This window comes from Falco biarmicus, chromosome 5, assembly GCF_023638135.1.
Source record: "Falco biarmicus isolate bFalBia1 chromosome 5, bFalBia1.pri, whole genome shotgun sequence".
NCBI lineage: Eukaryota > Metazoa > Chordata > Aves > Falconiformes > Falconidae > Falco > Falco biarmicus.
The window spans coordinates 48592803-48736981 of NC_079292.1; the positions used below are offsets into that span (position 1 = coordinate 48592803).

Consider the following 144179-nt stretch of genomic DNA (forward strand, 5'->3'; position numbering starts at 1 on the left):
TTGTTTTCTCCCACTAGACTTGTTTAACATTGCAGAAAGGAAAGGTGGTTTTTGTCGGGGGGAATTGTAGTCTTCAGTTGTTGACTTCTATGAATGGCACTGAAGAGGATTTAGCAATCTAGAGTGGTGGTGGTGGGGAGGGGTGTGTGTGTAGAAAAAAAATTCTGCAAGGGTTTACTAGTAAATTTCCAAAAGATGCCTTAAGTTAGGGACTTGCAGACAGATATAAGCCATGTAACTGCCCTCAGTAATCTTCTGCAACTGGTGCTGAAACCTATGGCTGTCCAACTTGGAACAGCATTTTACTGAGAATTAGCTCAGTTGTAGAGTCCTAAGTAAATGTCAGGTTCTCCTTTTCTGTCTTGTCAGGGATTTCCCTTCCAGTTTCAAGTCTGAACTTAGTCTTCTTTTTTTAATATGTCCAAGAGAAATTTTAAGTTATGAAGATTTTCAAAGCTGGGATTTTCCTTTTCCTACCCTCAACAAAATCAGAGCATTTCCAGTCTTAACTGATATACGAGATACATCCCATTCAGAGAACTAATACATCCCAACACTACCAAAACCCAAGGTACCTGCCTCTAAAATTAAGACTAGTGTCTTCTCTCAGAGGCAACCACTCATCTTCACTAAAGGATCTCTTCAGGGGACTCTCCTGCCAGGGTAATTCCAGTGATAACGTGAAGGGCTTCACTGAATTAAGTCATATGTCATTGCTTTAATTAGATTCATTGGAAGAAAGAATCTGAAACTTGTGTTCTTTCCCTGATTTTCTTTGACCTTATTAATCTGCAAGATAAAAAAGTGGAACACTGTGTTGCAGCAGGACCAAAGTTTGTCATTGCATGCCCATTCTGAAGAATGAACTTTCAAAAAGATGTCTTAAAAATCCATCACAAAGCTCAAAGCAAATTAGAACACTTACGACATAGGATGGTCTAATCCAGAGCAGGAATGCTTACATGGACAAACTATACATCCCAAAGGAGTTACGGAGAAAGTGGGATCATAGCTGTATTCATTCCTCTAACAGGGTTTTGAAAAAGGCACAAAGTACCAGACTGAAGAATGTCTCACTAGAGAGATAGTCATCACTAGGGAAGTGGAGCAGGTTACCACCCTTCCCCATCTCTGTGTTTGGAGAGGGACATCTCTATTATATATAGTCATGTGAGGCTAGGGCATAGTGGATGGGGCGCCAGATACTTGACAGCATAGATATTGCTCACTGTGTCTAATTGCTAGTGCCCAGTAGGCTCCTACTGGGAAAGTGCCTACAGGAGAAAGATGGACACAATGTCATCATCCCCTTACATGCAGTGGGACAGACCTTGTCTGGGTTTGGAGTCTTTTGTACCCCAGATGCCCTCCTGACATGTCTTCACACAACTTACCTTCACCCACACATTATGAAAAGCTACCTCTAGTAGAATGCAAAACAAGCTTGGTGGTGCCCTGTGCTGTCCCAAATATCTTAACAGAAGAGGAAAGGGCAAAGAGGGAAAGCCAGAACTGGTGGTCTCCATCAGCCCCGCTTGTGAGAGAGCACTGCAGGCTGTGCTCCTGACACACAGCGATTTGCATGGTGTTCCTGCTGTCTCTGCAGAAGCAGCTTTGGGGAGGGTAGCATGTTGACCAGAAGCACCTGCTCCCACAGGATCCTTGTGTTAGGTGAAAACACAGGGAAAGACATTTGTTTCTGTAACTGTGGCTGTAACTGAGACAGGATGTAGAACTTTTATCCACATCAGTGGTATATAACTAAAGCAGCAAATTAATCATAAAGTAGGCATGTGGTTGAGAAAACTAACCTAAATATCAACATCTAATACAGGGTATTTTATTATTTCTGTGTGTACTGTTTATGGAGATTCTTGTACTGCCTACTGTGGTAAAAGCTGCAGATCTACATATCCATGGAACAGGCCAATGCATCTTTGTATCACAGTCTCCTTTCCAGGGCCCACCATGGTTATTGGTGAGTTTCATTGCCTGAGGGGGTGCTACATTCATGAATAAAATACATGGGCTCAAGCTTGGGTGCTTCTTCTAACTAACCTGCAGAGACAGCTTGGCTTGTATCTCACCAGACACCCAGTACAATGGCTGAATAGAAAGAGTGGAGAGGTGAAAGGTACTGAGTCAGGCCTTATAGAAAAAGTAGTGGCTAGATTTTACCAATGACCTTGGAAGAATCCCCCATCTAACCTGAACTGAAAGTGATACTGTATTTGTAACCATCACAAGCTTTTCTGTGATGGTGATGATCAAAGGCTCTCAACGTTGCCATTATCAACCGACTGAAAGAAGCTATGTTTGCAGCAGCACTGGTACACACTCCTTCTATCTTAACTAAGATCGACTTTAAATTACTCAGGAAACAGAAGGTACAAACAGGCACGACTTTACAGAGTGATTTCACAGAGCTTGCTAAGGGTTTCTCACTGCTTTTTAACAGAGGGTTGTAACAGGACGCAGGATGTGGCCTTTTTCTTTGACAAGCATCTAGAAGTGCTTGTATCCAGAGAAAAATAACCTTTCATTACCCATAGCCTGTGCACATGTGCATATTTATACACAAACAAGCACCAGTGGAGGAAACCGCACTGTGTTCTCAGTTTTGCAGATCAGCTGTTTGACTTCATTGTGCGCCTATCTGCCCAGTAATCTGAGAGCACATAGCAACATAAGTGTTGCTGGGCCAAAAATAGTCCTGCCTTCAGCAAACTTTTCTCATACTAACCCTGAGCAAAAGCATGTGTAGGAAATGGCATCTGCCAGATAACAGCTGCTAATTATCAGAAAATGGGTGAATGCCTGATTGGCTTTCATTAGTGTTCTATGCAGTTAAGAAGTCAATTGCTTATATGCATATAGTCTTTTTAAGTGTATGGTGTTCATTATAGGTTATTTAAAATTTTCAGTAGAGTTTAAGGTGGTTATCAAAGGTATTTATGATAGGAGCTATCTTACAGTGAAAACCAATCTAACTTTCATTTTCCATTATCACATTCTTTGCTGGGGTTTCTGCCAATAGAATTCAAGAAAACTGAACAGCAAGAAGAATTCTGCTTCTGAGATTATGTCGAGAGTAGCATACTTCTGGCCTGTAATCCGTATGAAGCTGTTTTGAATAAAATGCACGATTCAATATACCATGTTTCTATGTGTACATATAATACGTATATACACGTTTGCCACTTTGGGGAAGGTAATGAGACAAACTGCAAAACTTCCACAGAATTCAATGGAGTACCAAGTCCTGACTACCAGGAGTACTACAGCTTCACTTGATACTATATCCAAGTTTAAAGTGTACAGCAAGTATCTACTGTGTATGTATAATAGGGTGATTTTTAAATTTGTCTTAAACATAATGCAAATTAGCATACACAAGAAGATGAATCACTTACAGACTTACACGGTTCAGTATAAGTGATCCTCAAGACGTCAAGCTGAAACACTCTCCACTTAGTTCCCTGAAATTTATTTACCCTTAAGAAATACCCAGAGATATTTTTTACAGGACTTCAGTGAAATTCACCGTGCAAACAGGGAAATCCCCTAGCAGAAGAAAGCTTTTGAAAGTGATAGCACAAGATTACAGAGTCCTTCAAAATGTGGAAATGAGAATGGAAATAGCGGAGAAAGGCTTGAGAGCTCAGTATAGATGTCATTTAAAATCCTACCAGCAGCACTCTCTAGGACTACTGGAAACAACGCAGAAGCAGCTTTATTTACACTTCTTAAAGTTTCTTCTCATTCTACCTGTAATACATAGGAATAAATCTACACATATGTATGCAAGTGAGCAATTTGAATTTCAGCTCAAGCAAATTTTCCTGTCTTAAGTGGTTGACACAACTGGGACATAGCCTGGGATAAGAGAACAGATGTGGAACAGCATGCAGATTCACAGTTACACACTTCTTAGGAAAAAAATGTATTTACAGAAACCTGAAAGGAGAGGTTTTTTAACTTTTTTTATCTGCTTTTCTTAGTTTGAATACAGACTTTAAAACAACAACAAAAAAGGCATTATATTTGGATATATTTACAATGGCTTTGAGATCTCATTGGGAAGGTTTCATTTTGCAGCACACCATTTTGGTGGATATTTCAAAATAGGAAGGGTGGAAGCACCTTGGTGGAGGAAGGAATAGGTTATTGAAGTAAACAGAGCCTTTCAAGGGAACACCTATATGATGCCAGAGATGGGGAGCTCATGCAGAACGTAGTCAGACTGAAAAAGACGTTCAGAAAGCAAATAAAGAGGTATCTTCCAAGAAATAAAATGCTGTATGATTTTGAAACGGTGGGAGTCAATAATAGAGCGAATGCTACAATAATAGATAGCAATGGGAAGCTATTGCATGCGACAGCAAAAAAATGATATGTTTTTAAGAGTGCTGCATGTTCCCAGCTGCTATAGTTCTACTTGATTTCAAAGATGCTCTGGTATGTATCTTACTAATTATTTCAGTTATTTCAGTAAAGATACATCCTAGCAGCCTCAGTATCTGGGAACATCAGAATAAACTTGTGGTTTACAGTATTCTGCAGGAAGGTAGCACAATGTGTTTCATCTGCCTGGTGCCTCAGTTCTGTCTTTTCTACAAGTCTGTCTGTACATCAGCCATCAGTAAACACCTAAAGGGTTTTCAAATTTAGCACTATTATTTATGTATCATCTACCAGTCCCTATTTTATTCCTTCTGTAGACCTACCTACAAGCAGGGTTTCTTTTTTTTTTCCCCAAGTCCAGTGATCTTTAGCAGTTAGGGAGAAAACTATTGGTCTCAGATTACCCAAATTGTTTCTCATACATGGGTTAGCACACCGGTTGTTATTTTTTTGTGCATTCTACAACAATAATTTGAGAATTAAAAATTCAAATTCTAGCTCTATGCTGTGTTTATTAAACATAGACATTCCACTTTCAATTTATTGCCCTTCCAAAGACATATTTAACTAATTGGTGTATTTAGTGGACAGGTTTCCATCCTGACATTCCCTGACTCCTCATTTTCTATTGTATAACAGCTACATGCTTTGAATTGCACTTTAACTGGTATTCCAGGTTATAGTTCTGTTTTGCATTGGTATTGCAACTTCTTAAAATGCCCTTTGTTTCACAGAACATTAAATGAGCACATCTGTCATAATCATATATTAACAATTATTTTAAAGCAAAATGACATTTTTAATACTAATCTAGTTAGCCCATGAGACTTGTTACAGCTGGCAGTTCTCAAAAATGAGAGATTACAAGTTATTTTACTCTTCATTGTTAATCCTGTAGAAAAATGGTGGGTTTGGTCTGTTTTGAAGGTGTACATTCTACTTACATTTTTTTTTAATTCCTGGTATGGTAGGCTAAAACTTCAGAAAAGAACATCTGATAAGTCAGCAGGAAGAGATTCTGGCTGACCAACTAAAGCCACTACTGAAGAGGGAGTCTGAATAGGCTTGTGGAGGACCTGTGATGCTGGGGGACGGACTGATTCAGAGAACTGGAAAAGGGGTATGAAAATATTAATTTGTAGATCGTGAGGAGTACAACAGCTGAAAATCTGTGTCAGGTGAAGTATGTCTGCAATAATATATGGCTGCATAGCATTTTGGTATGCTTTTGGTTAACCTTATAGAAAACATTGCACACAAAAAAACCCCCATGTATCACTGATAAGATTTCTTTTTACCTGGAGATGTTTTAAATCTATTTCAGATCCAAGATCATCACTACACTCCAGCAAGTTCTCTGCACAGAGCTGGTGATATGAAGACAATCTTGAGGTATGTAAGTGTAATGTCATGGAGCAAATCCTAGGAATGTTAAGTACTTCTACCATGGGTTATTTGTTGGAAACAGGAGGGAAGGAGGCCATAAAGTCACAGAGAAAGAGGGTGGGTGAGTTGCTTATTTAAGAAGAGAAAATGGAATTTAAAATACTGAAGAACTGACAGATCTATTCCTCTGATTCTGTAAACAAGGAGAAGGAGAAGCCAACAGGTTAAAAATCTGACATCTACAATAATTTAATCAAATATGTGGCACTTTTGACGTAGAACTTGGCAAAAAATATCTCAAGTGTCTTGAATAAGCTTGCTCTTTCACACTCTTCTTAAAATGCTTTCTTGTTGATTTTCATTGTGGAATTTGAAATGCAGTGATTTTCTCAGGCATGTTCCCAAATGTGGGTCAGCCATTTAGTGAACAGAAATCGTACCATGTGGCTAAGGAACAATCACATGACTGCATTTAGCAGTAAGTGGTGACTCTTTTTGGACAAAGAATTTGATTTGCTATTACAAATAGGGAACATCGTGATGAGTCCAGTGAGATAGCTATGTGTGTGGTCATTCATCCAGCATTAGTATTCAAAGCTGTATGTGCTTACATGATGGATTCCTCTTTACACATAATGCTGGTCTTTTGACACTCAGAATCATATTTTTTTTTTGGAAAAAAATGCTTTCCAACAGAACACAAACTTGAAAAGTTCTTTTTTATTCCAAAACTATTCTTAGCTATACAAGCCTAACCTTCTTCATGTTTGCTTTATATTCAGTAGCACTGTTCATACTTTGGCATCCTACCAGATCCATTTTGGAATTACTATAATGGCATGAGAACATTTCCAAAATACATTCCAAAATACAAAATTTCCAGTTTCCAAAAAAGTATGTATTTCTCTCTTATTCTATTTGAATTTATTCCTTAAAACTCACCCAATAAAACCAAATATTTAACATAAACATCTAGGACTTAACGTTTGACTGCAATACTGAGAACATTAATACAGTTTTTAATTGTTCATGTACCAGAAGTCATGGACACTGATGCTGAAGAGACATTTACCCGTTTTTAGATTTATGAATGTAGCTAGTTCCACAGAAGGAAGGAAACTACTCATAAACATATGCACACATCTTGCAAGAAGAGGTCTTTTTCTTTAACAGAATAAAATGGAAATTATTGCATTTACAGGCTGAGCCAGAGGGAAAGTCCTTTTGTTAAACAATTGTCTCCCTTTAGACTTTCAGAAACCTAGAAAGGTGTTTGTAATGCCCTATGCTGATAAATCTAAAGGAATTACCCATACCAATTACTTTTGGTCCTAGAGTGCCTGAAGGCTCCTCTGTGCTAGATACTGTACAGAGCAGACAGTCCATGCCCTGAAGATCTTAAATGCTCCGAGGTCGTTGAAAAACTGGTGAAATTCCCAGCACAGCTACAGTAGGTTGATTGTGCTGCTGAAGTTTTAGTGGCTTAATCAGGCACATGACAACCCTCTCCCAGAGGAATGTTCCTCTGCAGCTGTGCCCCTCATGTACACAGAGTTGGCAGATGGAGCAAGAAGGGGTATAACACCAGAATGGCCATGAATGGAGGATGGGATCCCTGTGCTGCAATGGGATTGGAGAGACTTTTTAGGTTTGGTTTTGTTCTGTCAGAGAGGCTGAGGTTTGTTTAGGGAGGGAGATAAACTAGTGAGAAGGAAACCCTGAGAGCACTGAGGACAGGAGGCAGCACTGAGTGGGGAGAATGTAGTGAGAACGGAAGGGAAAGATGGAGTTGAGGTGAAGAGACTGCAGCCATGAGTGAAATGTGTTTAGAGCAAACAGGTAACCGGTAAACACCAGACTGTTGCAGTTTCAAGGTGGTAGGAGCTCTGTCATCAGCTTTGGAAATGAGAGGAATGAGTCTATTTTCCAAAGTATTGTAATGGGTTGTCTAAACAAGAAACTTCTTTATCCAACTATCTTGTCCCAGATAGGCTTTGACCTGGCAGAGCAAGCTGAGACACACATCCTCACTCTTGGTAGGTCAAGGTGGGGGAAAAATTCTCTGAAAAAACACTGATCCAAGAGGTGTCAGGACACTCTTGGGAAGCTCTGACTGCATTGCACAGCAGGGAGAAAGGGAAGGCTGAATGGAGGAGAAACTAGAAAAGGATCTTTGCAAAGCTCAGAAGGGTCAAGAGCATACCTGTGGGCTGGGCAGGTAGAAGCAGGACTTTGCAGAACTTCACAGAACTTTCAGAGGAATGGCAGAATAAGTAGAAAATTAGTACCAATGTTCCAGTTAGTGATCATGTCTGGGTAGACTCACAAATAGGAGCCAGTACTGCTTTAATTGAGTTGCAGTTGCTTTGGCCACTAGGTTATTTGGCAGCTATGGGAAGACACTTCTTTGTTTGGCTGCATTCCTCGTCTGCTGGGGTACATGTTCTTGAGCATCTACAGGGCTAGTCATCAGGAGCACCTTCATATTATAGTAGTCAGTCTAATCTATTAGAAATAGGGAACAAGTAAAAGTAGACCCCATTATCCTAAAAGTGATCATTAGCTTTGTCTCTAGAGGATATACAGAAAGATGAAAAAAGGGAGTAGCTGGCTACTTGGTTAGGAATCTTCTTCAGCCAGTCTCAGGACATCAATTCTTTTGCCTTGGACTGGAGATGACAGCAGGTCATATAGCTGTAAGGGTAAGCAAAAAAAGGTGGTTTGTAATTGGAGGCAATAGATGCCAGATCCCACCTCCATTTTGTAAAAATTGCTAGGTTAGAAGTACAAGAGACTACCAAGAGAGAGAACATGAGATACGACTGAATTTTAGCCAGCCAATAGAACCCCACCCATTACTTCAGGAGCTTCTCATTCTTTGAGACTAAATGAGTAGGTAAGGAGGGTATATTTTAGCTTAGAGGTGCATGGTACTTTATCAAACATCATACACCAAGACAGACAGTGCTATATTCCACACTTACTTATAACTCCTCTTGCTTGTTTGGGTGCAGAAAGCAAAACTGGCCCTCATACCAAAAATTGTCATCTCATGTTTTCAAATACATCCAGTATGTTTCCTTATAAACAATAGCAATGTAAATACAGGATCAAATAGTCTGCACTTGGCTGCCTGTGTAGAATTGCAGCGTTAGTAAGTGTGCTATGCTATCTGGCATAGGGTAAGGCAAAAGCGTCTATATATGCATTGGTTTCCACAGCCTTATCTTCAAACACCTTGTGTTCAACATATGTGAAATGATTCAGAAGTATTCTGCAGTGCCCTTCTGTCTGCCACATTTTGTCACACTCAGATGGAGATAAAACAAAACAAAACAAAACAACAAAACAGAAAACCTCAGGGCATTTTAAAACAGCTACATGAGTGATATCCTGGACCTTTTATCCATTTCATGAAATACATTAGTGACAGATAATGATAGCCTGTCAGATAATACTGGAGCCAAAAATTAGTCTCCTCTTGTTAGTTATAAGCCATTTTCTGCAAGGATTTCTAAAGTCTGAATGCTTGAAAAAATTCAACAGAGAAAAGGACATTATTCTGTCACCTTGTTAAAATACAACTATGGTGGTGTGGTTCAAAAGTGTTTACAACATCACAATGGAAACACAGGCAGTGCAAAGTCACAGTACTGCAGGGAACTAGATCAGTTTTAGTAACACCTATTGGGAATAGTTTTGTAAGAGTTGTACTCTTTCAAATTAGTTTTCAATGTATTCAACAAAGAAAATAAATGGAGTGTAAGATACAGGGCTATTTTAATGCTGAGATATGATTCTGTGTTAAAATCCGTGGTAACTTTGTTAGAGACGCCTCATTGTTGGATTGGTTTAGATTATTTCCATAGGTAATAGAAAGTGGAGAATTTGAAAAATGGAAAAAAACCCTGATGCCATCACGTTATTAATCTAGTATTGCCTTCTGCTGCCTACTATCTTCCTGAGTTTTGTTCTGTATTTGCCTTCTCATCTGCTTCTATTGGCCTTTTCTTCAGCCCTCAAGCCATCATGCAGTGAAGTGTGAATCATTTCCCTCACACCTTTAATCACACTCCCCACACAACCTACTATTGAAAAAAAAAGACTTTTCAGCTTGGGGGAGATAAATGCCAGCAAGGAGAAGGCACATAAAAGCCCTTGTTTCTTCAACCCTTCCATATGAGTTATAACTGGTGGGGAGGTTCTCGTTTTGGCTATGTTGCCAGTATATTTACCTCCAGAAACCCACTACTGTGGCAGACAATCTGAGCAGGAACAGTAGTGGTTTCCACATTACACGTAATCAAAGAAAGAGGATGGGAAAGCTCCTGAAGTTGTAACACAAAGGGGACAATGGATGCAGTTTAATTTAAACATGGTTTATTTAAGATTTAAGCAGATTTTTTTTCTCTTGGGGAATTATGATGCCATTTTAATGTCTATTTCCAGATATTTTACACATTGTTGCAATCACTTTCAGATGACTTAAACATATGCACAGTTATTATTGTTTATTCCTTCTGTTATCTCATACATTTTCATTCAGCTGCTCTTTATTTTGAACCCTCTTTGATGTATCTTGATTTAGGTCTTGCCAAACTCTTAATCAAGAGAACAGATACTTCAAAAAGACTTTCTGGCATCAAGTCTTACTCCCTCCCTTGTTCTCCCCCCCCCCCCCTTTTTTTTTTTTTTTTCCTTTTAACAGGAGAGTGGAAGGAGGGAGGAAAGGATTAAAACATGGACCTTGTTTGTCACAATACATGATCATACAGAATAGTGTACTGCTTCCCAACATCTTTTGAAGCATGCCTCTAAACTTTTTTTGCTCCTGATGAAGTTCATCACACAATCCATGGCATTTGGGTTAGAAATTGTCTTGTGAGGTACCACCACCTTCTGCAGGGCTCTGAAACTTCCATTATGATGTACCATTGTACCAAAATACAATATACCATTTGTTAGACACCCAGACTACTAGTTTTATTAATTTTGGCAAATACAGTAGTAGCTGCAGCAGCAGTAACTGGAGGAGCTCTCTGATAGTTACTCTAGTTTGGACAGGGTCAGGTTCAGTCTTGCAAAGCTCCTAGTCTGACCTGTGTGACTGGCAAGTGGAGGGAAGGCATTCAGGGCAGTGAAATAACTTCTTCAGGATGACACACAGGTCAACGCAAACTCAAAATTGCATTGGAAATATTACAATACTCAGGATGAAGCCTGGGTAGATTTTGGCTAAGGGAGGTCCCTTATCACTCACCTAGCTTGGGCCGCATACCCTCACATGTCAGTGGTGCACTGTTTGGGCCAGGATTTCTGTCCTAGCAGTTTTACATCCTTTTTTCAATTAAAATAATTTCTGATCCCTGTTTCTTTGTGAAAAACAGTGATCTGAAGAATGAAATTTCATTTCTTGATATTAATTTGATAAGCAACCTTTAACACACAGATTTACAAACAGCATTTGCAGCTCTCAGTTAGTCAATAATTCAGTTAAATTGAGCTCCCCTTCAAACTGTTCAGTACTTGGGATGAAACCTGATTGCCCCCAAGGTTACTTGCAGGCAATTCACATTTAATTTTCTTGTAAAGGAGTCGTGTTTGTTAGAAAATTCACTGAAATCACATAGTGCTGGCACTGCTCTAAGATCTAAACTACTTCCATTCCAAAGTGAAAAACACCTGTGGCACAGCGAGCTCCACCTGAAGCAGTCACCTACAGCCCTGTTTGTAGTTAATGGAGCATCACTGAGACATATGGACTATGTTTTGTCTCTTCTAGAGATGTCTGATGTAGATTAAATACATGGTTCTTTAGAATTGCTTATTTCTGTCCCTGGTCAAAAAGGAGTCTATGTTACCAGCTAGAGACAGGCATGTGTATTTTAGGCAAGTCTATGTTACCAGCTAGAGACAGGCATCTGTATTTTAGGCATCCAATACAGATAGATGAACTTCATCCTATGAAATCACACATCCAAAATTCACACTGTAGTAAAATTGTAATAAACAAGATTTCGCCTACTCATGATGGGATCACAGAATGAATAATGAACTGTTTAAATTTAACATAGTACACCCAACTGAGAGGTCCTCTGGTGCAGCCACCAGTTCTGATACTATTCTGGACATCCACATAGCGAAGGAAAGACTAAAACTGGAACACTCTTGTCTTTTTCTGGAGACAGAGCTACAAAGAAATTTAGCGTGAAAGACAGACTTCTGCTCTGGGATGAAGTTTTCCTCAGCTTTTTGAGGTGTATGTCAGCAATCCTCCCTGACTCTGTGTCATATACCTAGAGAGGACTTGGACTCAGGACAGTGCGGTAGAGCCTCGGTGGTTTTGGGATAACATGTGACTTCTTTGGGTTTTCTATTATTTTCCTTCTGTGGGTTTTCTATTATTTTCCTCCTCTCAGGTCATCTTTGTAGCATGTCACCTTTTCCTACCCTGAAGTGTTCCTTCTTCCACATTTCTCTGTGAGACTTCTGATCTCTCTTATTGGTTTCTTAGATGTGTTGACAGTTTCCTTTTCAAGCCGATGATACATTTCGTCTCCCATGAATTTTCCAAATTTCTGTCTGGCTTGTTCAATTAATACCTGGCTCAACATTTTCTCCAGTACTCACAGTTTACCATTTCCAACACATGCTGGAAAAAAGGTCACACATACACAATTTAATTATTTCCTCTGATCTTCTTGCTCGTGGTTTTAGTTTTCTCTGGATTTCACTGTATCTTCCCTGTTTTTTTCTTACATTAAAGTTACTGATTTGTGCTTTCCACACTATTTGTAAATTTAATCTCTCTCTCTTTTCACTGTCATCATTGGCTGTAAACATCCTGACATCTATTTGATATTGCAGTGCCATACCAGGTGGATGCTCAGTGTCACCATGGACCATACTCTCACATTTTAGTTTCATGAGATAGCAGGACATCCAAACCCCCAAGATCTTCACTTAAAAGTCATTAGTGTATCTCAGGGATATGTGCTACTTACATAACATGAAAGCTGCCTGTTTTGCAGTAGTACTAGTAACAATCAGTCATGAAGGGACTAGTTGATCCTTCCTTCTTTAAGGTTTGAATTAGAGGGAATCAGGTGTTTGGAATTAAACATACGCGAGTGTTCTGCTGCATCAGAGACAAGAATTTGCCCTCCATTTCCATTCACATTAATCTAGTCCAGCTGAAAGTTTACAAAGCGTGTGCTACCCAGACAAAGAGATCTAGGAAAGGATTCATTGTGTCTTTGAGTAAAAGTGCTAAGGTATTTTGAAACTAGTTTATTTTTACAGTGTAGTTTTCCAGAATCATTTACTACTTGATATCCTTTTACTGTTTTACAGTTTCATCTTAAAAATCTGCCCTTAGGAAAATCCAGGAAACGCAGTATTCCTGGTGCAACTTTTCTTGTAATCATACTATTTCAAATGAAAGCTTTTAGGATGAGGTAATTCAAAAGGTGATTGTAACCCAGCAGTGGAAGCCCCAACCTACCTATGTAAGGATCTCTTTGAAGGACTCTAGTCAGGCTTGTACTCTGCATGCAGTGCTGGGGAAGGCCCTCTGTATAAATGCAGTGATAAAAGTCAGACTGAAATGATTTTTTCCCATGACTGGTAGTATTTAATGTTAAGATAGTATCACATCATTCTGACAATCACTTCCTTTTTTCTTTTTTTTTTTTTTCAGCTTTAATGGTTCCACTTCAAAATTTGCAGTCTCTGCCACTCCGTCTAGATGCAGATTAAAGTAGTTACTCTTTTGATGTAATTCCACAGCCCTCTTTCAAAACACCATATACATCTGAAACACCATATACAGCTTAGCCAAGCCAGATTGAACATCTCCATACATAGCAACTGGCCACTACCTTTCTGTGGTTAGTTTCTGGATTCTGTCGCACACTATTTAGAGTTGCTATGCTCTGAACAACTATCAACAGCAGATAAAGAAACACCTTTAAATGTTTTGCTTAAGAGTTATTGGCTAAATTCTGAATCACATCACATGGTACAGACTTTTAAGATCAAATTACACAACAGAGAATGTGGTCAAAACAAGCTACCTGAAGAATATTACTCAAGCATTCATGATTTTTCATCCCATATATTTGAGAAGAATGCACAGTACACACCCATCAGGATTGGATGACTCCAGCACGTAGGGACTGAATGGATTTCTTTAATAGTTCACACCCAAGTTATTGGCAAACTATTCAAATTATGCAAAAAAATCACCTGGGTTATTTGTAGTTCTAGGCACTGAATCACACACTTGAGCAATGGACAACTTAAGCAAAATTTCTACTTCAGGAAAACAAACATGCTCTGTTTCTGTTAATCTTGAAATGTTAAGTTTATAAAGGAGAATGGCTTATGCATTAAAAAGAACTAGCTGAAACTTTTCCAACAGGGTATGCTCAGGTAGGGAAATGCTATTATACTGAAAATGAAATATTGGATTGAGGTATGTCCATACTTAAATAAAATAGATTTAAAAAATGGAGTAATTTCCTTTTTTTGTTTTGTTTTGAAATTAAAATAAAACTTTAAAATCTCCTCACAGAATTATAAATCACAACATTTCAGCATGAAAATAAAAACGACACTAACTCAGAACCAAAGTTTTTGGCTTTAGCAAACAAGAATGTTCCAATTCAATTTGATGAGTTTTCCATAACATTTGTTTTAAGGAAAATTTAGGATTTTCATATTTTAAAATTCAGAGCTGAAACTTGTTGCTAAGATAATAGAAATCCCGGTGGAACTATATTGCTCAGTTTTGACCATTTGCAATATCTTGCCTTTCATGACTGATACCGTATTCACCAAAGTTCAGCTGCAACTGTCAGCCTTACCACTCACAGCTATGTTGTGGCTTGGTAAACTCCGATTTTCTTAGTTGGGTTTCCACACTTTACATAAAGTGCTAGACTCACCAGATTGCCCAAGGACTAGTCAGATGGGGAAGCTGGTCTTCATTCCTGACCCAGAAAGTGAAACCTCCGTTATAGGCTGAAGAAAAAGTACCAGGACTTCATAAGGGGGAATAAATTAACTCTGAATGCTTTTGCCTTGCAGATAAACAGAGCATACCCAGGAAAGCTCACTCCAACAGCTTTCTGAAATATCGAAGCCTAAATCCACCAGTGGCTTAAAACCAAAAGATACACTACTTCTGCATTTCAAAATACAGACGTTGGCTGCGTCTATGTGTCACTGAAAAACAGAGGAAAAGTTTCATGTGAAATGAATTCTTATGAGATGCCAAAATGTTAATTTGCTTGTGAAAGAAATGCTTGGAGTTCTACTGCTTTGGAGCAGGAACCTTTGTTATATAGCACCGGCTACACAGGGCTGTCCCACAGCTGCTGGAATAGTATAAGAATAGTAACAACAATATTCATTGATGCTCTTGCTAAAAGTAGTAGATGAAGATACTGCTAGCACAACTGGAAAAAATTAGTACAGGAAATATGCAAGCTGGTGTGAGAAAATTTCCTGACAAGTGAGAAATTGCAAGTTATGGAATATTTCTCTAAGGGAAGTGGTAGCAACTGTATTGCTTAAGATGTGTGCAATGAAACAAGACAAGTTACTAAATAATAAACTATAGGAAAAAAATTAGACAAAGGAACAGAATAACCTTTAAAACCTTTCTATCGCTAACATTTTCATAAAAATAATTTAGAAAAAGGATTGAACTGGCTTGGAAATTTCATGACCCCATACCATTATTTTCAATGCATTCTTTCAAGTAAATCACACCTCCCTCCATGTCTGGCTGAAGTCACCTGCCCTGGCCCGCACATCTCATAATGATTATGGTCATAACCCACTAACTGCTTTTTCATTGCTGCCATCACTCACAATGTGGCAACTTGGGAAATATATGTCGAGGCAGCTCTGTAATTAATAGCATGATAATTAAACAGATTCAGTTAAAAAAAAAAAAAAAAAAGAAAGAGGTTTAAGTTTGAATAGTCACTTTCAGAAGTATCTGTGCATTCTTTTCCACAGAATTCATGTGATGGTTGGGGTAGAAAATGGCAAGATTGCATTTACAGACCATATCGCCTGGGGTCAGTCTAGTCAAGGCTATCTTAAATCTCAGCATTTTAGAATGAATTTTGCTCTCCTTGTTATATCTGGGGTGACCAGCTCAGGCTTAGAGGGAAGTCAGTGGAGCAAGGGTTGGGAAAATCAGCAGTGGTCAAGGGAGGGGGTCTAGGGGAGTGAGCAAGTAGCAAAGAAAGAGATGTGAAAATGGAAAGAAAGGGTCTACGAGTTTTCTGGGAGTCTGGGTTTGGGATGTGTGAAGGGAGGAAAAGGAAACCAGTGGTTTAGTGTAAATGGTGACTGCTTCTGCCTGTCCCTCAAGAGCAGCAGGTTGGAGGTTGCAGGTGAGAGTCAGAAACTGGCTGTTAGAGCTTGTGGTTCCAGGCAGTCACTCTTCTGGCTTGAAAAGCAAAAGTAGGAAGATTGCTACACTTTGGCCTAAAGCTATTCTCACCTTTTGCTGCTGTGGTCTATTCTGGCAAAGCAAAACTATAAACCTAACATAGCCTGAAACCTAGCATAGTCAGCTAACCTAGTGGCGAGCTATCATCTCATGTGTAGTTTTAGAAGTAACAAAAAACTGGTAGCATATCCTAGAGTTTCAGTACTGAACACGATATAAGCATGGCAGAAGAGCAGACTACTAAGATCCATAGTGAATACCGAGAAGTAGAATTTTGTCATTAGAATTAAATTACCCTACATAATGCAGTTATAATGCAAATATTTACCTCTTAGGAAAGGATCTGAGAAGGCTACGCATTTGAATTTTATTATGTTCTAATAGCTTTCTCAGTTGATTTTCAGAAAATAGTTGTACTCCACCCTGCAGTACCATATACAAGGAAATAGTAGCTTTAAGAACAATGAGGAACATCCTTTGTGACCTTGTTTTGTAGAGTCTTGTTTAAAAATATAAAAGGTTGTTGAATTATAACAGATTAAACTCCGCAGACCTCTCAACATCTCAGCGCAAAGTGCAGTCTTGATTTCAGTTTATTCATGCAAGAACGCCATCAGCTAGGATACTGCTATAGCAATTCAGTATTTATTATCAGTCTTTTATTGCATTTGACCTCAGTCAAACACAGCTGGGTGAGGTTTATCCCTGAGTTATTAGACAGAACATAAGAATGAATAAGTAAGGTCCACTGTTCTCCCTTTTTCAGGGTAACCATTTTCGTAACTTAATGCCTTTAAGGACTGAACTTCAAAGGCCATTGCTACTGTACATATTCAGCTTCTAAGTAATTTTCATATAAAGATGGGCAGTAAAGCAAAATGAATCAAAAAACCACTTTCTGCCTGGCGCTCAGGCTCCAAAGGTTAATTAGTCTCAAAATTTTTTTTAAATGAAGGTTTGGTGTGCAAGCTAAAGGAATATAGTTACTTGAATTGTTTGTTTGCTACTGCATAGGACCATCACCTAAAGGAAAAAGAGATCTGGAAGCGAAATCAGTTCGCTTGCTCTACTAGAAAATTGCCCTGGTCAAAAAAGCCAGTCTTCAGGAGCTAGCCATTGAGCCTCTCTTTCCTGCCTGATCATTTCACCAAGCCAAGGTAGCAGATCCAAACCAGTGGCAATCCACTGTTTCTTATATCCTTGGCAGGTTTATTGATCTTTCATCATCTGCCTGTTTGTCAGTCTAGTGTTTACTTCAATTTCTGAAAGTATTGGACAGAATATATGACTGGAGAATTAGAAGGCTTGCAAATGTCTTTGAAAGTCAGGAATATCTGTGTTCTCACATATCTCTTTTAGCCTTATACATTGTTTTTCTATTAAATGCTTTTATGGAGGCATTGCCCCTTCTCATGTACTGTCATCTGCCTCTGACCTATTTGACACACTTCACTAAAGGATTTGATCTCAGTAAAGTACTGAGATATTGCTGCTGGAGGCGACGGATATTCTATGAGTTCTAAATTCAGGAATATTATCACTAGGCATTGTACTAAACCAGAAAGCAGCTATTAAGCTTTCTATCTCTTAATGCAGTGTTTGAAGTCATATGCTGATATCCCTGGAATGGTGTCAGATTGAATCTCCTGGACCGTGAGCCACTGCTGTATTTTATCGGACAGCTTCTCTGCAGCTATTAGTGTGTTTCATGTACAGTGGTTGGTGTTCTGCATCCCCCTGCCTACCTCAGGCTACTGATTCTCAGCAGTTTTGTGTTTGTGACCCAGCAGTTTATTTTTAGTTCTGCTTGCACTACTATAGTGATCTCTGGCTTTTCTTGGAGTCTATTTACTCTTAAAAGGTAACTGATAGCTAATAACTCACTGCTTTCCTGCTAAAGTTTTGTCAAGTTCACTTGATAAAGTTAAGACATCTGAAGCTTTACAGGGGATACTGATATGTGTGTATGTAGTAGTAGTATATATACATGTATTGCCCTATACTCTCAATTACAAAGCATTCACTCATCTTTTCATTAAAAAAGTCTTAAAGCTTTTACTGTTTATGACAGGCTTTGAAGTTCAGAAGGGAGAGAGCCTTGGGCTAGAGATGTGTCTTTTCTTGCTCCCATGCAATTCCAGAGAAGTTTAGTAGAAATATAAACTGCTAGAAATCACCAATTCTTGCCTCATACTTGTGTTATTCAGAGGAATGTTAAGAGCATGCACAAAATAAATGCACATAAACATTTTAAATAGCTGGGTTAAAAAAACCACCAAAGGAAAAGCAGCAGCAGCTGCTGCCTTGAAACCATAGGTTGGCAGCCTCAGGAAGATAACTAGGAACAGGTCAGCTTATGAAAATCATTTTGCTGCCCCTCAGGAACCCAGCTGAAAATATTCAGTGTTGGTTATAGCAGTCCATTCCCATACTTTGAGACAATAACTGTCCTTTGTTGCCAAATGCATAGGACAAAGAAGGTATCTGCAATATTTTATTAATTACATAGGTGTGGTTCTCTTTGCCTGAATCTTGTATTCATGGTGACCTGAAGCTCAGCCAAAGTCTAGACAGTGATCCAGCCTGCCTGCTTCAATGGATTGCTCACACCTGTAGGCACCTAAATTCTCCAGGTGCCTGCCTTTTTCCCTCAGCACTTCATTGTGCCTGTCCCTATGAGCTGTGCAGTGCACATTCACAGAAGCATAGAATCATTGAATCATTTAGGTTGGAAAAGACCTTTAAGATCATCATCTCCAACCATTAACCTACCACTGCAACTAGTCCACCATTAAACTATATCCCTAAGCACCATGTCTATGCATTTTTAAAACACTTTCAGGGATGGTGATTCCACCACCTCCAAGGGCAGCCTGTTCCAATGGTTGACCGCCCTTTCTGTGAAGAAATTTTTCCCCATCTCCATTCTAAACCTCCCCTGGCACAACTTGAAGCCATTTCCTTTTGTTCTATCCCTTGTTATCTGGGAGAAGAGGCCAGCCCCCATTTGGCTACAACCTCCTTCCAGGTAGCTGTCAAAAGCAATAAGGTCCCCCCTGAGCCTTCTTTTCTCCAGACTAAACAACCCCAGTTCCCTCAGCTGCTCCTCATCAGACTTGTGCTCTAGACCCTTCACCAGCTTCATTGCCCATCCCTTGGACACACTCCAGTACCTCAGTGTCTTTCTTGTGGTGAGGGACCCAAAACTGAACACAGTATTCTAGATGCAGCCTCACTGGTGGCTGTGTATGCCCTGCTCTTATCCAGGTGTAAGTATAGATGGGCACACAAAGTCTTTGTAAGATCCCAGAGGAAGCCTGAAGGACACAAGGTGTAGTCAGCAGTATAGCAAACCCCACTGTAGGAAGCAGTGACAGTCCATTTTTTTGTGTAACACTTAGTTACAGTTTTAACATTTAGAAAGGCAATCTGAGGTTAAAGGATTTAGTTGCTTTTCTGTCAAGGTGCAATGTTACCCGTATCAGCCCAAAGAGTGTCCCACTAGCATAAAACTAAGATCACTTTTGCATGTTTTCCAGCTGGATGCAGGACTCCTATGTGCCCGGCTTCATAGTGGCTCAACTTGTTAGGAAGAGATGAAAATCTCTTTAGGCAGGACCATAAAAAAATTGCCTTTAAATGGTGTCCATGCAACAGCCTATCAGTAAAGTTAAAAAAAAAAAACCCAAAAAACTGCCATCAGGCACAGGAGATGATGTGCAAGCAAAGCAGAAGCTAGGGCAGAAGCCTCCTGCTTCCTAAGTGACTGCCCTTACGTTGCCCTGTCTTGCAAGCGGTAAGTAGCACCTCCTTCTCTGTACCTCTCAGTGTCCCACTTCAGAAGCGGACTAGGCAGCTAGCTAAGAGGCACTTGCCACTTTCCTACCAGTCTGTGTATGATTTGGTGAACTATACTGCCCTTTAGATGTGCCTGAATAAGGTGGACTGGCTACCCTTCGGCAGGACTCCGAAGGCATCTGGCTCTCTTTGAATACAAAACTTAAACAGTTTGGTTAGGTGAGCTGGATTGCATGCCTCATTTCACTTTTGGGATGTAATTCTGCCTGCCAAAATGGACTTGAATCAAAAGGAACTGTGAGTACTGTCAAGGAGGAAGTGAAACAATGGCAAAAGAGATAAGGCATCTTTGGGTATAAAGTCAAAAAGTTAAACAATGGTCAAGCAATTGACTGGGGAAATGCTAATTCTAGGTGCCAAGTAGAATTGCATAGGTTACTTGCTAAGGCGAAGGTTCAAAACCAAATATTTACCAGTTAAAACTTTCACTTTAGAACATCTGCAGAAAAGTGAGGGAGAGGGAGAGCTTGGAAGGCAGCAGCTGCATGTAGTAGAGGTGATCAAAACATGGGTCTTGCACAGTGCATCAGTGGCTAGGCTGCTCTGAGGAGTTCAAGGAATAGTAAACTGAACAAAAGTACTAAACTTGCATGGCCTTTTTTGTTCCTGCTCTCCATGTGCCTGCAGCAGAATTACTAATGAGTTTCTCTGTAAGAAGCTGAGTTGTTTAAATCAGCAGCTTGTGGCCATACCTATAGGCAGGGTTTTCTGAAACAAGCAAGGTGTCTGTGGTGTGAGGAGACACAATAAATTCCCAGATCACTGGTGGAAGGGGAGTTTGTTTAGTTGGTGGGAATCTCAGTTCACTTCTGGAGAGAGAGTGCAATCCAAACCGGCTTCTGAGCAGGGTGAGGGGCTGTGTAGGTCTCAGCAGGTCACTGGTACATGTGGAGACCTGGGAGCAGCACTTGAGAGTCTGGTGAGCTTTTGGTGCAGCAAAGGAGTGGCTCTAATTCCCTGATTTTCTCCATATGGTAGGCTGCTGCTGGTCTGGGATGGCAAAAGGAAAATTTCTTCTGTGTGGCAAACACAGCTGGCCCTGCCATGTTAGTCAGCTGGAAAAAAAGGAAGGTTTCATCAGAGATTGTAATATGCATCCAGAGATCCAGTCTAAAGTGCTTATTGGCACAGTTCAAGATGTAACAGAAACTCAGCCTGTCGTCTCTCAAGGATGTGCACAAAAGGAAGGGAAGGGCACAGTTCACCCTGAGGCCAGGATACCCAGTGATATACTTAGTCCTATAGATCGAGTGACAGAGGTCTCTTATTGCAGGGCTGAAAAATGGGGTTGCATCTCTGATGGCAATATACATTGGGAAGAACAAATCACTGCATTCAGTGCTGTTTGTCCTACCTTCTAATTGAACAGAAAAGGCAAATTTAGGAAATTATATTAAAAAACCCTCTGTTAACAGAGATGTTATTCAAGATTCAAGATGTAATCAAGCCCTTGTATATATGTGTTTTACACATAACAGTTTTTTAGGTATGTAGCTGTGTGGTCATTGTCTGTAGGATTCAGTGCACAGGATAATCACTACAATGCATAAACAGCTGTTAACAAACAAACAAACAAAAAACTTCTATAAAAAGATATGTTTAAAAATGCATTCCAGCAGAGCTAGCTTGTCGTTACCCAAAAAATCGGTATTAGCTTCCAAATAAAAAATCTTCATCCATCAAGAAACCCTCAGGATTAAATAAACCCACCTAGTTAATCAGAAAAATAAAATGTAAATGTGTCCACATGGACTTGTTGCTGAAATATGTATTGCTTTGCTAAATAAAGTTGACAGTCTGTGATATTGCAGAAGTGATTAAGGGCCAGCAGTGTATTCTTCCAGTGGAAAAAGCTATATATAAAGGAAAAGGAAAACAGAATGACTTTTAGTTCGTTTGGCCCTATTCATAGTTTATGTGATAAATGACTACAGGCCCAGATGTTCCAGAAAACTGTGTGCTATTTAAGTCACCTTTAATGTTTTTCCTATTAGATAAGGTTGCTTCCAAAATGCCATAAACCAGAGATTTTTAACAGTTGTCCAAGGGAATATTAATTATGGAGTTATTGGTCACATGTTGTGGCCCCTTATTGCCAGCTGCTGAGATACTCTACAAGAAGTATATAAATACTCTCTAAATATCATTGCTGCTTGTAAACAACTTCAAATGAGAGGGGCCAAGGCTGTCATCATCAGGTGATGAGAGCTGCGGAGAGAGGCAGAGTGCAGTTTAGGAGGCAGCCAGTCTGTTAACGTGGGACCCTCACTATCACAGTTGTTAATACTTTTTGTCTAGGTCTGTATTGCTGGATCCAAGAACAGTTTCTAGCCCCGTGGTAGCAACTTTGTACCAGGTTAAAACTTAGGCAGGCTTAGTTATTCCTCCTTCTCCTTATCCCCCTCTTCTCACATTTTTCCCCTATATAATCTGTTCCCTGTAGCAAGGAATCCTGGGCTGAGCCGGGGGTGCAGAACAGCAGTGTCATGGCCAGAGACAGTACGGGCAGCCCCCTCTAAGGGCAGAGACACATGGCCCCTCACAGCAGTGGTCCTTCAGCAGAAACTGTCCTTTGTGCAATGGTGAAAGTGGGAGTTTTTCCAAGGGAAAAGCAAACCCTATTTTCCTCCTGAAAAATGTAGATGACAGACAGATAGATCCCTCTAGCTGGTCTGAAAAGATGCTGCCAAGAAGGGGAAAGCAAACACACAAATACCCTTCTCAGCAAGGTGAAGGTCTTCCCCAAATAGATATTTTTTTTCCAAATTCTTTCCCCATGACATAATTTCGGTTTTGTCTTGCAGGCCTTGCTGAGATGATCCTTCTTCTTTGAACATGACATTTTCAGGAGATAGAATCATATTTTCCAGTTTTCTTTCCAGTCCCAGCTATAACTGCTTCTGGATGAGGCTCTGGGGTTTCATATCAGGTGGAGGCTTACGAAGTCACTGTGCAGCCCAAGCTCTGCTAGAGGACTCCAAAATGACCCAGCAGTTAGCAACCTCTCCAGATGACAGGTTGAGAAGTGAGAGGGAAATGGTGTGAGTAGCTTGCAGACTTCTGTGGGAGTCCCTGGGTCAGGATCTCTGGGCTCACGTAGCACCGCGCTGAACTGACTGAAAACAGCCAGCGTCCTTCATCCTGGGTCTTGCTGTGCTGCCCTCTTCCATGGGACACACTGGTTTTACTCCGGCCTTGCGCTGCAATGTCTCACTCTCTAACCTGTAGAAAACTCTCTCGTTTCTTGGGTTAGGAGGCTGCAATGGCCAGAAGTGATGGAAGCATGGGAAAGGGGCATCCAAAGCTAGGAGAAGAGCAGGGCTGTTTTTGGACTGGCACAGGCCATCCCTAACGTGTAGTTGGATGAGGAGGCTGAAATTGTTTGCTGTATCCTAAAGTGAGGGTTCCACTCCTCCATGATGCCCTTGCCTCTGTGCTTCTCTTTCTTCCCTCCCTGTTGTCATGGCTGCAACACCAAACCTCCCTTCTGCTCCTCAGCTTCATCTCTTGTTTCACCCTATGTGAGCCAGTTCAAGTCACTAATCCAGCAGAAAGTTCTACACTTTTTTTGCTGAGCTGAATTTCGGCTAGGTCTTTGAGTTGCTCCAACTCAGGGAGGACTGGAAAGGCAGCAGCAGGAGTACTGGAGAGTGATAGATAGGTGGGTGCTGCCAGCAGATATGGAGAGTGAAGGGCTGGGGCCACCTTCACTCAGTGGCAGCAAACTCTATTGAGCACTGAGGTCTGTTTCATCTGGTAGCATCCGGAGTGTAAAAATGCTGACTTTTAACCCCTGTGGTTTAAAATTGTTTGAGGCTGAAGTTTTCCGTAAGTTAATTTCCTCAGTGACAGCTGCCTATAACAGAGGGCCTCAAACAAACCCTTGCAAGAATGGTCCTTATCCTTCCTAAGTCAGTGAAACTACCTTGAAGTGCACTACCAGCGCTAGCTATAATATGGGTATCTTGGAAGTAACATTTTGTTTACAACTACAAGAAAGTTACTACAAGGTTTATATTTCTCTTGAAGTCGGTAGTTAATTTGATGTGTTTGTGTTAAGTCTTTATGTCACTTTGTAATCTTTCTTTTTAATCTTCACACTTTTAAACATATAATATAAAAACTAAACCTTGCCATTGGTTGAGATTTAGCACAAGACCCCAGGCAATGGCCCTGGTGGAAAAAGCTCTCGGGGAGAAGTTTTCATGTTGCTCAGCTCTCCTCTTGGCAACCTCTTTGTGACCCAATGACAACAGAACCTGAGTCATTGTCATTTCTCCTAACTGTAACCTTAACCCTAACTATAGCCAGGGGCTGAGCTTTACATAAGGACCTCCAGCCTTGGCCTTTTCGTTGCCCAAACCTTCTGTAGGCAGCCCCTTTGCAGCCCCCTGCTCCAACTGGACCCTTAAGCTTTGTCTCACACCTTGCGTTAGCTGTAACCTTTAAAGTAACTGAAGCCTCTACCCCAGACAACCCTTCCTACTGACAAAACAAAAAGGGGAAAATTCTTTTTGTTGCTAAAACTTTCCCCTGGCAGCCTCTTTGCAACCTCATCCCAACTGTATCACAGGGGTTTGTGTCTTCCCTAATTCTTTTCCCTAGAAACAGCCACAGAGCTAACCCCAGACAAACCTAGCTGTGGCCAAAACAAACAAATAAACAAAATAATGAAAGAATTCTTTTGTTACCCAAATTTCCCCTAGGCAGCCACTTTGCAGCCATACTCCAACTGGACCCCTAGGCTTTGTCCCTCTTCTTACCCTAACCCTTAACATGGGATGAGCATTAGTCTGAGACTTCAGCCCAGACAGAAAATTTCTCAGAAGAGACTTATTTTTGTTGTCCAAATCTTTCCTTGGTAGCGTCTCTGCAGTGCCAACACAGCTGAAGCCCTGGGCTTTACCTTTCTTTTAATCTCAAGCCTATGATAGGTGTGTTCTGTGTATTAGGAAATAAACCCACCAGGTAGCCCAGGTGAAGACCTGTTGCAGCACTCTCCAAACTATCAAGCTGCAACAAGGTCTTTTACCATCTCATACCAGCATACTCTTCATACAGTGCCTCTGCTGCCTTCTCCTGGTCTCTCCTCACTCCAGGCACTCATTCTCTCTTCCCTCTGCTTCTTCCTCAACCACTCTCTCCTCATTGGCTCTCAACCCCTTCACAGAACCAGCCACAGCTGCACCTTATCCACATCAGCCAAGCCGACACCCCTGAAGCCAGCCCACAGCTGTATATTATCAATGATAATTAACCAGCTTCATTCCTCTACACTTCCCCTTTTTTTTTTTCTTTTTTTTTTCTTTTTTTAACATTTCATACCTTACGTTTTTAACAATTAAAGACCATTTGAATTTGCAGTTTAGCCTTTGCGTGGGTTATGGTTACGGTTGGGGCTGAAGTTACGAGAGAGAAAATACCTAGATCTGCCACTGAAGGACAGTAGCAATTAGGCTCCAAACCAATTAATGGGTTTTGTGGCTTGGGATCTTAGTCTAAGGCTTAGCAAAAGTCTAGGTTTAGGGTTGGGTTATGATGATTAGGAGGAAGACAGACCCTATGGATCTGGTTGGAGATGGGCTGCCAAAGGGCTACCCACAGAAGGTTTGAGCAACAGAAATTCATGTCCCCTAAGAATTTTTCATTTTGTCCTAGGCAAGGGCTGTCTGGGCTTAAAGCTTTGGCCACTTTTAGGGTCAGGAGAATGACAAAGCCTATGAATCCAGTTCAGAAGTGCTGCAAAGGGACTGCCAAGAGAAAGTGTAGGCAACCAAAGGTATTGTCCCCTGATAAGTCTGATTGCTCTTTGGGATATGTTTACCGTTAGAGTTACTAGAAATGTAAAGCCAAGGGGTCCGGTTGTGGTGGAGTTGTAAAGGGCCTGTAGAAGGAAGGTTTGGGCAATGAAAAAAATTTTCCAAGACAAACTCACATCTAGGCTTAGAGCTGAGGCATTAGAGAGACAAAGCCTAGGGGTCCCGTTGAATGGAATTGCCCAAAGACTGTTAAGGGAGACAGAAGGCTGCAGAAAGACTTCCCTCACAAGAAGTTTTTCATCCAGGACACATCTGTCCTTTGTTGTCTCATTTCCCTAGGACTTTCACTTGTAGGATATTATGTTTATTTCCATTAAAACACTTGCTGAGAAGTCTGAAGTACGTATGTGTCATGTCTTGATATGTGTAAACCAAAAACAAAATTACAAACAATCCTATTGAAAATGCTCTTCAGCTGGAAAACAAAAGTTGAAAAGAAATGTCCTGTCATGTTATGGAATACAAAAGGTCCCTGTAGAATTTGAAATAAAGTATGTAAGTGGCAAGGAAACATAAGACTCATAACAGAAGCTAATGTATGGGGCTGAGTGAAAGACCTTCCTAATGACCTGTAAGGCAGGAATGTCAGGAGGATGAGGCTCAGATTACAATCTTGAATACAGTATGTAGTTTAAAAGTAAGCAATGACTTTATGGGAGTCATCTATGAATAAACATAACGTACTGGTGGTAATTCAGGAAAATCCCTCAGTTTTAATATGAAACTGATGGATGCAAGCTCAGTCCAAAAGCATACAACCTAGCTTGGAGGGAACTGTACACATAAATAATGGGACTGGTAATTTCTTGCCACTGCTGTGAAATCCCCATGTCTAAGAACTGAAAAGGGACTTGCCCAGAATTCAGAATTTCCTGAGGGTTTAGAATTTCAAGTTTCAAATTCCCTGAAATCCATATTCTGTGTTCTGGCCCGAGTTAGGCAGGTTGGTTTTGTCTTTGGGTTTGTTGTGTCTGATGCATAAGCTGAAAAATAACCTGCCTCCTCTAATACATTTTTGTGGCGAGGATAACCCTGGCAAATACCTCTGGAGATCAGTTGGTTCTTCCTTTGCACTGTGAAAATCAGCTAATGCCTCAGAGGGGCTTCACAAGCGTGACAATATTTTCATAACGTAGCTGAGGCAGGAACCATGCATGTGTATCACTGCTTTAACAGTGTTATTCACATTCTGTCAGTGTATGCTAAACTGAACCACTCCCTGTTGTACTGTAGCACTGATGATATGATAGTTATTTCTATGATTTCTATTTGCTATTAGGATCTCATTGTGTGCAGCTGCTGCAAGTTGCAGCCTCCTTTTCAGCTCTCAGTATCATGCACCTTCTCTGCCTTTCACATTAAGAGGGGACAGAAATTCAAAGTGGGGGATGATCATCCAACTCATGCGGCAGCCCATGTGTACAAAGAGATGGCAACCTGGATGACAAACCAGCACCCAAACCAGCATCCCCAGCAACAATTGGCTGGGGACAAAAGACTTTGATCATGTGACGATGCTGCTTAGAGTGTCCCACAGAAAAAAGATGGGAAGTTTTGAGGAGGGGGGGGAAGGTATTTAGTAGTCTATTAGGGTGACAAGAAAGAAATAAATTTAATTGAATAGTATTTGGAAAAGGAACATGTCTGTGTATGTGTATTCATTCACCTGTGTGTTCTGGAGCAGAAATCAGGAGCAGAGGGGCAAGGGCAGAGAAAGACTCCAGGACTCCTTCGAGAAATGGTGAAGTTGGAGCAGGGACACTGGTGCAGAAGTATTCAAGGGTTGATTAAAAATGAGTGGTTTTGCTAAACAGCAGTCCTGATCTTCAAATGTTGAATTTATTTAGCTTTATACCTCTCAAATTGTCTTGTGTCTTACCAAAGTTACCGATAAATTTTGTACCCATCCAATTTTGTGACTGGACTACAACAGATAGACAAAGACCATAAAAATGTTTTTTTTCCTTGCTTAGTTCTTAAGTGATACAGTAATGTGTTTCCTTCAGAGAAGCAGAAGCATCTGACCATCACTCTCATCCATTGCGGCTGCTGTGTTACATTTGGGTCTCCAGCCTTGGGTTGTGGCAAACCAGAGACTGCAGCTTTTTCATTTCAGCCTGCCTGCAGATCTGGTTTGTTGTCCTTATACAGCTGACAGCAAGCACAAAGTGCTGCTTTCCAGTTGTGGTCTCTACCTAGAAGAAAGGAGGTCTGTCTCTTCACTACTTACTTAGCACTTCACTTTCAGTAACCCCAAATAAACCTCTAATGTAATAAATAATTTCAAAATCTCTTTGTCTGCCTCAGAGGAAAAATCACAAACAATACTCAGCTATGCTCTTTATGCTGCTCAATAATTTTCCTGTCCAATGAACAACTGATCAGGGCCAAATTAATTAAATACTCTTTGGCCTTTTTCTCCTGTGGGTCTGACTGACATAGTTTCTTCCTTTACATATAGCAACTGATTGACGTATATCTGGGTTTAACAGGAACAGGTTAGCTTTAATTCCAAAAATAAACAATCGAAACAATAAACTTGTTTATCAGCACTAAAGACTGAAAGCCATTCACTGTTCTTTGTGGCATTTGCCTTTGCCATGTCAAGCACTACCGATTTTGAATAGGGCAAACAATTTTCACTTGCACAGTAGGCACTCTGAGCTCCTCTATCTGGTCTTCACTGCAATTAACATTGAAATAATGATGTGTAGCACGTTTGTCACAGAGGGAAGACATGCAGTAGATTTTCAGAAAGACATCTAGTGTGAAGATGAATTGTGTACATAGCTTAACTGTACATCTGGGTAATAATTCTGTCATCAAATGCTATCTCACCCACTTCTTCTGTCCTCTACCAAAATGATAAAACCCCTGAAATTAAATTACTATTTTTAAATTCTAGAAAATTATTTTATTTGTACCTACACATGCCTTTTAATATCGTGAATTAAAAACCATGGATTTGTCTGCACAATTTGATCTCATCATGTATTTAGCACACAATGGCTAATGGCAGGTACTGAGCTTTAACGTTAAGAGGTATACATGAATTCTACCCACAAAAATTCCTCAGTGATGCATCTTCAAACTTCTAGTCTACATGCTTATCTTTAATACTTTGTTAATAAATCATAGCCTCTGCCCTTTGTGCTCCTATGGCATTCTTCCAATATGTTTGGATGCTGAGTAGCCAGGAAGATGGGCTCACAAGCAGTAAGTAGGAACAAACTAAGAAAATTCAACTAATTTTTAATATGGTGATTATTCTTCCATCAGTTCTAATGTTCTAGCTATCTGGGGCTATAAAATTGTCACAAGTAATCACAATTAGGTATTCCCATTTTCTAAACTGAAATTCCAATTCTTAAATTCCTTAAAAACCTATGCAAAGCACAACTTTTCTAACCATAACTTGTCAATCAATATCCATACCTGATGGTTCTGGTTACGCCTCTTATACCAATGGCAGTGCATTATTCTTCACCTTACTAGCATACAACAGCAACATTTTACTTAGAAATCTTGTTTAATGTTTTGTTTAATCTTCACAATCATATGCTTGTTCTATATCTGGCACACACAGCTGTTCATGTATGTGCTTTCATTATTTTGACCTATTTAATGTGTGGTGAGGGGAAAGCGAGCAGAATGCTTTTAAATGTGGATTGGAATTTCATGACTCTGTGTGTGCGTATGTGTGCATGTAAGTGTATGCACACCTGTGTATGATGGATGGCGACAGCTTGCATGTGCTGTATGCAGAGCCCATGCATATAAGCATGCAGTTTAACATTGCAAATATGTACTTTCAGCTTTATTGTTTTTCAGACAAGGTGTTTGAGCATGTTGTGTTTAGAACAGGCTTGCCTGGCATTAATTTTCTGCAGCTAATTCCCTTTATTGTCTTATTTGAATTCATGCCAATTGCTGTGCATTTGAAGCTGAAGGCCTCTCTTACATAATAATGTATAGCACAGCCCCACAACGTGCTGGCTGTCCCTAGGTGCAGCTAAAATACACAGGGTGCAATGACTGCCCAGAGCCAGCTTTCCACAGACCTGCAGGGAGCAGCAGGCTACACCTGTTCTTTACATTCTCACTTGCTTTTATGTGCTGAGAGTAGGAGGTCGTGGGGGCAAGGGAGGTGCTAATGATAAAATTAAGACATGTGGCACTGGACACAGAGAACTTAAGGCAGCTCTGAGCACCTCTGCTTTGCACATCTCCTGGTTGGGTTCCCCATGCACAGGACCTCTCTCTTCCCATGCTAGGGCAGCTGACAAGTCTGCAGCACTCCAGGCCTGGTTTTTAATAAAGGCTTAAATTCTGTTTGATCCTGTTTCAGTGCAAGTCATGTTCATGGTAAATGAAACTAAACTCAAGAGTCAAGACCAATGGATACAATCATATTCATATTTATATCTTTAAACTGTCCTTCTGATGGTTAAACCAGTATTTAAACAGTTTTCCTGTTGGTTTCCAAACTTGATCTCAAAGCATCTTTTTTCCACAGCACACCAAGAAAGGCTAAGTGCATTTTTTTATTTTACTTTCAAATCTATTCTGCTGTGAGAGAAAAGCATTTCTATTTTCGAAGTGGTGGATTTAACAAAATGGGTGGGTTTTCTGCCAGTATTATTTGAACTTTACACAATTACCTGTCTCAAATTTTAGCAGCTGTTTCCCTGCCTGAAATGTATTTAATGATACGTTCCTTGTACATTGCTTGTTTCATAGTAACTGGGGATGTGTTCAATAGTACAGTTTTAAATGTAATCTGCCAGACAGTAGTTGTTTTCTATTAATCATCTTAGCTGACATAATAGAAATACTTTCAATTGTGAATGCTAACTGTTCTTTTAAAAGCCAAAAGTTAAGTATCTTCTGTGACTGTCTCTTCATTTCAGTGAAATAAAATGAAAGTATTATAATGATTAGATACTTTGGGGCACCTTACAGAAATACTACTGTATTGCAGAACAAAATGAGGCATTTTATTTTCAAGGAGCTGCACAAATTAAAAGGAAACGTAAGTCACCCAGGTGTGCTACATGACTCTGGCAATGAAAGGTAATGCTTGATGGGAGCTGAGGCAGAACTGCTTATTTACAGAAAAACTGTTTTTATTCCTTTTATTTTTAGCAGTGCTTCTATTTATTTAAGAAAGGGGAAAAATGTGGAATTTCAGTTTTCCAAAATTTTAGTTCCTTATTATGACTCATCATGTTAATGACAACTGCAGGATTATATGCACTTCAGGGTGAAGCCACTTGAATTTAAAATATTTAATCTGTGGATGGCAGTACTGTCCTGGGAACCTTCAGAAAGATGAGATTAAGAGTGAGATCTTACCGATTCAAAGAATAGAGATCTTGTTGCCTTGGATTTGGAAATGAGAAGATACTAACTCTGAGGAAAATAATTAAAATTAATTTCATATTAATATTTTGTCCAGGATAAGTCTTTTTGTAGCAAAAACATCCAGAGCCTTTTGGAGTCTCTGAATTTCTGATGGTAGTTCTTCACGTGCCCCAGCAGCTAGTCGCATTTTTTAGAGATGTCATGGATGCTAGAGATTTGGCTTAATCCCAGTTTGAAGTTTTCTACCTAATCAAAGGTTGAATAGGTATTGTGCTTCCTACCTTGCTAAATGCTTGCTGAGATTATCCCCTGTCATTCGCTATACTTATTATCACTGTATCCCCAAAGAGCCATTCTCTCTGATGTGGTGCTTTCAGAAGTGTTATTTCATCATTGAAAAGATGGATTCCAAATGAAAAGGCACTTGTTACAGAAATGACATTTCATCTCAGGAAGATAAAAGGAGCTGCCTGTGGCTAGGTCTGGATTGTGCTACTTTTCTTGCACTTCCCTATTGATTTTTGAGCTTCAGGCCTTCCCCTAGCCTAAAATGGGGGATAATGTGAATTCAGACAGATCGCAACCATGGAAGGAAAAGAGAAAGTGTGACATGGAGATAAAGTTCCATTCTTGGGGTAGAAGAGGATATTTAGAGAGAATCAGGGGCCAGGGAGAAAGGAGAAAGCAGGATGAAGGCTCAAATAAAAAGAAGGAATGTGAGGTCAAACCTTTAAGGAATTGCTCATGTTGTGGTCACACATGAGAAATCTGCCCTATCCCACTGAAACAACGCCACGAGTAATCTGTCTTCTTGGCAATTTAGGATAACAGCAAAGTTTGGGCTCAGTTTTCTGAGCTTTTCTGCTCAGAATTCCAGAAAAACTGGTTTAGCCTCTTTGGGTTGAGAAAAAAATCCTCCTGCAGTCTGTCTTATCAGGCACTGTCTGTCCATGGGCCTAAAGGGTGCTGTGACCCTGTAACAGCTCCAAGCCAACACGTAAAGCAAGGGAACTTGTGTTACAGAAAGAATGACATTGAAACTCACAAGCTAGGCACCAGGATGTAATCTGAATAAAGTTACAATTACTCAGCTGTTCTGCATCAGCTTGTTTGGTTCTGCCCTAAGTTGTGAAAGCCCTAAACTTCTGCACTGAGGCTGCCTCACAGATCAGTGCAGCAGGATCAGCTAAGTGCCTTTGACCTAGCAGGAGGTGCTGGCTTCACCCCTGCTGGAGGGGACCATGCTGGCCTGGGCTGCCAGACAGAAAAGGGTAGGTCATCCCTTATTCTACTGTGGTCCTTCTAGTCCCTGTGAAAATATCATCTGCTACTGAGAAGTGATTTCTCTGCTATAGTATAAGTAGCAAAGGTCATTTAGACCTAGAGGCAGCACCTTGCTTTCTTAGAGACATGGGACCTCCCCCAGCCTTCTGCCCCCCGCTTCCTTTGTGAAGCTGAACACCATCCTCCGACTGATGTTTGCATACAGCAGGGATAGGGTGGCTTAGCAGTGTCACTGTTGGCATTTCTGAGAGTTAGATCCTGTTGAAAATATGCTGAAAAGGTATTTTCTGCTAAAAAAGAATGTTGATGATAAAGAAGCCAATGCTTTCTGCCAGCTAGGCCTGCTGAGTTGCCTGGCTTCTCCTGCTCGAGGGCTCCCTGGTATTGCCCGGCTTCTGAACGTGACACATTCCTGATGCCTCTGAATTGATGTCTCCCCAGCTACTTGGCTTACAATGCCTTTGGCTCCGCAGCAGCTGGCAGCCTGGATGATTAAGAATTTTTAAATATTTACTTCCCCTTTCCTAAAAACATTTTTTAAAAATTCTTTTCAGCAAAACGTTTGCATTTTTTCATGACAAAAGGATTTTACATTATGCCGTCCGCATGCAAGATTCTTCTTTCAGAATGGGGCATTTCTGACCGAGTGAAGAATGCACTTCCATTGTGGTGTACCAGGCGCTGAGGAACTGTGTGCTTGGTCTCCCGGGTCTCCTAGTTGGTATGTGAAATTGTGGGGCAGGAGCGAGGATGCTCAATGTCCAAGTTTTAACAGGTCTACAGTTACAGTGTAAACATGGCTTTTGCAGAGAAATGACACTCCTTTATTCAACATATGTTTGACCTATCAGCTTACTCATTGCAGGTTAGCACAAAGGCGATGTAACGCAGCCATAAAGTAATCCATTGCACCAGAGCCTGTGCCAGCTGCAAGAATATGTTCTGGAAAAAACTGGAGGCAGTGTAAAGACTTAAGGTCTGTTAGCCTGATACTCAGAAGCTAGTGTTTCTGGACCTCTTCTTTTGCCTCAAGGAATTATTTCTAAAATGCTACAAGTTAGACACATCTTAGAGATACCTCAATCACTACTCACACCTACATCCCCTGAACTGCAAGATTTCTTCCTATTTGATGATCTAAATCAGCATTAAAAATCTTTAAGTCAGACTTCCTGAACTGAGAGACAAAGCCAAGTGCAAATTAAAGAACTGAATAATTTAAAGCAACACACCTGTCTTAAAAACACACACAGTTGTTCAAAAACATTGTTATCATTTCTGACAATCTATTATTTGTTACAAAGCAGTTCTAGCCTGGGCTGTGTCCTGACTGGATTTTGTACTATAAAACATGAGATTAAGTGAGCCTTTACACAAAGGGTTTGGAATAGAAGTTTAAAATGCAGCAACAGATAAAAAAAGACAGGCAGGAGGATTGATGGGGGATCTTACTGATTTTGATCAGTAGCACACTGAGATCTTATCTCACATACCTACTAAACAGCTCAGAAAAGAAAGGAAAGAGGGATAATTTGAAGGGCTAATTTGGACGGGTAGCACAGGAAAACTATGTTTACTAAATGAGGAGGACAGCATTTGCGTCACAACCATTTATTCAATATCTTACTTTTTCTCATTGTTCCACATGTAGCCGTAACCTTTACGCTCTGGTGATCACTCAAACCCTCTTCCAAATTGTTAGAACAGTTCTTGACGTGGTTTTGGCTCATGAAAATTCCTCCTTGACAATTCCTGAGCACAGGAGTTGCGCCAAGCCAGGAACCAATCCCAGTAGACACTATGGAGAAGTCCATGCTGTTCTGGAAGCTGAGCTGAACAATATGGATGGGGCACTCCATATAGTTGATCTTGGGAGCAGTGAGTGGTCCTAGGAACATTAAATAGCTGTACCCTGTATATTCACAACACAGCTCACACTGGCTCCAGTTACACTTAGAAGTGGACCAGTTCTCTCTGCATTAGAACTTGGGGTTTAAAGCAAAGGAATCCTGTTACGGCTCAGTGCCTGTGAAATGTTGGTTTGAGGGACAGTTTTGTATCACGTAGACAGTACATGGCTAAAAAAGGGACAGAATTCAATTCTCCAGTCTCTTCAATGTAAATTCTCACTTTCCTCCTCTTAACATTTCTTTCCCTTATTATTCCTTTGCCTTATTATTAATTGGGGAGCAGATACAAAAATTATCTTAACTAGAAGGGAAGACCTAGGTGTTTTGCTGTTCTCCTTGGATAACGTGGTTGATAATTCTCACATGAAAAATGTGAATATGCTGAGGACCAGAGACCTTCTGATCTTCCCCTCTTCTAATTGTCACCAGTTCTTTCTCACTTATTTCAATGCCTTAATCAATTGACTATAGAGTCAGTCTCTGCTTGCTTTTCTCTTGGCCACACGATCCTTATTTTTTTTCCTGTATGTTGGCTTGTTCCAACAAAGGCTTCAGAAAATGAATTGCAGATAAACTCTCTTTTGAACTGAGGTGAGTTGCTCAGGGGTTAGACTATTTCCTACAAGATAAAATTTGTGAATTCAAAGTGCCTTTGAAGTGCTGCAACCACTTCATAGGTGTTGCTTTTTTGAAAAGCATGGACATTCCCATGATCACTGGATACTAGCTGTGGGCAGAGTTTATCTACTGAGTCTTACACCAATCAGGGCAAAGAAGCTGAGTTCATGTATGATATGGGCTTTAGGCTCTTTAGGCACATGGTATTTCGAGCCATAAAACTGTAGAAAAAATTAGGGAGGAAGGGAATCACCTACTCCATCTCCCCACCCAGCGCAGGGCCAACTTCCCAAGCTAGGTCAGGTTACTCAGGGCCTTGTACGGGTGGGTTCTTTGGATCTCAAAGTAAGGAGATCCCACTGTTTCTCAGGGCCTCTCTTCCAGTGTGTCACTCCCCTTATTGAAGTGTCCCTTTCTAAAGTGTGTGATCACTCACTGCATTTTGTCCTTTTACAGCATACCTCTGTGATCCTCTTTAGGCAGTGGAGGATGCTCCCCTTTATGCCTCTTTTCTCCAGCTAAATAAATCCAGCTCCTTTAGCCTCTCCTTTTCTATGCTTTAGAACTGTTATCCTTTCACCCTCCTGCAGAGGACCCTCTCTAGTTTGCCTTGTATGGAAGGATCCCAAACCATACAGAATATTCTAGATAAGAGCTCATGAATGATAAGTACAGAGAAATAAACACTGTCTTTGGTTTGCTGGTTATCTTCTTGCTATGTACGACTAACCTTAATTGCTGCAATAATAATCTGCTCATTCATGTTCAGCTTGTCCACCATGACCAGCATTTTTTGTGCAGAGCTGCTGTTTAACCAGACAGTTCCCAACCTCTGCTGTTGCATGAGGTTATTCCATGCCAGGGGCAGGTTGTATTTGACTTTATTCAGCTTCATGATTTTCCGTCTGTCTCATTTCTCCAGAGTCTGGGTCCCTCTGAATGACAGGACTGCCCTCCAGTGTGTCAGCTGCTTCCTCCATTCTGTTGCTATCCACGAAGTTGCTAAGGGGGCCTTTCCTCACATTGCTTGGGTTGCTGGTAAAGATGTTGGACATATTACCCCCAGTACTGACCCAAAGAACACACTCATAACTGGCCACCAGCAACACCTCAGACCATTGAGCACAACCCTTCAAGCCCAACAGTCCAGCAGTTTTTCCCACCAATCTTGTGTCCATCCATCTAGTTCACATCTCCTCAGCTAAGAGGGCACTGTGGAAGAGCATGTCAAAAGCCTTACTGAAATCAAATCAAACGATCTTTACTGCTCCTTCTTTATCCACAGTCTTTCATCACAGGCAGTAACCAGGTTGGACAAACACAATTTTCCTTTGGTAATTCTGTGCAGATTTTTTCCATTAATTTATTACCCTTCATGGACCAGGGAATGGCTTCTACAAGTTGTTACTTACCATGTCTTACATTGCATCCACCTTCTGCGAAAAATGAAGCCTTGGAAACAAGAGTAGCTTCCTTCCAGCTTCTGAGGCAGTGATTTTAATGTGAAAAAATGTTATCATTTTAATATGTTTAATATTTAATTGTATATCCACACGTGCAGTGAGGAGAATAACAGTGCTGGGTGCTTCTTTGCAACCCTAATGATATTCTGGCAATGTGTGTGTAATATACAGTATAAAAGGGTTAACAAGCAGGCCTTGTGCTGTTTCTCTTTAGTGTGAGTTCAACTTTTGGCTTTCAAGCTTAAAGGATATCTCGTATCATGTGTATACTGCCACATATGTAATTTTTTGTGTAGGACTGGTTACATTGTGGAGATGGCATAGTAATTCCTAACAATCTTTCCTGCCCATAGTAGTTTTCCAGAAGACAGAACATACTTCTGCCCATGCACGTTAAAATCTTTGGATGAGCTAATACGAAATACTTCTGCTGTTCTAATTTCCTCGTGTGTATTTTTTCCTGGCTCAGAGTCAGTGACCTAATTCTTTTCTTCATTCCGTCCAAGGTTTTTGCTTTTTTCCAAGCTATTCATGTTGGACTCTTCCCCATTGTGGAAATTGTGCCTTTTATTTCCGCTCTGTATTAGGACTCTGGGGTAGTTGCATTTACTGCCCTGTTGCTCCTCTGTCCCCAAGCCTGAGGGTAGGTAGTGACAATGCAGAAAGGATAACGTATAGAAGATTACTTCCATAGCATGGCATCTCCCATGAAAGGTGACCAAGACCTTCTGCTAGACCCACCTAAGGGAGTTCCTGCAAGCCTAAATGAAGATCTTCTTGTAGAGTTTATGCTGGAAAGAACCCAATTAAAAAGTAGTACCTAGAAGAAAGTAAGTTTGCTTTCCTAGTGTGTTGGTTGGAGAGATAAACCAGTCAGTGTCTCTCTGTTTACTTGGCTTTTAAAAGTACATAAAGACTTGTTCAAACCCCTTTTTGACAAGATGTGTATGGTGCTACATTTAACTAAACAAAATATACAAACAAAAAGCTCTTTAGTTTTCATAATTGTGAAATCCTCAAACTAGTGCATGCACGTTTCCCAGCCTAGACTGAGGCATGCTTAGACCAGTTCAAAGGCATGTAGAGAGCAGACCCAGCAGTTTCTCTGTCTTTGATTTTGATTCAAATTCACTTTTTTCATTCCAGCACATATAAGAGGTTGACAAAAGGCTACCCTTGCTTTTTTGTTTCGTTCAGTTGCACTTCTAGACCTCTGTTTCTTTTTTGTTCTGTGTTTCCCAGCAGTTACTAGATTGTGGTTCCTTGGGGCTACCTTAATAAATACCTGCTTTCAGACTCAGATTTTTTGTTGTAAGGAGATTTTGTGCATTTGCAAAATAGTCTCCATGGCACCACTCATGGGCTTAGTGTATTAACCATCACATAGGCTGTTTTAAACAATCTTCCTGTCTTGACAAGAATTGGTATGAGCAGTGTAATCACTTTTTATCAGGGGGAGAGAGGGGATCATTCTATTCAAGAGATAAAACCACACAAAACTATGATTATGCATTTTGAGCTTTAACCTAGCAATAAATTGCATCTTTTCCATAGCATAGGCAAAGACCTAAAACTAAGTAATACAGAAATTGAGTTCTGTAGCTTCAGTTTCAAGTTACACATATGGAAAAGTGTTTGGTTGATCTGTGGCTGGTCTCTGTGTAATTTCTTGAGCTGCAGAAGGCTGTATCCTTGCACTCTGTGACAGGCTGACTTCTCCAGTAAAAGGCCAGCTTTTCCACATTCCTACAGACATATAATAGCAAATAAGCTGCCTGCCACAAGTGCTTTACCACCTTTAATTTTCAAGCCTTCCTGTCAGTCTAACTGATACTGCAAGGCTCTGCATCTTCGGTCAGTCTTCTTCATGTTCCTTGTCGCTAAGATCCCTAGGCTTAGAGTTTCCTTATGTGTTGGTGCGCATTTGCACACATTTTAAGGTAAAATGAGCAGGGACACTCTGGCTTGTCACCAAGACAGCTCTGAGGAACTCCTACATCACTTATACTTTGGGAACTTTTAAAGACAAGAGTGGCAGGGAAGTTCCTGTCTCCTATTTTCTTCAGAACACTGTACCATTCCTTTTACTGCCGGCATTACAAAAAGCTGGAGAAAAGGTATTTTTCATTCAAGATAAAATCCAGGAACACATGCAACTTTCTGGTTTTGCTTTGCTCCTGAATGATGAAACGACTCAGAGTATGTATAAAAAAGCATCTCACATTACTTACAGAATAAAAAGCAACTAAGTTGCTGGCTTGTAAAAAAGAAAAAGTAAGTCTTAAGACAAAAGAGAGTTATATTTTACCTCACTCATAAAAACCTGTTTATTTTTTTTGCTGGGTGGTGGTGGGTTTTTTCCTTTCAATTGAACTCCTGAAAAAGTGCAATTTTACTTCAAGACATTTTGGTTCATATCACAATGTTAATTTTATTAAGCAATAAGACCAGACAGGGCTTGAATTATTGTGCAATAATTTATGCTTAGGTGCATTCTCAGGCATAAGCCTGAAGGCTAAGTGTTATCAAGTCCCAGAGTGTTTCACATAAATTATACTGTCGTTTAAAATGAAAAAGAAAAAAACAAAACCCTAACTAGGGGAAAGAAATATAATTATATAGGCTACAAGGGTCTGTGCTCTACAGAGGCCATCACCTGAAAGTTCAGGCAGCCTCCTCTTTGGGACATGTTGGGTTAGTAGTGGCTCTTGGAGTCCTCAGGGGACCTTCAGCATCTCTGTGTGGTGCTTTGGGGAAGGCTCCCCCCATCCCTGCCCCGGGGGTGGGTAGGCATGCTGCCGGCCCCACATGCCAAGCCTTTCCCTTGCCCAGGACACTTCTCCATGAGCTGTGGTACCCAAGATGCAGGGAGCGTAAGGCCTAAAAAGGCTGAATCATGGACTTGACCTCAGCTGCGTGGTGAATGCTGGGATATCTGAGCTCGCTATAGCTGTGGTTCAAAAAGCACAGAGCAAAATAGATGAGAGCTGGTAACAAACACACCTGGCTGAGGGGATCCACTTGCTAAATAAATTCCCATACAGATTACCTGAATTTCTAACCATAATTTGTGACTAACTTGCATCTCACTGTGAGACTACGTCCCATCTCTAGTGAAGGCCACATAAACCTTCCCCTGAGAAAAAAACTTTTCATGATAAAAATGTCACTCACAACACTGATTACTTTGTTTTCCCACTCTGAAAAAAACTCTCTGAAAACCATCTACAGCAAACAACTCAACCAAACAGAGAAGCACAGAAAATATAAAAGCAGCAATGAACAAATATTCCTCAGAAAGCAAAGTTAAAGCATCACTTGGGCACAATTTTAATTGAAAAAGGCAGAACAGTTCTATAGGTCAAGAGTTTTAATATCTTTTCTGATTTTACATGGAAGGGACTAAGGTATTATTACCCTGGGGAACAGTAAGAAATTTAATAATAAAAAGATAACCCTTGGAGGTAAAGCAGCAGAAGAGAGAGAGAAGACAGAAAGGGTTGGGAACCACAGGCTGTGATGTTTTTTGAAACTTCAGAAGATGCTTGCCCTCACCTTGAGGAGTGAGTAAGCAACAAGAACATTTGTTCTCTGCACAGAATAATGCACAAAAAGGTTCCCTCAGTGGGCATGAAAATCAGAGAGGAACAGTGGCCACATGGTAGCACTGAAACAAATGGAGAATAAGGTGCCATTCAGCTGCACTGTATGTATCAGAATCTTACCTTAATCAAATGGCCTTTGCAAACAACATTTAAAATTCTTGTCAAATGCAGATTAAGTGGGGTTTTTTTCTTTCTAATGCTGAGGCAAAAGAATCTAGAAACAAAGCAAGCACTCTCCAAACTGGCCACATTTGCCAATATATATAGCTCAAACAAAGTTAATGTGAATAGCCTACAGCTTTTAACAAAGCCTAGAACCTACAGAGGTTTTCCTGACACCACCAACTTAAGAGAAAGCTAGTCCATAAGATGAGCCTTTCAGGCACATTTTCCTATCTAATTACCAATACCTCTTAAAGCTTCAAAATTTAGTCCAGATCAGAGGAAGAGTGTTGCTCAATGAATACACTTTTTGAAATGTCTCAGTTCTTCCTGATTCAGATGAATTTCAAAGGGGTGCCTTTTGGTCAGAACAAGTTCCCTTCAGGTGTAAGCCACTAGTACCACATGTTCAAGCTGGAAGGGGAGGGAAAACACAGATGCCAAAGAGGGAGAAAGAAGGTGGGACTCACAGAGCCAGAGAAAATCAACATAAATCTGACATGAAGATTGGAGACTGCTAGCTCCAATTACAAACTGAAGACATGAGCAAGAGCCAGTACTAGCATATGAGCAGTTCTCCAGTTAGATGGCAAGCCAAATTTCCAGGAATATGTGTTTCTGGAATAATGAAATGCAAAGCAATTGATTAAAAAAAGTCCTGTGAAATGTCAGAACAGCAGCAGAAAGCACTGTGGGAAGGGACTCCATCAGCCTACACAAACCTCACCAGTGGGGCCCATCCAGAGCATGTGTTGAGGTCCTGTCACATCCCGGCCAGAGTGCCACTCCATTTGTTCCTGACAACATGCACAGCTTCAAGATGGTACACCAGTACTGTGCCTGCTCCCTGTCCTCATCGCTCAGAGCTGTGAGTCCAGTCTGACATCCCATTCCCAAAGGGACTCCCACCACAGGCAGAGAGGTCAGAGGGAGCCTAGGGGAAATGGGAGGTTTATCTGTATAAATGTTCTGTGAGGAAAGCTGTGGTGCAAACCCTGGGCTGACTGACAGTAAATACATTCTCCAGAAAAACGAGCCCTGTGCTGTATTAGTAAAACCTCCTAGTTTTTTAACCCTCCATCTGTCAGGAGTTTGCACTGCAGCTCTGGGAAAGCTGCTTTTCTCACCTGCTTCAATTTCCTCCTTGACAAAATGGGGCTGGGAATTCTCATCCCATAACATTTTTTGCACATTTGTTTTTTCTTCCATTCCTCACAGGGATGAAATCAGGTATTTTGTACAATTATTTGGGGGTTTGATTTCTTGGGGCTTGGTTGTTTATCTTTTTGGCAGAGAAGCATAAAGGGAGGAAAACACATCACCAAGGATTAGCCTGTACTCCATAATTTAAGTTAAAGACTATTTTTGGAGCAGGGCTAGCACCCTTGACCAAAATCTTCATTGAGTGCCCTACGCAGAATATTGTGGTGATTGAACTCTTGAAACTCCTGAAATCTCAAAAACTTGACCCCTACATTTTTTTTCTGTCAAAAATTTCATCCAAATCAGTAAGTTTCCGTAAACATGAGTTTTGAAGCACTAGATTTCTAATAATAATCAAGTTTTGAAAAGAATTCTTTATGAACCTTCACCCTAGCTCAAAAGGAAAATGGATACAATAAGCAATATTGGCATTTTCTGGAAGAGCTTATTATTATTGTGTTACCAGACTAGCAATGACTTACTGACATGGGGAGTGCTGAGGAGAAATGACTCCACTTGCTTGGTCCTCCCCTCATCATAGCTGCATCCAGTTTTCATGCAATGTTGCAGTCTGCTCATACAATTTACTCTGCTTCCTTAAACCTCACAAGTTGCCTGAGTCTAATAGATGATTACACTTAAAAGCAATTAAAGCCTTTGCTGCAAAACTGTATCCATGACATATATATACTACTGACTGCATTAGCAACAATGAAAAGCAGGGGGCTTCTTTTATTTATTGCTTTTCAGAATGAAGTTTTTCGATCAGGCTCTCTTTATAGGTGCCTGTGCATTTTTGAAAATACCTTCCCCAAAGTTCTTATTTGTCCGTTTTATATCTTCTTTACTCTGCACCTTTGTGTGAATGTAATCCATTTGGTTTGCTCAGCTTCTTGGACAGCGCAGTCTGTTGTTGTATTAACTATATGGCAACTTCAGTGGTATTTCAGTATATATTCAGTAATGTGGCTAAGAGTCTGGTCACTGCAGGACATAATTCAGAGCTGATGTCAGTCACTAGTGGCCATAAACTCCTTGATCTATTTGTCATTGCCATGAATCGCAGTATACAAATCACTGTTTCTTTTGGGAGAAAATACAGCAACAGCGAATAAAGGAGATGCAGATGGTGCTCTATAGTGTTCCCCATATTTTGCTGTTACCTTCCTACAAGCTCAAAAGTGTGTCTTTACCTGTGCGTCTTCAGTAATAATTTTGGTTCCTAGGGAGCACTCAGCATGGGGAATGGGGAACACTGGATTCCACTCCTGGTTCCATAGTGGCCTCTGGATCAAACACAAGGCATTCCCCAAAATACTCCTTCCCACTTCTGGGATGTGCTTTGAGATCTGCAGTTGAAAAGCGTCACTGAAGAACTAGGTGTTACTGATTAATGTTTTTTGCAGGTGGACTTTTCTGAAGTCTTATTTAAATGTCACCTGCCCTCTCCCAAAATACACGCAGAGGGGACAGAAAGAGAGTGAGAACAAGAGAGAGAAACAAAGCTGCTGTAGCACAAGGATTGATCTGGAAATGAGCAAAAACCTCTGCCTCTCAATGATCATCCTTGGTCAGTCATGTCAAATCCATTCTTCATGTAAAATGGTTGCCTAGAGATGTTGTTAGGTGCTGTGGCCACAGTATCTTTGCCAATGCTGAAGACTTTATTGTTTTCTTAATTTGTTGCAAGAGGCTGGAGAAGACTAAAAAAAGGGAAATATTTTCTAGTGATCCATTTGTAACAATCCTAAGCTTCAGAAGATGTGGGGCCTAAAAACCTTTGTGGTGCCTCCTTTAAATGTGTATGGTTTCACAGTGGACTGTAATCTCTATTTCCTTGATTGATAGGGCTATAATGCCTAGGAAAGAGTGGAATGGATGGGCCAATCAGAAATAAAGACCCAAGAAAAGGTCAAAATGGTGGAGCACTTCACTATATTTCTTGAAAGATGTTGGGTATTAAATGTCAGATGCAATCTTTGTCATGAAAATGAAGTAACAAGCCACTAGTGTGACCCTCTCCTTTGAATGATAGTCTTGTCACTTTTTCTAATGCTCTTTCACCAAGGTTTAAATTGAGGGAGAACACTGACTATCTTGTAAAATATTTGAATAATGGAATGCATTGAGGAAACAGAAAGAAAACGAGAAAAGGAGGGAAACAAAAAATCCTTTCTTAGATACTTGCCTTACAGGCTGGGCCACCTAAAATGTATTTTGTGATACAACAAACCAGATACTAAGAGTTCAATAAATACTGGTTGCATCATTATTTTATTAAGATGCTTTCTACTTTGGGTTTTGACTAGTCCGTCCACCTAGTAGTAGCAACAGGCTTGATGGTGCTTGTCCTAGGATGGGCAGACATTTCTGTTTAGTAAGTCAGACAAAAGAAATGCCTGCTGAATGGAAAGAAATTTAACAGCCGTTACTAGAAAGATTACTTCCCAGCTGAGATATGTAGCCTTTTACAATGCTCAACATTACCTTTTAATACGTATTTCTGTATCATCATAGTACTGTCTCAGAGTTTTTAAATCAATAAGTCTTGAAATTTCTGTAGAAGAATCAGCTTGGTCATCAGTTCAATGTCCCGTACTTTTCTGCTCTGGCAGTCCTTTACACTGCCACATCCTCTCTGATCTTTGTCAGCCACATCCTCTTCTTTTAACATTTCCCAGCATAAAAAGTTTTCTGGTCATTCATTGATGGGCATGTTTGAAGAAGTATTTTAAGAGGCTGCTACTGCGCTGTCACCCCCTCCCTAATAAACATTCCATTACCTTCTCAGTGGGTGCCCTTACTGGCGGGGGGTACCAGGGAAAATGATATGTAACGCCTGGGAAAGCCAGGCTTGCCAAAGCTCCAATGAAACTTGCTTTGCCTAGGCACATAGGTAAACCAGGAAGCACAGGTTGGATGCAGGTGGAGGGATATGCCCTGTATAAATAACCTAACTTGAGTTATATATTGAAGCATCATGTTTCTGCCTCATCCTTCACACAAACAATTCACTTCTATTTGGGAGGGAATCAGTAAACAAATTAAATAGCTTTGCAAGTTTGCCCCATGATATTGCTAGTTCTGCATTCTTACAGTGTGGTTAGTATTGAGTATGGTTCAACACATAAAAATGGAAAAAACTCTTTCAGACAAGGCAGAATCACAGAAAACTGCCATCAGGACAAAAGCAATTTGTCTCTCACTGTACTGGCAGATAACCCACAGCAGCGCTGGCTTGGTGCTGTCAGAGAGACAAGGTCACAGTGACTATGTCCATCCAGCCTGTGGAGCAGGTGCACACAAGGACACTCCCTGCAGTCCTATTGCTGATGGTTTAGACTGGGAATCGGTTGTATCCCTTGCAGCTCCCCTTCTTGCCTCACTCTTCACTTTTCTTCCCCTGAAAGTGCAAGGCATGGAAGGATGGGATTTCACATCTTGGCGCTCATCTCAGTATGGAGTGAGAGTTGTCACCTGGGAAGTTCTCCTAGCTCGCCCTATAAGGATTATAGGCATACCTCAACTGAGAATGATGTGGCAAATACTCTGTGTTGAGATTTCCCATTCCCTTCTTCTCTCTGTCCTCAGTTTCTCCTGTGCTTGGCAAAATAGCAGAGGTCTAACTCTGCTTCTTATATGTGAAGTATAAAAATCAGACACAGACAAGAGCAGAAAGACAAGGTCAGTGCTATAGATGTTATCATTAGGAAGGAGAATGAGAAATTAAAGGCCTAAATTACGAATAATGAAAAGGTAACTTGTTCTACATACTGAATTTTTATAGATTTTCAGCAGAAGTCTGGAAGTGACTGAATGGAAAAGAGTAATCTTCTTGTAATGGATTTCACCTCCTACCCACTTCCCCCCCATTGAGCTTTCCTTTTTTGACCCCTTTGTGAGAGAACAACTCATGAGTCACTACCTCCTTTCCTGGCTTTCCTGGAGTTCTTAAATAATACATGACCTTACCATTACCACCTGTGAGACTGCCCGGTAGCTCCCTGCACTACATCTCACTTTCCTCCTTTCTTTCTCATTGTCTCATGTTTAACGGGAAGATTGATTAGTGGTCTGGGAGCATATCTTTTGCCAGTTGCTGCGTAGATAAAAGCATTATCTCAAATAGCTCAGCACTGGTACAAGTTTTCTGGATGTGCAGATGTCAGGCAAGACAATGTGCTGGGCTTATGTTTCCACAGCAATGAGCTTGGAGCTACAACTCAAAAGGATAGAAATAAATCACATTTTCTCCCTTTACCAGTCTTTTTTCACCTTTGCTGTTTACTTTATGCATATTTTAAAGAGTTGCAGCAACAACACCTCAGTTGATTCTTCCCCTCCAAAAAGGAAAACCAATAACATCTTCCATATATTCTGAAAGATTGCCAGAGTTTTTCACATACAGAAATTCCCTGCAAGTAATGGGAAAGGTAATAAAGGATGTTATCAAAATGAAATACACTACATTTGAAATGCTTTCATTGTGTTTTTTTTTTCCCTGTGTTTTTACTTTAAAGGAAATTATTTCTCCCAGTGACTGTTGCTGTGCAGCTGATCAGGCTGAGATCTCTGTTCACATATTGAGAGCTTATGTAACAGTTTGGTCTTGCAGAAGACTGTGTCAACTTCTTTGGCCAACTGAGCTCGTTTATCATCTTTATTCTTTCAAACTCATGTTGCCAGAATAGGCTTGAAAAAAGCCTCGTTGGACAGGATTTTCTTCCCTTTGTACAGGCCAGGTGAAAGCAACTCTGCTTTCTGCACACTTTCTCCATTCCTTCATCTCCACCAGCAGTCATTGAAACCTGCCAGCTGTGGACTGAAAGGGGACCTTTTCCCCATTCAGTCATCCAGTGGTTCATCAGAGAAGACCACAACCATCAGCCAGTTGACCAGTCTTACATGGAATATTGCAGAACGCTTGCCAGAGCCTCAGTTTTCAGGATGTAAGGAAGCAAAGAAAGGACCTTCCCAGAAGGCTCTGGACTCAGCTCAGATCAATGCCATCCATTTACTTCCCCCTCGGGCTACTGCAGAGGGAGGGCGCTGAACTGTGAGTGGCAGTCATTTCACTGGAGTGCAGCAGTCTCAAATTCCATCCATGACTTTCTTATTGCTAAGCATTCTTTACCACAGCAAAAGTATTTGTTTAATGGGAAACAGATTTGGGTCATAAACCTTAAGCCTATCAAGCTTTATGTTAGCTAATGTTTACCTTCTTGTATATATATATATATAACTGTTGTTTTTTTCTTTTACTCTATCTCTCTCTCTGGTAAAAAAAAGCTATTGCTGTAAAGGGAATGCAGGGAAGCAAATAAAGCAAAGGAAATCAGGAAATACTATGAACTGCATGTGACTTACAGCTGCAGAGTTCCTCACAATAAAGAACCCTGCCTCAACAAAGTGGCTTATGTGCTTTAACAAATATCAGCTGTTTGTTTGGGGTGTAATGAACAAACCAGAGCCAGAGTGACAACTGCTTCAAGTAATTATGAAGACAGCTTGCAAACTATGGCCCCACTTGTTTCAGATTCTAAATGACGACAGTTGGGCTGCTGTTGCTGCCAGCTTTATTTCTGAGCACTTTTATTTCCATATTTCAAAGGTCAGTGTGTGGTGGCAATAGCAGCCAAAGAAAGCCTGTGTGAACAGTGTGTGTGTGCCTGTGTCTTTGTGAGAGAGAGAGGAAAAAAAAAGAAAAGAAAAGCATTTTTCAGCATTACCAGTAACTGCTATATTAATACTAAACTCTTAATGAAGTGTTTATAATATGTTAAATCCTTGGACCCCAGATGAGTTCAGGGTTTCTTTGCTGCAGGCATCATTTATATGTGTACCGAGGGGGACTCTGCCCTGAGGAGTTTATAATGCTAACGGTAGAGATGGCAGAACTGTGGTCCCAGGGAAACTATGTTATTCTACAGAGAGCCATGGACACATGAAATAACTTATCCAGGCACATAGAGGGATTTACATCCAGGTAAAACCTGAACTGATTTGAAACCCCCTGAATCTCAGACCATTACTTAGGCTGCATCTTTTCCTTCCTCTAATACCTATAATTTATGGTTTTAAATGCCGTTGATTTATATGTAGAAAGAGGCTGAGGATTTTGTGGTATGTAATAATAATGTAAAAGAACCAACCCTTGTGCTGAAGATGTTATCACACTTGTGGAACTTCTACAGGATTTTTGGATGAATTCTACCAAAGAACTATTTGCATGCTTTCTTTTCTTTAATGAATTTACCTACTAAATATCTCATGAGGTAAATATGAAATAGCACAGGAATGGAGGTGAAGGAATAAGGAGAGAGTTTAAAGGAATGTGTACCTTGGTGACACATGGACAGGGAAGCTGCCATGGTCGCAGAACTGGGGTCTTATTTCAAGCACACCTTGGTCCCACCAGGATTTGTGGAAGAAAGGTCTGAAGGGCATATGAAAGGAATGAGCAAGTTAAGGGTCTCAACACAGGAATGGCAGGAGGTAATATAAATTCTGTGGAGATTTAAAAGAAAGAGATTTGCGTGTGATGCAATAGGAGTGATTCCATTATGCTGATTTCCAAGGAAAAGATTGTGGATCTATGTGAGCCACATGGGTAGATTGGAAAAAGAAGCCAAGCAGGGTCAAGGCAACATGTTGGCTACACTGACAAGGAAGGCAGGTCAGGAGGTATGAAATTGCTAATGAAATAGGAGGAATGTTACGAAAGCATGGAGAATAGTGTGACAAAAGTAGAGACGTTTGTGAGATGATATGGATGTAAAAGTGACAGCAGTTACCCTGGCTGTTGGGAGACAGTGCGGCCAACAGCCCAGTGGTTGGAAGGCTTGGATACAGGGAAGTCTGTATCCAAGCCAATTATCCTCTTAGACACTTAAGTATGTGACCTGAGATCACAGTGAGAGGGAGGAAGAAAGAAAATAAAGAATGCATCCTGTCCTTCCCATCAAGCTTATGATCCTTTGCAAGATGTGCTTTTTCCCAGATTACAGGAAATTAGAAATTTCTTCAACCAAATCCAAAAATAAATGTAAAACAATTGATGAAGGACAATAGACTGCAGCCAAAGGTAGACAAATGCTCCTTAGTGAACTATGAAGTGTTTATTAATCAGATGTAAATAGCCTTGCCTCCAATAAAGTCTGGATTTGGCAGCTGTTCATCTTGTTTTTTTCCCTGGTTTAGAAAAGACAGAGTAATTTCACTTACTCTTGAGCCCACTCCCAGGCACCTCTTTCATTCAGACACTCTCTTCAGCATATGTCTCATTGTAAACATCTAAGTTTCTTCAATATCCACTATCAGTGAGGCTCTGTCTCTATTTTTTTACCCATTTAAATTCTGGATCATAATCCATTTAAATTATGCTTTCCTGTGTTCAGGGGAAGAGATTGATAAATTTTGAGAGGTTTGTGGAGAATTGTCTCTTCCATAACAGATTTGACCAGTTCACATGGGATGCATCCTCGCAGGAAAAGCCCACATTAGGCTACATGTGCTTGAGGAACAAAGCATCAAGAGAAAAATAGCTGATGAAAGAAATAAAAGCACTGATTTATCTGACATTATGCTTTCCTAATGTATAAAACTTTCAGTTTGAAAAGCTGAGAAAAAAATCCTACTGACTTTGATTATTCCCTCTGTAGGATAATTTGCAATTATCTTCTTGCAACATGCGAGTTGTAAACTAACTATAAGTAAAATTTGGATCCCTTTATAATTGTCCTTTTCTTAGTTTCTTTCATAATAGTAGTTTAGTCTTCTTTAAACCTCACTTGGCAGATTTCCCAGCCTGCCTTTTTGTATGGCGGCTCCATTAAATTCAGCAGAGACCAGCACGCGCCACTCTGAAGTAGCCATTTCACAAGTGGTCTCTGAATTTCTTTTAGTGCTGAGTGCATTCAGTTTCTGCTTTTCTCCTGATAATCTTAGTTTTACAGCACATGCTCACACAGGTTTCTCCAAGGGCAGTTCAATCTCGGCTGCACCAGTGCTGCTGAAATGAAGGAGGCAGGGATCTATTGCTCTAGCTGTCTTTCATGGCTGTCATTTATAGCTCTTTTCCCAATTGAAGTCCTTGGAAATTTTTGCTTCTTAGCAAACAAGCTGATGCAGTGTCCTAGCTTCCCTCTTCTACTGCACAGTGGTTTGTATGTAGAAATTGGAGTGTTAAACTTAGATGAAGACATGCATTTAAGACTCAGTAAATGCCAAAATAGCATAAATAAAACCTCAAAAATTAAATTGCCTTTTTCTGTTACTATTAATAAGTGATTAAGTTTGTTCTCAGTAACATCTCTACAGGTTATGGTCATAAATGGTAACAAAGATGCAGTATCACTAAGCAAGTACATGGTAGATAGTGAAGGTAAGTATTGCTTAGCATGTATCACAACAGATTGAGAAGGAGGTTTAGCAACACTGCAGTAGAGCATGGTAGCATTTAATACTTGGCTTATTTTTTTTCTTGTTTTACAGAGCTGAACAGTTTACTTTGAAGTTTGGCTGTTTGTTATTTCCTTCAAGGCTGGACACCATAAGAAAAGGAGTTAATCAGTTGCCAAGGCCACTCAGTGGGTAAATAATTGAGATGAGACTAAACTATGGGGTTTGACTTCCACGGTTACTGAGGTGAGCAGTATTAAGCTGGGCTCTTAAACTGTATCTATGACTGACACTTTCAGAAAGACATTACCATTTGAAACTGGAGTTGATCAGCCATGTTGATAAATGTGTTTGATTCAGTGGCAAATAACCACAAAAAGGTTTATATACAGATAACTGATGTGGCTCTGGTCCAAGTAAACAAATGAATGTGAGAGAGCATGGATTTCAGGGATGCCTTATAAAGTAGGGTAGTGATAACAATGTTACTGGGGCTTTTTTCTCTGAAAAGTGGAGAAAAACGTCCTTTGCCATGGATTAACCTCATCTGGGATTCAGTGAGCCAGGACAAGGCGAGCTGTATGCTTCACCTCCACCATGTTAGAATTCTGCATAATTGATGTCTCCCAGGCCATTTGTGAGCAAAGTGATGTGCCAATGCAGAGTGGCTTGTAGGGAGGGTCTTATTTTAGAAGTATTGAGTATGCTGGGAGATTACCATTTTTCTCCTTAGGTAGTCTTTATCTTTATTCTTCTTTGACAAGAAACTTAAGCTTTGATGCCAAGAAGCACAATGAAAAAGAATGCTTTCCCCTTTCCCATTATCTTCCTCTTTGTTGAACCTGAGAATACACCTATTTATTTCTTTGAGAGGTTAACTCAAGAGTGGCAAGCTACTTTTTCATTTTCACTTACTTTCTCATATCCAATTTCTGCTTTATGATGAAATGGATGGAATTTTTTAGTACTTTTTAAGATCAGGTTTAAAAAAAGGTGAATAGGCAATTATAGCATGGCAATTACATTAAAAAAATCCTTGCTATAGCTGCCATTCTTGCAGCATTTCTAGTTTTGTCTTTATTACAGTACCAGCATCCATTCTCATTATTATCAGCTATATTTCTCTTCATTATTACCAACAGTTAAAGGGGGGCGGGGGATGGGGGGTAGGGGAAGTGCAAAGAACTGCAGATCAAACAGAAAATACTGCCGTACTAAGTTAAGGGATTCCCCCAAAGGTTGTTTTCTGCGATCCCAGTCTTAAGGTCCTTAGGACCTTTACTTTACCTTTCTGCAGTTTAAGGTCCTTAATATGTTCTGTAGCCCAGAGGCCTTACATTTGCAAAAAGAGGAGGGAAAGGAATCTTCACTAAGCAAAATCTTTCTCATTTTCACATCTGCTCTACCAGGTTATGCCACTGTGCAAATAGACTTTTCAAAATCTAGATTTTTCTGGGAAGACATATGCTTTTCTCCTACAAATTAAACCTACTGTACTGGTGGAACAGTACAGTGTCAAGTTTTTCTATGTCAGATGGTCTGTGAAGAACTGGAGATGCTAGGAGATCCTACCTTAGAAAGTGATTTGAAATTCCTGACAACTGGTGCAATCTGGCTTCTAAAAGCAAAATATTTACCCAGTAACACTTTCAAATATTTGTATTAAATTTCATGTCACTTATTTGCTTACTAACACTGTACCTTAAGGTGCTCCAAGAACAAATAATTCTTTTCCACTGCAGGTACAGTAGCAGTATTCAGAGGGGAGCAATACCATGAAAAGGAAAGTCACACCCTTCATTGTGGTGTTTTACAGTTTAGTAATATTGTTCAAAGTATGAACCAAATGTTCAGATCAAAATGAGAAGGTCATAGGATATGAGTATGTCATAGGATCAAAGAGGTGGTCACAGGATAAAATATGGTCTTTATTTATGATCCAGGAGTAAATGATGTCATGTTGTAGACTTAGCTGCCAAGAATATGGGGAAGGTATTTTGCTAAAACCTATGTCTCCACATTGGGAAAATGGCAGGACAAACATGTTACTGCAGGTTTTGGATGAAAAATAGCTGGGCAGAACCGAAATGATGCTAGTCAGTGAACTGAAATAAAAGGTTGGTTGAATATCATCTCAGCCTCCCCACTGAAGGTATATACCTATTTGCCAACATGTGACAAAGTCTTGGGAAGGTGAGGAAGTTGTGTTTATCTGCTGATGACATTGGGATGAACAGCATAGCAAGGTAAGAGTGAACAGAAGTCCAGGAAACATCCATTTAAGGCATTGTTGTATCCATTCATTAATATGACCTTCTCCAAAGGAATCACCAAAGCTGAGTAAAAATGTTTGGCAGAAGGCTGACACCATGCATCTGATGGCTCGGCCCAGTGTGAGCATAACAGATCTTTAGAAGAGTCTTCCAGCTTCTCAGGTCGGCTCTGATGCCACTGTACAGCTCTTGTCCTAGCTTACAAAGCAATTAATGGATCGAGTCTCACCTACATAAAAAAACCAGATTTCTGTGACAGCTGAGGAGATTACAAATCCCAAATATAAAGACTTTGGGAAAGGAAGGGAGCAGAGAAAAATGGTTTGCTATGGAATGGCCTGGCCTTGGAGATCATGCAAATCCAAATGCTGACCACATTTTAGCCTGCGTTGTAAATCATTTACAGCCTATGCGGCGGTCACAATCTCAGATTTAGTCCTAAATTTATATTTTCCAAAATCTCTAGTCCAAGGAAATTTTTAGCCTCAAAGGTGACAAAATGGCATTGACCCTGAAATTCCCTAGGGATATTAATGTTGCTTTTGATTTGTACGTGGAAAATTCTCATATCTTAACACTGACGCTTATTGTTGTGCTATGAAAAGTAAGACATAATAAGATGGAATTCCACCTGAAAGCAGAGGTAAATCTGTGGGCAGAATGGAGAAATGTAGGTAGAAGAATGATCTTTGTGCCAGGATACATGCATTGATTTCACATGCCAGTTCACAGTCATCTAAACTGTGGGTAAAGGGCTGTTAATGGATTTTATCTCATGCGGAGATGACCACACAGTGATTTAATTTATATCTTGGTTGATTATAAAGGCAATGTGGTTCAACCCTAGCATCCACCTTAGAGAAAATATCCCTATATAGCAGACCAGCTGCTCTAGGTAAAACAAGCATGGCACATGGGATCCCGGCTACATACCAACTGTGGGAATTTTGAGGACTGAAATGCATTCGGTTCTAAAACATATCTAAAATTAAGTTTAATTTAATAGGTGGGACAGAAGAAGTCCTACCTTATCTAGGCAAATACAAATGCTAAGAAAGGATGGTCTTGGTGCAAAAGTCTGCGAAGCCCATGGATATTTATAACTTGGGTTTAGCAAACTTCCCCACACTGTGTGTTAATGTATTAATTTTATTTATTTATTTATGAAAAATAATGCTGTTTATTTTATCTGTTCTCCAAGAAAGACTGCTTCTTAATGCTTGGCCCCATTTTTCAGGTAAATTTAATTGCTCTTCCTTCCCGCCCTCTGTCCTACTTGTCCTTGCAGCTTTTGAAGAAGCCATGCCACAGAGGCAGAGGCTGGAGAGACCCCTGCAACTGAGGCAGTGCTGCATCAGTTTGAGGCTTGTAGCCTGTAGGAAGAATGATAACTTTGAATATCAGTGGCCATTGTGCATGAGCCTAGGGGCTCAGGTCAGTGTTGGCTTGGAGGTCTCTGTTTTCCCTGGTCTTGATAGCCATGGTTGTTCAGTCCTTGTCTTCCCTGACCAGTAATTGTAAAAAGGACATTTATGAGCTGTACATCTGTCAAATCCTTTTGAGCTACTGAGGTCAGAAAAATCTAGCAGTGTCAGTTCACTCATCCTCTGCATTTGCCAATAATGTTACTTATATTAATGTGTTTTTTCAAATGGTGTATTGTTGAATGAAATAATTGGTGGAGGTGAAGTTGGAGATATCACAAAAATTTAGTTAGTTTCATGTGGATTGAAGGCAAATTTGGAGGCTGGTGCTCTACAGACATGCAATGAAGTTAATTATCTCTTTAATCTCGTATATTTAAACCTAGCAATAAACTAAGGAAAGATGATATTGATCTGCAGGAACTTGATGGAGACAAAGCAAGGATTGCAAAAAACCAGAAATATTATGCATAATTAAGAAAATTGCTAATGATAACTTTAATCAATGAAATTAGAGATGGAAAGGCTGCTAGGTCAAGTATTCCATCCAAGGCCTCTGACAGCTTATTTCCTTATCACTGAGAGAACAGTTTTCAATTTCATGCCTGATTTTGGCTCATCCTTCACTTCTAGTTAACCAACAAAATCTGTCTGAATTTCACAGATATTATCCTATTTTTTCCAGAAAGATTAACGCAAAATGAAGAAGGCATTTTCAAAAATGAGGGTTAAAAATATGAAGGATTGCCATTACAAAACACTCTTCCATAGCTCACTCTAATCTGTTGTGGCTTTGCCTGGAATAGCTTTTGTTCTCTGCCCCTGTCCTTAGCAGCAGCCTGTATGTTTGTCAGGCCACAATAATTTGAGTGGTAGGACTGTGGGCAACTAAGGTTCTCATTGAAATAGGGTTGTGCTGTGTCGTGTGGTACTTTCTGCCAGGTAGCTACAAGCTCCCCAAAACATCCCTATGAGCCTTCAGAACGATGAATAGCATCACTGGTTTGGGCACAGGCTGCAGAAAGCCTGAACTGGAGCAGCTGCCCTGTATGACATTTGCAGGGCACTGAAACATCCAGCTAACCCATGTTTCCAGAGTCAGTAACAAGCCAGAAGATGCAGAGGAAGTGCTTGGTTGGTTCTACCTCTGCTGATAAAGGACCTTGGCAGTGATGAGTTTTGGGTGGCACTTAGGGCTAGCACTCCAGTGTATGTTTCTGCATCCGGGTAAACTGAGGTTCATCACATCTAAGTAGGTCCACTGCCTTATTAAAGCAACATTCCCATATTCCTCCCTAGCTCAGTTTCTGGAGCCAGTTTTTTTTGTCAAGAAAGACTGGACGGAGAGGGAGAGAACTGTATGTGAAACAGTAGAAAGGACAGGCCTGTCTGTGCATCACAAAAGTCAGATATAGATCTGTATAACCTGAAAGATACCACAAACACTTGAGTCCTCCTCTCTGTTCCCACCTTGGGCTTAAACAATAGGATTGACATAGCACAGGGTAAGTATAAGAAAACTGATCAGTAAGAATAAAAGTTAACTGTCTCATACTGTGGGTGTAAACAGATTAAATATAATTTTAACTACACACTCCAAATACTGCACTTTCTAGCAAGAAACTCTTTGAATTTTGGAAGACAAGAATGCTTCCCCATGGAGACCAGACATATCACCCTCAGAAAGCTGATTTATACCTAGGCTGGATGAGCTTGCGGATCAGAAAACTGAAGTATGTACGAAGAATAGGAACAGGGAAAGACAGAAAACTTCAGGAGTAAAGCAATGAATGACCATTTTATTCTGGGGGGTGGGGGGGAAGGTTTTACATATAAACACACACAAAAAAGATAACTGAACAGTAGTATTGTTTGGATGGTTTTCCTGTATAAAGTGACTAATCTCCCTAGAGCCATAGGTCAAAATCTAGGCAGGATTGGCTTTGCCCTTCATCCTCAGTTTTCATCTCTATGGGAATAGATTAGTGCTTAGCAGCACACGCTGCAGCAGGAAACAGTCTCAGTGTGTGCCATTCCTCTGATCAAGAGCATTTTCTTGCTTAGTACACTTCTGTGATTGACTTAGGGTTTCTTTTTTCATGTGCAGCAAAGCCTTCTGCATTATTATAAACAAATTATAAAGTTGCATAATTGTATCACTTATGTAATTTAATTCGTGCTTTTTGCATCTCCCAATAAGAGAAAAAAATAAAAAAAATATATATGTGTATGCACACATATACAAACCCAGGCTTTTTCTGCTTTCTGTGCTGTGATTTTCTATATGTTCCTTTTATGATACCTTGGATGGAGTCTGTAAGTATAAAACAATAGGAAGAACCAAGAAATTAGATCAGCATTTAAATTAAGACAATTTATTTCCAGGTTTTACAGAATACTAATCAGATCTGCTCCATCTGACACACTTACTAAGGTCATTTTTCACTTGAATTAACAAAAAATTAGATGAGTAAATCAGTGGTACATATGTTGTTTAGATTAGTTACCACTTAAATCTCTCAAATAGCCAGACATATGGATAAGCTAGGCACAGATTAAGCAGGTCTGATTTGACATTAAAATCCTATTCTTGTGATAAATACTGTAATACAAATAAGTATATGGCAAATGTAACCAAGACTGCATTAAATTTCAGGGTAATATTGATGCAACCCCAGGACTATTCTGTATGTGACATGAATTGGTTCCAGGCTTATTAACAGATGACAAAAACCAAAACAATCAAATTAGCTTTCCTTTAATTGTCTCCCTAGGTAGACTGGAATAATTTTATAACTTTGCATATTCAAAACAGCAATTACCCAAATAACCAGAAATTCTTCACAGCTTTAGGTGGGTTTTGGGTGGCAAATTGAAGGACTTGAATTTTTTAAAAAGTACTGTAGCTCAGCCTTAGAAAGTCATCTCTTCTTAAAAGCACATTAAAGTCAACGCAAATCATTGCAATAGGTCTTTTTTTAATTCTTACTTGTAGACTGGAGTAGAAGCCTAATAGAGTTAGGTGCTCTAAAAGCTCTAAAATTCAGAAACATGTGGCAAAGTCACTGAGGTGTCTTTTAAAGTACATCTTTAGGGCCTTATTGTTTAGTCAGCATGATGGGTGTCTGTACAGAGTATCAACACCTCTGCTCTGTGCTCAGAGCAATCTGCTGGCAGGAGCGTGCACTGCCCAGGGGAACTGCTCTAAGCTGGTGCTCATGGACGTGGACTTCATTCTTCATAAAGTTGTCATCGTCTCTTTGTTGGTTGTCGCAATGGCTTTCACAGGTGAGGCTGGCACAGGGGCTCCTTGGCTTTTACAACCATCTGTTGTGAGTTGTGTCTTACTGTGGTATTCATATGTTAACTCTTTTGCTGGGGTTAAATCCATTCAGCTCTGTTCACATCTCTTTATGTCAGTGTGTCATTTGTTCTGGTACTGGACCCACATTATTATTATTATTATCATAATCTGTATTATCATCATCATTAGTATTATTATAATTAGTATTATTCGTATTAGTATTATTACCACCATTCAGAGGGACCTTGACAGGCTTGAGAGATGGGCCCGTGTGAACCTCATGAAGTTCAGCAAGTCCAAGTGCAAGGTCCTGCACGTGGGTTGAGCAGTCCCAAGCACAAATGCAGGCCAGGTGGAAAATGGATTGAGAGCAGCCCTGAGGAGAAGGACTTGGGGGTGCTGGTGGACAAGAAGCTCAACATGGCCCAGAAAAGTGCCCTTGCAGCCCAGAAAGCCAACTGTATCCTGGGCTGCATCAAAGAAGCATGACCAGCACGTCGAGGATGGTGATTCTGTGCCTCTACTTTGCTCTCATGGGACCCCACCTTGGAGTTCAGCTCTGGAGCCCCCAACATAAGAAGGACATGGACCTGTTTGTGTGAGTGCAGGTGAAGGCCACAGAAATGATCAGTGGGCTGGAGCACCTCTCCTATTAGGACAGGCTGAGAGAGTTGGAGCTTTTCAGCCTGGAGAAGAGAAGGCTCTGGGAACATGTTATAGCAGCCTTTCAGTACCTAAAGGGGGCCTGCAGGAAAGCTGGAGAGGGTCTTTTTACAAGGGCACGTGGTGATAGGCCAAAGGGGAATGGCTTTAATCTGAAAAAGGGTAGATTTAGATTAGATATTAAGAAGAAATTCTTCACTGTGAGGGTGGTGAGGCACTGGAATAGGTTGCCCAGAGAAGCTGTGGATGCTCCATCCCTGGAAGTGTTCAAGGCCAGGTTGGATGTGGCTTTGAGCAACCTGGTCCGGTGGAAGATGTCCCTGCCCATAGTAGGGGGGTTGGAGCTAGGTGACCTTTAAGATCCCTTCCAGCCCAAACCATTCTGTAATTCTATGATTCTATTCTGCATCTTTGAACTGCTATTTGCATTTCTCATTCATTTGTAATGTTGTGTTTTATAGTCAGGACACCAATTTTTTAAAAAATATTATAGTATTTGTTTAATCATGTCATAGTGGTGAGCTGTAAAGGTCCAGTAGTTGTTCATATTTTTTGAACTCTGGACCAATCCTTTCACTTCCTGTAGTCAAGAAAGGCTTTGCCATTATTAATTTTTGTTTCCTCTCTAGATGCCTGTACCCAAATCCTAGTTGAGACAAGAAGAGACAATGAGTTTGGTCTCATCTTTGGCCTTTTGTTGAGCATCAGAAACTCTCGTCACAGTGGTGACACATCTGGCACTCTATGCCCCTGTCCGTGGTAATAGGGGTGAAATAGACCCCGACCGAGGCAAGGAAAGCTTACAACTTGCTTGCTGATGCTTTGCCTGGCTTTCGTTAATGCCATTAGTTTCACAGTTAGATGAACTCTAAACTGCAAATACAAGGATCCATTATCCCACATAGCCCTGTGTTATTTCAAGGTGACATTGAACTACTGATCTGTGTTTTTATACTGAACGGTGGTCAACAACTGTACTTTATCCTATAGCTTTTGTGCAACTATGAAATTGCAGCACTGGAAGAGCAATTTATCAGCAAAAATGCTGATCACATTCATAGACTAACTCCATATTAACTCCATATCAAAGTGTCTGTGTTTACAGGAATGTAAATGTGCATTTGATTTAAAGAATTTGCTTTTGTGATGAAAACATTATCAAATCTGCTCTTGGTTTCTAAAAACCACTGTTTTGGTTTGGTTTTCTGCTCCTGCTTAATACTTACATATATTTATATGCAACGCTAGGATAAACCACTTTTGAATCTCTCCTGCAGTCAACAAGGAAAAAGGGCTTTCAACACTATGCTGCAAGTATTGCAGGTTTCCCCCCCTGAGTCTGAAGTATCACAGCAATTGAAGCTGTCAATTACTTTTAAAGTAAGCTGTTTATAGATCATTATTCGCAAGGCTTTATTTGCTTGCCTTCTTCGCAAGTAAGATGATGGAGAGAATTCAACTATTAAGATTAAGAAATCTGCCCCCATCCCTTCTACCAAGTTGTTACCATCAGAAGACCCTCCTTTTGTCTTCTGCCTCAGTCCCTATATTTATCAGGCATTTTCCTATGGACTGGAGGGATTGTAAATAATTGCCTCATCCATCGCTTATGGACATGTGTATCACATAGGGAATATATAGTGAAACAAACATCTAAAAATTAGAATCAAACATTTTCCTTTGATTTGTTTCTTAGATTTGTTGTTTTGTATTTCAAAGGGCTCCACAATGTGACCTTCACTTTAAATAAAGAAATGCCTTCTCTTCTGTGTTCCTTACTTTAGGTTAAATGAGGACTTTTGATGACTGATAAACACTGGATTTCACAAAAGTCATTGGAGTTGGTAGAGACATTTTGATGAAATATACTGCCTAGTAAAGGAAAGAGATGAAACCCAGATAATTTAGAAGTTTGTCTTAGTCCTAATTTCCATGAAAAGATGAAATACTGTAATATTCATTTCCAGCATAGTTTAGCGTAGTATTTTCAAACACACATGAACTGATACACAGCCTAAGAGAAGGACCGTATGATGCTGTTTTCCATGATGTATCAGAGGATTGATTCCAAATGATGGCAAAGAAGCATTAATCTCATCAAACAAAGTCCAGGTAAAACCACATCTGGAGTTCGTTGCTGCTCAGTGAGAATGAAATTACATGGGGACAACTGAAGATGACTACAGGATTGTAGTCTACAGGACTATAAATGACAGTACCCCTTAGAAATAAAGATCAGCAAACAAAACTGTTTAGATTCATGGAATAAAAGCTGGTAGGGAAAATATTGTGCTATATGAGTATGTGAGGGTATTTTAGATATCAAAGAGGGAGAGGAGTTAAATTAAAGAACAGGGTTTGCTCTGGAAAAAGAATAGATATGATCTGGCAACAAATAAACTTGAATTAAAATGGGAGGATGGTTTTGAGACATCGCAGGACTAAAGCTCTGGGACAGCTTCTTGACAGGAGGCATAATTGCAAAAGTCATGGCTGTTTTAAGGAGTCTGGTATTTTCACATCTGCAGTGTGGTTGCCTGAAAGAGCTGAGGATTGGTCTCATTAACCCGGAAGTTCCCTTCTGCTGTGGAGCACAAGAAATGGCATTTGAGTCAGTAATTAAAGAGTCTTTTATTTTTATGTGTGAGGGAGTCAAAAAGCCTATAGATAGGTGTAATTGATTTTCTGTTTGTTTTTTTGGGGTTGGGGTTTTTTTTGGGTTTTTTTAGTAGTTTCTTTTTTTTAGTTTTCGTTTTAATTATTGAGCATGTAATGGTTTGACCTTAATGTTATCTTAGAATATTTCTGTGGAGGATATATATTATATAAAGATACATGTGTTAATTAATGCCGCACATAATGCAATATAGCTGCTCAGTAGAGAAAAATACTCTATTCTAAATAAAAAAGGTACATAATTAATATATTCCTTGAGTTCAACACCTTTAAATAGGCCCCCAGAGTGCTCTATTTGTGGACAAAGCGCCAGTGCATTGGAGTCCATTGAGAAGCTGGGCCCCGAGTCATCAGTCTGCGTAAAGTGCTTTTCTTTTTTTTTTTTTTTTTGTTACCATAGTAACATTCAATATTTTTTTTTCCCCAATTGTTCAATTTCAGAGGAAGTTTAGAAAACAACCAGAGATGAAAACAAAACAATAGCTAGTGAAGACACAGCTGAAGCACTGTAGAGGAAACTCCAGACAACAGATGCTAATTTGTGAGGTGTAGAGCTCAGGTTTTGTTATCAACAGGAAGCGGTGGTTCTGTAGCTGCTTTTTGGCTTCAGTTCCCATAAATCTGTACCATTTTAACAGAAAGCAATATGTGGTTCAAATATTTATAAGGTAAATGTATAATTAATTCACAAAAGTCTCTTTTTTTAACAGAAATGATGCTGTATAATGGAAAAATAACAGCAAGAATGTATTTGAGAAAAATTGCTAGTGAAGATTTATCTGAAGTTTATTTTTCAATTCTTTTTTCAGATTAGTATACTTCTACACATTTTTTTCCTTCTGGATTTTATGTAGGGCACAGAAAAAATTAGGCATATTAATTTGTACTGCATGTTCTCTCTGTTTCATTTTGCTACCAAGTGCTAGAGCTGAGTAGGGTAATACATTTATTATTACCCTGGCAGAGGCTGGGAACAGGAAATGAATGTCTGCTGTCAGGGGAGGAATGGTTCAAAGCTCCGTGAGGTCAACAGATGATTTTCCGTTTACTGCAGTGGGTTTGGTATAATCTGTTTATCTCTGGTAATTCATTACGGTTTCCAGTGAGGTAACGGGGTTGCAGAATCAAATCCATGTATGTGTGACTACGGAAAGGCAGTCTGCAGTGTTTAATACACTGTGTGCAAGAAGCAGCTGGTCGCTTTTCTTATCAAAACATGTGACTGAAGGTTGATGGTAGACATTAGACAACAAAGTATTGCCAAGCAGGAGGGAGTTTAACGCAGTAATAAAGCCAAGCAAACAAGCTGTGTAATCAAATCAGAACTATAAATTGCTGAGGAAAATAGGATTCAGCTTATTATATTCTTGCAGTAAATTCTGTCTTTGATTTATAATCTCAATTGCTACACTTTTGAAATACAGAGTTATATTACTATATCTGTTGGGGAAAATTACTTCATATTGTATGATTCTCTACCTATTGAAACTATAAGCCTGATTAAAATAACACCTGGGAGGGGAGAAAAAAATCCTGTGTACCTTAAATCTTCAAATCTGCAGTATTAGATAGCACTCATAAATATACTATAAGCAGTGCGGCTTCTATTTATTTCACTCACTTTTCCATACTGTTAAAAATTGCTGACTTTTTTTATGACCTAGAATCCCCCTTCCATTGCTTATCTCTGTAAAGAGGTTTTATTTACTTGAACTATACTTTCTGTGATAAAAAAAAAAAAAATTACTAATCAAAATGACTTCTACTTCTTAAAGCAAATCCACTGTTAACCAACTCATCCTGGAGAAAAATGGCTTTAATCTCAAGGACTGCATTAAACTTAGAAAGAACCTGAATCAATAAAGGTGAAGGTCACGGAAACAGATGATTAAAGCAAACAACAGGCTGCCTACTGTACAATAGGGTTATAAAATAAGCTGAAACAAAAGCCTATCAGAATACATCAAGAATGAACTTTATGAATAGGTTCCTCTTCGGAGTGCTGAATGGTCAGATTTATCTCCTGAAGGGTTTTTTTTCCTCCTTTTCTGCCACCGTTCCCCCTGGCTCCTTTCTCCCTGCTCTTTTCCTCTTGTTTCCTGCTACATTATAAACTAAATTACCCTGTGGAAAGATCAGTGAGCCCTGATTAACTAATGTGTCAAGTTTTCAATGCCCACAAATACCTTGTGCTGACATGTACGTGATGTGAAACGAGTATTGCTCTGAAATAGGTGAGAAATGGACCAGTTCATTATCTGTGTAGCTGGCTTCTATCTCTCTGCACACATGTAATACAAATTCCCACATGCAATTTTTAGCTGATTTTTTTTGGAGCGAGAGTCAGGGGAGAGACTGGGGGATGGGTCTGTGAATCGGAGGGGTGAATAGCAGCCACAATGATTGAGGACTTGGTTTAGATCCTAGAGCTTAATAACAGTTAGGGTTAATGGCTTGAGGTGATTAACTGGTTCCAACCAGTCATTAATCTGCAGGAGGTGTCTTTAGTCTTGTTCATTATTGGTAAGAAATGACACCCTAGCATTTTGCTTGAACTTTGTTCTTTTGTTATTGACAAACGAGTCTGAAAATAAATGTGGTGGAACCAAAACCTGCAGTGTGATGTCACTTTTCTGGTGCTCATATCAAGGGCTGCCCCAGAGCTGGGGTGCAGCTCCAACCTGACCATGCTGGCAAAAATTTGGCTCCTAATTCTGCACTTCAGTGTCTATTCTTCCCTTTTCTCCCTCAGCATACTGCACACCTAGTAATTCTTAGCATTATTGAAAATGGGGACAATCACTTAACTAAAGGAAGATTTCACTCTTATATTTTAAAAGCATCAATATTAATTTTTACCCAGAGCTATATTCAGAGTAGTGATGTTACCTTTGCCCATTCCCAGCATATTTCACCCGTAGGCTGGCAACACTGAAGGGAATTTGCAGGAGCTGATTATAGGGGTTTTAATCTCTGTTCCCTGCACTAGCCCAAGCCAAGTAAAAATCTTGACAATCCACTTCAGCTGGGATGACAGGAGCAGTGCTAGAAATTTCAGTGCAGCAGACCCAAAGCTGTTGATAAGGATGCACAAAATTATTAAGCTAAAGCTGGAGAAGGCATCAATCATTTTGAAAGGAGACCATTCAATTCTTCCCTCAAAGTCCAATCTGACCTGACACTAGCCTGACAACATCCTTTTATGCTATACAGGCCCCATCACTGTTTCATTCTACTACATTGTTAATAGGGCCAGCAATAAAAAAATAATAAAAAAAAAAAACCAAACCAAAAAAACCCCAGCAATGTCAGCAATGTTAGCTGTATGAGAGGACTGAGGGAAGGGGAAAATAAAAAAGGTTAAAGGTTTAAAGGTACAGAAAGAAAATATCTTTTAAATACTAATTTAAACTTGCTCTACTGTGGCAGGTCTGTTTGTCACCTCCACAGAGGCATGTGAACAGCGACTGGCACATGCAATTACACTTTGAGATAAAATGCATAAGAAAACCCTGGCATTATCTTTTATTTGAAATGTTAAATCTGCCCTTCCTCTTTCTTTTATATCACAGGTGCCAGAAAAGAAAAGGAAAGGAAAGGAAAGGAAAGGAAAGGAAAGGAAAGGAAAGGAAAGGAAAGGAAAGGAAAGGAAAGGAAAGGAAAGGAAAGGAAAGGAAAGGAAAGGAAAGGAAAGGAAAGGAAAGGAAAAGAAAGGAAAGGAAAGGAAAGGAAAGGAAAGGAAAGGAAAGGAAAGGAAAGGAAAGGAAAAGAAAGGAAAGGAAAGGAAAGGAAAGGAAAGGAAAGGAAAGGAAAGGAAGGGGAAAGGAAAGGGAAAGGGAAGGAAAGGAAGGGGAAGGGGAAGGAAGGAAAAAGGAAAGGAGGACTGCTCTTGTTCATGACTGAAAGGAGGATTTTCAAGGAAACCTCAGTGCAGAGGAAGCTTTGGTGATAACAATGAATGTCATGGGTAAAGAACAGTGGCTGGCAAGAGATCACCTTGACTGCAGAATTAAATTAGACTTAGCGCGAAATATACCTATCTTTGCAGTCGAGCTTAAAGCTAGCAGGCTATCAAAACTCAGGGTAGAGGCTCTGCTGCATTCTGGGCTGCCACTGTGACTCGAGTGGCCTATTTATTTACATGACTGAACTTTGTGTGCACACAGTAGACTGCTTCCTGTGAGTTGAGAGCCTTGTAAAATTACATTACTAAATCAGCACTGACTGTGACACACATTGAATTCCTCATACATGGAGCTGAACATGATAGCATGATGTTCTCTTTCAAGTGCACACTTCAGAGAGATCAACAAAATGGGTGAATTTTTACAGCAAACTCGAAAGCACTAAGACCTGGAACCCATTTAAATGGCAGCTTTAGACCTGATCTGCCTGCTGTTATGATTAATGGTTATAGTGTAAATAACAGTTTAGTCCTGGACAGTGGATAAAGGACTGTTTGCACTAGTTCATATCCAGGCACAAGTGGCTTAGAATCACTGGTTTGATGTGGGTCAAGTGCTATGGTGGATAGGAAGCCACATCACTCTTTTTCTCTAAGGGTGCAGACCCGTTGTGCCCAGGAGGTGTTTCTCCATATCTTCTATAGCAGAGTTTTCATGAGCACCTCTGTACTGACTGTCTCCTATGACCACATAAGCACTGAACAGCCAGGTGGAGAGTCTCTGACATTTTCTTGGCAATATAATGATATATGTTCCTGGACTAGTGGTCTGTGTCTCTCTCAGCATGTGGGAGGTGAAGCTAAACCTCCTCGTACCAGACTTATCCTCAGCCATAGCAATGGCTTTAGCACTTTATTAGTCAGCACACATTAGCACAAATGTGCTAACCATGTTCTGGTTCTGGGCTGTGGCTCACATCCAGAGGCTGCCATGTCCTCACCATGTATCTGTGCTGAGGAAGGAGGAATTGCATTTGCATAAAGCTGTTAAATGCCAAAACTTCACTGCCAAACAAAAAGACATTGACAGCATGGGATATAGGGTGACTGGAGCTCTGGGATGCCTATGACACACATGCACATGGTAGCCTGGACACATTCCTGGTGGCCTGCTGCCTTGCCTGGCCATGTGTCGTTTGGAGGAATGGCTACTGCACACTGAAAATTCAGCCATCAAATCAGGTGAAGATAGCCTGAAGCTCTCCTGAGTGGTGGACACAACAGTGGTGAGACCAGTGGCTCTCCATGCACGAGGATGGAGGAGGTTAAAGTGAGATTTGAGGATAAAGGTACATTTTAATCTAGTGCCCCTTTCACCATCTCTTATATATCAGCTGCCCTCTTTTCCACCCCATTAACTGTATGAGCATACCTTTTATCAGCTTAAAGACCTTAAAATACAGTATCTCGTACGTGGATTAAGGGCAACGTGCAGCTCTGAGTAACTCCTGCTGATGAATTCCCCTTTGGGATGAAGTTGTAGCAGAGTGCTGCAAGGTTGCATGGCTTTTCTGTGTCACTTACAGAAATATCAGATAAAAACATGCAATTTGTCAAAACCCTGGTTAAAGTAGTACATTTGTGCCAGAATACAATATTTCTCCTAGAGTTTAAATAAATTTGTTTACATTCAACATAAGAAACCAGAATGTATTTACTTTCAGTTTTATAACTAAATCCATGACAATTTATTTTGTACAAAAGGTTAAATGACTTAATAATAGCTTTCTCAGAATGTTGTCATATTTTCTGGATGTTGAAAAAGACATGCTTTTTTCTTTTTCTTTTTTTTTTTCTCCTAGATTGTGAAAAATACATCATTATCTTCTTGCTTTAGCTATGTAAATGACCTTACTGATAAATGAAAATTGATATTTCAGAGCTGTAGTTTATTATAGCCTGATGGCATGTTAGCCCTTATCATTCAAGGCAATATTTAACTCTGGATAATATATTATGCTAACTCTCTGAAATTGTTATTATGAGATTTTAATGCACCATAAAACATGTCTTATGATCTTCAGTATACTAAAATGACAGTCTAACATATTAATCTAACATGTATCTTGGAAAGCAGTAGTTTCACAAAATCTGTCTTCTTATATAGCATTTCTTGTACTATATTTCATATCTGGATTATGTGTAAGTATGGGATTTGCAACATCTGAATAAAATAATTACCTTTTTCTCTGCACATACAAAACCTAGCACAATGAGATCTCAGCCATAACAGGGTATCTTAGATTCTGTCAAAATGTCTCTATTAAATAAACAGTGTTGTTGGCAAAGTAGCCGTGATACTGAAGCAATGTATGTGAATATATTCTTGGTTTTGCACTTGGACTTCTCAGGTTGTCTTTTTCTGATTTGAAAGTATTGGTCTTAGCTTAGATGTTACTCTTTTATTTTGGCAATTCTGAGGAAAATACATTAGCTTATCTTGAACTGCAAGATGATGGGGAAGAACAAGGACAGGGAAATAGATTCTTCTGGGCTCAGATTCTTTCAGCATGGAATTTATGCAGAGGACAGCAAAAAGTGGTTTGTCAGCAGTTACCTCCAGTCAGGAGGGCCAAGCTTGCATGTATTCACATTTGTATCCACTCAGTCTTATCTGGGCTTTGCGAGAACCACTGCCGAAGGTGGACATACAGTCATGCTGTTTCTCTTAAAACTAGAGGGAAAAGACAGAAGTGTATCTGCTGACCCAAAGATATTGGTTAACCATTAGAGTCTGCTGGAGGAAGATGACATCTCCATCATACTGCTTTTTCTTGTGATGGTTAGGGTGGAAAAAAGAAGCTGTCACAGAGATGTTGCATCATCCAAATATTCTTGTGGCTGGTCAATACAAGTAGAGGAGAGCTCTGCAAGCCTTACAGCTGAACTGCTGCAAAGCAATCAGTTTAGCATTGGATCCATGGACCACAGCTGGAGTACTCATTCCAGGGCTCTGTTCTGTTCATATCTGAATTTAGCAAATGGAAGTCCCAAATTAAAAAGTTTTCTTTTAGTTGTGTCTGCATTAATCAAAATGTCATCATTTCAGACTTTTGATTTAATGGAATTTTATAGGTCACATATGAAGAATGACTTGGAGGCTATCCCTATTTTTTATTACTATTCTTTTTTTTTTTGTAAGAATGGATAGTTCACAAAGTGGATTAGTTATATTTCAAACTAAATCAAAAAGTCAATGTTACATCTGTTCTGAATATTTTTCCTTAGGTATCTAGAAAATTAGTAACTGTAGCTTATATCCTTTCAAAATAGAACAGATATTTAAATTAAGAAAACTGCAAAAGGCAAAAATGTTATTTAGTTGTACTCATTAATAAGGCAATGGGATTTGTTTCAGAAAAATCTGTAAAAAAAACAGTTTTCCTCTGAAGCCAAATGTTGTCCATCTGCCAGATCACACTTTCTCTACCTGTGGACTAGACGTAGTATCTTTAACACACTAAGTTCTTGTGAAACAAATAAGTAACAACGGCTGTCCTCGAATGTGCATTACTTTTTCTGGTTTTCAATCTAAAAAGCTTAGCTACTGCCATGCTTAACATTACAAGGATATATTATAGTTTTTTACCAGGTTCTGAACTAGTGTTAAAAACATGAGGCCTGAAGGCTCTGTTGAGATCTGTATTTATATCATTTGAAGACACATGCTTAGAAGCATCTACCCAAACCTGTCTAAAGCTATCTAACCCGAGACTTTTACATTTAGATGCTCTGATTTTCTAAAATTTATCTTTGTAGCCTATGGGAATTACCTTTGATTATCCTGATTACATGTCTGCAGTGATCAGAGACACCGTTTTCTGATTTTAAAGAGGTAACAAAGAGAAAAAAGGAGAAAAAGGATGACCAGATATAATGCTGAAGGCACAGTAATTGAAAGGAAGAGCAGTATTTCTTCAAATATTGCAAACTGAATAGAGGTTGAGCAGTTTAAAGGAGAGCTTATAGGGTCTATTGCACAAGAAAATTTCAATTCACAGCCAGCAGTGGTCATCTGTGGTAGTGAAGATGCTGGTGAAGAAGAGGGAACAAGAAGTATGATGCATGGACAATAGACCTTGTAAAGAGAGGCTTCAATAAAGCAGCAGCTGGAGAGACATCCTAGCACTACAGCAGTCTTTGTTAGGTGTGTGCTGCTGTATGCTGCTGTACTCCTCATTCCTATTGAAAAAATCAACAAGGAACTAAGTAGTACTTAGGAAAATTAGATTGCATTTTGCCCTTATTATAGGAAATGTGTGGGTTTTGTTGGGTAGAAAATAACAGAAAAATATATTTGTTATTAAGGGGGTTTGTGCATCTCTTCTTTCATAAAACAAGTCTCCAATGAGTCTTTCTCACACAGTTTTCAGGGAAATAGTTGTCTGGTTGTACCCAAGGGAGATTTCTGGATTGGTACTCATGAAGAACTGTCTGGGGCAGACATAGACTTCTACAGTCCAAAGCAAAGATCTGTAATGTGCCCATAATGACGGATCTACAGGAGCTAGATATAAGCAGGCATAAAAATATTTATAGGGAAATGATTTATCTGGAATGTTATTGAGACTAGCCAACTGCAGACAAATGGCAGTATGTGAAAATCTGTGAAGATTAGTCATCACCAAATACTTAGTGCTAATTAGTTAATCCAAGTGGATGGTTCTTGAAATGAAGCATGTAAAGCATTTCAAAATTCAGATCTTTAAAAACTCATTAAATGAGGATATTGCTCCACTGAAATGGATTAAGTTACACACCCATATTTGCAAAAGGAGGGATTTTTGAGCTTGGATCCTTGGCATAATTACTGAAAGTTAGTATCTGTACCAAGGCTCAAGTCAGGGGTGTACACTGAAACCATCTGTGACACTCTGTAAGCCCTGGTTGACCTCAAGTGGAGTATTTTAAATCACTGGACTTCATGCTTCTTTGCTGTATGAATTGATCACATCATCTACTTATAAGTGTATTTCAGTGGTACAGTATCCGAAACCAAACCAGCCAATCAGACCTTCTAAACAAACAAGGGAGCTTTGTATCTTAAGGTGAAAGACAGCAGGGAAATTATTCCCTGGGATCACAAGGAAGAAATTAATCATCAAATAATTCCATCAAGAAGTTGTTGACAGTTTGAAGAAGGCAAATAATTTGATGACTAAGTGAGAAGTCTGTTATTTTTCTTTGTTGTATATTATTTGGGAAGTGTGATTTTTATTTTTATATATTTTCTGAGTAATAGTAGAGCAAAAAGGATAACTAACATAATAGAAGGGGAAAATGCTTCTCAGACTTTGTAAAGTGAAAGATAAAGGTTCCTGATGAAGGATACGAGAACACTTAAAGGGCAGGAAGATACAAAAGAATGTGGATTTGTGTCATTGCCTGAACAAATGCTTCTACAGTTTTTGTTTCAAGTGTGACCCTAGGATAATCAATCAGGGTAAGACTGTCACCCGTGCAAGTTTGAGGGTATGACGCAGATCCTGTATGTTTGGAGAAGGCTCGGAGGCAGGGAAAATATCTTCCATATGTACCTCGAAAAGGAGAAAAGTGTTTCTAAATTGAAACCAAATTAGATCATGTGAAATTTCATATGTTCTTTTTCCCTTCCCTTCCCTTCCCTTCCCTTCCCTTCCCTTCCCTTCCCTTCCCTTCCCTTCCCTTCCCTTCCCTTCCCTTCCCTTCCCTTCCCTTCCCTTCCCTTCCCTTCCCTTCCCTTCCCTTCCCCATCCCCTTCTTTATTTTGCCTGTGTACATATGTGGATAATGGACAGGAAACACTATTTTGGCTATGCAATCTAACAAATTAGATTTCCTGTGGCATAGATCATCACAGCTGTGTTGAAATCAGTGAAGTTATGGCAAGACACCACCAGTCATAGATGCAATCCATAATGTAAAGTGACCATGTTTTCAACAGGATGTAGGTGATATTTGCCATGACACTCTTATACACAGCTGCATTGACATAAGCCAGCCCACATGTTGTACTATCCCTTTGGTTTTTGCAGGCAGGCAAGCAAGGACAGAAAATATTAGGGTCCTCACTTCATCCAGATGGTTGACAATAGAACAAGGTTTTAGCTTGGACCATAGTTGTTTACAAAATGTTTTGTTTGGCTCTGACTAATACTTAGTCAGGGAAATTTTTCAGGGAAGTTGCTACATGGAACTGACACATCATGTAGATAACTAAGTTATTAAAATATCACTTTTCCTTTTCAGCAAACAGCATGGTACTATGGGCAGAGTAATTTGGATGACCCATCAAGGGGAGATGTTAGAAAGACCAAGACATCTTCATTTAGAGCAGAGGTGTTAGCTCTGATATTCTGGCTAAAGTGAAGTCTGAGGTGCTAAACATCTTTTGAGGTTAAAATATATGATCAGTGCCTGGCACCTCATCTTCATTTTACCTACTCTCTAGGGCAAACAGTTCTTATTCTAAGCTGTTTATGGTAGTGTTGTGTTGTGTTTCAGGTATAGCTCAGGAAGCTTAAACCAGAAATTGTTAGTCATGAGCATAAATCTATTCAATTGCCAGTATTTATTCATGAGATACAGGCAAGCCTGTTTGTGGATATAACTCCTTAATTTCTTCATGCACAAATGGGTATGAAAACTTGACTCTCCTTAGCAACACCCATAGGTAGAAAATGCAGCTACATTAACTTTTTCCAGTTTCCAAAGTCTTTTCTCTGTCATGTATTTGTCAACTTGTGCTGGAGATCAGTTTGGAAAATACCAGTTTTTAAGTGAAAATATGTTTATATTTATTATTTAGGAAAATTATTAATAATAGTTGATTATTAACTCTTTCATTTTACCCATATTTTAAAAGCTTTTTGAAAACTAATGTTATGTTAGATATGCATTGAAGCTAAGTATGACAAGCACAGAAATAATTTCCTGGCTTAAAGTAGCATAAAAATTGTTAAGATGTTACTGACTCTTTTAATTTAAAACCTTTTCCTGCAACTCGTCCTCCTGCAAATAGTTTCATTACCTTCAATTTCTTTTGGAAATTGGAGACAACTTGTGACTAAGAGACTGCAAAGCTTGATTCAGTGCTTATTTTGCAACTAAAATATGAAGGTCTTTATGATATTACAGAGTTTAGACACAGTGATTACAGAAAGGGTGACTAACTTTCAGTGCTGCACTACAAATCATTCAAAAGGACTTGCTTTCAGGGACCAAGATTTTCCAAAAATCAGGCTCAATTAAGATGTCTCAGGCTAAAACCAAATCTGTGGTTTATTGAAATTCCAGATATGGTGTTCCCAATGGTCTACACGCTTTCTATTCTGCTGTTCTAAACGGCCAACTGACCTTGTTTCTCAGGGCCATGCTTTATCAACTAGTAACAACTGGCGTTGTTAGAGTATTTTGGGAACGGTATCTCTGGGTTTTGAGTTTGGGATGGTACTGATCCTTACGAATCTCAAATCACGGCAAGATATATTCTTGATGGATGCTACATTCTGGACTTCCTTTGTCTGTTTGCCTGTTTTTCTGGAGGCTACAGGAGGACTTTTGCTATGCACAAAAATAAAAAGTTCCCAATTTGTTTTCCTACACAGTATTTGTTAGCATAGTAAAACACACAGTAAAACAAATAAAGAGAAAAATCCTCAACTTATTTCTGTCTTGCAATTAAACAGTGATCCAGTTCTCATAAACATTTAGGTAAACCTTTCTTATTTCTTGACACATAGAGGAATTACCTCCAGGCCCTGAGGCTGGCTTCTTGCTGCCCTAAGGGTGTGCAGACATCCTTCAGGGTAAATGTGAATATGTGGGGAAAAGTTCCTTTCTCTCCAGATTGGTTTTTACATGTAAGACTTACCCTCCCCTAAATTGCCAAAAGAAATACCTACTTCTGCAGGATCATAAGTGATGATAACCAGAACAGGGAAAAAGTGTATATCAACATACTGCCTAACACTTTTGTTAAATGTTACTTAGGAGGAAAAAAAGGAAGAGAAAGCTATGTTTGGTAATTTCTTTTTTAGATGTGTATTTGCACCAGGGAGGCCAACATCGCATTTACTTAGGTGTGAAAAGTGCTAGAATAAAGTCTGAAAACTCGTCTCTCCTACAGTCAAACACAGCTGCACGAGCTGGAAAAGCACTGTGTAGGCTATAAAATGGGACATACAAAGAATCACATTTTTCTTTCCAAAATCCTCTCTTCTCTACAATAGAGGTCAAGCAGAACAGCTGTTTCATCTCTTGGTGTTCATGGCCAAGGACATGCATGGTAATCTTCCTCAATAGTGAGCAGTATTCCTAAAAACACATTATTCATACTTAAGCACGAGGGCCTTATAGAGCAGCTGCTCCGTAAATTCACCAGAGGAAGGTGATTAAGTCCTTGTATGGCCACTGTAGGATATGCAGACCTCTTAGTGCTCTCTTGCTGTGCTATTCTGAATTTGAGGTGTCAGCGATTAAAAGTCTGTGTGAGATGACTATTTGCAGCTCAGCACTGATGTGACGCAGTAGTTAGTCCTACTGTCATTGAAAAGGTGCCAAAAGAACTGGGGCTCTTTGGCATGTCATGAGCCCTCTACTCTGGTGTAAAGTTGTGTTTGTTTTCTTGTGCCTATTTTTTCACCCTCTCTACCTTCTCATCTTCTAATATTTCTCTCCTTCTCTGGTTTTCCTGCTTCTTGATCCTGTTTAATTTCTTGTTTTGCTGTCTCAGTCTTGTATTGGTGATCCTTCTTCCCTTTGTTTTAGCTCCACACCCTCTTACCACTGAGGGCTGCCTTGCAGTTGATATTATTACGAGATTAGTAATGCTCCCAGGACAGCATGGAGCATGCCACTCTTAGCTAATCCAGTCCTTTCCCCTGCTCTCCGTAGATGACTTCAGAACAAACAGAGCAGAGAGGGGCTCCAGCGATGGCAGTGTAATAATCCACTGCCATATGGGTGTAAAGTCTTTTTTATAAAGAGGGCTATTATTTTCTCTTTTACTGTTGTCAGTGCTTCCTCTCCCATCCTATCCGGCCACGAGGCTCACAGATGCAGACTTGCCCTATGTTCTAGCGAAGGCACACTTTTACAGTCTAGATGGACTTTAAAATTACCCCCACGTGCCATTCCATCACCCCTGTAACACTGTGTGAATGATATATATGTTGTATACCCAGAGGTGGCAGTATTATTTTCATGGTGTGATTTCCTCTGTGTTCTGTAACAGCTGTGTCAGGCAGCAACTGGCTTTGCAAGGATGTCCCCCAGAAATTAGATCTTTAGGCCTCTGCTGTGAGTAAGATCCCTGGGGGGGAGATGCAAGCAAACTGATCTGCTGATCTCTTTGGACAAAGACATGAAAACTGAAAGAGCTGACTTGGCACAACTTTCTCAGTGAACTCAGGTTAAGCAGAATCTGCACTTAAACCTAATGAAAAAATGTATGTGCAAGGAAGAATGGGCTGAAGGAAGCTGAAAACAAAGTACCGACAGGACAGATTGCTATTTTGGAAGAGATTAACAACTTTTTCTTTGCATTCTTAGATTCTCCCCAAAAGTTAAAAAAAAAAAAAAAAAAAAGAAAAGAAAAAAAAGAAACCCGTTCCTCCACTTCCAGGTTTGAAGAAAGTACAAATTCCTAAAGAAAACACTGTTTTATTTGAATTGATGCAGAAAAATTATATCGGTAAACAAAACATAGAAGCACAAGTAAAACTGACCAATGATGTATTTTTGCCATACCTTACCAATGTATGTATTCAGGTGACGTCAACTACTTAATAGCATTTGTAACTTTGACCAATACATCTCTAACAGGAAATCGGTTTTGTATGAAACAATTTACTTTCCCAATCCACATATCACATTGTAATTATTTTAGTTAATGACAACACATCTACAGAAATGTATTTGGCTTGAGAGGGAAAAAAGCATATACAATACATGGAGTTACACATGGTCTGTGTTTCAATAACATCTGTAACTTGAGAAGTGCCTCAGTTTCTGGGCTCCAAATTGAGGCATTTCTCAAAAGAGCTTGATGTTTCTGAAAACACAGAAAGCTTCCTCCAGAATGCAATGACTTAAATGGCACCGAACTTCTTAATTTTGGTGGGTTTTTTTTTTTGGATGGGGGGTGTGTTTGTGTTGGTGTTGTGCTCTTTGTAACATATAACTGCATTTGTGCTCTGTAAAAATATAGGTACTTGTCATACCTGTGTCTACATCTCTATCTCTCTTGCCATTCAAGATAAGTTTCACGTATCTACAATTGATGGTCCCATTTAAGAGGTAAGCTCTACAAACAAAAGTGGTTTTCCTGTATAATATTCCACACAGGCTAAAGGTTAAATTACCACAACACACCACAAGATTGAGTGGTTTTCTTGACCATCCTCAGTGCTGTTTTATCATTCTCTAACAAAATGGGCTTGGGTGTAGGTCTGTTATAGGAGGGAAAACAAGCTTAACCCAGCATGCAGGAGAATTCCAGGGGCCTCCGATTATCAATCCTATTTATTGAGCCTTATAATTTCTATGGGGTTTTGGGTACTTTACTTTCACGTATCATTTTTGCAATAGGGCATCTTATCTATTTCCCAGAAAATAATTTTTATGTTGTCCATCTCATTAAAGGGGAGGTTTATTTTCTCATTAACTCCTAAAGAAGGCAGAACTAATCAGCTGTGGATTTTTATCCCACAGATCAATGTCATCTCTAAATTGTGTTAGAAGGCTAATTCTTTGTTTCTGCACTAGGAACGATAGAAATAATGCAGGTCAAGGACAAAGACATATCCTATGCAAGCAGACAGACTCCTGCCAGCATAATATGTAAGTGGAAAGTTAACACTTGGCTCTTTGAAACAAGTTCTGACCTGACAACAGCAATAAGCTTCTCAGAACTGGGTCAGAGAGACTGAAGGGTCAAAAAATTAATTAATGTTCTGCTGAAACGACATGATTTTGGTGCTGTTGAGCATGCAATCATTCTTCACTGATCCTGCTTTGAAGTGATATAACCAGAAAAGTTATATGAAATATGTCTCTCTACTGATCCTGAATAAAACATGGGAATATATAAAAACTATATAAAATCAGTGCTGGAACAACTTTAAATCTTTTTAGCTTTGTTTCTGAAGATAAAGATTTTTCTTTGCTTTTTTTGTGTGTGGGGGTTTTTTTTTGTTTGTTTTGTTGGGGTTTTTTGTTTGGTTTGTTTTTTTGGTTTTTTTTTTTTTAACAGAAGAGATAAAATAGGCAGTATCTCTGCATCTTATGAAAATCAGACATATGGCTAAAACATTGCCCCTTTGGCCATAGATCTCCCAGCTGTGGTATTGGTACTAATGATTAAATGACTCCATTACTGACTAAAATCTGTTAGATGATGCCCTTCTAAATTTAAGAGGAATCGTCTCCCAGTGAAGTGTAAAGACAAAAGGCTCACCCTCATGGAAACACAGGACTGAGTCCAGTTACCTTTCCTCTCTTCCTCCCCTCCCACCCCCCCCCCACCCCCACACCCCCACCCCCGCCCCCCCCATCACCTAGAGCAGCTGTAAAAGGCATTCTTTTGATTCATTTTTATCTGCCTGCTGTGTAGTGTCAGCCTACTTACTGTCAAGTCTGCAAGTGTGAAGAAACTTGTATTGTTCCTTGTCTGGATGGGTGGTGCCTCTTGGGATGAGAAAAGCCATTGGACTGGCTGCTCTGGGGCTGGAAGTGTGATACTGGTAGTGTATTTAAACATGACTTTCCTGCAGGACAAATCACTTTATCAGCCTGTTTAGACTGAGTCATGGAGGTTAGTGAAAGGGTTCCAATGGCTTGTTGCTTTACTAAATTGCCTTTTTAAATCTAATTTATGTACCTGGCTTGTACCTCTTCAGGAGAAATCTTAGCTAGCAGACACCCTGCATCAATAAAAGGTTGCATCGTATATCTCGAGTATGTGCTGTTTGCTCCAGCGTCTATAGGGATGGTTGGTTTACACCAGAGAAAGAAGTAAAGCTGGGGGACTTCATCAGCCCTATAAGAAATCCAAGTTTCTTTTTTGCTGTAGAAATGTCCATGGAAGATTAAATGGCCCAAGTTGGAAAGGACATAAAGCAATGCTGATAGGACTGAGCAGAAACCAGGAAAAAACTGTTCTATGTGCAGGTGATGATTGCATGGAGCAAGCACACGATGCTGCCTCTGCACAATGAACAACATGGGGAAAACTGAGTCGAAACATCCCCTTCTCTGATCTGGCCCTGTGGGATTTTCTTGAGGCAATGCCCTGTGTGTGGCCCATAACTCTACCCCAGTGGACTCAGGGCTAGTTTGGAGCTGGAGGGCATGGGCAGCTTGAGGACCAGCCTTTCCATAGGTCTGCTCAGCAGGGATGATTGGGCAATGGCAGGTAGCACTGCCTCAGGAGGCTGCATGAAGCTTGGCAGCTGCCCCTGCAGCCCTTCCTCTCCCATGGTAAATACATCTTCCTGTTGGGATACTTTCAATTGAGACGAGCTGACAGGGTATTTATATATTTGTGCACTTTTATGCTATTTGCATGAACACAGGATAGCCTGCAACATGCCGTGACTAATGCCCAAGTTATGTGATGTTCATACCCGGGTGTTTGCACAGGGCAAGGGCTGCTGCCCTTGAAGTGGCAGCTGGATGGCTCTGCTGCCTGAAAGACTGCACAGGAAGGAGCCCTTGCTTGGGTACCTGAGGTACTGTATCCATATCACCCTATCCTATCACAAGCCAGTTAGTGATGATAAACCAAACCAGTGCAAACACTGCTGTGTGCACAGGCAGGCATGCACCTGCCTGGTGTGCACGAGTGTGTGGCTTGTGTTTATGCATAAATGCATGCTCACAGCAGTGGTTAGGGAGCTTTCAGCCCTTTCTGCCAGCTGATGTAGGAACAATACTCCGTGAACACCTGTGGGAGCAGAAAGTAAATAAAGAGTGCTCACACGTGCTGCTGGTTGTTGTGCATCCTCCAGTGCTCAGCGCAGTAAAGATTTTTCTTCCCCATGAATTCTGTACTGTTGTAGCTGGGATGCTCTAACACACCTTGTCATCTCTTTAATCAGCTAATTTTAAACAAGATATAATTTGTATTCCAAAAATGGTTTAGCTTATATTTTTTAATTATTTGTTTGGCAAATACATTTATTTCCAGGGCCCTGTTAATTAATGAACAATCAATTTAACAACCGCTTCCTCCTTGTTATTTTAAGAAATACTTTTAAATGTGCTACCTATTTGCAGCCATGAGCCATAAATATTTCCTTCAAAGTCTTGAACTAGAGAAGTATGTACTTTAGGTTTCCTTTCCAACCTGAAGCAGATGCTTTAAATATGCTTGCATTCTTCATTTGCTATCTTACGAGTTGCTCACTATCGCTAGATAAAGCTGGCTGCTTCAGCACACTTGAGTCTTACTGCAGCTTGGGGGTTGAAAAGTTCTATCTAATTCAGGAGCTTTTTATTTATTAATTTTTCCTCTACAAGGTTCACAGCTAAAGTGAGAGAGTCATCTGCAACTCTGGCAATAGCTGTTTCCCTGCTAGCCAGGGTCAAAGGCTGGCTGCATTCAAGTGAAATAAGCTCTGCATTTTGTGCCCTGCTACCAAAACTGGATAAACTCCTGAACTGCCCTTACCTCCCACCATGTAAAGCGATAAGAGACTATAAACTTAATATCTAAAGGAGAGAGATTTATTTTGTGTATGCGTCAGCTAAAACATTATTTGCTTAGATGATGGTTACCCCAATTATGGTTTTGCAAGTAGGCATATTGCAGTTGGCTTTACTTTACCTGGACTAAAACCAGTTGGATCCATAGCTGTGACTGTACCTGAGGATTAAAATGATGTCCTGTGGTTTTAGCATCTGTGCCCTGAAAAGAGATGCAGGAGCATATATTCTAAATGTATAACAGGAAAAGATTAACAAGCAATATCTGTTCTCCTTAATCAGCTTTGGAAACAACAATAATAAATCTCGCTTGATTATTTGATGGGGTCTAGTAAATATTTGAACCAAATAGTAAGATGCATCTTACAACTGAAAATGCAAGACTTCAGATAATCTTATCTTCAAGAAGCAATACCAGCTAAACACTTTCTCTTGTGCCTCTTCACCTTTGATTGACCCACTTTTCATCCATGTACCACCTTTCTGCTGCCAGTCTCCTGACATAATATCTTGCTGATGGGGCAAAATTGGGATTTGTAAAGCTTTGTCTAACTGACCTGAGTGGGGCCATGCTTATGCTATCCGCTTTGTCAGATGGTAGGCTACTTAATGCTGTTTCGCTGGTCTAGACACCTGTCTCCTGAGGACTGGTTCACCCTTAAATATCCAGATATACTGGGGAAACAAATTCTTATCTTATTTATTGTCTCCATAGCCATCAGCAAGGATTTGAGAGTCTCTCAAACACCAGAGCTCTGATAGCACAATTGCCACTTTGTTTTTGTAGACAGAGGCAAAGGCTTCAAGCACAACTAGCAAGAGAAACACTTTAAATTGTCAGGGCCATACTTAGACCAATATAGTTAGATCAAATGTGAGTCTGCAAGGAGAAAAACTGTATTTTCCCTTGACTTACTGGCCTAGTCCATTCTGCATTTGTAATGGCTTTGAGTAGTCCTTAGAAGTCCTATTCAAAGAAGACATAGAATGCCAGTCAGTTAAGAAGAACAAAATTTAGTTTGTATATTTGCATACTCAGGAAAACAGGACAATTTCATACATTTTTCTGAACTCTTTATGTAATCCCTATAATGGTGATATTGTTCCATTCTTGTGTTTCTGTAGACCAATGTGCTAACCAAGAAAAATCCTTTCCTGTTTTAAAGAACATTGATGGGCAAAAAAAGACAGTGGTATGCAAATACAAACTCATATTTGCATGTTATTCAGGCTTACCTGATCGTTCCCTCATCAAATGTGGAACAAAAATGGTGGATTACTGTGGCAATCAGAGCAACATTACCATCAGAACAAAATGGATGGAAAAAAGATTACTGTGACAAACAATAATTTAATGTCTCTAACTTAGCTGCCAAAATTACTTTCTATCTATCCTTCACCAGGAACGGGAAGGAAGGGAAAGCTGGGTCCACCAAGAAAGAGTATGCTAGGTCTTAATACTCTGTACTTGGACACTGACCTTGGGTGAATTTTTTGTTTCATAATTTTTCAAGTTCACTAGATTTTGCTTAGACTGTAGGACCACACTTTCCCCATCATTTGGTTATGAAATAGCTCACAAGGAGCATAGCTAAAATCCAGTGCAGAATCTTTGAAAGAAGCATATAGACCTTGGAGCATGCCCAGTCCAAATGTTGATCATGGAAGAAACTCCAAACTGAGCATGATTTTAGTTTCATTATGAAACCCTTTGAACAATCTTAGAACTCTGGGTAACTTGTGTCCATGTTGAATAATTTCAGGACTATTTTCTTCCTGAAGATAATTTTCTTACTGTGTTAAAACATTGACAGAGTAATGATCATACTTAAAGCATGTTTTATTATTGATACATAAATTAACAGCCAGGCACTTTATTAACAACACAACCAAGTATTTTCCATTAAAAATTTGAATCTCCTGTCAGTAGTGCATGGCCATTGACATAAAATACAACAAATGTGCTGGACATAAACTAAAGAAGTTGAAATGAACTCCCCCTGAATCAGCATTTACTAGATCTGGCCATAGTATATGGGTTTCTGTCTGTGGGTAGGAGGGGTGGAGGGTCAGTCAGTCAGTCAGTTTGTCTTCCTCTTGGCTGCATATATTTTGAGCAAGCTCAATATATACCTTTCTTTCTTTCAATATATATCTTTCTTAAAACACTAATTTATCTTCTGATTCAAAAGCCAAAAATTAAACTTGATGCCTTCATAAATGTGCTTACAATTAGGTAAACCTGTACACCTTGCAGAAAGAAAAACCTGCAAAACAACCTTCAAATTATTATTAAAAAAAAGTCAACCAAAAAATTCACTTTGGTTTGTAACTTGGTTTTGAAATAATTTACAATGCCATGGCTAAAGTCCTACTAGACAGGCTATAGAACTCTGCACCATTAAATACACTTACTTTAAACTGGGTTAGTCTGTCCTTCAGGGCAATGCCACAATAGTTAGGGTAGTGCCAAAAAATCACACGCTTGCAGAATATTTACTTGGAAATAAGGAGTGTATTGAAAGCCAGTGCCAGTGGTTTCAAGATCCTGCCTCCACCAACCCTGTGATTCCAGGCAGTGAGAAGCATACCGGGACAGGTTTCCAGAGGCATAATGTAAGCAGCATTATGCAGGATATGGGAAATGCTTAACCTCATATGGCTGCACAGTTCAAAAAGTGTTTAGTACTTGCTTTTTTTCTTCTTTCTTTTTTGAAAGGGTTTAACTTTGTCATGTGAACACGCAATCAAATGCATCACAGGAACAGCTCGTTTCCTTTTAATGGAATGACATGGCACAGCAGTTCCCAAGCTGTAATATGTTGATTAGGGTTGTGTGTAAACTGCAATCAGGTGATAGCTGAACTGGTTTGAAAGTATAAAATCAGAGGAGGAATACATTTAAAATGCATGTTTAAGAAAGCTGGTATAACCAGGTGTCTGAGCTTCAAGTGCAGTGTGTGTTGGGAACGATCTGAAAGCTGCTGATAAATTTAAGACTGGAGAAAAGAAGCCAAGTTGGTGCTTCCCTCCTTGGTTATAGAGTGCTGAGCACTGCATGTTGTAAATAACAGATCTTTCTACAGAGAGTTAACTTACTGCTTAATCACCATGAGGGCTGCGGTTGTGTGCTTGAATCCCAGTTCAAGCATTTGCAGCTGCTCTGACATGTACTTTGTACCCTTGGAAGCCAGCCACCCCTCCCCAAAGAGCAGTCCTTAGTTTTTGGCTTTCCATGCTTTCCCTGTGCTTGGGCTCTAAGGGAAAATTTTCAGTCTCGTTGACGGAAAATCACTACATTTGACTTGAAATATTCATTCTGTCTTAGAGGACATGCTTTGTAACAGGAGCATTTGAGCAGTAGGAAATCTGTTAGTATTTAGAAAATTTACCTCTGCTTATGAGAACGCATGTGTTATTTCAAGATAACAAACTATGATCTAGAAAACTGAAGGGTGTCTTGAAGTTTGTCTTCAGGTTAGCAGCAGTTGTTTTATTTTGTTTCCAATGAGGCAATGCACATTTATTAAGAACATATCTAATGGAAAGCAAACATGACTCTACACCAGCCTTGTATCTGTAAAAAGTGCGAGCTGTTACCACCTCCTCCGTGAAACATGTCTGTGCTAGTGTGCAGCTGGCTAACATTTGTGCTTATCTAGGCTGTTGTCATTTTTGATTGTTGAATTAAACTTTGGAAAACACGGGGGAGAGTGTTCTCGTATGCCATCTATGTAGGTCAGAAATTATTTTCTTTATGTACTGAATGTAAGAGAGAAAATAATAAGAAATTCATTTTGGAAAATACTGTAAGAATGTCTGAATTCTAGTATAATCATTCAGTAGCTTAAATACCCTGCAAAATAATTACATCATGGAACTAGTCAAATGCTTTACTTCTGAATGAAGTTGCACTGTGCAAACAGCTCTTTTACTTTGGTACCACTTAACTTCAGGTGAAAGATAAGGAAAAAAAAAAAAAAGTCCATGCAAACAGAGAATTTGTTCTAAGTTCTTACATTTTGGGCAGGCATGCTCATGTCTGCAAATGTTTCAATTATTTTGGGCATATATTTCTTGCACGCAGTATCACTCACTCACCCCAAAACACACTGAGCCACCTCCACAAAGCCCAGACTGGAAACAAGCAACTCAAACCAATTTCCAACGACAAACACTCTGACATTCATAAAGCAAGAACTGGTATTGTTTTGCATGTAAACATGTGCATATGCATTTTATCTCAGTTCATCAAGTCAGAGCTCTAACAGCACTGAGGGTAAGAGGAAAGTACTGGTGTAATTTGTTACTGAGAATGAGGCTGAGGAAAGACTGATTAAACCTGGTTTAGCTGGGAGGACACCTGAAGACACACTTAGGAAGATCTCGTTAACATGACCCAGCTGATTGCAAGGCATGTAAGGAGCTGACATTTAGATGTGCATACAAGCATGCACAATCTCAATATGATACAAAACTGGCAGCCAAATCCACAACGGTTAGGCTAGCTAACACCTACAGTTTCCTTTAGGCCTTTGATAGCAGCCTTTTTTTGTAAGCAGAGTGAAAATCGTGTCTTCCTAAAGCTTCAGTGAATATGGTGGTGGTGTCTGCTTCCTACTGTGAGCAACTGCATTATGTGAATGAGTTATAAATTGTTCATTTACTTTGTGCAAAGTATGCAGTTATACAGGTTTTCCCGTGTTTCATCCCGGAGCTGGTTTCTTTATAGAATCCATCCTATCTGGAGCTGAAGTTGTCACCTCTTGCCCTGATAATGTGCTTTTAGCTGTTCGGAGGCAAAAGGTCTTGCTGAAATAAGACATAATTTTATTCATGGTGTGTCCCCTCATCAGAAGCACCCAGAAGTTATCCAGGCTTGGATCAGCTGGTATTCATGACACTTCTGGACATCAGTTTCTGAGTAAATATATTTTCCTGTTCCAAGAATGCACTGGTATGGTTAAAATCAGGGATTTAAGGCTGATATGTTCCTACTGGCAGGACAACTGGCTGTATTTAGGTTCTCTGATGATCCAAAATCTTTCTTAGGCTGGGACTGCAAATAGGATGATGTGCTGGCTAATTTGCTTTGGAGATCTGGTCGATCATGTTAGAGGAGCTATAATGTTCAGTAGTTTTTAAACTTCTTTTCTCAGTACAGTATAATGGCAAGAGCTTATTTTTTTGCATTATTTCTGGAATCTGGACTTTCTCCCCAAGAGGACGGTTGCTTTCTTGACCTGAATCAGTGGGAAGGGTCAGTTCTCCAGCAAAACTATCTCCATATGACCCTGTGGTGTAGGGGCCACAAAATACTGTGGTGTGCACATATCTGCTTGTGGACTCTTCTTCCAGGTTTTATGAGAAGATGAACTCAGTTCTCTCAGGACATGCAAGGTGTAAACACCACTTTCTGACTTCCAACACTTTCTCAGTATTTCCTCACCTCCAGAAGCTCCACCTAGAACTGAAGTCAGGATCACATGGAAAGATAAAGTTATATGTGATACTGTAGATGAAAATGGATCTGGGGAGGAACATAAATATTTCTGCTTCCCTCCTCTCATATTTCCATGGGGTCACCTTCCCGTCGCAGCCTACCTGCATCCAGGACCAGGCTGATCAGATGGTAACTGAATAGGCCCTGAACATGTAAGGGCTCCCCTTCCCCAGTAAATATCTGCTCTCCGTGCTGCCTGAGATGCTGCACAGGCAACATGCCAGTAAGAAACTCCCTCTTCCATCCAGCTCCAGCTCTCCCCTCCCTGTTCAGATGCCCCCTGTGGCCCAGAAACAATAAATGTTTTAACAGTAAACTTTCACTTTTTGTAATTCAAACTATTTCAAAGGCTATTTCTTTGCCACGAAATAATTTGAACTAGTTTTTGAGCCTTTCAGGGTATTCCTACCATTCCAGCAGGTCTCAGCTCTGTTCTCCCAGTTGTCTTATTCCTTGCCATTATGGAGGGATGAATGGTCAAGGCAGGGCTGTGAGCTGGTAACTGCTCCCTCACCTAAAAACGTGTCTTCTCTGTGCTGACAGCAACTGCACATGTAATGAGAGACAGAGGGGTGACAAGCACTTAGTTCATTGTTGGACTGGCTTTTCATTATTTTGAGCAGTGCTGTCTCAGCTTACTTTGGGGATGAGTGGATGTTTTAACACTTAAACCAAAGGCGGACTGCCTGATCTTTAAATTCCCTAGATTTTGAGTGAATTAGTTTCTCACTGTTACTATTCTGCTAGATCTTTAGTGTGTGAACTGTATTCACAGTAACTATGGGTACATCTGTTAAAGGGTCTCAAATTTGGCACCCAAAGTCACCAACCATTTCTGAATAAATATCATCAAAAATCCATGATATTTTTCTTTACACAAGGAATACATATCATAATGTACTACAGATACCATTTGATGACTATCCATTAAACATGGGATACAATTTAAAAAATGATGACAAAAACCTGAAACATTTACATATCAGACTTTCTCTCCACTTCTGTTCAACTAAATACAGTTAATAATAAAAATAAAATGCTAATAAGGATTGGTTGTGAAGCAATTCAATAATGTTTTTCATTTAAACATTTAAACATTTAAACATTTAAACATTCATTTAAACATTTTAAAATGTTTTTCAATAGTAGATGATACTTATGTATTCTTGCAAAACAAAATAATTGATACTTGATTCACAACTTGCACCAACATATATTAAACCTAGGAGTAATTAAAAAACCAAAACCAAACCATTCTCATGCTTTTTAGTATCTGCCAGTTGGCATATTGTTCTTTTTTGTGTTCCTAAAGAGAGAAGCCATGTATACTCTCAGTGAGCAAAGAGGATAGAAGTATTATGACCTTTATTTCCAAGCAAGGAAATGTATGTGTATATGTGAAATGCAGAAAGGATGATCTCATGGAAGGAAGGCCCATTTCTATTACAGCCTTGTCACAGTTTTTTACTTTGTTTGCTGAATCTGACCAGTTATATTGTTCCCTCTAAAAATGACAGCAAATAGAATGTACAGTGAGTGAACTGCGTGTTGTTTCCTGCACTGTCTTATAACGTGGTCTGCTTCTGAGCTCTGCAACATCTACTCTGAGTTGAATTCCAAATTGGACAGGGGGTTTAAACACCTATTACAGGCTGTAGGCTCATTCGCCCTTCCCTTCCTTCAGTGCACAGTATGTATAGGCATAAATGTATATAAAGTGTTCTCTATATGGAAAATTGTTGCAATTTTTGAATATATTTTTTTTTATTGAGCTGATGTGTAGAACTGCCGTGCCAGATTATCTGTGCCCTTTTACAGGTCTTCCCAGGAGCACAGTCAACAGCTCACAGTTTCACGCCATATGCTCTCCTCATTTGCCTATAGACAGAGAGACCCTACAGTGGTCAATGCGCTACAAATGCCTAAATAAATTAGGAAAATATAGAATAGAGCATACATTAAAGCAGCCTCAGGCAGTACTACAATATGTTAATGGAATAACTGCACAGTACAGTGACCATGAAAAACAAGATTAATGAGGTCAGGCAGCGTGGACATCCTGAGGAGGTGCAGTGAAGTCCAGGAACCAGCTTTTTCACTAGAGATGAATTATTTCTCATAATATAAGCTATAGGACCCACACCAGTTTCCTAAGAAGATCTTACGCAGTTTGGATGTTGGGCATTTGCATGTATTACATGGGGAGAAGTTTCCTCCCTCCCACCTCACCCTTATTTTCAGATACTCTGTGACTCAAGAGCTTCTGGGAGAAGATGACAAGCAAACCAGTTTGCCAATGTTTCATCACTTTCAAGTGCATTCAGAGTTCCTCACTGAGAACTTTCTGATCAGTTTGATCAAAAGCAGTATTTGAAAGCTGAAAGTGAGAGCAGACAAAGCTATCGTCTTTTTTACATCCCTGTGGTGAGAGAGGATCTGTATGTAGATACTTGATTGACAGCTGACTTCTCCTGTTAGGAGTTCAGAATTTGATGCCTTTTTCAGTCCAGTCATCCCAAATATGTACAGCAAATATTGTTCATGCTTCATTTTTTTGTCATTATTTAATTAATCAACATGCCTAAGAAAAATGCAGCTCCTCAAATACACACTGTAATTTATTTCAGTATCTTTGCTTTATCATGGAATCCACCTTTTCACATATTTTCAGCAGATTTAGGTATTTTCATGGGTTTCAGGAGACAGGATTTTTTAGACATTTTTCTGAGTATTTTTTCATTTTACATATTTTCTTTTTTTTTCTTCTCTGGGTCAGAATATGTATTTCTGAGTTCTTTATTTGGTACTACATGAATATGTCTCACTGTAATAGTATTCATCATGACTGCACATTTATTTTTTAATTCATTTAAATATTTTTCTGCTTTCCTATTGACTGTTTTTTGTTACTCATTCTTTAGTGCTCAGTATCAGGCTGATAATCCTTCCCTTTGACTACAATAATGATTTTGAGCCTAAAATCCATTTTCTTTAAAGTCACACATTTTGCAGCAAATACTTTTACTATACGAAAACCCCACATGTGGTTGGGTCTTTACATGACCTCTCACACATCCTCAAAATGTGTCTGAAATCTTTAGATTATAATCACAAATTCCATCTAAATCAATCCATTATTTGCACTTTTGTTTTCCCCCTAGGCTCCAAACCCAGTCAATACAAAGAAAATATATGCCATTGATGTCTTCAGATCACAGAAGGCCATTTAGAAAATATAAATATTTCTTTGCACCTCAAGTGCATAAATCCAGTGGCCTACTTTAAATCAAAGACTGAAGAAAGTGAGTCAGGAATTCATCCATAATTTTGTCATCTACTAGGCAAACTAACCTGCTTCAGAAGGAGAATCTCATAACAAAACAGCTACTTGAATTGTTTATATGCCATTAATTTTTTTGGCAGTTACATTATCAGCAGCAATAGTATCTGACTCCAGCTCTTTGCTTTAGCTTAGGGCCGTAATTGAATTAAAGGGTATGAACATGAAAGAAGTTTCAAGGCTCCCCTGTGTGTAACTTCTTCATACTAAAATAGTGAACAATTAAAGGAATAAGGTCTTTTTTTTTTTCTTTTTGCAATTCCCAGTTGTATTTATTTGAAAAAGATAAGGCAACTTTGTCATCCGCTGGATGATAAAATCGGGGTTGATTTTGCCATACCAGCAAAGCAGGTCATTGCCTAGGGAAAAATGCAGGAAGAATTGAATCTTCTATAATTATATTGGGGATTTCTGAGGGAGAGCAAAGGAACTCCTGTTTGTCGAGGCAGCAATGCCTTAAATTCAGCTCTGGACAGACAAGAAATTAGAGCGGCTTGTTCAGGACCACAGGATCAGTTTCTGTCCCCTGAAATGTGTAAGACAGATAACAGAGACCTCTTTATAAGAAGAGGTAGCATTATAAGAAAACAGGGTATCTTATGCATCATTGCTATAGTGGTGATAAAATGAAACACTTGAATTTGAACTTTTTGCTTTTGCTTAAAGCTTTTACTGATGCTTTATACACTCATTTTAGTGGGGTGGGGTTGTTGTTTTTTTGTTGGTTTTTTTTTGTTAAAAATTCAAGGTGGCACACTTACAGGCATTTGAAACATTAAAGATATGACCTCCTAATCATGTAGTCTGCTCCACCATGGTGCAATTTATGGAGTTTAAGGAAGCCATCCTTGGAGAAGGGATTGCATTTGTTGTGATCCACTGTTACAGACAGTGACCCAGTATATTTAAAGCGTGCTCTAAAAAACAGTTTGGAAAAACAGGTCACAAAGTTCATGTCTGTGCTGTCATCAGGCCAACTGTTGTGCCTCAGATGGGTGATACAGAGCTGTGACTTTAATCTATGCAGGGTAGCCCTAATCATGGATATATTTAGACAGTCACATTGTCAGCTGCAAGATGGACTTGATGGCTGCTAAGAGCCCAGATCCTCCGTTGCACCAGCGCTCTGCCTGGTGTAGCTTTCACAAGCAGGCAGCAAAAATATTCTGAGGTGACCAACATCCATCTGTCCTGTCAGTCCTGGGGCTCTCCACGGCATGCCCTACACTTGGAGTTCACTCCTACCATTGTAGCAATGCCCACAACACTTAAGTAGCCTGATGCATGTGAAGGTCCACACACCTGTAGTGCTCCATCCACTAATGCACGTACAGCCCATCAGACCAGGATAGAGGTGGTCACATATAGCCCACAGGACCAAGCTCCAGAAGCTGTATATTGTGAGTTTTGGGTCCTCAGCACCAAAAGTTTCACTCTGTAGACTCGCTTCTCTTGGGCCACAGCACAGAGGCACAGCTACTGTGGCTTTGTGGACAGGGCCATGTGTTGCAATTCAGGGTGAGGAAATGCATTAATATGCTACAGGAGTGTTAGTTAATCAGAGGTTAAACAGGAACCACACAGGAACAAAAAGACTCTCCTGTCCTGGCTTTTCCTTCTGTGCATGCCTGTGGATGCATCTTGTGTTATCCAAGCCCTCCACAGCTCTCCCAGAGGTGGTGGCATGAGCGAGCGTTGGCCATTAGCCCAATGTCCCCTTGTCTTCAGGGAGGCAGTTATGGCTGGGACAAGCAGAAGGGGTATGGGAGAGCCTGTACAACTCTAAGAAGAGGAAAGAACTTACCTTTCCCTTCCCTTTCCCTTCCCTTTCCCTTCCCTTTCCCTTCCCTTTCCCTGCCCTGCCCTTGCCTTTTCCTTTTCCTTTTCCTTTTCCTTTTTCCTTTTCCTTTTTCCTTTTCCTTTTTCCTTTTCCTTTTCCCTTTCCCTTTCCCTTTCCCTTTCCCTTTCCCTTTCCCTTTCCCTTTCCCTTTCCTTTTCCTTTTCCTTTTCCTTTTCCTTTTCCTTTTCCTTTTCCTTTTCCTTTTCCTTTTCCCTTTCCCTTTCCCTTTCCCTTTTTCTTTTCATAAAAGGCTTTGCTAAGTGGAGGTAAAACCAAGTGCCCATCTTTTATTAGCTCTGGGATGTACAAATGACACATCTAAATAAATTTTAAGTTCTTCACTACTTGCAGTTTGTATTCCATACTCTTATGAAGTAGGACTTTATTTGGTTAATAAAATGGTCCCAATTTAATAGTAAAGCTTCAAAATCTGTTAAATGAAAATGTTTTCAAACTTATTTAGAATTTAATTCTCTATTTGCATCTAAATTGTGAATGACTTGTTGAGGAAAGTGTCTGTTGAACTGTGTTTTATCAGTGCTGTAATCCATGTGGTAATCTACCAGGTTTTTTTAATTTATCATTTCTTGGGTTTTTAATTAAATATGCCATTCAAAACATTAACCATTCTGGCATCAATTTTAAAATATGTTTTAGTTCTTTTAGTATTCATAGAGGGATTAAAATAATTCAAATTAGCAAAGGAATTATATTCATTACTGTTTGTGTTGCTTGATTTGCAAGGGCAAAACAGTTCATACAACCATCCTAGAAATAAATATAACTGCTTCTACAATAATGTTTATGCCTAACTCCCTCTGAACTGGCCCTTCAGTATTCCAATAATTTTGATAGCTTTTAAACCCATTTGACATGTGCATGGGGTAACCAAAGTCCTGCAATCCTAGGACTTAAAGCTACCTGTTAAAGGGCTACCAAGGAGACACTGTTCCTAACAGGCATCCTCTGGACTCTGCCTTTCCGCAATGACTGATCTCATACTCTGCTATTGGCAAGAAGGACCTTATCTATTTCCCAGCATTTTAATGCTTTGTCAGTTAAAACTGAGAAAAACAACATGTGAATGTCAGGCAATAGGCCAAAAGCCAGGAGAAGGAAAAGAAAACTGGCTTGGTGAATTTTAAAGGAAGGGTTTCTAAATCATTCAGCACAGTGAAAAATGTAAAATCTTACCCTCTTTCCACAGACATGCATGGCAAAACTCTTCTGACATCAGAAGAAAGCCTGTTGAACTTGGGAAGTGTACGCACCAGCAAGCAGCTGTCATTAGTGTTCACCTTACACTTCCAGAACAGGGAGGTACAGATAAGCAAGCTGGTCACCCTCTTTTCAAGGAGTTAGTGCAATTGATATATAATCAATGAAGAAGTTAGTAATGATAACTATAAAAATAGTTGGAAATGACTCATGGAAGTTATAAAACAAAAATATTCCACTGCCTTTGTTTCATTTGCTTCAGAAATGAGCGCATGTAAAATTCTCCTCCACCCTCCATTAAACATATGCTTGGTCTCCAATCTTTGGAGTTAATGAGCAACACTATTGCATTTTTATGTGACCATCCATACCTTTATTTACTACAGGTAATCTTTTTTGTCTGTCTTCACAAAGGAGGGTGTTTACCTTTATCAGGAATAGTAAAACTGCTATTGTCTTTGTTCTAAAACCTCCAACGATGACATAAGCATTTCTGTGGTCAATGTAGCTGCTTTATAGTTGCAGTGGGGAAGGCAGAGCAAGTTTCTGGCATTTACAAACACAGGGTCAAAGTTATTTGAGATTATTGGATTGAAAATGAAATGAGATCCACAGTTATCAACTGCACTGTGATCTGGCAAAACGCAAAATATATTTGTACCTCACGAAAGTGGGATTCTTCACATCATCAATGCACCTTGAGCTATTGAGCCCTCATAGCTGCTCTGTTTGTCCCAGAATTGTAATTACTCTTCTTTTCAAATCTCGAGCAACTGAAGTTCATCTTTGTTATACTTTTGGCCATTGGCTGAAATACTGCAGTTAAATCAACAAAGCAGAGAAGTAAAATGTGGTTCATCATTCTACGACTGTTTTGTGTTGAAATCACTGCAGTAGTGCAGCAATTCAAAACCTACATAAGAAGTCCAGGTTTCAATCACTATTTCTTACTGTACGAAAGTTCTTACTCCTTAAGAACAAAAGAGACGACCAGTCTTCAGGAAATACCAGCTATTACTAAGCCATCCTTATATAGTGAATTTGCCGTTGATACAAAGTAGGATATTGCATAACTGATGGCCAGATCATTTCCTCTAGGACTGAGCAACTGAAGGAGCTCTCTTATGATCACTCCTGGACATCCCTAGTAATTCCTTTATACTGTGTTATCAATGTAGAAACCCCAATGGGTACCCACATGCACTCACACTTGGAGGTAGCTTTGAGCAGATCTGGATTGGGGTGGGGGGTGGGGGGGGTGGGCAGAAGGAATTGGCAAAGTTTGTTGTTGTTGGGTTTTCGGTTTTATTTTATGTGAAACAGAAGTGTTTGGGTGCTGGCAGCACCGGCTCTGGCATGGCTCTAATGAAACCATGCTGCCTGGCAGATGAGACCGAAGCTCTGAGCTGGTGGGGGAAGATGACTCTGCAGGAAATACCCTGCAGCTCCAGGGTAACAAAACTGAGTGGAAACAATGAAGGCATGTCTACACGGAGGAAAGGAATGTGCTGTAGACGTTCCCTGCCTTGGCCTTGCACACGTTGGTTTCTCAGTATGAAGCAGTGCAGTTTTAGGGCCTGAGCGGGCTGCAATGATATGGCTTCACAGTGGGGCTGAGGCAGCTGGTGGGGCTCCACCTGCTTGTGGTGGAGCACAGCACCATGTTCTCGTTCCACAGTGCAGACACACATGCTTTTAGCTCTCCCTTCTCCCCTGTTATCTCATACTACTTTCTACTTTTTTCCTCTCCACTGACTACTAGCTGAGTTATGTGGCACAAAAACCCAAGGTGAAGAAAATATTGCTGCAAAGATATTTTATTCAGATCTTTAAGGGATGCTTTATGCGGCTGCTGCATCTCTTATGTAATTTTTTATAAGCAGGCTTTCACGAAGCAGTGAATTTTTTTAAAAAATCATGTTTGAAAAAAACAGTCCTCTTAAATAATTTAAAAGTGAATTAACATGAAAAAAGACAAGGAAAGAAAAAGTTCTGAAACAGTAGGTTCATCCTCTGCAAGCTCAGGATCTTGTATTAATGCATTGCGTAGTTGTGAAGAAAATGGCTTTCTATCTTTGCCTGTGTGTTAGATTCTGCTGGAACACTCTGTTCCCTGCTCCCAGGAACACTTAATGCGGTTCGAAGCATGTGTACTCTGTGCTACATGGCAGAATCGAGCGGCTCCTCCCACACAGCCAGGCACATCTCTTCTCCATTGTCTTTGAGGGGATCGGGCAGCGTTTTGTTCCTCTGGCTCTGGAAACGCATCAGAGACAAACGTGGGGAGGGGCAAATGGTCACTGTTGGAAGTTGTTGGAAGCAGAAGGCAAAAAGACTTAGATCACAAGGCTGTGCTTTTTTAGATTCATAAGTGCTATGCACCTCTTTCTTTTGTTTTTGTTTTTGTGGGTTTTCTGTGTTGTTGGGGTTTTTTTTGGTTTTTTTTTTTTTATAATTTTTTAATTACATAGCTGTGCTCGCCTTGTTTTTCATCACAGGCCTGTTTGAGACATCTGGTTAATCTAAATCAGAACTAATGGCCTAATTTTATAAGAGGTGCATGTTTCTGCTCACCAGATTTTTGTTCCTGTTTTAGTTAGTCTTTTCTGATGTTCTTTAAAAACAATAGAGGAAAAAAAACCTTTCTTTTTTGGTGAGATAAAAGTCGACTATTGCCTCTGCTTGTATTCAGGCCCCTCTCCCTCCTTTCCCAGTGTTATCAAGCATGCTCATGTAAGATACTTGTATTAACAGTCAGACAGTTCTTGTGTTCTGTAAAAATAGTACCATTATAAACCAGGAACTCCTTTTTCCTTTCTTTTTTTTTTTTTCTTTCTTTTGTAGGAATTGGCAATTTATAGGCAATATAGGACAAAGCAGATTCCTCAGTTTATGGCACATCTTGCAGAAAGGAGAAAAAGCATGCAGTGGGAGCTCTGAGATGCAGTCTTGGGTTATGTGCCCTAAAATCATGATCCTGTTCATTTGCCATTATATGGATAATCTTATCAAAGTCAGGGAGATTGCTCACATGAGTGAATTTAGGAAAGTAAGTAACTGAGTGCTCAGGTTTGTTCATCGCTTCTGGGGAAAGAGTTCGAGTTGCATGGGGACTGGCCAAAAAGATTAATTTTAGGCATGCAACATGCAATACAATCCTGTTAAAGGGATGACTACATTTTTACACAAGCATATTTGAAGTGTTCACACATAAACATAGTTGAACAGCAATATATGTACAGCTCCAAGAACAAGTAAGAACTGTGTATCTGTGATTTTTAATTATTTTTTTTCCACCTGATTATATCCAGAAAACCTATCAGTACTTAAAGGAAGGTAATATACAGACTCTCAATGTGATGTTCCTTCAGCCTGCCAAATCTGTCCTAGAGAACTGATTATATTAATTTTGTCCTGAGAATTCACAGGCTAAATTTCTGTTAAAGACTGATTAAAATGCCTAGAGTTAATACCATTGCAAGGAAATAGAAAAGCTGTAACAGCAGCAGTGCCATGACTACGAATGACAATGGGAAAGAGAGTAAGTTGTGGTAAGTGTTGGCTAAGAAAAACGGGAAAAAAAAAGAAAAAAGAAAAAAGAAAAAAAGAAAAAAGAAAAAAAGAAGAAAAAAGAAAAAAGAAATGCTTTTAAGTACCTGTTTTTACACCAGACTATTCATTGCATTGATATGCAGGATTTAGATAAGACAGACCACAATGAAAGAATAAAAAAGCTGCTTATCTGAAATCATTTGTCCTCCAAAGGCAGACCCTGCACTGAATTAAACACGTGCAGGAGCACCTGATTTACAACCAAAACCATAATGTCCAGCTTTGGCAGAGGGATGAGTTTGTGAGGCAGGTGTGCATGTCTAGCTACATATTATAGTCACTGTTTTACTGTTTCTTCTGTCTTATTAAGTGAATAGTGGGCAATGGCCTTTGTAGTCTGTGCAGGCCTAGCCTAAAAGCTCCAGCGTTACCGTTACAATGTCTCCATGTTTTGCTGTTCCCAAGTTTTTTTGAGACAGGCAGATTTGCTGAAGGTTTGTAGCTAGTACTCAGTAACTGGTCCAAAGGAGCCATCCGTTTAGAAAGCGCATCTAGTTTCCAAATCACAAGCCTAAATAAAGCTGCTTGAGAAATGTTTACATAACTAGAAAGTAAATGAATGTGGGTTTGGTTTTTTTTTCTCTACATCATAAATCAAAGTACATAAGCCGTAGATATTTAAGGAAAAATGAATACTTGCCGGACCAACATATTGGTTTCCTAAAACTTTTGATTATTTTGATGAAATGATCACCTAAAATCTGCAGACAGCCACAGTTTTAATTCTAACGGACAGGAAATACTCTTTTAAACATATTATTAAAATTCCTGGGTTTTGGTTAATACAGTTAGGCCAGTGGATTCTCCACTGCATGGAGTTCCGCTCTGGCAATATGTTGTGAAAAATATGCTCAGATGTGTTTAGATGGATCAGATGTTTAGATGCCTATTCTGTGCATAAACATTATGCAGAAGGCCACATGTAATGATTTTTGCTGTCCTTAATGCAGTATCTGGTAAGCTTGTTCTAGCTGTAATCTTGTTTCCCTGCTGCCGATTTCATGCCTCCTCAGCTACTAGCACAAACACCAGAAGAAACCCACTCCTGGCTGAGCTCAGGACACTACTTGTCATTGCTATGACCCCTGCTGAGGGCGATGACCTTGCTTTGGGAACCACTGCCTTCAAAACCAGAAATCAACCCTTCAAGAACACCATTTAACACAGCATTAAACACGGGACTAAATGTTCTTTAAGCCACTTCAGCACCACAAAGAATCCCTGAAATGCCTAAGTGGGTTTTGGGATATTCTTCTTCCAGCAGGTTACCTATGTTGGTTCTCCCTATGCCTGACCACAGGGAGACCAACAGCCCTGTGCCGACTGACACAGGCTGTTCTGGCAGTCACCGGTCAGAGCAAGAGCCCACATATAGCCACTATGGACAATGGAGTTCTGAAATTATTTCAGACCTTCCTAAAGCTATAATGCAGGCCAGAAAACTCTGGAAAGCAGAGAACTATAAACCTCTTTTTCACCCCTTCCATCCCAGCTGCACTATGAAAAAACACAGGAGTGGTAAAAATTTGGAATCTGAGGGGACATCATTTGATTGCAGAGCATGACAGCAAACGGTTAAATCATTCTTTACACTTAAAAGCTCCTTTCACTTTAATATTGTTGTTAATAACTTTCCCATGCAGGACTACAATATCTGATTGTTTATCTCATCTATATTAGTCTCTCCTGTTTTATTCATAAGTGCATAGAAATGAAAAAATGGATGTGTAATAATGGCTATGTATAACCCTGTTTTGTGAGGAGCTCTCTACTGACAAGCTTGCAATTTATCTGCTTCTATTGTCTTCTTAAATTTTTGTTGTTACTGGATCCAAACTATGATTGCTTTGTTAAAAACAAGTGCCCCATGTGCTGCCACACCTGCTACTATCCCACTTGGAAAAAAATATTCATCTTTATCACAAAACAAGAATAATATTTTCTGAATTTGCCTTTTATCTGCTCCGTGTGCATGCTGTCACATGTTGTTTGCTGAAATCAAAGCAATACCAGAGGAAAAGCCTTCTGTTGAATCTGTCCTGGCCAGATTCTGGTTTCTGGCACCTGAGGCTTATGCCACAAGAAGTATCTTCTCTGTGAGTGGTCCCTTTGAAATCAAACTCAGCCCTCTACAGAGCAAGCTTTTTTCTGTATGGAGTAAGTACAGCGGTATTTTGTCATTTTAGGATGTCATGAGTTGGTTTTCCTGACATTAGTTTTGCAGAACATGCGGTAGGTATAACCAACACTGACGGCTTCCTCTTGCCCCTCTGAGTCTTTCCATCCCCTCTCAAACTTCTTGCACTGGCAGAGATGTTAGACAGTTACTGGACTGCAGAACGGGACTGGCTTATGGGACTTGGCCTGCTTACTTAAACAGGACCGTACTTGCGTGAGAAATGGTTTGAGGGATTAATTGCCTGATACACCAATCTACAGGTACAGTAGTGCATGCACTTGTGTTTGTGCATGTGTGTGCACGTGAGCATGCTCAAGAGAGAAGGGGGCTCCCAGTGTGGTCACAAATTGGACTTTTGCCCTTTCTGTGACTCATACCAGCCTATCTTACGCCTTCAAAAGCAAGGCTTCTCCATTTCGGAAGAATAGGCGACTGACTTCTTCACCCCCACACTTTTTCAGGATAAAAGACTCATTGCTGTGGTTACTTTCAATGTCGTAATGCTGTGTTGAGAGGAAGGCTTACGATCGGAGCCGGAGAGCCCTGAGTCCTGCCCCACCGCACCATGCCACATTGCAAGTGGGCTAGATCTGTAAGACATCGCTGAGCCTGAGCTTGAGTCCAAAAATTTCTTGTGGCAACACAATATGAATGACAGCCTGCCCTCAAGGCTTCAGGGAAAAAGAACTTAGGCCCAACATAACCCTTGGCAGGCACCTAGGGGCACTCACCCTGCAGCAAGGGGGGGGGGGGGGGGCAGCCACTGCTGTCCCCATCTTAATCCAACTCGCCTGGCCAAAGTCTTTCTGAGAAGGATTCCAGTATCAGTGCTGTAGCTTGAGGCATGTCTGCTTGAAAACTTCACAGAACCTGGTGGGAACTCACAACCAGACCCCATGGGGGTCCTGTGGGGAACAGCATGGACATGCAGGGCCAGCCAGGGTTACAACTGTCTCCTGGAATAGCAAATTAATGTCACTACAGCTGCAACCATGTCTTTGGAGCAAGGACTGAAGAGAGCTAAAACATTAATAAATGTTTTATGTATCCCATGGTATGCTTTCCTCTGCAAAAGCAACAAGAAAAGGTAGTAACCTACTGCTATACACTTTCAAATGCTTGCTAAATCACAGAAATAATGTGGCACTTCAATAACATCAACCTACACTAAAAATAATCTCTATACATAGAACGGATTGCTGATGTATTTTATGGATCAAAAACATACTCTTCAGTTAACAGGCGAGAGAAAGCTTATGCCAATCTAAGGCACATACACAGCTTTTTGGAAACAAATACCAATTATTTCTCAACTGTTACTTCTTTATTAGGTCAACAGCAAACAGTAGAAAACCATAGCTAGAACTGACAGAGAAACAGGAAAAGAACAGATCTAATGCTTTTCTATACTCAAAGGCTTTAACAAGGTACTGTGTAAAATAACACTTTCACACTTTCTTGCATTTCCTTATTCTGTTAGGAATAGTGTCCCAAACAGGAAAAAAAATAAAACCGCACTGTATATATTTATTTTCCTAAACAAATATATACTAATTCAGACTTTTAAGACCAGAACATTTTTTTTTAAAAAAGCAACAAAAAATTCTAATTCTTCTCCTTTGAACTCTTGAGTTTTCCTAGTTACCATAAAGAACACTCAGTAGCTTCCTTCAGAAAAAGCTGGGAAAAGAGCATGTTGCAATAGTTGCAGGGTGTCTATGTGTGTGTGTGTGGCACAGATAAAAATAGTTGTATTTCTATTACTTATTTCCATTATGACAGAACTCACAAAGTGCTCTCTCCAGACCAATGGCGAGAAACAGTTCCTGCCAAAACAACATGAAAGAAATGTTGTAAAGGTTGCATTGTATTGCTTAAAAGTTAGGAAATATCAGAAGTTGGGTTGCCAGTACAACCTTAATTCAACCCTTCTGTGCATATTCATTATGATCCAGCCTTTCATTACATGATCACATACTCTTTTTCTTTATTTTCTCTCCCTAGGGCCTCTGCTTCTTTTTAAAGTATCAGATGGGCTGAAAAAAGGCAGTTGTTAAATGTTTACATTTATTTTCCTCAGCACCCTGCCATTAAGGTATCAGTGAGTATCTTGCGCTATTGACTGGGCAAACTGCCTCCTCTGTGTCTGGAGGTGCAGAGGCTGGAGTAAACAGTTGGGACCGGCCAGAGAAAGTAAGAGCCACTTCACATATGCCAAAATGTACAAGTGGTGAGGAAGTTCAGAGCAAAACAGCAGATCAGTGAAATATGCTGGCATACTGGCAGGACCCTAAGGTGCAAACCAGCAACAGGCCAAGGTACGTTCAGTTTCTCTGATGTTGTCCACTGAAGTCCTATCAAGGAAAGCTGACTTTCCCTGATCCTGTGAGCTGTATGCCAAAGCCTTCATCATCGCTAAGAGCCTGCATACTTTAAAGATGAGGATCTTTGGGAGCATTTCACAGGCAGCAAATGGTAGTAGCTCCTTTGCTTTCCCACCATAGCACTGAGACGGAGACAGACTTGCCTAGACTGGGAAAACAAGACAGTTCTCTGCATCAGCAGCTACTTGTTCCCTCCCACAGGTAGGGATGAGGTCCTGCTGGCAGGCATCTCACAGAGCCTTGGCCTCAAAGCTACACTTGAACTGCTTGCTGGCTGCACAGTAAGAAACACTGAGGTAGTTCATTCAGTCACTAGTAGACTGGAACTGTACGCACAGCCATTTACCCTTTCCATAAAGACCCTCTTCATACATGCTGTAACTGTTTGTAAGCAATAAGTACTATCACCATTTCTCAGTTTCTAAAGCGCTCTGACTTTATTGACTTCGCAAGAGATTTGAGGGAAACGCTTCCATGGTCTAGGAAGCTTTTTTTTAACAAAAAAGATAAAAATAACTTTTAAATTTCTTCCCCTCTCACAGAGCATGCATGAGGTGCATGCTGTTACGTTTATGTTCTTCAGTACAGTTCAAAGGGGGTGATTCAGATCTGAACTGAACAGCCTTGCTGTCCATAACAGCTACTGCTGTAGCAAGCCGAAGAAAGCTTTTTAAACCTCATGCTTTTGGGTGCTACTATGTAACACGACCTATCTACTTGGCAGTTCCTAAAACTCTTTCTGAGTATTTGATTCTGGCTGGCACTAAGCAGGAGAGATGAGAAACCGGGCCAGATAAAGCTCAGGTCCAAGCAAAGGTGGCAAACATCATACTCCCTTTTATTGAAGTATTTCCAGTAGTTATTTCGGTGTAATTGCAATACTCTTGAGAACAACATCGATTTTGCACTAGAGAAGCGGTATTTTCCTTGTTGCAAAGAAGAGAAGCAGCTGCTGCTTCAAGGTTTGAAGAAGAACAGCAAATCCCACCCCATGAACAAAGCAGAAATGGCAGCTCTGGATAGACCTCACATATGCTGGGAGAAGAAAGGCCGGCACCTATGGAGCAACACAGAGGAGGGGCCAAGTTGGCAGCTCCTCCTGCCTCACAGGACAGAGGGGACAGCTCATGATCACTAACGTAATACTCAGAGGTTTGTGGGGGGGGAAGACTTTCAGAGACTGTGCTCTAAACCCCACACCAACATTTTCATTTTGCAGCAAAGCTGTGAGTGTGAGCTCTCAGGATTATCTGTTGAAGGTGGTTTGCAGATCTCCCTTGTGTATAGAGTCAATCTGAGTGTCTCTTGAGGCTGAGAGTCTAAGACAGTAGATCCAGAGTGCAGAGAAAAGACCAAATGCACTATCCAGCTACATCTCTACCAGACAAGCAAAAATGGTGTACTTTCATTTCTTATTCAAATTATTTCACGCGTGTATTTTTGTATCTTCCATTACTGAATTATTTTTACTGAGAAAAAAATCTTAGGATTTAATTGCGTGTTATTATTGTGCCTTTAATGGTCCAATTTCTGATCTTTGACTGGAAGAACTGTACATGTAAATACCAGGCTGTATTTCATTTGCAGCTTTGCATAAGGGGCAGGGCATATACCCTAGGAGAAGAATGAGTTTTCTATCCAAGCAGCTACACTTGGGTGGTTTTTTTTTTTCTCCTAAAAAAAAAAAAAAAAAAAAAAAGAAAAGAAAAAAGAGGGGAAAACAAAAAAGGCCTTCTGCTGCTTCTTTCATCTCCCCTTTGGTTTTCCATAAAGGGAGATATATGGCATTGGGAGGCTTTAGGCTTTACACTCTGCTTGGCCATCGCTCACAGAGTAATACACATCAGTCCTTCTGTCCGCTTTGGATTTTTCCTATTTCAAGGCAAGCGATACAAAAGCTGGGAGAACTGTACAGCCCCAGGGGCAGCGTGCGCGAGGTGCACGGGGGGGCTACAAGTCGTATTTCTGGGGTGCCCGCACGGAGCGAGCACGCACTGGCCCCGCCGACCTGCCCGTCCTTGGTGGGTGCCCGGGGGCTTGGTGGCCCCAGCTGCACGGGGACAGGGCTGTCCCTTCGTGTGGGGGGCCCCTGCCCGGAGACCCCGATGCCTCAAGGCCACGGCAGACACACGTGACGACAGAGCCACCCTCAGGACCCCCGGGGCGCCGGGTGCGGGAGCGCTCCCGCTAGGGCACCCCGGGGCTCCGAGAGAAGAGACAGAGGGAAAAGCCACGTCACCTCTGCTGGCCACAGGGACCTTCCCGCAGCCCTGCGTGGCCTGGCGCGGGGAGACATGCCCGAGCACGCCCCGCTCACAGCCGCCGTGCCCAGCGAGGAGCGCAGCTCCCCCGCCGGCGCGCTCCCGCGGCCCCCCCCGGCTCGGGCGGCCTCTGCCGTCCCCCCGCCCCCGCCGCTGACGTGGCTCTGCTCTCCCCAGATACAGCACACGGCTGCCGCCCGCCCCCCCAGCGACAGCGCGCCGCCGTGCCCACACGGCCGCGGAGCACGGCAGCCGCGCCGTTTACGGGCTCCGCGCAGGCGGGCGGGCAGCCCGGCCGTGCCGCCGCCCAGCGCGGCCTCACCCTGCCCGCGCCGGGGTCCTTCAGGCGGGACCTGCGCGGGGATGCACCGCACCGCACCGCACCGCACCCCACCGGCGTCCCCCTGCTCTGCTCCGCGCTGCCGCCTCCCGCCCAGCTCCTGGGGCGGGGCGGGCCGGGACCCCCCCTGTCCCCGCAGCGCGGGCCGACTCGCGCGGAAGCACTTGCGCGACGCGCAGCCCCGAGCCCGGCGCGCGCCCCCACACCCCGCCGCGCGCCCCGGCTCTATTTGTTTACAATCGATTACGTCACCCCCCCCGTTTCCCGGCCCCGCCCCTCCGCCCGCCGTCATCATGGTGCGATCGCTCGATTGGCGGCGGCGCGCCCCCTGCGCCCTGACGCCAGTTCCGCCCGCCGGGGCTATAAGAGGCGGCCGTCGGCCGGCAGCTCCCTTCGCCCCTCGCAGCAGGAAATGCGGTGTGCGCTGCCGCGGCCGCCGCTGCTGCTGCCGCCGCCCCCCTGCCGCAGGAAGAGGAGGCGGAGGCTGCCGCCCCCGGGATGTGATCTGGGCTCCGCCGCCCGCTCCTCTCCTAGTTAGAGACGCGCCGCCCCCGCGCCCCGTCCCGCTCCGCTCGCCCCGCGCCCCGTCCCGTCCCAGCGCCGGCCGCCCCGGGGAGCTGGCTACCGCCCGCCGCCGCCTCCATGCATCCCGCCCTGTACACCCGGGCCAGCATGATGCGCGAGATCGCCGCGGCCGTGGCCTTCATCTCCAAGTTCTTGCGGACCAAGGGGCTGATGAACGAGCGGCAGCTGCAGACCTTCAGCCAGAGCCTGCAGGAGCTGCTGGCAGGTGAGGGCGGTGCGGGCGCGGCGGGAGCCGCTCCCCCGCTCCGGCCGGGGAGCCGCGCTGCCCCTCGGCCGCGGGGCCGCCAGCCCGGGTCGGCGGGATGTGGGCGGCACCTCCGACCGCGGCAGCTCCGTGGCCGGGGCGGCGGAATGGGAGGAGGGGAGCGGAGCGGCCCCTCTGCAGGGGCAGGTGCGGGGGCCGAGCGGGGCTCCGCGGCCGGGGCTGGCCCCGCCGGGGACTCTCCGCGCCGAGCCGGCCCGGGGCGGGGGCGGCTGGAGAGGGCTGTGAACAAAAGGGGCTCGGGCGTCGCGCAGGCAGCCCCCCCGGCTCCCCAAATAAAGGTTTCGGAGCAGGCCGACGTCGGGCTCCGCTCCAAGGGCTCAGACCGCCCGGTTTCCAGAAGGGGAAAACCCCCCGAAGTTGCTTTTTGTGTCAAGTAAAATTCAGCGACGGACGATGAGTCTCGGTTCCCCTTTCTTCTGGAAGCATCTCATGGCCACCCGACAGCCCCAGTTAGGATCAAATGCCGAGCGTTTCTTCGCTGCCCTGCGGGTTTTTTAACCCCGACCCTGTAGTCCCAGTGCGCTTGATGGTGGCTACACGTAGCCTCGGAACGGTCGGGTTTTGGGGGGGGATAAAACTCCAAAGGTAAGTGAAGTTGCCTGTATTCCGCCCTGGAAATCGGGCTGGGAAGAGCAGTGGGGAAATACGCCTTGAGTCTGCGTGTAAACACAGCCCGGCTCCTTCCCTAGTTATTTTTGTGTGCTCTCAAGAGTGTGAGGAGCTAAGCACGGGGGGGTGATCTCAAGAGAGTGCTGGAAAGGTGTGGGGTTTTTTTTTGCTTTTTTGCTTCGTGGAGTTATGAGACCCTTGAGTTTTTCTGCTATGTATATAATCGGTTCTGTATTTTTATATTCGTTTCTGTGAGTGGCAGGAAGTTGCGTTTCACTCCTTTCAGATGGCGAACACTGTTCACTGTATATGGTGGCACTGAACAGTAACTTTGTATGCAAGTAGTTCCCAAGGGGCACTGCACTTCGGCAAGCAGTCAGCAAAAATAAAGGCTCTAATGGCTTTTCAGGTCACTGGATGCTAAAGTAATAAGCTTTTGAACATTGTTGAGGTGTGAAATTTGCAAGAGAACAATGATCACTGCGCATCTTTTTGAATACAGAATTAAGGAGGATAATCTTTTTTCTTTGTTTTATAGAACATTATAAACACCACTGGTTCCCAGAAAAGCCGTGCAAGGGATCAGGTTACCGATGTATCCGGATCAACCATAAAATGGATCCTCTCATTGGACAGGCAGCACAGCGTATTGGATTGAGCAGTCAGGAACTGTTCCAGCTTCTTCCGAGCGAACTCACTCTATGGGTTGACCCGTATGAAGTGTCTTACCGTATTGGAGAGGATGGCTCAATCTGTGTGCTGTATGAAGCTGCACCAGCAGGAGGTAGCCAAAATAACACCAACGTGCAAATGGTAGACAGCAGAATAAGCTGTAAGGAGGAACTTCTCTTGGGCAGAACTAGCCCTTCCAAAAGCTACAATATGATGACTGTATCAGGTTAAGATATAGTCTGTGGATGGATCACCTTAAAATGGATGGATAAATTTGGTTTTTACTTTGGGTGGGCACCTCTGGGGATGGATTATGGAATTTAAACCATGTCACAGCTGTGAAGATCTGGCACACGTTAGAGTGGTATACTTTAAAGTGACAGTGCCATAGTTTGGACAGTACCTTTCAGTGATTTAATAGCCTGTGAGTCAAAATGATCGCAACTTGCTAGGGAGTGAAGAAGATTTAGGAAGGGTCAGTTTCTCCCAGACATCTTACTTAATTTCTACACCAATTTTCAACCCCAATCTGTATTTATAAAGTGATTCTCTGCAGTAGGTCTTGCAGAGTAAATTTGCACTATTACATTTATTATTAGCATTTTTGGCAGCTCAGTAACAAGACTTATTGTTATGAACACCATAGTACTGGAAATCTTATTTTTCAGACTTTTACCTAGCACTTACAAATATGTATAAATGTACATAAGATAAACTAGTAAGTATGACCTGGGGAAATGGTCAGATCTTTACATTGGCCTCAGAAGTAGCAAGTGATCAGAATCTGCCATGGCAACAGGCTTTAAAAAGACCATATAAAGACACTGTCTGAACTGTGGTGTTAGCACCAGCCAGCTATCTGTACATTTGCTAGCTTGTAGTTTTCTAAGATTGAGTAAACTTCTTATTTTTAGAAAGTGGAGGTCTGGTTTGTAATTTCCTTGTTCTTAATTGGGTAAAAGTCTTTTCCACAAACCACCATCTATTTTGTGAACTTTGTTAGTCATCTTTTATTTGGTAAATTATGAACTGGTGTAAATTTGTACAGTTCATGTATATTGATTGTGGCAAAGTTGTACAGATTTCTATATTTTGGATGAGAAATTTTTCTTCTCTCTATAATAAATTGTTTCCTATCTTGGCATTTTAATTAATCTCTTGTCGTGATTACATAGGATCAGTTAAACTATTTTTGTCTCACAGTAGAGATGAAATAGGTACTATAAAGGCTTAATGTCAATGGCACCCTGATGCTAGGGAACACTTGGTGCAGACGTGGATTAACGAAGACCTCATACATAGATGCTTGGGAAGTATAGGGAAACACAATGATGTACATGTCACTTTAAACCTTTTAAAGTCAGTCAATGTGGAAATAACTCCAGGCCCCATAATTCCAGGATATGAGGAAAAGGTACAGAAATAACATCCACCAAAGATGACTTGAATAAATCCAGAGGATTAAAGTTTACTTGGCTTCCTGATGAAGGATATAGCAGACCTAAATGTCCATTTTGACCTACTTGCTCACAAGTTCTCAGTTCTTCCCTGATGGATTCCCTGCTCCATAAGAGTTCCTGGGACAAGTGTCCCTTAGCCTTAAGAGCAGGTTAAGCACTCTACAGAAAAGGTTGCTCGCCTTTTGCTTTCTTCAGATGCAAGACTTTCACTTTAAAAATCATTAAGATGGGATTCAACAAAAGGTATGTAGATCTTTTTTCCCAAACTTAAAAGGCTGGCTGAGGCAAAGTGAGAAGCCCATACTTATATGTGTATTCAAAGTTAATGAATGATGTGGAGATGTGATTCACTTAAGCACCACACTAATGCCATTTGTATACAGCACAGTGGTTAGTTACACTTGAGAGAAATTCCTTACCACTTTATTTGCACTTGTTAAAGTGCTGGAGTAAAACTCAAGAACTTTCCATTCCTTATCTCCTGTGTACTTTGTTCTGTGAGTGTTTAATAAAAGGCCTACCCAACTTGGTCAGTTGAGAGCTGCTGCTGCTCTGAAGGAAAATAATCATTACTTGCCACCTAAACTTGCTAGCTGTGGATGGAACTGAGCTTCAGGCTTGCCACGCATTGTGGCAGCTGCTGCTCCCCTATGAGCCTTTACAATGTGGTAATAGTAATGTGTCCTATCTCCAGTTAAAGTCTTTCAGTCTTCTGGTCTGTAATATAACTGATTATAGATAAGCAAAACATAAGACTGAACTGTCTAGGTTTTCTTTCCCACTGGTTTTCTCAAAGTTTAGCTTTACGAATACCATTTTTACCATTATCTGCATATGTATGTCAACATCAGTGCTTTAAATTGTTAAGGCTCCTCCAGCACTATGACTTTCTGGCGCAGGCTGGTGGAAGCGTAAGTGCTCGTGAAGCAGTGAACTTTAAAAGAGTTTGCTCAGTATCTGGAACTGGCAATAACAGATCTGTTACTAAAGGTTCAGAATGCACTTCCTTTAACAAGGTGTTAGCTTGTGATGTAGAGTCAAAATTTAGGCTCATATCTTGATACCTTAAAGATTCTACTGCTTTTAATATGATGCTTTCAAGTTAAGTCTGTAAGCAAGAGGTTTATTCAAGCAGGAGGAGTACTCAAAGACATTTCTATTGCATTACATGTCCACAGACAGCATAAGTGTATCTGAATAGAAAGAAAAACATTGAGCTTGGCTTCCTGTAAAGCTATATTAAACTTTCATGAAGCTTCCTGCTGACTGAGCTATGCTTGGTGTATCTTGGTGTTGCCTATAGTCTTTTCTGCTGCACAGTAAGAACAGCAGCAGAAAGGGTAGCTGTATGTTTCGTCTTTGACAATGAGTTATGCACATTATGAAAGCATCAGCTGTCAGTACTTTCTTTCTGATAAGCATAGCTTTGCAAGGCAGCAAGTATTCCATCTGTGAGGCTGGCATGTGATGCTGAACCAGGAATGAGCCTGCTCCCTTAGATGGTTAATATTTCAGTCCTTTTATGGTAGGGTGCTTTCATTCATGGCATAATTTTTAACTGCAGCTGTAACGAGTAATTGGTGCAACCTGTGTCCTCAGAGTTGTTGGGATTTCTTCCAGCTGGAATTTAAACATACCCCAATGTGCACACAATGTGCCCTTGTCTCATTTTGAAGGTACTTAGTATACTGTGGCAGCGGGGCACAGGAAGGACTCCTGAGAGAAATGGAGTGTGTCTCTAAGTGGAGGCTGTTGCCAATCCTGTGTTTTGGTGCAGGTAGAACAAACAATGCACTAACTTAAATGCTTGCCACCTTTCAATTTCATTTCAGGAGCCATTGTGAAACCAGCAAGTCTTTTATTTTAACATAGGTATTAGAGATGAGAGAGCACATTCGAGACCTGCTTGCCCAGTGCACGTTAGTTAAATTAGTTGGACTTCTTTCTAGTTGGACTTCTTTCCTTGTGAAGCACTGAATAATCCTGTTGTTCTGTTGGTGTTCTGAGGGCAGGCTCAGTCATACACAGCTTGAACGTTACGGCTCTTAGACTGACGGACCAGTCTGCTAAGACTTGTTGACCATTTAGTGACTGTCTTTATAAAATGTACAAATTGCCTTCTAGTCATTTTGCCAGGTGAGCAAATGTTTCCTCTTCTCACAGCATGTTCCCCCATTATGCTGTATGTGGCATCAGGTCCTATGCACTCAAATTTGCTTTTGTATTTCGTGTTCGGTAATGATGCTCGTCCTATACAGACTTACATGTACCCTGTAAGAATCTCTGTTCTGTTCTCTTTGTAGTTGTGTAGGTTTTTTCCTGCTTATTCTGGAGACGTACGTCTGGCTTAAGCAGTCATTCAGACCACGCTCTTTTTCTTGATCTTAAGGCCATGCTTAAGTCTGATTAGAGATGTGAAGGCTTTCGTTCAAATACTAATAATGCTGATTTTAGTTTTCTACTTTTCTGCTGACTCTGCAAAGATTTTGGGTAGATTGTGTATGACGGGCCTCATCGCACCATGGGATTTTCTTATTGGTTTGTTTTATCGGTCTATGTGAGAAATTGGAAATAACCTACGTGAGGCACTCTTCTGATGTGAAAATACCATCACCAGCTTCTACTTTTGTTGTATCTCATATTGAATCAGTTCATAGGATGAAAAAAGTCTCTCCTATTCATCGCTAAAAAGAGTCTTCTTGGATCAGAAGATCAAGTTGTGCTGTTTTGTGTGATGACAGCTCTGAAGGCTAAATATTGCTAAAGCCTGTATGCTCTTGAATGCCTTCAGTTTAAATGGATAAAAGAGTAGCTTCAGAGGTGATTTAAAAGCAGGGGGAACTGTACCGCAACAGTAGGGCCTTACAAAACAGTTTACTGATGTGCAAACCATGAAGAATCTAGTTAATGCTCCTGGAGTGGTTGGTTTGTGCTGATGCTTGTAAACATTCCTGTCACCAAGTTAAGCAGATGTCACTGAACATGAGCCCTAAATACGCATAAGGTGTCCCAGTTAACCTTGCTTGCTTATGCTGGGAGAATATGTTCTCTTGTTATTGTGCAGGTTAGTAGTGAATAAAATGAAGAACATTGCTGCTTTTCTTTTTTGTGTATCTATGTAAAGCTTATTTCTGAATTTCCATAAATCAAGTAGCACTCTATTTTCCAAAGTTTCCTCTACTTGATGACATCATTTTTAGGGGAAATAGTTTATATTGGCAAGAGCTGCCACTTGACTGAACAACATTAAAGCTGTTTTTAGTTTAAAGAGTGAAACTTACATAGACGGGAGATAAATAGCTCTCCTAAAAAGGAATGTATATTTACACATTCTTGGTGTAATAGCAGAGGTTATTTTTACATGTTTCAGATTTACATTCCGATGTGAACATTGTGAAGCAGTGTGTTAATTCAGTGGCTTTCAAGGGTTGGTAGAGCAAGCTGGGCTTAGACAGTAAATGCTGTATTAATGGTTAGCAGTGACAATTTCATCCACATAGGAATTGCAGGGTATAATTAACATCAATTGCTTTGACACTGTGCTCTTAATGTATGGTTTCAACCTTTCTTTCAGTAGCAGTTGGAGAATGCACTGTGACAAATTATTGCTGATACAAAGTAGGTCAACAGTAAAATGGCTGACTTGCCATAAATGAACAGATCTGAATTATTGTAATTTAATGTCCAGTGGAATTTTCTTAGTGGCCAAGTCTTCTATGCCCTTGTGTTTCTCAAGCATGAATCTTGTATACAGCTTTTCCTAACTCTTTATTTCCTAACCATTTGATATTTTTGTCCAAACAAGAAGGAACATTTCCTCCCAGCTGCTGGGAAGAAATCCACACGAGCAGTAATGCTGCACGCGTGACAGCAGAAACTTGCCCTTGTAGTGCCCAGTTCTGTGACTGCAAGGCTGGCAAGGAGAAATGACTTGCAACTAAGAAAAACAAGTAAAATGCTGCATCCTTAAGTTCTGAGGTTTTCTCTACTGGAAGTGACCCATGACAACACAAGAGGAAGGGAAATAGGGATGAGATGATACTGGATGAGAAATCCCAGGCTGAGAGAATGTCGAGTATGTTTTTGCAGAGGCAACTATCTTTACCTTGTAATTCCTGTGATCAGCTACTCAGCGCCTCATCAAGGTTTGCAACAACGTTTTCAAGTTTTCTTGAGAAGTGTACCTTTATTTGATGCTTTTACCTCTCGGATATCAGGAAACGGCCTCTAGCTTAGCGGTTTCTCTGGGGCACTGTAAAAACCGGTGTGATTGTTTTATGTGCTGATTATGTAACTGAATAAAACGATAAAGAAATGACTCTGTTAGCATTGTAAGGAACACAAGGGAGGAGAACTTCAGTGTTCTTGGAGCAGCCTTGAATGTATGCGAAGAGCAGAAGTGTCTAAAGTGCCCAACAACAGGGGGAGGGCTGGGGATGCTGCCCAGCTTTCACGGTAGGGTTCCAGACAGCAACACTTACCTAAAGGGCTATAACATGGAACTAAGGCTTGGATATAGCTTCTAACTCCAAGATCAACTTAAAGACAGATTTCTAGTATCAGTAGTATCATCTGCTGACATTGGCTGCAATTAAGAAATTCCGAGTGTGCCCTGGCTGTTCTGTGTTCTATAAAATTCAATTATTACTGCTTTTTCTAATCTGAGAACATGTAATAATTAGTGTCTTTGGACTTCTGCTGGCCACAGGTTAATTAACAAGTTTCTTGTCCTTTAAGAATAATACTGGAAGACAACATTCCTTCCATGCATTAAAGTTTAAACCAAGTTTTATTTGTATATACGCTGGGGCATATATGTAAATTTATTGTATAAATATACACACACATATTTAATTATTAGAGTCTTTTTCAGTGGGTCATAATGAAGTCCCTGCTTGCTGTGATTTAATTTGCAGGTCACTGCAGGTGTTCTGAAGATTGTTAAGTTCACGTAGATGGGGGAAAATTATCCTTCTCATTCACTTTTTGTGGCTTAATATGTTGGTATTAACAGGAACATGTATTCCTATTTTTCTCTTTCAATTTTCTGGATGTGACTTTGCAGCTTAACTCAATTTGCTAATCAGTGGAGCAGATTTTCAAGATTTACTGTAGAGTTTTAAAGCAATTGCAGAATATATGCAACATTTTAATCAACTTCACACCAGGCTGAAATGAAATACAGCTAAGATACTTTTAGAATCTCAATTGTATATTCATTCTAATACTTTATAACGCGGGAGAGGGATTTCTCTAATTTCTGGTAAGCAGTTGTCTGCACAATCAGCAAAAGATCCATTTTGGTTGAGCCTAACACCCTTCCCTAGATGGCTGCACCAGAACAGTTGCTTCTGTCTGGTAACATTCACATTCTACAGTACATAAATCAGAAATTTGTTTACTAGTGTGGAAGACACTGTATCATAATTGCAAAAGAAAACCAAGCTGCCTGTGTGATACTCCTAATGCTATAAAGTTATACTAGTGATCCTAACTAACCTTTGCAGTTCCACCTCTAAATTTAGCTTGTATTATAATAATCTCTTTTTTAACACTTAACCGCTTGCTTCCTTTGTCATTTACAGGCTATTGTTTAACTCCCCAGCTTGCAGTCAGGATAAGGTCATTCTGTTTTTAGACTTCAGATTGGTAGGGAAAAAATAAGGCAGTGGAAATGGCAATATCAGTCTGAATCATGATGACATTAAAGCGAATGATAAATTTAGTTCCATGTTTGTAAAGGATCTGTTTCTGTGTGATGAAGGTACCAGACTCTAAATTTTGATGATATTTATCATACTTCATTTGTTGTCTGGATATATTTTAACATGAGTGAGGCTTTTGTAATATAACTGAGAAAAACATGTTGCAGATATCAAAGTACTTTTCAGAAGGACAGCTGAACAGATATATCTGCTTGATTGTTTATCCAAATGTTCCTATGACTATCTTCAAAGATTGTTGCTTGCAGAATTGTCAAGTCCTTCATCATAGACAGGAGGACACTGCCTCTGAATACTGAAAGTGAGAGTTTCTGCGATTATTCCGTAGAAAAATATGTGGGCGTCATTCAAATTTGAAATAGCTATTTGTAGAGTCTACTGATGTGAAAGTTCATTCCACACCAAGCCGATATGTATACAAAACGTCTCCTAAACTATCAAACTGATGTTACCACATAACTAATTATGCAGTACGAATACGCTGATTTCCTTTTCTTGCCTGTTTTTGTATACCCCCTCCTATCTACAGGAGCATCCCTTTGTAAGTAGTTTACAATCAATACGAGGAAGACTGGAGTTCTAATGTGATGTGCACTTTTAAAATCTAAGACCCCAGCCTTTGCACTTTCCTAATTGTACCGTTACGAGTACCATGAAACCTTTTGACTTATTCATGTGAATGCGTCATATGCCCTTCAGTATTTTATGAGATCAAGTATGTGTCAAAAGCTTTCTCAGTGAAGCAGAAATGTGTTTTTTATTATTTCCATAGGCACTGGAAAGCACATTAAAATATTATTGACTGAAAAGAAACTTTCCTCTTTATTACTGTAGGATAGAGATAGTGAATAGACTGAAAAGAGAATGCTGCACACCTACTGCATCATGATCTCATTCTCAACATGATTGCTTCGGTGCTTGCCAGTTCCAATGTTAATGAGTCACACTCCAGTATGTGATTTGCTTAAAAGCAATAAATGTCAGCATTTTTTATTTACAATCTGCCTTTGAAGATTTGGAAGTCGTAACTTCAACACATTTTTTTCTACAACTGTGAAGCCTAGGAACTAGCTTTTACCTTTTTCTTTTAAATGAAAGATGAAAGCTTTGATGTATTGCTATGTCTGACCTAGCTGCAGCAGGTTAAGATGTGTATATATCCAAGCCCACTCCTTCCTCCACTTTGCCAGAAATTGCCATCCTGGTAGGTGGGGCAGCAGAAAAGGCTTTTCTGACTCTTGCTTAAAATTAGCTAAGTTGTTAGGGTTGGTAGATTTGTGTCATGTCAGACCACAATGCCCAAGACACAGTGGGAGCCTGGTGCTGCTGTCACATCTGCTGGGGAGCTGGCAGCCTCTGGCACACGGCTGGGGGTGTCAGGGACGTGGTGAGTTCATCGCCTGTATGTGTGAGCCCTGCAGGCTGCTGTTGTCACCTGGCTGCAAGGGCTGGGACGTGCGAAGCAAACAGAGTCATGCTGCAGTTTCGGGAAGGGGTCATGGATGATCTGGGGGGGAGAGGAGGAAGCAGAGAGAGCAAAAGACCAGACAAATAATCCATATGGTGAGTCAGTGGGAAAGAACTGAATGTAATTCCAGCCTAATAATGACTCATAGTCCCATTGTTTATAGCTCTTGAGAGAGTGTCTGATCATATGGGCTGTAATGCACACATTTATATGCTGTCCTTGAGGACAAATGAGAGAATTTACGGGGGGTAGGGGGAACCAACAAGCTTTTAATTTAGCTTACCTCTTTCTTGTGTATATTTGAAAGTTCCCATTTATTCTAAACCTCATTGCCCCAGGCTTCTATGCTAATAAGCCTGGCAAATTTTGCTTGTGAACTAAACATGTGATTGCTAGAAACCTTAGAAGCATTGTACAGCTGCTTTTAAGACACCTACAGGAACGTGGGGTGCTGCTCTGCAGCCTTCACACTACCTGCCCATTAGGTAGCATGGCGGCGGTACTTTGGGAAACTGACTTTGCACATTCAGAATTCAGTCGATAATCTTATCCCTCATCTTCATGGTCTTTCAGTTTGGTATGTGTTTGACTGCCTCCACTGTTACTATGTATTGCTCAAGTCCAAGATAAATGGCAGTGCTGATTTGCTGGAATTAGGTTCTCAAGTGATTATTTTCTCGGCGGCCTGCTTTCCAGATGTAGCTGTAGGCAGTGTGGATCCAGCCTGGGCTGCAGATAACATAAGATCAGCGTCCAGGGGAGCTGCAGTGGTGTAGAAGGCAGTTGCTCTATCGGTGGTGGTGGGGTGTAATATGAACTGCAAGAAGGCCTTTTTGGCTAAGGATTTCTAAAGAAAGAACCCTTTTCACTGGAAATTTTTCAGGAAGAGGTAACTGCAGTTGGGTGGCTGTCCCTCTGCCTCACGTGAGAGCTGCACGCTGCCTCACTTCTTGAGAATGGTCAGGGTACTTAAAATATTTAACAGTTTGGTTGCTTACATGCTGCATGTATGTAGAGGTACATCCATGCAAATATACAAGAACCTAAATTATTGCCATGAAAGAAGAGATTGGGGTGGCATAAAATGTGTGAGAAGCTTCTGCAAATAGCTTGGTATGGTTAAATGATTATTGTGTAGTATTTATGCAAAAAGTGGTGGACACAACTGAAGGAGGAAGGCACCCAGTGTCCTTTGGCCTGGAAATGTGGGAAGAACTCTTACATTTAGCCTTCTTACCCAAAGTTCTACCCTTTGGAGAAATGGCAATGAGAGGAGGGAACTGGAGAAACTGAAGGGTGGAAAGTCAAATGAAAGTCTGAAGTTAAGGCATGTTAAGTCTCATTACACAATGCTCAAGCCATGAACAAATGTCCTTTTCTGAACTGTGACATAGGTGCCATCTGTTTGAGTTGGAATTAATTTGGTTGCTTTTTATCAGGAGTTGGAGAGACTGATCCACAGGTGAAGAAAATACTTCCAGGAGGCTTGTTACCTCTTGGCCCTGGATCCAGCTGAGAATGTCTCTCTGTGGCCTGTTGGTTTCTCTCTCCCGATATTAGTTCTTTCCAGTCTTCTCCACACCTAAGTCTCATATCTTTCTTAGCCTTTCCTGATGGCTGATGAAGAGAAACAGACACTTCATGGGAAAATCCTCAAAGTGATTTCAGTGTGCTAGCCTAGAGGGGATGTGCTCTAGAATAAGCACCAGCTTCTCTTCTTCATATACAGAGGGAGCTTGCTGAGATATCAGTGACTCCATCTAGTCTGGTGAGTCTCACCTGCTCCTTCTGAATGGTCCTACATTTGATTGTTTAATGTGCTTTAACTTGCAGTATATTGTAACTATTTTATTAACTCCTAACACCTCAAATGAAGAATAGCTTACTCTGCTCACATGTTCATTTTGAAATCCACTAGAATTGCCGTACCTTAGAGCAATCATTAGCAGTAAGTTTCCTGAATTTCAGGAACATGTACTCCTGTAGTTGGAATGGTGAAAACTTATTTCTAGGAAGTTGCAAGGGGTTGGTTCATCCCATCGCAGCTTCCCATGCTCTGTGCCTGTGGGCATTCACACTTTTCCCCAGGGAATTTTGTACTACATGCGTATTTACATGAATTATTTTCTTGATATAAAGAAGAAATAAATATTTCTGTCCTCATCTCATGCTGCTCTCAGTTTTCAAAAGTCGGTTCCCAAACACAAGAGGCCACATTCTGTCGTTTAGTGTCAAAGTAAAATGGCTTGTTTGAAAGCACTGGATTCACTTTGGATTGATGTCAATGTAATTGCTAATCAAGTTAAGCTCGCTAAGCATAAGACTGGACATTTTAAGTGCAGGTTCCTTGAGCAAAGAGTGCTCTAACAGGACTTAAACAGACCCGTGTTTTTTTGTTAGCTACATCAAGTTTACATGTAAAACACACCAGAGTAGGCTGGTTTTGCTCTAGCTGCCAGGCAGCAGCCCCAGGTTGTGTGTGGGACCCAGCTGGACCCCTGCTCTTGGGTGGCAGCTGTTGTGGGTGTAGCTCTGCCAGGTGGGGTGTAGCCCCAGTTCAGCTGTGTGGGGTTTGGGCAGGAGTATCAGGCTGGCAGCAAACAGTTTGAGGAATCACAGGGTGGACAGTGTCTCTGCTTTTTTCAGGTGGCATTGCAGGCCCAGAGGAATAGGAAAGCATTGTCTGATAGTGGCTGCCAACGTGCAAAGGATGTACTCTCACTGCATCCCGAGGAGTGCCTGTCAGTTTAACGTGGTTGCTTTTCTCAGTCGAACCCCACTGGGTGATAGGTGCTGCCGGCAGCACTCTGCAGTCTTGCAAAGACTGCTTGCGGCATTGGAGTATTTTTCCCAGTACTACTGCTGGCTTCTTGGGAGATCTTATGGGAATAAAATGGCATTACTTTTATGTAGTAGCTGAAGATCACATGCCTGTTTACTTTTTGTAACCCGCTGGTGGAGGTGTCAACAGTTAACCATAAACAATCAGAATTTAAAACTGATTATTCTTACGCAGTTCCAGATTATCGCTGTCTTTGTCTTCTCAGACATCCACTTCTGCAGAAGAAGGGTATGCTGCTGCCAGGCTTTGGGGCTCTGAAATCCAGAAGGGCAGCTGGGGAGCCAGGGCAACTCTAACATCATTGTTATGAAATAGTGAAGGAAGTTTTGGAAGCGACAGGGTATGCCCATATGTTCTCCTACTTTAGGAGACTGCTAACACTCTCCTAAAGGGCTTGTTTTCTTTCTGCTCCATGAAACTAGGAGGATGGTCATATTGAATTGGCATCATGTGGAACAGGGCTGTCTCACAGCATGGAAGATGCTTACTCATGACAGGGAAATGCAGCCAGGTCACTAAAGGAGCAGAGAGCAATAGATAACACTTTTAGAGGTGTCCCTTTTTTAGATGGTGCACCGAACTCCACTTTATCTTTTGTTTAATGTGTTGTAAATAAGGCTGCCTCCTATTGCTGTTTATCAGCCTGGCTAAAACTTCTAAGATCAACGACAGTGAAAAGGAACAGGCAGTGGGCTCATCTTCACAGTAGCACACAAACCTGCTGGCTTTCATTGTTTCTCACAAGTTTTTTACGTGTTTCCTTTAAATGGTACAAGCGGATCTGTTTTTATCTTGCACTGTGCATTTTATTGCACAATGGTATTTAAAAATCACCTTTCAGCTGAATGTTTAGATATTCAGTGGCTGCACAAAACCTTGCTATATCATACTTTTTGCATGGTGATCCATTAATATGGTCATGGAGTGAATTCATCCCACTTGTAAATAAACACACTTAGAAATAAAAAAAAAATGTGGCTTATTTTGTTTTGCTTTGTTTTGTTTTTCAAAGTTGCTATTCGGTATTGGCTTGCTGTCTATACTTGTGAATGCTAGCAGACTGTTTTAGTTAAATCCACTAAAAACTTTTTGAGTCGATAATGCCATTCAGATTACACAGAATAGGTTATTGTTACCGTGGATTAGAGGGAAAGATGCTGTTGTTCGCTGCAAATGGATTTCCTCTGTGCATGCAGCAATCTAGGAGTGAGTTGTGGCTTAATTTTTTTTAGATTGAGTCTGCTCTCAACAAAGAACATTCCCAGGCTCTACTTGATTTCAGAGAGAAGAAGATTTGTCCCTTGGTGCTCCAACATATAGAGCTTTCATTTGTTTGGATGTTTTTTCCAGTCATAATAGCTTTGTTAAGAACTGTGTAACGTATCACAGAACACAATAAATGGAGTAGAACTGCCTGTTCTCAGAAAGACCGTCAATGGAGACTCATCACTGAATGGAAATGTTTCCAGTCAAGTTCTGCAGGGACCAGCACTGCAAAAGTGCTGTTAAGGATTTTCATTAGCGTTTTGAAAATCCATATAAAATCTCTGCTCTTAAAATGCCTATATGCCGCAGTTTGGAGGAGCAAAAAAGGACAATAAAGTGCTGATACCGAGTAATCTATATTGCTTGACAAGCAGTCCATTTATGTTATATTTGACCTTATTGAAACATATTCAAAGTCATTCTTTCACTTAGGAGTGAGAAATACAGGTCCTCTGTCTATGCGATGGGAAGCTATGGAAGCTATGTCCAGTGGCTAGAATGAATTTGCGGCTTGGCAGATGAGGAAGAGTAACAGCTAATAGCACAATGTTAGGGCAGAAAGTGAGACCCTTGGGTGTCTAACAATTGGGGGAAGGAAAGGTCTGATTTTCTTTGAAATGTGGCATGGCGAATGCTAGGAAACTACTTATTGTGTTGGTGTCAATGTTGGTGTAAGGACTTCAGAAAATGGGGAGAGAGCATAGAGGTGCCATGAGAATGACATGAGGGTTGAAAGAGTTCCTTAGCTCTCTGTCCTGGTTAGCATATCAAAAGGACAGGACTGAGAAGCCAGTTAAAAGCCTGAAGGAACTTCCCAGCATCAAATACTGGGTGACCAAGAACCCTACAGCCTTATGGAGAGGGAGCTAATGAGAAGTTTGGGAAATGCCTGAATCCAGGCATTTTTTTGGTTGTACATTACACATTTGTCACAAAGAGGGTCTGACCTTCAAACAGCCCACCAAAGGAACCAAGGGCCCTATTTCCTGATGGCTGCAAATCAAGACCATGTGACTTTCTGGAAGGTATATTTAGGTTAAACATAAGTTAGTAGGTTTGTTATTAGAAAAACTGGATGAAATGTGGAAGCCTGTGCTATATGAGGTTAAATCAGTAGAGCAGTTAATAAAAAATATTAGCTTATTAACCTTTTTTTTTTTTTTTTGTCCTTAAACTCTGAGTCTACAAATATGTAAGCTTCTATATTTTGGCCATTTTCTAACTTTTCCCTGCATTCCCTGAGCTGTAACTGGCCATACCATGCCGTCTTGGTAGTTCATTCTTTGTATATGGGTCTAAGATTCATTAAAGGTGTGCAGATGTTTTTGTACCTTCTTCCCAAGCTGTGCCTTATGCAGCTGCCCTGACAAAAAGACCCACCCCTCTTATATATTCTATAAGAGCATTTAGGAATCTTTTTCTTAGAGGGGAAGAACCCTCCTTCCATTAACATCAATGAGGCGTACACGTTTAGAGACACTTCCTTTGTTTTCAAGGATCACTATGTTTTCAGCTCTGATTCTTTAGAAAGGTTGCATGATTAAACAATCTATAGATACCTTTAAACTATGCCTTTTAAAATACTTGGTGTTGCTTCACTTTTCTGGGTGTAAGCAAGCCCTCTATTACTATGGAAGTAAAGGAATGGCAGAAAACTTCTGCTCTGGGCAGACATAAAGTAGCATACAGATAGTAATGTGAAAATGAAGTCTTTTGTATGTTCACCTGAACTGGCATAGGAAGCCTGGAGGAAGGAGAGAGGTGCTCAAGGAATCTGAAAAGCAAAGGTGCTTTTCCTGCTTCTCTGATACTACTGTTGAAGTTGTTACCATTCAAAAATAACATTTTCATTGCTTTGATGCTTGTTTTTTGCTTATGTTATCATTTTGAGCTACCTGTTTAGTGAACTGAGGATAAGGTAAATACAAAAGGGAAACAAAAATATGCCCAGAGTTTATATAGGAAAAGTAACTGAATGTCTACAAGACACAGTTGCTTCAATGCATGTTTAAACACATATTAAAGTCCCAAATGCATCTCACAGGTGCAGAGCATCAGTTGCCACTTCATGGAGGCAAATTACTTACTTGCATCAGATTCCTTGTGGCTTTTGGCCCTCGCTGTGATAAGTACAATATTTCAGAATGGACCACAGTATTGAAAGACGGAAGCTTGGTCTTGTCTTTTATTTTCATAAGTACATTAGCGAAGAGAAATAAAAAAGGAAATTGTGCTCTAACTTGTAGGAGGAGAGGGTCCCCCAAGCAAGGAATATGTAAGTTCAACAGATGTGCTTGAAAAGCAGTAGCATTTTGCATATGTTGACCAAAACACAGTATGGTCAGCTGTAGGGGACAGGAGAGCAGCACAGGTAATCCAGCTGTCTCAGCTGTGGCATATATTTCTTACTTCAGCAGTTACAGAACTCATGTTTGGTTTCTTTTTGCTTAAGCGCAAATCCAGGCAAGAAGCCTAAATGGATGAGAAGCTTTTGTCTTCTACCTGGACCAACCTTGTTCTCATATTTTGTCAATCACTATTGAACAAATCCAAGTTCTTGTAACCTAGGCATTTTTGTAAGCTAGTCAGGTCCATGGAAATGATGCCTGTGTTCTGTCCTGCAGAAGTTGCTTTAATAAGCATATGATAGTTCTCCCTGCATTTTATTGTCATGATTGGGAAGCCGTTAATTTTGGAAATTTACAGCTGTGGTTGAGTTTAATATCAACATTTTATTAAGGCATCTGGCGGCTCAGAAATCACCTTATTTTCTTTGCCAGGAAATATAATAAAATTAAAAAAATGCTTTTGTATTTGTTTTCCTTAAATAAAAGATCCATAGAGATTTCCATCCGTTTTTGTGAAAAAGGCTACATGATATAGTTCCTGCAACATAGCGAGGGGAAGGAGGCTGAAGTGAAGGCCCTGGACATCCTTTCCTGTCCATACTCCTTGATACAAAATAATCACCTTTGCCCATGCTGGTGCATGTCTTTGTCCTGCAAGTGTAACAGTGGAACTAGCTATTTAAAAATAGGCTTAAACTGCAATACCAAAAGAGTTTGGTGTGCTTGACTAGAGGGACTTCAGGGACCTGAAAGCTTGTGCACTGCTATCTATCTTGGTCGTGAAAGAAGTGGCTTTGTCCTCTTAGAAACCACGATCCTGTGCTTTTTTGTGGCTCTTCCCACAGAAATGTGCCTCGGGAGCAGCCCTGGGGAGCAACGCCACAAATGTTACACCAGATTTGCTTCATCTGAGAGGCCAGGCTTGTTAGAAAGCTCCTTCTGTGGACAGCTTTATAGTTTCGCACCACTGTTGGGTAGCGGTGAGGAGCCGCTGGGAGAGGTGAATGCCAGAGAGAGCAACCAGCCTTGTACGTTCTTCTCCTGCATTACATTAACAGTAAACACGAATTTGCTGGTTTCTCAGGTTTACACAAGTGTTATGTTATAATAAATAATCTAAAGAATCAATGTTACTGAAATTGCCTATTCAGAGGTCAAACCACACAGTGGAAAAAAGTGTTTAAATTGCCCAAAAGCAAAATCCACTAAAATTCTTGCTGATTGTGAAAAGCTTTAGCAACTTCTGAATGAAAACCTCCTAAAATCAGAAACCTACATGGTCTGACAAACAAATGTGGAAAGTAAAGGTTTCTATGTTTCTGACTTCTCATTTCAGCTTGTCAGATTCATTCACTCACTTTACTCCAAATTTACAAAGCTATTGGTATCTCTGGAAAAGGTTTTAAAGTGTTTTATTTTTTATTTTGCAAACAAAGGGGAAAGAGATCTCAGCAACAAAATCTCAATTGTAATTTCACTTGTGTTCTCATAATTTTCTGTAAATCCCTAAAGAAAATGAAAAACTACTTCTTCATGTACTTCATAGTTCTTATAACCTGAAAATCAATTCAGTAAAGCTTATGATAGTTTTTCATCGCTGGCTTTCAGAGAGACTGTATTTTCACTCCACAGAGCTTAGTGTTAAAAGCTAATGGGAAATTTCACTTATTAGTTAGTGATTTCTTTGTGTCACTACTAAAAGAGCAATTTTAAGTTTAATATACCTGCGCACCTTGTAGGACAGTAAATAAAAGAGCTGTCTGTTATCTTGTGTCCGAGTATGTTGTCAAAAATGTTAAGCCAAGGTCAAAATCTTAGTTTCAAGCTTAATACACTTTCATTTGCCTTGTTCAAACACTATATATAGACTTATATCCTGCAAATGGTGGTGTAAGGCTCATTCCCAGGTCAGTCCTGATCAGTGAGTTAGGACTGGGGTCTACACACGGTATAACTCTTGCTCAAACTGGCACAGGAGGTAAAAGCAGAAATTTCGAGTCCTGGCAAAAGTTTTCCTCCTTTGCTTCATGTCTGTTCCTGATATCAGGTGGCCAGGGCACTGCCAATCAACCGTTCCCAAATGGAAACAGGAAAAAGGAAAATAACGTGATGGGCAGGGCAGGCTCTGGGGACTGCCAGGCTTTCTGGGTGGCTCCCGTGTGAGCTTAAACCTGCTGCAAACACAGCCACTCTGACCGAGCTGTGACACAGTGCAGGCTGCGGGGGTCTCTCAAAGGTGGTATTGCTGGTTCTTTTCTAATATTTTTAATTCCTGAAGATACAGTTAATCTGTAGGTACTGCCACTTCACATATATTTGTTGTTTAATTTTAGAAATGCTTGTGCACACAGATGGATGTTCTGAAAAATATGTTGACCATAAAGCACACCACATATAATGGTAAATAGAAGGAATGTCTAAACAAGGCTTAGGTTGTGTAGCAATATGTAAAAGATAGAAGAAGCAAAAAACTGCAGTGTGTAGGAATAGTTATGTTCCCTTAGAAGAGGGTGTATCTGTGTGTGCAGCAGTCAGATAGCTATCCTGCAAAACACGCTGCAAAGGGTTGTGCTGACAGCTAACTGCCTCCTAAGTGTGCATCATCCTGCAGTCTGCTACCCAACAAGGGCTTTAGGGCTTTTTTTTGTGTGTTGTTGGGTATTTGGGTTTTCCTTTGTATGTCCATGTGGGGATTTTGTTGACCTCTTATTCTCATGCAATGAATAAGTCAAGATTATCTGGCATTAAGACTTGGAAGAATATTTGAAAAATAAAAAATAGCACCTCAAAAATTCAGTCCTCCTGACACTAAAGCTGTAGACCACACACACCCCAGATATAAATACACCAGGACAGTTAATAGCCTGTTGATGAGGCGTTCAGTGGGACACAGAAGGCTTAAGCTGAAGCCCTTCCATTAACCTCATGCCACCAGTGTCTTCTAGGACTGTGTGAAAACTGCATGAGTATGAAACATTAATTGGGAAATACTCACACTGTACATGGGGATTCAAACTATGAAGCTACTTTAGGGATCTCTCATTCATTTTGAATCAAATATTTATTCTGGACCTGAGAAACCATTGGTTTCTGAACATTTTATCAGAAGTAAGCCATTCCCATGGAAGTTTCCATTTGTATAAATTAACATTTTGTCCAGCATGGAATGAGCTTCCAGTTTGCTATTATGCAGTGCTCTGCCATAGAGAGGTGTTTGTCAGCTGGTGTTCCAGTCCGGCGTCAAGGGGAATGACACATTCTTGGTCATCCAATATGATACTCGGACTCAGAAAGTTTTGGTCTACAAAGCATTTAGTTCATTTTCAGGTTGCTGATGGACTGGAGCTAGTTCACTTCCCTTGTCCTGATATCCCAATTTCCATTTGAAAATGAGAATACTGGTACTGATCTCATTCATACCATGCTTCAGAATCTACAGATGGAAATGCTACAGGTGTATTTTATCAATATAACTTATGCATATTCTAAGGCAATATTTTGCATTAATAAGATTCAAAGGTTTAGCTTTTCTAAACATTTAATTTTATTGGCACCTTTGAATAATTGAACCATATAGAAGAGGTACATCGTGTGGTTGTCTTGCTGTAAACAAGAACTTGATCCGTAGGACTTCACCGCTGATGTTTTGCTTGGAAAATGGCATAGGCTGTCCCAAAAATAGTCCTGTATGACTGAGTAGGCACCTGATTTGAGACAACCCTGTTGACTGTGACCTGCCCTCTAGAATCATAGCAGAGTTGTATGTCCGGTCCATGAATGTTGTCAGATTACTCTGTTTTCACTCATAGTGTTGTAGTTGTCTTTCCTCCTGTGAAGTACAGCTTTGGCTGGTGTGAAGGCATGAGGGGTGGGGAGTGCCCTGTCAGTTTACACCAACTGATGATTTTGCCTGATGATTTCCCTCTCCACCACTCTTGTATCTTGGGGTGACACCTTAGGGGTGCTGTTGATTCCAGAGCAGTAGCCCCATGCTAATTCATAAGGCCTTACGCAGACATTGGGCACTGAAGTATGCCATCACTGGACACTCTTCTTTCAATATGTAGTGATATTTTACCTATTTATGTCTGTTCCTAAAATTATAAGCATGTCCACCTATCTAATAAAAACCCCAAAAGGTATCTCTTTTATATTGCCACCAAAAACTTTCTGATTGCTCTATGCAAAAGTGATATGATTTAGTTTATGGTAAACCTGTAAAAAACATTGTTTTGGTTTGTTTTTATTTTTTTCATGTTGGCATCTACGTCGATGTTTTGTCTCTTATATTTTTTGTTTATGTGTTTGTTCTCTCCAGACACAGGTACTGTAGTTTTTAGGTATTGATTAGTTTTTCTTTCTCTCTCACAAAAAATCATGTTAATATGATCTCCTGCGGTTCTCTGTTGTTTACATAGTATTAGCACAGGGGAATACTACTTTCAGTTTGATACATAAAGCCCTCCTTGTCTCTTGTGCCTTTTGTCTGTAGGCTATTATGCATGTGACTAAAGCCATGCATGACTTGAGCAAATGTTTGAATAGGGTTCTTGTGCAGAAGGGCTGTATAAGCCATTAGGCGTACTCTCTTTAACTTGGTGATGAAAACATTGTGGTACATTTAGTGGCACAAAGTACAGTAAAATTGCTTTTGTGGCAGCAGAATAAATATTCTAATTTGGTTTTGTTATTGTGCACGTGTGTGTGCTGCATATTTCTGGCAAAATTATCAAGCAGGGCCAAGCATAAAAAGTGTTAAGGCTATTGGAGTTGTGATGTGAAAGCTGGGCTGAAAAGAGAAAAAAAAAGTATTGCTTTTTTCATTCTGAAATTTGAAATCAATGTTGTTCTGTCATTTTTGTGATCAGAGCCTTGAAATTTGTTAGTTGACGTGTGAGGCTGTTGCTAACCATCTTTTTTATTTATAAAGCTCTTTGTAAGAGCATTGTTTTCCTTTCCTCTCTATATGTGATGAATCCTATAATAGGGACTTGAATTTTTGCTGTGGGAATGTGAAAAACATTGGAAGCTGCTCTCTGCCAAGCTATTTCCTTAAGGATCCACTTTACATACTGCAAAATCAATGACCTGTCAGGTGTAGTTATGTGCCGTAGCAGTGATATGAGGTCAATCAGATGAAACCAAGGTATGTATTCCCAGCAGATCCCAGCTATCTATTTAACATTGTCAAACTAAATTTTCTTTGGTAAAGAGCATCCTCTTTCAGTTTCATTTGTTTCTAGATATGACTAACTCTGAATTTGCATCTGTTTTATGAAATTCTAACAATAGAAAAAAAAATATTTCATTTATTTTGCTTTGTCTTGAAATACTATATGTTTGCTATTTTATCTTTCAGCACAAACTCATGCTTGTTATATCCATTTGCAATTCTTCCTCCTCTAGAGAGTGTGTATTTCATACAATAAAAGAAACAAATATGTTCTTTGCTGTAATGGCAAGGTGGTATTTAATTAATCTATCTTACAGTAACATCAGTTTAGTGTCTCCTAAACACATAAGTAATTTCTTCAAAAATGCCACCTGACAGATATGGCACATTTCTTTTGTCTTGCAAGTCCATATTTGTGAAGCAAAAGATGTACAAATTGGGTCTGTAAATAAGTATTTTTACATGGAGTGGCTTCTCACTGTGTCCTGGAAAACCTGCATCTTACCAATGTTTAAAACCTTTTGATAACAGGAGAAATATTTTCTTAAAAGGGATTCAGGGTTTTCTTTTTTCTCCTAAATAAAATGGAAAAAAAATTCTGTTAGGCTAGTGATCGAGAACTGCCAGGCATTAAAAACAAACACATTTGGTACACTGTGTACTGTATACAGCATATCAGTGCAGCAGCACTTTTAGCTACTGTGTATATCTAGTTGAAAGCAGGAGACATTAACGATAACACAGATAAATAACAGATTAAAAATGCATTTCTCAAATATATATATTACAAAAAAAGAAAGGAAAGTGCCTTTTTTTTTTCTTTTAAGAGGAAAAAAGAGACAATGAAGTAACAGGAAACTAAACCCAGAACTTTTATACATTTAAATGTATATATTAAAGATACCTCATTCAGAAATGCAGACATCTTGACTGAAGTTGCTGCAAGATTTTGTACGAAAAATCTGTTTTGTTTTCAAGATGTTGCAATTCTTCCTTAATTTGTTGTCTTGCTAAATATATTCTAAGCACTATAATTTAAGCATGTTAGTGTAAGTCTGCATTGTGATTCTTTTTTTCAGATATTTTGAAGTCATCTGTTGATTTTGTGTGCTGCCAGACCAGTGCTGAATCATTTCAACAACTGCACTTTATGTTTCAAAAACATGTAAAAAATTACAGTTCTTCAGACAGAAGCAGCAGAGATCTGGTTCCATAATGGAGTGCTGGAAACAGAACACAAAGGTGGGATGTAAGAAGATACCCTCCTCCTTTAATGGGGAATAATTTGTAGCAGACCTATGAAGTTGATACACAATTTGAGGAAACAAGCATCCCACCCATTTTTCTTTGTGTTCTCCATAGAATTCACATCCTTCCATTTTTATTTTTTGTTTCCTTGAATTGTGCTCCATAACTTGTTGTCATTGCTTGTTAGCTGTTGATGTGTTAGGAGGGTTGTCTGGACAGTGACACTACATGGAAATAGCTGAGTAGTTCAGAAGAGAGATTCATAATCGTGGTGACCTTTAATGAAATGCAAAGCTAAAGAAAGCTGCTTTTAGTTTACCACATCTGAAACAAAGTGAGAACTATTATTATCTTTGCTGTCATTAAATTTAAAGATGCTTTAATGCAGGAAAACCTATCTTCACATGGGAGCCTGCTTCTATCGTTTTGGTGAATGGAGTGCATCATGTGAACTCTTTTCCCTCTGACCACCAGATTTAGGACCTAGTTGACCATCTCTCAGCCAGGGCTGGTGTATGGCTTGGCAGACAATCCTGAGAGCTGCAGTGCGTTTCCACCTTCTCCTTTCTCCTGGATGGGAAGAGCTACATGTAACCCTGAATGCAGCATGATTTGCATTTTCTCTTTGTAATTCCTCCCTATTTTCTCAATAGCTGCAAGGAAATACCAGATCCAGTCTCCTTTCTCCTTCCTACCATGCCAGACTCGTGCTACAGTAGCAGTTTGGGTTGATCCAAACCAGCTGGCAAAGAAAAGCATCCATATGACAGCCACGCGGGATGGCAAGGGGGAGCTGGGGGCTGGAGAAGACCACGCTCTCCAGGGTAGCTGTGTTTGGGCAAGCTGCAATCTGGCCCTCAGCGTGCACCTGCCCGCAGCGAGGGTCTGACAGCATCGCTGCCAGGGGAGAGCCTGCGGGAGGGCAGAGCGTGCTGGGGGCCATGTCCTCAGCTGCTCCGCTCCAGCGGGACAATGAAAGCCAGTCCTGCTTTCATCAGGTGAGGAACCAAGCCTGAAGGCTAACTCAGTGAATTTTTTCCCTAATCCAGTTTATCAGAGGGTGAAATTAGCCTCTCCCTCCAGACAAATATACTGCCAAGACTGAGCACTCGCCTCCCTGGAGCACAAGCCCCTCCTAAAGCCTTTCCCTCCTCTCCCTGGGCTGCTCAGTGCCCTGCTCCCTGCAGCTTTGTGCTAGTCAGCTGTGTTTTCCTCCTCCAAACCCCTGTGGAGAGGGGTCATGCTGGCTGACCACCTCTCTGCAGAAGATGCTGCACGCCACCTCCCTGGGGGGGTGTCTGTGTGTGTCCAGGTGCCATAGCCCTAATGACAGCTTGTAGAGCCACTGGGGTAAAACGCTGCCCGTTCAGCCTATCGAGGGACCCCGTTTCACACATTTGGTCCTGAATAGGGAATAAATGCTCATCGAAATGACAAAAGAGGTACTATCCTATTGCCTTACGCAGATGGGAAACCTACTTGCATTGGCCATATTGCTTTTGAGCAATTCCCCTAGTTCATCCGCATAAAAATACTGTCCCATGACGTTTAGAACTCCTGTGGACAGGTCATTTAGGACACTTCACAAATCTGTCTGGATACATCTAGCTTGCTCATATTTCTAAAACTGAGCAAAAGTTGTCTTTATTTGTGACTGTTCCCTCCATTTGCATGGCATGAGGTTGGTTACCCAAGAAGGGATGCCTGCTGCTCTCCAAAATGGGGAAGATTATCTTTGTGCAGCTTGAAAATGAAGCTGTTTTATAGCACCTGTTCAATCCCATTACAAAGAAAGCCAGAATGGCAGCAGTAGAGACAGAGCAGGGTGTATAAGATGCAGTTTTATCTTAAGAGAAATGTAAAACCTGTTACTAGAAATAAATGCTTTCTTCACAATGCGGCAGCAAGGAAGGGAGAACACATTTTCCAAGCAAATTGCAAAAGTTCAGGAAATTCTTGGCTCACTATTTGTTCCAAGTGATATAAAGGAGAAGGAAGAGACTGTATCCAGCATAAATCATATTTTTAAGAATTTCCCAATATTGCTTCCTGTCTTTGTTCTTGGGCAGCAGATTGTATACAGAAATAAAACAAATATGCTTTATCTTTTCAGAATATAGTGTCCGCTATATCGTTTGCTGACTCTCATTCGTTCATTCAAAAACAGCAGGAAAAGGGCTTTTGTATTAAGAACATTCAAGGTCAGGGATTTTTGTTTTTGATGTTGGTTGCCAGTAGCTTGACTTCTCTGACAACTGTTTCCAAGTCAATCTCGGATAGCAATCTAATTGCTGGCTTACAGAGAGATACTTCACAGCTACAGGTTAGCTGCAGTGAGCACAGAACAGAAAGGGATTTCAGGACAAAATTAAGGTCTTGTACTGTCTCAACCCCTATTTATGCCAATCTCAAATTAAGTTAATGAAGCCTACTAACTAAAGGTCTAACAAGTTTGACCCTGATGCTACAAACTGTTTTTCAGGCACACTCAGTTTTGGAACCTGTATGAGCAAAAGCTTTACCTATGTGACTTGGTTTACAGAATCAGGGACTTACACACCAGGATTCACCATAACAAATATTTATTTTCATAGCAAGCAATCAAAAATGCAAAACAATATTGTAATTTTGTAAAAGAGAGGTCCAATGTTCTGCAGGTAATGGCCTGCGTCTGGGACATTTTTCAAGCCATAGGAGCTTGACATTGCATGGTCAATTGCCCTGTCTCATTCACAGTCAAACAAGTGTATTTTTAAAGCTTCAAGTTAATGGCTAAATGAAAGTAAAATAAATCATTAGACAAAATATCTATGCCATAAAGTGTCAGTATGGAAGTATGAGCATTTCTTGTTAAGGTTTTATTTTGGGCAACAGGGCGTTTTGGTGGCAGGCAGGCACAGCAGAGGCAGAAACGTGTTCTAGTTTGTTCCCTGGCCTGTAAAACCCAGCGACCATATAAAAGTGTACTTCATCATACATCCACTGACAACTCCTATTTAAGCCACTCATTAGCAGTCTGTGACACAGAGAGATTTTGCTGTTTTTCACCTTTTAATGTAATTCTCAAGATTTTATGAACGTATCAATTAGAGATTTCCGGTAATGGAAAGCAGGTTTCAAACTCTGGAGAAGTACAATAAATCCCTAACCATATGTGCTTTTGTCATTAAAAGCAAGCCACAATAAGACAAAAGCTGAAGTAAGTTAAAACAGCTGAACAGTGATCTAAGGCGGTCTTATGCAAAACCAACTACCTTGGCTTGTTCACAGGCAGCTTCTTCAGAAGACTGAAAGAAAACCTTTTTCAACTCTTTATTTCTTGGCTACGATGGAAAGCAAGCAAAGAAAAAGCCATCTCAGCGCCGCTTTTCATGCTCTGCTTGCTTTGTTTTCACATGAGATCCTGTGCGCTACCTTTGTGTTTTTTCCCCTTGCTTTTTAGAGGGCTCCTTGTGCAGAACAATAGCGAGTCCCGATAACAACAGGCAGTTGCTCCAAGGCCTAGTTGTTCAGCAGGATTCACTCCAAGAAACCGAGAGGGGTGTGTTGAGTCTTTTTTCCATCACCAGCCTTTACAGTTAGAGGGCCAGATGGCACGAGATGGGCGCAAAAAAATAATGACAATAAATAATACTGCGACTTGCAACGTGGACCAAGCTCGGTTACTTCCACTTCATCACACTGTTTGGGAGTGCCTTTGATGTATAAAAGCACCCCCTAAGATAATGAAATGCGGTGGCAGCTGGCTAATGGCTGGGAAAGTGCAAACCCTGCATTGAACTCTTCCCACCAGGCTATTCAGCACCCAGGCAATGTCAGTCTCAAGGAGATGGAAAGAAACGGAGGCTTGTTGCTGTGCAGGCTTTGGGCTTCTGGGCAGACTGCTGTAGGTGGGGTATTATTTGCCTTGCTGAATAGAAGTGATGTGCCTGAGGCAAAGGGAAAGTTTTTACTGTCTTAACACATTAACCTTGCAGACTCTGTCCCAGAAATGTTAAATGAAGCCACAGGGTCATGCTGCTTGAAGAGACTCTGCTCTTGGGTAAACTTTAAAATGAGCTATATTTTTTTTACTACAATCCCGTCAGTCATGCAATCAGGGTTGGTTTCCTTTTGGGGAGGGCTATCTCATGGTCCGGCTCCTTAGGAAATAAAAAAATAAACACATCCAGACTTCTCTCTCAGCTGCTCCAGGCCTAAATATGGGACAGGGTAAGTGACAAAGATCCAAAACAGACAGCAGACACAGCCAAATATGAAAACCCCATTTGTTCAGGAGCTTTGAAACAATAGGGGATTTATTCCTCAAACACAAAGAAAAGTTTCTTGTCCTCCAGTTAAATGATCCCGTGTTAATAATATTATAATCGGGTCTGACCCTGCAAATACTTGATTAGATGTGCGCTTATCTTCATGCATGTCGTTAGTCCTGCTAACCTCACTGCCTTCATTTGTCACCAGAATGTTCAGAATATGCACAGACTTTACAGGTTTGGGGCTTGCCACTGCCAAATGCAGCAACAGCCTGCCTCAGCAGAGAAGGTGCGACACGAGATTTGAAATGAGGTCTCATCATAAAAAGAGTGAGTGGTGAAAGTCAAGCTTACCAGAGTAAGTATTTCAGGGAAATACAAATCAGCTCTGTCTTTCATTATCCGGCAGAAAAATGATTATTTTTTTGATAGTTAAATTCTGGAATATTCATACACAATTATGAAATTCATTAGGCCAGCTATCTAGATTCAAGGGCTGATTCATTCTGAAATATCTGAAATGTCCTGGGTGTTATGGTCTTCCAGACAAGGTCAGGGTCATGTGTAACCAAATGGTACAAGGTCAAGGTCAGGTATAACCAAATGGTCATGTTCTGACACTTCTATCCCCAGAACAGAGTTATAGAATCATAGAATGGTTTGGGTTGGAAGGAACTTTAAAGATCATCCAGATCCAACCCCCCTGCCATGGGCAGGGACAGTTTCCACTAGACCAGGTTGCTCCAAAGAAGACCATGGTTGCCTGAGAACTGTGGTAGCCTCTGAATCTTACCAATTTGGGAGGGAGCAGAAGATCAAAAAAGGGACATTTTGCATACTTTGTCTCATATAAGTACCCAGATCCATGCTTGGGGCAAGGCTGCTGAATCTCGGTGCATATTTTCATTGACTGTATGCCAAAGGTCTATTGATTATTGTCGCTTTGGCTAACGTGTGTTATATTCCACAGTACAGCTCTAACTATTTCCTAAGATTAAGCATAAGTCAAAATCATCAAAATTTTCAGTGCCAAGTGGGAATAACTGTATTTAATACTACGATTGTCACAGCAAACTTCTGATTGTTCCTTGTGATTCCTTATCCTGGCAATGTGTAGTTGCTTTTTAGGAAAAGTCTTTTTGTTTCATTAGATTGACATTGACAAAGAAACCCCCGCCCGGGTGGGTATATTGGCTCTATCAGTCAGCCTTCAACCGTTCCTTCCACAGAGCTTGTTTTCTAAATCTGGTTTTGAGAGCTGTTTGCTTGACAGACTGCTTCGCAGACTTACGATTGTTTGTTTCTGGCTCTTTTTGATTGCTTTGCTAATCTCTAGACTTTGGCCTTGATGCCGTTATTTATACTGTACTTTTATTGGTGTTTGTTATTTGAAACTTTGTTTTCAGTAGATTTGCAGCCCCTTTCTAAACTGCTTTTCTGATTAAGTTTTGTTGAAGGGGTTGGGTGGATTGCTTTACTTTTTTTTCCCTCCTGTTTGTCCTTCCTCCTAGTCATTTGGTTGAGAGCTCACCTGTCTTTTGTTTGTGCCTGCCTTTGTGATTTGTTCTCAGATTAGAAGGGGCAGCTGCACAGCTTTTACTTTTATTAGTTCATCACAATGGGTCAAGCAAAATATTAACCCATGTACTGCTCTCCTAAAGCCTTATGTGAATTACAGTAGAACTTTTTCCTTCACAGTTCATGACAAAACATTTTAATTCTTTAACTGTATGTCTAGATGTATCTTCTGTAAGGATGGAATGAGCTTAAGTATCAGAACATATGAAACTATCCTGACCTTTCTAACAATTTGTTTCAACTTATTTTTACAAGAGTTGGAATGTAAAATTCAAATCCAAATTTTGGCCTCAGCCTTGCAATGCCAGGAGCTCAGTGGGATAAATGCATGCATCCAGTATTTCCTAAGCATATGGCTTTCCAAGGCATTGTCGTTCTTAGCTCAGTGAATCTTTGAGTTTTATCTGCCACAAAATGTAGTTTGGGCCTTTTTAGATCTGCTAATAAAGTGGCTTCTGTCTTGATCTGCACGATTTACAAAGTTTTACTATTTCTCAGGTTTTGAGCATTCTGCCTGTTTACATTTAGTTTTACATTTACATTTACATTTAGTGTTGATTGCTTGGTCAGTGCCTTGCCCTTAATGGGGAGCCAGCTCCTGCACAGTTTACTTACAATGCTCCCTGATGTGGGACTTTTTCCTACTAATACTTTTTGCAAATGTGTTTTGCTTTTCTTTTGGGCTCAGGGGTAGGTGGGGAGGAGGAAGAAGGGGTGGAATATGCCATAATTAAGCTAAGCTCCCCAAAGACCAATTATTGATACAGAATTTCAGTTCTTTTACAAATTTTAGGTCACTACGTTTCAATTTCTCAAACTTGAGGCTCCAAGACTGGCTGAGCAAGAAGCTGAATGGCCACAACAACAGTTAAAGCCAACAGTCCCTGCAAGCATGTCAGTTTTTCGGGAATTGGACAGAATGTTGAGAACAGGAACTTCAATGGGGAGACAGTTAAATGCAGAACACTGCTGACAATAAATGCTTAAGTGCCTAATATTTGAGATCCCAAATTAACTGATGCCCAATTAGTGAGTTATTTTGAAAATGTAGTTCTTGGCAAAGAATGATAATGGTGTAATATGCTAGCGAATCTGAATTTGTCCATGTTGGAGTCTGTGTGTCTACGTAATGTGTGCTGGGGCTGATAGAGAAGATAAACTGGTTGTCTTGTTAAACCATTGCTATTTCTTTGTATACCATGCCAAATGGTTATGTACCACATAGTGGGACCCTGGTTATTGAATTTTGTTTTTCTAATTATGACATTTTTTATAACAGACAGTGTAAGTCTATGGTGACTGAATGTGTTCATCTCCTGTGCGATCCCATTTCTGATATGCTAAACTAGGTTACAATTTCTCTTACTTCTTCACATTTCAGCTACCAGCAGTGGATTTGCTTTGCTCCTTCTTTTTAGGCTGAACACTTAGGTTATTCTTTCAGCTGTACACTGACTCTTTTAATCTCATTTCTGTCCAGTTTTGCATAAGCATTTGCCATGCATTTTTCAAAGGCACATCAGCATTCATCATTCTCCTGACTCATGCTTTCTAACCTCCTGGCTGAACGGTTTTCTGGGTTCATTTCCATTGCTCATATTTTGTGAATTTTTGGCAATTTCAATTTGTATTTTTATGAGTCCTCTCATCCATCCATCTTTAGCTTTTATAATGTGTTAAGTGATTCTTTGGATATCCAGGGTTGCTGAAATGACACACAGGATGGGTTCCACTCTCTTTTCAGTCTGACATGGTGATGGTCTCTTGAGGTCCTTTTAGTGAAGCCTTCTCCACTTTCTGCACTGCAGCCTGAGCTCATTCCAAGCTCCATTTTGTTCCACTGCAGGTTCCGCTAGTGCAGTGTTTCTTTGAGCCACTGAAGCTGTTATATTAATAATTGGATCATAAGCATAGTGAGTTGTTTGATCCTTCATGTGCTTTTGATGCTAATTCTACTTTAGCATTTGGGAGTTTTAATACAAAAACCTTAAATAAAGTTTGTTTCCTAAGAAATGCACAGATTTGCTTCAGTGTATCAGGCCCTATTCTCTACATGCATTTTGAGTTTTGTCTCCCAGCCAGTCTGTCTGAGGTGCATGGCATTCGATAGATATTTCCTCTTTCTCAGGAGTGAGATTCAACATCTGCTGTAGGACTGACTTCAAAGCATTTCTCCCCGTGCAGCTCAGTGGAAATTTAGCCTACTTACACCAGCTCATGTATGAGCAACTATATTACAGTGTCTTATCTGCTGGAATCCACAAAGCATTTGATAGTCTTCTTCAAAAACAATGCATTTAGACAGTTCATTTCCAAAGGAAAAGGTCAGAAAAGCATAAAAGAAATTCACTGAAAGAAAAATAAAACCCAAAATATTCTGTGGATGTATTTTTCTCTAAATCATCTTGAATGCCTTTTCTCACCAGTGTGACAGTGTACCTTTGTGCCACCAGGTGAGAGTTTCTCCTGGAAATATGCAGTGGTTGTCTTTGAGCTGTAAGTGCTTCCAAGCAGACTTCCCCTCTCCAGCAGAAGTCTTCAAGGGTATTTTCATTGCACTGGTCTACTTAAAGTGGGTTGCTGGAAATCTCTGGACTCACTGCCAGGAGAAATAGGATTGATTGGAAGACCCTCTGTGCTGCAATAAACTCCAAGCAGAATTCTCTGAGAGGACTTTTTAGCAGTAAAATACAGGCACTTTCGAAGTGAGAAGAAAGTAAAACTACCAGCTGTCAGCTAGAAGGAAGAAAGGAGGAAAGAAATGAAAAAACTTAGGGTGTAGTTGATAATTAATCTGTAAGGTGCTGCAGACTGCACTTAGCCTTTGTAGTATCTAGAGACAAAAAGATGTCATTCATGATCACACATATTCCCCTGTACATCCATCAGAAGGTTGTTTAGGCCTTACTCCTTCAGAGATGTGTGCACTTATTTAACCTTACTGACTTTTCAGATAGTAAAATTAAGTTTGCAAGTCAATTTTTGCAGGAACAAGATGTGCACTTCCTCCCCTTCCCCCCCACAAGGTACACATCAGCCAACCTAAACTGTAACAAAAAGTCAGGGAGTGTTTCCAAACCATTGTGAGTCGACTTGCTTGAAGGGGTTCCTGAATTGCATCTCTCCCAGATTTTGCTGATACTCCTGAGTGTCAGGAGTGCGGTGGATACACATGATTTTATTTGAGTTATCTCAAGTGCTTTACAGTGAGCCAAATTTCCATTTTCCAGTAACTGAGAGTTCAAGAGGAACAAAAAACTAATCTTACTCACTTGTGACAAAACACAGAAGACACACTTATTTTTTTGGGAAAAAATGAAATCTTATCAAAATCTGCTTTGATTAAGAAACGAAAGCATTTTATTAGGAAACCGGGTGAAACTAAAATGATCATTTGGGTGGAATAGCTCAGGTTTTGTAGGCCCGCAAAGATCTTTCTGAGGAAATATGTCCATATAAAATTTTCCAAAATGGCTATCTGCCTTGGATGGAATATTTCTGGAAAAACTTTAAAGGCAAAATACTTATGTCTTCTGAAAGCCACTTTTAAGAGAAAAGATGTTTTTCTTAAAAAGGAAAAAAAAGCTCTCAACCCCTCAATGAATTCATTGGGGAACACTTGCACTTCTACAGCTCTGAAATGACATTCTGAAACCTGGCAAAGTTTTTATTTTTAAGGAATTCACTTTTTGTCTTCTTCTCCTTTTGACACATTGACCAGTGTTGGCCAGCCTGAATGTTTTAAAAAATCTCTTCCTATGCGGTCTGTTGAGACTTGTTACAGTTTGTCAGCTAAATTCTCAAAAAATGGGAAATAGAGACAAAGCAGAAGGGGAAAAATAATAATAATAAAAAAGGATAAAAGATGAAAATCAGAAAAAGAAGATAAAGGAAAAGAAGAAAAAGAAGAAAAAGAAATCTGTCATTCGCAGACATATGCTAGCTGCAGGGTGTGTTACTCATATCAGGATTTTCTCTGGTGTTGCTTTTCCTGGTTGAAGGGTGTTACCTGGGTGCCAGGAGCCCTTGTAGATTGTAAGGAGACTGCTCATGGATGGTCAGGTGGTCTGAAAGGGGAGTTATTTTACCTTGTATGAGAGGACATGAAGAGCTAAGGTTTGAGCCTGGTGGTGGTAGAAGGTTACTTACTAAAATAAGGAACATGAAGGATGAGCTGGAAATATTTAGTAGTGGAAAGAGAGCAGAAACATGAGGGTCTGGGAGAGTGAGAACAAAAGAAATGTTGTGGGGAAACCTAGGAAATCAATAGCGAAAACTGGATTGGGAGTGAAAGATATTTGCATGAAAAATGCTGGGAAGATTGCAGCTGCAAATAGGGTAGGAGGGAATATTTGGGCCTTGGATAAAGAGGCTGAAGTGGGAACACTGGGACTGTGATAAAAAATTAGAAGGCATAGGGAAGAAACAGATAGGAGCAGGACAGTTTGGTCGAGACAGGTAAGTCAGGACAAGAGCATATGGTCCTCTCCAGTGTATACCCTTATTCACAGCCTGGAAGGAAATGCCAGTTTCTTCACTGGCAGCAAACGCCTGTGAAATTCACTGCCAGCTTATGTGCCCACCCTTCTTTAATCAACTTTCAAAAAGAGAGTAAGAAATAGAATTTGAAATAGCTGCATGTTGAGTCCACTGCACACACTGAGGCAGGGTGGGGAAAGAAATGTGGGGTTATAAAATTAAGGCTATATCTGAGTGCATTCACCTAAGCAGGCTGGATTGATGTTGCCCAAGCAGCTTTTATTCTGGGATTTTCAAACTTCTGAAGGCTGACTCTGCAACTTTAGTGTAATTTTAATGCACTTTAACTATATATGAATAGAAAACGGTAGAGACGTGGTACAATAGGCCATATGGCTGGTCAGAATTAATTACCTACAGATCTAGCTTGTGATTGGGGAGGCTCTGCAGTACACCTTTTCCTTTCAACTCTTGTTAGTTCATGTATTCATTTAATTTAACAATAAGAAACTGAAAACTTTACAATGCACAGTGAGGAGAGACAGCTTTTTAATACTGTTTGAATGTTTGCCAATGTTTTTGCAAGTGTTCCTGTTAGGGCGTATTACTATGTACTATGTACACCATATTTATATTCTTACAACATGTTTAAACTTCTCAGTTATAAATTTCTTCTATGTCTAGAATTGCCTGGGAAAGCAAACCTGCACAACCTGCCTTCTTCTTCTTCAGCAAGGTCAATGAACATTTTGTCAGGTTTGTGGGATCTTGAAGGCAAGGTCAAAACTCCATAGCAGACTGCAGATGGGTGTGTTTGCAGGGGAACGGGAGAAATTCAGAGAGGAAAGCTGAATGATTTATGTGAGATAAAAACATAGAAAACTAATAGTAAGAGATCAAAGTATGTTGATTCAGTTGTATAATTCAGCCTCAAGACTACTAAACACAGGTTACAGTTCACAAGGGGATTTTTTTCTGCTAGTCTGTTCTCCCAACCAGAAAGGAGGGAAGGGGGATGGGAAAAGGAAGCAATTCTCATATGTGCCCTGTTGTTTTTGTTTCTACCAAGCTGAATCAGAGCTGGAGTGGGGAGTATCTGGAGCATAGCTGTGTGACATGTTCCTTTCCTTGCCTGCCTTTTTTTTTCCTCCTCCTTTGGAAGGGGTTGTAGTAAATGCCATTAAATGTGAATATTTATCACACAATGAATTTTGTATTTGTTCATCAAACTTAAGGCAAGTTGTTCAAGATGCTTTTCTCGGTGAAAAATGACAAAAAGTATAAATGGGAATACTTACATGATCACTTTATGGTTTAGTGTTAGCAGTATGCGAACAGTGAAATTGCCCAAGTTCACAAATGCCAATAGGAATGCACTTCATTGTTGCTTCCTTAACAAGTTCCTACATGCATTTGTTACTACAGAATGGAGATTTCCTCCTTGTGTCCTTGCCCAGGACTGAAAAAAAAACAAGAAGGCAAAAAAAACCTCCCTACATTAAGTTTAAGACAAAAGGAAATAAATTGTCTGTAGGGAAGCTGGTGAATACTTTCTTAAATTTCTGTTACCACTGAAGTCTCTGGGAACTTTTTGATGGCCAAGATTTCTCCACTGATGATGAAACCTGGCCTTCTAATTCTTTGGAAAGTAAGTCTTATTCTTTGCCTTTTCTCATCAAGGAGTTTCTAGAACAACTTTGTTCTGCCACACCATCCAATATTTACTCATGATGTGGACCCATAGGGCCTGAAGGTGTATTGCCCTGTAGCTATTTTCAGCAGTTGCAAATGGGTAAGGAACATTGCCTTGAGAGTGAAGGTGTGCTACAGGCATAGACCCTGCGTGAGCTGTTTACAACGAGCACAAAACAACAGGGAGTTCAGCAGTGTTGTTCTCATAATGAGGTCTTCTTCCCAAGATATTGCCTGTTCTCTTGGAGCATCACTACATTGCAGATTCACCCTATGTCATTGTTCAAACAACATGCGTCAATAATAAATGTTTTTGTTCATTGACCCAAATCTGAAAAGCTAGAGGGGAGAATGAGGAAAGAAGAGTCTAAGTCAAGCAGAAGAGAAACTATTAACATTTTTAAGCTAAATTCAAAACCTTTTATTAAATCTCTAGGATCTTCAACTTCTTTTTCCTTGACAGCTGGATTGTTTTAAAGCAAAAAATGAAAATTTGAAAGGAAAAGTAAAATTTTAATTTAGAAAGCTATTAAAATAAACATATCATCTATTCTAAACAAACCTTTCAATTTTAAAAATGTCAAAACGGAAATGTCAATGGTCACTATTTAAGTATTTTCCTATTACTTTTTAATCTCTTCTCCTATCAGATAGGTAGAGCCTGAATTAATTTTTTCCCTTAAATTTCCTGGGAGTTATGGGGAGACAGAAACATATTCATCTCAAAGACTTGGTCCAGCTATAAAACTAAATAATCACTGATGCATCTTCTGCTTGGGTATTGCAAAGCATGATATATTATTTGCATTTTAACCTCTGTATATCATAGGCTGGTGCTGCTTGCATATAATTCAGCCTTCTCGAGCTCAGAGTAGAAAACCTGGGCAGAGGTTTAGGTGACTGACTGGCTGCTTCCTTCTAGTCTCACTGCATTCTTCCTCACAGTGTGGATGCTCATTTTGATGTAATTTGGGATTTAGAATAGCTTTGGTTGAAAGGAATCTTTAAAGGTCATCCAGTTCAGCCCCCCTGCAATAAGCAGGGACATCTTCAGCTAGCCAAGGTTGCTCAGAGCCCCATCCAGCCTGACTTTCAAGGTTTCCAGGCACTGGGCATCTGCCACCTCTCTGGGCAACATGTTCCAGTGTTTCACCACCCACATCATAAAAAAATTCTTCCTTCTATCTAGTCTGAATCTACCCTCTTTTAATTCAAAACCATCACCCCTTGTCCTATCGCTACAGGCCCTGCTAAAAAGTCTCTCCCCGTCTTTCTTATAAGTCCCCTCTAAGCATTGAAAGGCTGCAAAAAGGTCTTCCTGGAGCCTTCTCTTCTCTAGGCTAAAGAACCAGAACTCTCTCAGCCTTACTTTACAGGAGAGGTGTTCCATCCTTCTGATCATTCTTGTGGCCATCCTCTGGAGCCCCTCCAACATGTCCACGTCTTTGATGTATTGAGGACTCCAGAGCTGGATGCAGTACTTCAGGTGGGGTCTCACCAGAGCAGAGCAGAGGAGCAGAATCCTCTCCCTTGACCTGCTGGTCACACTTCTTTTGATACAGTCCAGGATACGATTGGCTTTCTGGGCTGTGAGTGCATATTGAAGGCTTATGTCCAGTTTTTCATCCACCAGTATCCCTAAGTTGTTCTCCACTGGGTTGCTGTTGATCCCTTCATCTTCCAGCCTGTATTGATACTGGGGGTTCCCCCAACCCTGGTGCAAGGTCTTGAACTTGGCCTTGTTGAACTGCATGATGGTCATATGCGGCCACTTCTTGAGCTTGTCCAGATCCCTCTGGATGGTATCCTGTCCCCCAGGTGTATCATCCATACCACTCAGCTTGGTGTTGTCTGCAAACTTGCTGAGGGTGCACTCGATCCCACTGTCTATGTCACTGATGAAGGTATTAAACTGCACTGGTCCCAGTATGGACTCCTGAGGGACACCACTTGTCACCAGTCTCCCCCTGGACATTGGGCTGTTGACTACTACCCACTATTTAGGATATTAGTCTAATAAAGACTGGAAACTATGAACTTTTGAAAAAGCTCTATTTACAAAAAATGGGCCCAGTAATGTATCTTTATGCCTATTGATTTGCATCCTTCCTGGGTAATCTGTAAAAATAGCTGCTTTATTCTCACCAGAAATTCCTGTTCTGTGAGATGTACTTTTCTCCAGTCTCCTTTATCCAAAATACTAATACTAATACCTTTATCCAGAAGTGCTAATTTAATTTCTAGGTATCTTTCTTCCTGAAATAATGGAAAGCCCCTCAAGTATCTTATCATATCTGCTACTCTTTGCTGTATCAGTTCCACATGGTAATATAATTTCCTGCAAGAGGAGATGAATATATTAGTTCTGCAGTGAAATCAAGGGTGGGTGGGGGGTGGGGGAAGGAAGCCTGACCATTGCTTTTAAAGAGAGTAATCTCAATGGAAAATGTTAAATTGGTTCCACAGTATGAAAGTTAGATGTAAAATCTTGCTCTAGCACAGACTCCTGACTTTCTTTTTGGTTTTCTGGCTGGTGACAGATGTTGTTTCTACCACCTGTTTGAAGACAATTGTGCAACTGGGACCATGGAATGATGTCCAGTTGCCTTTTTTAGAATATGAATAGGGCTTTTGAATTTGGCTGTGCTGAGCAGTTTGGGCCTGAATCACTCTGTAGGCTTGCCAGAGAAAGTGTTTAGCCTATGGACACGAGCCAAAGCCCACTGAATCTCACAGCAAGGCTCTTTTTGGCTTTGGTGGGCTCTGGCTAAAGCTCTATTTGAGTGACAATTTCTTCTCTGGAATTATGAAAAATTTGTCATTTCCTAGTTTCTGTTTTTCTTTTCCCATAGAGTTTCACCTATATTTTTCAGTTTGAACAACCGCAGACTGGCTCTGCTCTTCCCTCCTCTGAATAGGATGTTAGGGTTGATGGTGAACATGGATGCTCCGTCATGAAAAAGCCGGGTCAAGGAGCCATCTCAGACCTGAACTGCTCTGTACCCATTGTCCCCTTCTACTTGCTTTTTGTTTCTGAATGTGTGCTCTTTTGAAACACCTCAAATATTGTCAGACTCCAAGCTATTTTGAACATGAGCATGTCATTTCCCTTCCCTCTGCTGCAATCACACTTGGATCCTGCAGGCATTTCCCATAACAGGCCTCAGTTATCAATGGCAGGAGTTTTAGTGTATTTCCCTTCGCAAAGACTTTTGCTGCCAGATGGGAGTTGTTAGTTGTTTATATCAGGCTATGAGTAATGCCCTTTTGCTAGCACTGTACACAATGGTTTTTTTGACATTTACTCCTTCTGTTGTTATACGATGTTAGCTTTGCAAGTTATAAAGAACAACCTTTTTCCCTCAGGTGTCCTTTTGTGTGCTTTTTGCTCATTTTTTGAGATTCTTTCTTTTCCAATTTTAAAGGTAAAAAGAATATATAAAAATGAACAACAAGCTTAGAGACCTTTCCCAGTCTGCTACTCACTGCTGTGAATAGATGCTAAACATAGATTTATGGGTCCACTTTCAGGTTTCTCATATTCCACTTCTTCTCGAGTCTCCTTTACATCTGTTACAGGGCCTTGCTTTCATGCTGCTTTCCTTGGCTCTGTGGGGCGCAATCTAAATTTTACCAGCTCCCAGCACTTCCATTAAATGGTGGGATGGGCCCTTTCTTTGAAGACCTCACTCAATCATATTTCATACAATAAGACCTTATCCTGTGGGCCACTGAGCATGTTCTGTAAGAAAAGCCCTCAACCTATGCTTATTCTGAATATTGACTCAGTATTTCGTCCATCAGCCTAAAGTCATATCTTGATAATGAAAACTGTCCGTGGTAACTTTAGCACCTCTCTCATGCTCTCTCGTTTCAAAGACAGATATTTTTTTTCATCCTTCCATCTGCTTGCTTCCCAACTTTTTTTCTGCCTTTTTATTCCAACAAAGTTGGCTTTAGTATGACTGTATAGACTGTCTGTAAGGCACTACACATTGCTGTAATGGTGTCAAAACCATGTAGACACTTTCAGAGCCAAATTATCATACATGTGCTACAGTTCTGCCTAGAAGATAGAGAGCTATGCCAACCCCAAGCCTTCCAGAAGGCCTTGGACAACCCATGCCTGCCATACTATTTTCCTGTGTTGCTTCTTGCACATAGATGTATAAAATTTTGCTCCAAGAGCCCACTGCCAGGAAATGTCACAATTTCACATGGTTCCCCAGATCCATAGATCAGGCTCCCTGTAGACCTGCTAATAAGGTCTTTCTCTTTGACCTTTCACACTGGCTGATGCAGTTTAACCTTTTTTAAGTTTATGCGCTTGGACACCTTTCCCACCTGAAAGACATGCTCTGTTGCAGTGAACTAGAACCTCTTCACCTTGTTCTTGCTCACTTCAGGTATATTTCACATACCTCTTCTAAATAGTCTTTAACAAACATAAAACCCCATAACCCTAAATGTATGGGTAACATCTGCACTGTGCACTCTGCAATGACAGTTATTTTAGGAGAAACTTGCAGAACTTTTTATCCTAATCCTAATTATATGGTCATCTTTTTGCCTTTAGTTACTGCTTTTGAGTCTCCCCCTACTTAGGACTGTGGAAAGGTTTGTGTGTGAGAGCACACAGAGAAATAGATGACTGTTGTTAAGTCTTCCTTCTCTCTAGCACTAATTCAGCCATGGAGAAAAATAAAGGAAAAATATGCCCTCAGGTATACTTTCCTCAATGCATATAAATTCAGATCCCAGAAAAATATTTATCTGTAAATAAACAGCCTGCTTTAGTCTTGTTTCTCAAGGTTATCTGGTTGCATGGTATAGCTTGCATTTGTTAATAAGTGAAAAACAAGTCTGATCACTGGAATTCTGTTATTTTCATCTGCAATATTATGCAAGATCAAGGTAACAAATTTTGTTGCCAGCTGGAGCTGCAGGCTAACAGGCTGCTGCTGGTTTTCCCTGTAGACAACAGTAAAGAACACATTTTATGTCAAAGTAATTGCACTAACAGGTGCCGTTGAGCAACTGTGTTTTGGTTGCAACACTGTTGTGGCTCAGTGCTTACCACAAATGTTTATATATATAAAAAAATTCAGTTCTGCTTTTAAATTCCTATTCAACTGACAGGAAAGAACACGGTAAACAAGGGTGAAGCAATAACTACAGTTTAAAAGTTAGAAAACCTCCTTCCTACTTCTGGTGGGTGAATACCACTGTCCTATCACAGGTCCTTCCTTGGGCATCTATCACAGCAACTATAGGTTGGCATCCAGCACTGACAGCATTGAGACCTATAAGAGTGGGATAAGATTCTTGCAGTGGGATATATGCTGATGTGATTTATGTCAGATGTTTAGGAAATAATGTCATTTTATCCACCAAACACTGGTCACCGACTGCTGCACTTGCAGTGGGTGCTCTCCCTGCCTACATGCCTTGTGCGTTCGACACCAGGGCTTGGCTGCCTCTGCTGCAGGAAGGGCAGTTGGTGCGAGGTGCAGCAAAAGGAGTGCTGGCTGCACAGCACCTGGGAGCCTGTAGCGTTTAGGGAGTACAGAAATGGTGATGAGCTTGGAGAAGGTTCCTCCTAGTCTTGTGAACCCATGTAAGATAACCTGCTAAATCCATCACCTGCTTTGTGTCAGGCTCATGACAGTGTTTAATTTGAGCTTTTCAAAGCTGTGAACAGCTGGGGAGAAGGGCTATCCAAACAAATATAAGAACTAAATTATTCCATGCCCAAGCTGAAAACCTTGTGTGAGCTGTACCAAGGATATCTTTATGGGATTGTAGGTATATACAGTGATGTAATGGGACTGGTATAAGATCTCCCAAAGATGGATTCCCCAAATCAAAATTTAGCCATCTAAAAATGGGACCAGTGGCTTTAACTATCTCCACGGTGTCCCCACACCTTCTACTGACTAACCTAGATGTCTATTCCAAAATTCAGTGTATCTCTTTCTGGAAGTCAAATATGTATGCCTGCATCCTGCCAAATGCATCCAATCTAAAAGACATCAGCTCCTCCTAACAAACACACTGAGGACAGTCTGGTGAGAGTGCAAGAATCCAACAGTGTCTTGCTTTCTTTGTCTAGTACCTCCATCTCTCTGTCTTGCTACATCTTGTGCCTACAGTCTCCATGCCTTGTTGGTCTGCCTTAGCTTCTTTGTCAAAGCTTGTTTCTTGCTCTTATCATGGGTAGATGACTTCTGCAAGGACTGCAATATTTGACAAGACCTCTTTCCCATGCTTTCCTCAGCATCCATCCTCTCTGTCTTTTCCCTTTTAGTGGACATTTTATTTGCTCATTTGTGGCAGTTCCTCCCAATCCTTCAGCTGCTCCCTTTCCTCCTCACATACCCACTAGTCTTATTTTGCTGAGCTTTTCAGTCTTAGCAATTTCTTTTCACTCTAAAGCCAATGACTCTCAATCCAGTTACTGTACCTTAGTTTAGTGTTCATTATTGCTGCACTAAATGTACACATGCATATTCAGAGACACAGCCGAGGCAAGTGTACATACTGTTGCCTAAACTGCAGTGAGTGGGGGTTAAGATAATCCACATTACTTCATATTTTCTAGAGTTAAAGAGTGCTCACAGTCATGAAGGAAATCTGAACCCTAAATTCTATATTTTGGCACCCTTTGACTTCCCTATTCTCATTCCCTTCATCTTTAATTCCTTCGCTCTGTGACTAGAATTTTATTTTCTTTTGGACTGGTGTAAAACCTGCAGTGCTGTGCAGATATCTTTCTGAATGAATTATTTTAGCTCAGTTTTGAAGATGGAGCTAAATTAATCCATGACTTTTTCATGTTATGCTGTCACACTTTGTATCACCAGAAGATCTGATGACTATTCTGTCTGAACCAAACTTTAAAGTAAGCTCACAGAGGCTTCAAGGGTGATTCTTCCTGGCTCCATCACAGGGTGCTGTGAAGCCTCTCCATGTCCTTGGCTGTAAACACCCACTCCCAGCCCATTTGCTTCCATGTTTGTAAGAATGAATAATGTTTTCATGGTATGGAGCAATGCTATCAGTGTGGGTTCTCTTTTTGATTTGTTTTCCCAAGGAAACATCCCTGCATTTTTGCTAAGAGCTGTTTATATGCATGAGTGTGGTGGAATACCCTTGCTCTTGTCTGCTCAGTGTCTTTTCTGCCCTTAGAGCACTCTTGTGTGATGTTATAGACAGATTACCATTGCTCGGCACTCTTCAGAACACAGTGCTTTACCATCTCATCATAAAATCCCTTTCTTACACAATGCCTATGCTACAGGCATCAAGAACCCACATTTTATCTCTTCATCTTCCTTTTTTTTTTTGTAAACAGCTCAATGAAACCACTAAAGCTGGCACGTGGTTTCAACTGCATAGCCACAGTATTGTGGTGCTGTGTAATACTTTCCCCATCCTCTCTCCCTACTCCAGATGTCACATTCCCTCACACTGACACATCCAAAATATGGTTGGATGCTCCTGGCAGAGACTAAGTTGGGCTACAGATAGGAAACCGTTGGGAACAGCTTTATACCGGGACAAAATTGCTGAATCCAAAGGGGTACCGAGGGCCTGCCTTACCAGCCTGTGTCAGTGTTCCTGGCAGGGGAAGTCATGGCTGATCCGTGAACTACGGTGCCCTTGAAAGGGCTCTCCTCACCTGGGGCTCTCTGAAAGATTTTGGAGTCCTCTGCTGTATCGTCTAGTTTGACTTGGTCATTTTTGGGCACTTGATTGGTCTTAATAAGATTTTTATTTTTGCATGTAATAAGGCTACTGTCAACACAACACAGTAGTACACCTTTCTTACAACTGCTACTTGCTTTCAGTTTTGGAGGGGAAATCTAATGATTCAGACTGGGTTATTCTGTTGAACTTCTAAA

At 40.6% G+C, this 144179-nt stretch overlaps 1 protein-coding gene and 1 long non-coding RNA gene across 2 annotated transcripts; both read left to right on the top strand.

Moving 5' to 3' along the window:
- Positions 1-5207: 5207 nt before the first annotated feature.
- Positions 5208-60312, top strand: LOC130150736 (uncharacterized). Its single transcript, XR_008822349.1, has 3 exons — positions 5208-5524; positions 5729-5796; positions 50041-60312. It is a non-coding gene; the product is annotated as an uncharacterized LOC130150736 (long non-coding RNA).
- Positions 60313-100998: 40686 nt separating this feature from the next.
- Positions 100999-103895, top strand: BTG1 (BTG anti-proliferation factor 1). Its single transcript, XM_056340412.1, has 2 exons — positions 100999-101404; positions 102612-103895. The coding sequence occupies exons 1-2, from the start codon at positions 101257-101259 to the stop codon at positions 102974-102976; spliced, it is 513 nt and encodes a 170-aa protein (XP_056196387.1). The 5' UTR covers positions 100999-101256; the 3' UTR covers positions 102977-103895.
- Positions 103896-144179: the final 40284 nt, after the last annotated feature.

Excerpts from the sequence above, each read along its gene's own strand:
- BTG1 (XM_056340412.1), top strand. The coding sequence starts at position 101,257 with ATGCATCCCGCCCTGTACACCCGGGCCAGCATGATGCGCGAGATCGCC. Across the intron at positions 101,405-102,611 it reads CCTGCAGGAGCTGCTGGCAG|AACATTATAAACACCACTGG; the intron begins GTGAGGGCGGTG and ends TTTGTTTTATAG.